The sequence below is a fragment of the Sparus aurata genome, chromosome 23 (genome assembly GCF_900880675.1).
Source record: "Sparus aurata chromosome 23, fSpaAur1.1, whole genome shotgun sequence".
NCBI lineage: Eukaryota > Metazoa > Chordata > Actinopteri > Spariformes > Sparidae > Sparus > Sparus aurata.
The window spans coordinates 11,973,251-12,095,465 of NC_044209.1; the positions used below are offsets into that span (position 1 = coordinate 11,973,251).

The 122,215-nt window shown below is 41.1% G+C and overlaps 12 protein-coding genes across 39 annotated transcripts in view; 8 read left to right on the top strand and 4 right to left on the bottom strand.

Annotated features, from left to right (window-relative positions):
* mapk3 (mitogen-activated protein kinase 3) overlaps positions 1-10,657 on the top strand; it is a 14,210-nt gene extending 3,553 nt beyond the window's left edge. For both annotated transcript variants that reach the window (XM_030407000.1, XM_030407001.1), the window contains exons 3-9: positions 847-1,036; positions 3,071-3,187; positions 3,283-3,397; positions 3,628-3,759; positions 4,217-4,326; positions 5,261-5,389; positions 6,664-10,657. In XM_030407000.1, the coding sequence (XP_030262860.1) occupies positions 847-1,036; positions 3,071-3,187; positions 3,283-3,397; positions 3,628-3,759; positions 4,217-4,326; positions 5,261-5,380 (784 nt within the window). In that variant the 3' untranslated portion in view covers positions 5,381-5,389; positions 6,664-10,657. The remainder of the gene's footprint in view (positions 1-846; positions 1,037-3,070; positions 3,188-3,282; positions 3,398-3,627; positions 3,760-4,216; positions 4,327-5,260; positions 5,390-6,663) is intronic.
* A 1,669-nt stretch (positions 10,658-12,326) lies between these two features.
* gdpd3a (glycerophosphodiester phosphodiesterase domain containing 3a) lies at positions 12,327-20,974 on the top strand. 2 transcript variants are annotated; one of them, XM_030406432.1, is made up of 10 exons: positions 12,327-12,767; positions 13,370-13,436; positions 15,058-15,193; positions 15,526-15,571; positions 15,682-15,800; positions 16,138-16,227; positions 16,382-16,515; positions 17,573-17,632; positions 17,859-17,910; positions 19,280-20,974. In XM_030406432.1, the coding sequence occupies exons 1-10, from the start codon at positions 12,629-12,631 to the stop codon at positions 19,406-19,408; spliced, it is 972 nt and encodes a 323-aa protein (XP_030262292.1). In that variant the 5' UTR covers positions 12,327-12,628; the 3' UTR covers positions 19,409-20,974. The 2 variants fall into 2 exon arrangements, with proteins under 2 accessions (XP_030262292.1, XP_030262293.1); XM_030406433.1 differs by having other exon boundaries at positions 12,328-12,767; positions 13,394-13,436.
* Positions 20,975-22,451: 1,477 nt separating this feature from the next.
* Positions 22,452-27,875, top strand: ypel3 (yippee-like 3). Its single transcript, XM_030408890.1, has 5 exons — positions 22,452-22,859; positions 23,904-24,022; positions 24,239-24,282; positions 25,034-25,142; positions 26,711-27,875. The coding sequence occupies exons 2-5, from the start codon at positions 23,906-23,908 to the stop codon at positions 26,798-26,800; spliced, it is 360 nt and encodes a 119-aa protein (XP_030264750.1). The 5' UTR covers positions 22,452-22,859; positions 23,904-23,905; the 3' UTR covers positions 26,801-27,875.
* Positions 27,876-31,842: 3,967 nt separating this feature from the next.
* On the top strand, positions 31,843-38,387 carry atp6v0ca (ATPase H+ transporting V0 subunit ca). The gene is made up of 3 exons (XM_030408385.1): positions 31,843-32,110; positions 35,530-35,713; positions 37,208-38,387. The coding sequence occupies exons 1-3, from the start codon at positions 32,035-32,037 to the stop codon at positions 37,410-37,412; spliced, it is 465 nt and encodes a 154-aa protein (XP_030264245.1). The 5' UTR covers positions 31,843-32,034; the 3' UTR covers positions 37,413-38,387.
* Positions 38,388-40,209: 1,822 nt separating this feature from the next.
* spsb3a (splA/ryanodine receptor domain and SOCS box containing 3a) lies at positions 40,210-46,250 on the top strand. Of its 3 annotated transcripts, none has more exons than XM_030408552.1 (7): positions 40,210-40,231; positions 41,485-41,677; positions 42,120-42,300; positions 42,507-42,694; positions 42,846-42,948; positions 43,041-43,166; positions 43,528-46,250. In XM_030408552.1, exons 2-7 carry the CDS (start codon positions 41,573-41,575, stop codon positions 43,917-43,919), a joined length of 1,095 nt encoding a protein of 364 aa, XP_030264412.1. In that variant the 5' UTR covers positions 40,210-40,231; positions 41,485-41,572; the 3' UTR covers positions 43,920-46,250. The 3 variants fall into 3 exon arrangements, with proteins under 3 accessions (XP_030264412.1, XP_030264411.1, XP_030264410.1); XM_030408551.1 differs by lacking the exon at positions 40,210-40,231 and adding an exon at positions 40,272-40,689; XM_030408550.1 differs by lacking the exon at positions 40,210-40,231 and adding an exon at positions 40,274-40,693.
* Positions 46,251-46,891: 641 nt separating this feature from the next.
* On the top strand, positions 46,892-48,482 carry mrps34 (mitochondrial ribosomal protein S34). The gene is made up of 4 exons (XM_030406557.1): positions 46,892-46,995; positions 47,310-47,667; positions 47,781-47,823; positions 47,952-48,482. The coding sequence occupies exons 2-4, from the start codon at positions 47,350-47,352 to the stop codon at positions 48,248-48,250; spliced, it is 660 nt and encodes a 219-aa protein (XP_030262417.1). The 5' UTR covers positions 46,892-46,995; positions 47,310-47,349; the 3' UTR covers positions 48,251-48,482.
* Positions 48,483-49,042: 560 nt separating this feature from the next.
* On the top strand, positions 49,043-53,686 carry nme3 (NME/NM23 nucleoside diphosphate kinase 3). Of its 4 annotated transcripts, none has more exons than XM_030406556.1 (6): positions 49,043-49,195; positions 49,892-50,044; positions 51,420-51,550; positions 51,691-51,792; positions 52,203-52,315; positions 52,556-53,686. In XM_030406556.1, the coding sequence occupies exons 2-6, from the start codon at positions 49,999-50,001 to the stop codon at positions 52,671-52,673; spliced, it is 510 nt and encodes a 169-aa protein (XP_030262416.1). In that variant the 5' UTR covers positions 49,043-49,195; positions 49,892-49,998; the 3' UTR covers positions 52,674-53,686. The 4 variants fall into 4 exon arrangements, with proteins under 4 accessions (XP_030262416.1, XP_030262413.1, XP_030262414.1 ...); XM_030406553.1 differs by lacking the exon at positions 49,043-49,195 and adding an exon at positions 50,136-50,182 and having other exon boundaries at positions 49,869-50,044; XM_030406554.1 differs by lacking the exons at positions 49,043-49,195; positions 49,892-50,044 and adding an exon at positions 50,220-50,598.
* A 42-nt stretch (positions 53,687-53,728) lies between these two features.
* On the bottom strand, positions 53,729-83,677 carry mapk8ip3 (mitogen-activated protein kinase 8 interacting protein 3). Of its 20 annotated transcripts, none has more exons than XM_030406550.1 (34): positions 82,641-83,677; positions 76,638-76,758; positions 75,791-75,861; positions 75,031-75,122; positions 74,305-74,328; positions 72,417-72,468; positions 71,086-71,317; positions 70,897-70,999; positions 70,135-70,253; positions 69,314-69,325; positions 68,727-68,744; positions 67,119-67,176; positions 66,846-66,998; positions 65,249-65,306; positions 64,933-65,084; positions 64,339-64,395; positions 64,053-64,223; positions 63,280-63,406; positions 62,575-62,625; positions 61,530-61,619; positions 60,780-60,935; positions 60,438-60,603; positions 59,992-60,189; positions 59,721-59,898; positions 59,517-59,636; positions 59,175-59,255; positions 59,019-59,086; positions 58,709-58,857; positions 58,437-58,608; positions 57,726-57,839; positions 57,100-57,138; positions 56,410-56,574; positions 56,164-56,310; positions 53,729-55,217 (listed from the first exon to the last, which is right to left on the bottom strand). In XM_030406550.1, the coding sequence occupies exons 1-34, from the start codon at positions 82,944-82,946 to the stop codon at positions 55,093-55,095; spliced, it is 3,945 nt and encodes a 1,314-aa protein (XP_030262410.1). In that variant the 5' UTR covers positions 82,947-83,677; the 3' UTR covers positions 53,729-55,092. The 20 variants fall into 20 exon arrangements, with proteins under 20 accessions (XP_030262410.1, XP_030262406.1, XP_030262405.1 ...); XM_030406546.1 differs by having other exon boundaries at positions 63,280-63,439; XM_030406545.1 differs by having other exon boundaries at positions 63,280-63,439; positions 72,417-72,471.
* A 3,714-nt stretch (positions 83,678-87,391) lies between these two features.
* Positions 87,392-92,398, bottom strand: jpt2 (Jupiter microtubule associated homolog 2). The gene is made up of 5 exons (XM_030408488.1): positions 92,197-92,398; positions 91,174-91,325; positions 90,678-90,829; positions 89,628-89,664; positions 87,392-89,043 (listed from the first exon to the last, which is right to left on the bottom strand). The coding sequence occupies exons 1-5, from the start codon at positions 92,250-92,252 to the stop codon at positions 88,793-88,795; spliced, it is 648 nt and encodes a 215-aa protein (XP_030264348.1). The 5' UTR covers positions 92,253-92,398; the 3' UTR covers positions 87,392-88,792.
* Positions 92,399-93,300: 902 nt separating this feature from the next.
* Positions 93,301-110,896, top strand: cramp1 (cramped chromatin regulator 1). Of its 2 annotated transcripts, none has more exons than XM_030407739.1 (20): positions 93,301-93,411; positions 95,215-95,591; positions 97,464-97,666; positions 97,827-97,980; positions 98,490-98,573; positions 98,763-98,811; positions 99,153-99,238; positions 99,718-99,841; positions 100,394-100,475; positions 100,785-101,741; positions 102,214-102,391; positions 102,931-103,103; positions 103,223-103,297; positions 103,439-103,520; positions 103,742-103,852; positions 104,588-104,745; positions 105,828-106,014; positions 106,270-106,437; positions 108,128-108,273; positions 108,867-110,896. In XM_030407739.1, exons 2-20 carry the CDS (start codon positions 95,216-95,218, stop codon positions 108,978-108,980), a joined length of 3,507 nt encoding a protein of 1,168 aa, XP_030263599.1. In that variant the 5' UTR covers positions 93,301-93,411; position 95,215; the 3' UTR covers positions 108,981-110,896. The 2 variants fall into 2 exon arrangements, with proteins under 2 accessions (XP_030263599.1, XP_030263598.1); XM_030407738.1 differs by lacking the exon at positions 93,301-93,411 and adding an exon at positions 94,544-94,833.
* Positions 110,897-111,049: 153 nt separating this feature from the next.
* Positions 111,050-115,768, bottom strand: dhrs7b (dehydrogenase/reductase (SDR family) member 7B). The gene is made up of 7 exons (XM_030407741.1): positions 115,631-115,768; positions 114,268-114,457; positions 113,956-114,074; positions 113,511-113,721; positions 113,237-113,329; positions 112,972-113,124; positions 111,050-112,544 (listed from the first exon to the last, which is right to left on the bottom strand). The coding sequence occupies exons 2-7, from the start codon at positions 114,419-114,421 to the stop codon at positions 112,339-112,341; spliced, it is 936 nt and encodes a 311-aa protein (XP_030263601.1). The 5' UTR covers positions 114,422-114,457; positions 115,631-115,768; the 3' UTR covers positions 111,050-112,338.
* Positions 115,769-118,238: 2,470 nt separating this feature from the next.
* On the bottom strand, positions 118,239-121,604 carry tmem11 (transmembrane protein 11). The gene is made up of 2 exons (XM_030408894.1): positions 121,465-121,604; positions 118,239-119,927 (listed from the first exon to the last, which is right to left on the bottom strand). The coding sequence occupies exons 1-2, from the start codon at positions 121,509-121,511 to the stop codon at positions 119,411-119,413; spliced, it is 564 nt and encodes a 187-aa protein (XP_030264754.1). The 5' UTR covers positions 121,512-121,604; the 3' UTR covers positions 118,239-119,410.
* Between the last annotated feature and the right edge of the window lie 611 nt (positions 121,605-122,215).

Here is a 122,215-nt window from a genome sequence, read left to right on the forward strand (position 1 = left end):
ATCTTAGAAGTGGAAAAACACAAGATCTTATGAAACCTTAGGGGCAAAACACTTGGCTGAAATGTTGAAGCCAGTGAGTGGATGGAACAAAAGTGCGTTGCAGACATGACGTTATTGAGCCACACCTGATGGAACAGAAGGGTTGGCAGTGCAGCTAGGAGGCGCTATAGGATGGAAAAGTAGAGAAAGCTGACCCCGCCCATTTGGTTTCACTTCCACTCAAGCAACAATGGCTGACCAGTTAGTCAGAGTTCTTTATCGCCTCTTTATTTAGACAGGAACACATTAATAAAACATGCATACTGTGGCGATGGAAACACTCTGATTAGCTCTTAAGGACTGATGTTCGTTTATTAGTTTGTTCCATCAGAAAGCACACTGCGTATGCTCACCGGGCTTGCACGTTTATTATTGTCATAGTATTGTCATTCTCATTGGTGTACTTGTGTTGACCGTGTTTGGGGCCTCAAAGTGTACGGTCATTACAGCAGCTCTTTGAGGTCAATGCTAATGCTGACGTTTAGTAAGTATAATGCACATTACTTTGTTCACCATCTTATTTTAAAATGTAAGCATGGTAACAAAGCTGAGGTTGATGGGATTGTTATTAGTTATGCAGGTATTTGGTCATACACAAGTATTGGGCACCGCAGTTGGTAGCATGCACCCCATGTACAGAGGTTGTGTCCCAGCTGCAGAAGCACAGGGTTTGAATCCGCAACCCTGTGTGCTTGTACTGAATGTCCTCCGCTCTCAAAATATAAAGTTTGGTTCAACTACTCCTGGTTTGATTTTACGTGTAAGGGGTTGCTGTTGTTGTCCTCCTTGACCCGTGCATCCATCCAGCTACATTGTGCAGACTCTGATGGAGACAGACCTGTACAAGCTGCTGAAGAGCCAGAAGCTGAGCAACGACCACGTTTGCTACTTCCTCTACCAGATCCTGCGAGGCCTCAAGTACATTCACTCAGCCAACGTGTTGCACCGTGACCTCAAGCCCTCCAACCTGCTCATCAATACCACCTGCGACCTCAAGGTCAGCTCACACACACACACACACACACACACACACACACACCATCAACACTGATGACAACTAGGCTGCTAAATCTAGTTTGTCTGCACTTATTACCCCAAACAGGAAAAAAATCTTATCGCTATTTTACTGATTGGTTTGTTTCACATGCACTGATCAACATTTTTCAGCATTTTCTCACATTTTATACAGCAAACAAGTAATCGATTAATACAGAAAACTGATTGTCAATTAAAATAGCTATTAGTTGAAGGCCTACTGAAAGTATTTCCCTGAGATTCATAGTAATGTGGTAACTGGTTAATTTATGAGGGACAAAAGCTTAAACGGCATATGATCTTATTCTCACATGCTGCATTCAAGTCAAATGATGATTTTTAAGTTGGCTAAAAACATTTTTCCACAAGAATCGTCATGCTTCTTAAAGCATTGGTAATAGTAGCAAGTTGAAGAGGAATCTCAGGAATGTAGGATTCGACTGACTGATTGACCCAAGCCCTTCCTTGCATGCCGTTGACTCTGCCAAAGAGTTGTTTCTCTTTTAAATAACACATACTTTCAGTCTTAATATATGCTTCTCTTAGGCTTTTTAAGAGGTTTATAATGACACAGAAGGGCCTTGGTTACCTACTCTGGTGTCCTGTTGGCCTGTGTGCGTCTCATGTCTCGTCTAAATGAAACTGCCTTTACTATTTTTAATTTAAGTTTAATCCCCTCTAGGCTAACTGTTCTCTGTGCAGTAAACACTGAATCAAATTTGGTATTTGCAGAAACTTCGTATTAAATGACTCACAGTTTGTTTGGGACACTGTAAAATGTTCTCTGAAGGCATTTCCCTTTCCTCATTCCATTTTGCTCTCAAGTGCGTATGTTTCCTATGTGCCCCGAGATTACCTCTGTTATGATTTGTTTCGCCGTATAAAAGTGAAAGTGACTATACATGTTGGCAGAAATACTGCTGGAATGTATATAAACAGGTTTATTCATGTTGATCTAAATTGATAATATTAATTATCCAGTTAGGTCTATGTAGGTTTGAGGGAATGGGGTCTTTCTAAAGGCCTTGTCTGTAGCTGAATACAGCTGCAGGATGCTACATGTGTAAAGGGCGTGGCCCTGGCCTCTCCTTAGCTGGCAACAGCTGCCCTTTTGTGTCGTTGCTTCTTTTTCCACCTCCACAGGGCTACATTTTTATGTTTTCATGCTGAATAACTCGTAACTTGTAGCTGATCAGTGTATTTGGTCTAAGAAGAAGATGGATACCCCAATTGCAATTTAAAATTTTGTCACTGACAGGCAGCCGAGGAGTGAAGAGAATAGCTCTTAAAGTGCGACCGTAAATGTTGTAAAGACCCTAAAACTGAACTGAAATTGAACAAGTGCACATAAATTAGGTAAAAAACATAAAATATGGGAAAGGTGACTTGTACAGAATCAGGTCGCACTGAAAACAAAACGATTCCTTTCATTGGCCGATCAGTCAGCACTTACATCTACTGCTTTTTATGTTTGAGAAAATGTACCCACAGAATATGAAGCTAAAAGGAACTGCTTTACGCCCAACCAAATCATTGAGGGTTGCTGAAATGCAGGAAGCCACACATTAAAGTAAGCTGTATCCAAGTTGAGAGCAATAAGTTTAAGCATCACTGATTCATGATTTGCATTAATACAAAGGCCATTAGAACGGAGAGCATTTTCAAAAGTGAAAAAAAACATATGACATACAAAATTAGATATTCCACAACCCCCCTGTCCAAGGTTTCCTGTAAAATAAGGGTAATTTAGAAGATGTTAAAATGAACTGAAGATTTAAAAAAAAAAAAAAAAAGGCAGGAGTGAAGCGTTGGCGAAGAATAAAAGTGGGAACTGGTGGAGCTGTAGAGTCATCAAAGGTGGCTCCTCTAGCTTCCTCTCCACTCTCAAAGTCTTGTCAGTTGTTCAGTTTAAATAGTCTGAGTCTGGGGGCTTGACTTGTAAATATCAGCTGCAAGATTGATGTTCTTGACCTCTGACCCTCTGCATCATTCACAGATCTGTGACTTTGGCCTGGCGCGGATAGCTGACCCCGAGCACGACCACACAGGTTTCTTGACTGAGTATGTGGCCACGCGTTGGTACAGGGCTCCAGAAATCATGCTCAACTCAAAGGTATGTGTGTGAGGAGGTGATGTGGTTTCTGTATTTGATGAGGGCAACTTCACAGTTCGTTGTCTGAACGTACTTCATGTGTGTTGGTGTCTCAGGGCTACTCCAAGTCTATTGACATCTGGTCAGTGGGCTGCATCTTGGCTGAGATGGTGTCCAACAGGCCCATTTTTCCAGGGAAACACTACTTGGACCAACTCAACCATATACTGGGTACGACATGTAACTCTATACAATGTTATGGCTATGAAGTCAACTTTGCCAAGTTATCCTTTCAGTCACAACCAACAGTATTTTTCCCTCCAGTTATTCAGTGTTTTGAAAGCTCAACTCCCATACTTCCTGAATGCAAAATAACTAGAGTTTGTGCAGTCGTATCTGCCCTCCAGACACTGTCGAGTAGCCACATTAGAGAAAAGTCCCTCACTCTTCTCTCCGTGCAGGCGTCCTTGGCTCTCCATCTCAAGAAGATCTGAACTGCATCATCAACCTGAAGGCCAGGAACTACCTGCAGGCCCTGCCTGAAAAACCCAGGGTGCCCTGGGAGAAGCTCTATGGCAAGGCTGACTCAAAAGGTATTGCAGCATGTACTCTTTTCTAATGCTGGAAAGTAAAGGTGTATGTGAAATAAGAAAACCGTCAGACTCATTTGGAGAAGTAAATGGAGGCTGAAGCAGATTTCTGTCACCCACCTATAAACCAAAAGAATATTTCTGTATTATGTGACTTTAATGTGTGATTATCGTTTGTCAGATGCTCTGTACAAAGCTGTTCTATTTCAATTATTGAAACACAACATGGTTGTTTAGCTGTGTGGGACAGTAATCTCATACTTTATACCTCCTAACTGACATTTGAAATGTCAAATTTAACCCTAACCCTTTTTAATATTGAAAAACAAATTGAAGGAAAAATTCAGAAATAAATAAATCATTGTGGAAATAATTGAATATTTATACAAATAAACATTTTGACAATAAAATGAATGAAATGTATTTCATATCACTGACTGAACTGATTATTCTAACGCAGCTCTGGACCTGCTGGGCCGCATGCTGACCTTTAATCCCATCAAGCGCATCAGCGTGGAGGAGGCCCTGGCTCATCCTTACCTGGAGCAGTACTACGACCCCACAGATGAGGTACGCACAGACGGAGCTGCCATATAAGCTGATAGTGAAGTATTGCTGCAGCACAAGGAAACAACATACAGGATGCCAAAGCTGCAAAGAAATGATATGAAGGACTGTGTTAGTGGCAGTTTTCTCAAGGCTACAGATTTAAGTAGGAAGAACAGTGGCTTTTGAATGCTCCGTCGATCAATATTAACACTGTACTCAGAGAAATCTGTGCAGACTGGAGACTGACAACAACACGCCTCAAGGGGGCTAAGTTTCAAGATTTGCACAAATGTTGGAGGCAGAAGGGCTCATTCATTCAAAACATGTTTGTCATTGTTTTAGGATTTAATTGTGAGCCTTTCTGCTTTGTGCTGGGAATCCTCTTAGCTGTGTGAGGAATGCAATTAGTGTAAAGATTTGCTCCATTGTTCAGCTTGAGAGAAGTTTAAAGAATGTGATCGCTAATCATATCAAATCTTACGCCAGTGTAGACAGAACCCTCAGAGTGCACTGTACTATGGGTATATTTTTAACCGTAGATGTTACGTGGCTGCCAGTTTCCACTTATTTGCACTTCTACTTTCACTTTTGTTGTGTCCTGATCACGTTTAAGACATCATACTGCGCTGTTCAGAACACATAAACTTGGTCTTAAAGCCTAACTTCAGGGGTTTGAATAAAGTCTTGAAAGTTTGGAAAATGCTGTGAGGTCAGGAACTCTTGATATACATTGTTTGCTGTAGGTGTGAAGGACTTCTGTAAACTTTATCTATCGCAATTGCATTTAGAACAATTTAGATGCAATGATGAACGCTCAGTGTCTGGAAAATGTTGGTTTAGTTGCGTTTTTTTAAAGGTGCTTTACGAAGACTTTTCAATTTTGCCACTAAGACCTAGTTGTTGAGGCTATGATTTATGTTGTACTTAAAGATTTGTTCGATGTGTTTGTGTGTAGCCAGTAGCAGAGGAGCCCTTCACTTTCTCCATGGAGCTGGATGACCTTCCCAAGGAGAAGCTGAAGGAACTGATCTACGAGGAAACAGCTCGTTTCCAGGCAACCTACCAGGGCTCCTGAGACACACAGGTACTTGGCCAACACGTACACAGTCACAGAAACATGTCGTTTTCTGCTCGTAACGGTCGCAAAAAATATATTTTAGAAGTTAGTTCTTTGCTTTTCTTGGCACAAACCAGTTACTTTACTCTGTCATTGCCTAAATTTGTGGCTGAACACTTAGGAAAGTTAAAAGAACCACTTTGTTTTCAGCTTTATTATTTAACACGCATGCAGCTATAGACCGAGCTAGTTTTCTTGGTTTCAGTATCAACAGGTTTATCTGGATGACAAATTATGTCTTTGCTTGGCACATTCTTGCTTAATCAAGAATTTGGAGGGTGAGTTTTATGCAAATTGGCAAACCTGTTCAACATCAGTCAAAAATCAACCACTACTATGTATAACAAGCTGCCGTTAAAGCTGTTTAATGCCTGATATGTTTTCTGGTAAAACTGAGAGCTCTGAATAAAGTTGGTCGATTTGAGACCACTAGATGTCAGTGGAGCAAATGCATTTTATCAAACACACCCCAACCTCAACTTCAGGTTGGTGGGTGTTGCAATTAGACAAAAGCCAGATAAAGGCTGAATGTGTTATTGAGGAATGACGACGACTTACGTGAAGGTTGCTCAGGAGTAAATACAGGAGTAAAAAAGAAGTCATAAAATATTAATTCAGTCAACAGACTGGCATCGCGTCATGCTGCTATTTTTTAAATTGAAGCTAGTGATAGAAAACTGATCAAAACTGAGTTTTAGGGGGGCCGCCCAATGAATTCTAGATATCTATTTATGATACACTTGGCACTTATTTTATAATTTTTGTTTTGATTAGTTAAGAATAAAGGTTTCACTGTATTACAGCCTAAGGTGCTGGAGAAGCTTGAATAGTACCTTGAAAATGCTATAAAAGTGCTTAATTCTAAATATTGAAAAGGTGTAGGGACCCTGAATTGATTTAATAGTTGCTTTTTTCATAAAGTGCTTCTGCACGGTTGTTTGTTTAATCTAAAACCACCTATTGCTTTTTAACCGCGATCATCTCCCTCAGAACAAAGGTGAGAAGTTATTACTCTGAGGTTATGACAAACTTACAAAAGACTAACAAATGTGTTTGGCTGAAGTTATCGATATGATATGTGACTGTCATGGACATTTAGTGTCACTCATCTCAGTTCTCACCTCTGCTACATCCTCTTAGCAAACTGTGATAGAGTCACATCATATCTTACAGGAAGTAATGAAAGTTACCAAAGAGGGCCAAAGAACATCTCTTTTTTCTTTTTCTTTTGTTTTTTTTAGCCCTAAAGAGTGATAAAGCCACGTCGAGGCTTGGAACAAGAAGACCCCAAACGACATGCTAAAACAAAAAGAAAAATGCATCTTCAAGCAACCAACAAAAAGAGAAAAACAAGAAATATGAACATTTAACTGCTTATCTTTCCATTTCTACTGCAAGAGAGCTAAGTTTGACTTTGATTTCTGTGGTTGGGTGGTAGGGTCTGGCGTACTCATACTGTTTCAGTTTTGTCCATGTTGGACTCAGCCCCCCTCTCACCTCATGTTTGTTTACCCTGTTTGAACATCATGCCTCATCCTGTCCCATCTGAAGTGACTCTCCTCTCCTTTCCTGTCCCGTCCTCATCCAACAATTTATTTTTCCTTCTCCTCTCCTGCACCTGTTGCCAATCTGTCTGTCTGAGCTCTCCTGTCTCTCTCTCTGTCGCTCCCTCTCATGTAAACACATACTACTGTATTAACCAACACCATAACTTCTCTTGTCTTGCTCCATGTTAATGACATTACTGGGAAAAATTGAGGGCTAAAAGATAGGGGGATGCTAATCGGCTGTGTGTATGTATATAGAAAAAGATAAAAAGCTTTGTTTTTTTCTTTTTAAGTGTGCTTGTCGCAGTTTTTGTTTGTACACTGTCGTTCAAGTGTTTTTTCGGATCAGTTCAGAGTCGTATTTGTATGTTTTGGGGTTTATATCTGCTAGTCTATTTTGTTTTTGTTTTTTCTTGAAAACTTGATTTTGAGACAAACATTCAGTGTTTTTACCGGCATGTTAGCAGGTTTATAGATTTCTTTATCGTTGCTCTTTTTTCTTTTTTCTTTCCAAAAAAAAAAAAAAACTGTGTATGATGTTCATATGAATGCATGCATTCCTGAAATTAACCAAAGTGGCAGAGAGATGTGAGAAACTTGGCTGGGGAGCGACTTCGGAATACCGTCGTGGGTTTTTGATTTCTACCTTAAACACATTTCTCGACCTATATCTCGTACCAAGGGCAGATGAAACATAACTCTCCCGTCATTTGTGGAAAGTTTGTTGTATTTAGGAGGTTGATTTCGACCAAGTGGATAGAATCAAACGTCATAAAATATATTTTTCTCTCATTTGGATTTTACAGTGCTAACTAAGCCCCATTTTCCAGAACATACACGGTGCTCTGTAAAAACATTTTTCTTTTGCCCGTATAAGCCGCATATGTGACTTGAAACATCTGAAATTAAATGATCAGGTTTTATGGTGTTCAGAGGCAAAGTACTGCCAGAATGCTGATGTGTGACGCTGGTATAACATGACTGTATCGTCCCCCAACATCCCCTTTTTCTATGAAATACAACCAACATCAAATAGCTGATCCAGTGTCAGTATAACATTCCTGTATTAAATTACATCTCTGCTACAAACACGTAGCAGCTGACTGTTGAAGGATCTCTGTCGTTCGTCAGGGAACACAAACAGTATTCTGGAAAATTGGGCCTGGTTGACATCGGCTTTTTCCACCTCACTGTGCTGTTTATGTACCGTGTTCCTGTCTTCTACCGTTTGACCCTGTATGGAGTCGAACGCGAACGCAGGCTGGGGCCTAGCTGACAGCAAGGGCCCAAATCATAAAATCAAGTCAAAGTGGCCACACTTGAATGAAAGTCTCCAGAAGAGCAAATGCACTTTCCAACAAAGCATTCTGTTATTTGGCTCATTGATGCGAGTGCTGAATGTAAATGGCCTAAAAATGTGTCTGTCACGGCAGCTTAGAGATCCTTTTACAAGAACAGCTCCTCTTTTAGGACTACTGAGAAGACTGTACCGTGTTGCTGACAAATGCTGCGTTTGAGTCATACGAAGATGGATGGTGGGGCATTTATGAAGGTCTGATGAAAATATAACGCCATGTCCATTAGAGTTTGGTCTTTGGCGGATGTTAGGCGTCTGTATTCAGACCCTTCTGCGCTCAGTTAGATACAGCAAAGATTTCCAACTTATCATGATACCTCCGATTCGACTTGAACGTGGCATAATCAACAACATAATACTGTCCGACTGATGTACAGTTATTCCTGCTCATGCATAGCCAAGCGACCATCTTCCCTTCACGGTTGTACAGTACATATCCCAGTTTTTTGCGCTCTTCTCTGCTCTCCTCTTTGCCTGTGAGCTTTCCCGTTAACATCCTGGGTGTTTATTCTTCGGTGTGATTTTTTTTTTTTTGAGTGTGTGCATGTGTGTGTTTATTATCCATGTTCCTGTCAGTCGTTTGGCGTCTGCTCCCCTCCTCTCTTTGCTCTGGATGTGACTGTACTAATCGCTGCTTGTTGGAGTCCAGCTCAGTCACCAGCTCAGCCTGCACTAACTTTTTGCCTGTTGCACTGGGACCAGTAGAGGAGCCCCCCCTCCCCTCCCCATCCCCCTCCCTCTCCCTCTGAACGGACTAACACATGCACTGGATCCTCTCTGTCTGTCTGTCAGGGCAGGACTGTGATGCTAACGGACTCGCCAGTTATCGATGTTGTTTTTCTTGGGCTCGAGCTGCGTCATAGGATGTTTTTTTTGTTTTGTTTTTTCCTTCAAAGCCATAGCCAGCAGCACTCTGGGGATCGGTGTGAGGCTTTTTGGTGCATGTGGTGATTTTCATCCTTTTTGCTTTTTTTTTTTTTTGGTTCAACCTCCCCTAACTCTCACCACGCTTTACTCAAAAGGGCTGCCTCTCCCCGCCTCCTCCTCCTCTCCCCCGCTCCCCTTTGTCTGCTTCTTCACAGTGGGACTGACTTTGCTGCCACTTCCCCTCCTCAGAAAATCATTGCCTGGATCATTGATCATGGATGGTCATACGCGCAGGAAACTGACTCCAATCATAACTCAATCAGCACGCCTGCACTTTGTCTTTCCAGCCACGCTCTCTCCCCTTTAAGGTTGATGTTTTGGTTCCCTCCCTGTCTTGCATCCTCCTTGTTCAGCTTTAAGTTTAAATGTGTGTTAAGCGTCATGAATCTGCAGTAATTTATGTCTTTGTACAAGTGTTTATGTGCTCCTCAGTAACATAAAGCCAAGACTCTTTTTGTCGTGTGTGTGTGTGCGTGTGTGTGTGTGTGCGCGTGTGAGTTTTTGTAAGTGTGTATCGTTTTCCCCACAGCTTGGGCCCTCTCCCCGCAGTAACCTGTGCTTTTTACATCTGTGAGACCAACACAAAAACAGTCAAAACAAGTCGAACAACAGTCGACATTTTGTATGTATTTCATATGTATATTTGGTCAGCAGTCAACCAGGCCCTGCTTGCTTTGTTTTTGTTTTTTTTTCTCTCCGACCTGCCACCAGGCCAAACATCTTGCAGGCTAACCATGGGAACGAACCAAGAGGACAACATTTTGCAATCCTCCTGTCACACTCACACACACACACACACACACACACACACACACACACACACACACACACACACACGCACGTCCTCTTCTCTTTCAGAGGAGTGTATCCGTGTGTTTGTGAAAAGTTGCACTTAAACACACCATACACATTCACACAGTATCGACAAGTCTAAAGGCCTGTCCGTCACGAGGCCTGTTTCCAGATATTGTTGTTTTTAAATGGCTGTTCTTATTATTGCTATTGTTGTTATATTGGTGAGTTGTTGTATTTTCTTTTTCTTTTTTTTTTTTTTTTTTTTTTTACATAAAAGGGAGTTAAAGTTGTATCATTTTTTTTTTTTTTTAATTATTAGGATGTTTTTATTTGTATTTCTTTTCTTCCTTCTTTCTCTTATGGGCGTGATCATTATTGGCAGTGTTTTCAATCTTTCTGAAACTTTTCTCTTTTTTTTTTCTTTCTTTGATTTCCCCTCCAAGATCTTATAAGGAATTATTTTAAAAGAAGATATAAGTAGATTGTCAAAGAGATATGAGTTATTGAGGGTTATAGTCTGTATATTCATGGGTATTATGAATTAAACGATTAACAAAGAAACAGAATTATATACATATAATTAAATAAAATTTCCTGATACTGTTGCAACTGCTTGTGGAGTGGTTTTTTTTTTTTTTTTTTCTTCCTTCTGGTTCTTTTCGGTCCTTGAACACTAATTGAAATACAGGGCCAGGTTTCACTTTGACTATGGCTTAGATGTAACTAATAGGCTTCAGAGAGATGCACCAAACTGTCTCGTTCTTGGCTAATTAAGTCTGCAAGTAGAGCTATGGATTCTTCTCCATCCCTAAAATAAATGGCTGCCTGTGCAACCCTAATAAATTGTTTAGCCTCACTGACCCCCACAGGCAGAGTGTGGTACATGCCCCTGCTGGTACCACCCTGAGCTATTGTAAGTAGAAGGTAGGTAGTTGGCTTGGTAGTATCTGAGCCTTTGTCTGAAGTGACTGTAAACATTTCTTCATATATAAATGACTACAGGGAGACAAAACAACTGCAAAGAAAAGGAACACAATTACAAACACAAAGACAAAAAATTACTAGAATGTGACAAAAAGAACACAGTAATGCAAATCAACTACAAAATGAGTACAAAGTCACGCAAAAGTATCATTAAATAAGGTCAGATAACTACAAAGAGACATAACGACCATGAAATGATATAAGGCAATTATTACACAATCCCAGAAATATCACAAAAGTACCACAGTGATGCAAAACAACCACTAAATGATACAACACAACCACAGAGAAGCAGAACTACAGAGAAATACAGAGACAAAAAAACTGCCACTAAGAGATGCAAAATGATCACAAAGTCATACAAAGAGACCTCAAAGTGATGCACAACAAAAAAATAACTCAAACGACAAAGGGACCAAAGTAATACAAAAATGGCACGATGTCTCAAAATTAAGTCCGTTTTTATTTTTGTAAAACTGTCTAGCTTGCAAAAGACTAACCTCAGAGCCAAAACTAGTCTGAGTCGTGGGAATATACGTAAGTGTGTGACATCCCACCATAAACTTGCTTTTCCTGCTGTACAGCTTCTCATCTTCCTCATAACATGTCTGAGCACGGCTTCCCCCTCGGTCCCTGACATTCCCATAGTCTGTCCATGATTGCACGCATGACTGCAGCAGTATCTGCTGCTTATCTTAAAACAGAAATGTATCCAAACATTAAACATGATCCTTGTGTCAGAATGACTGGGATTTCCTCATACTTGGTATCTCCAAAGGAGACACCTGCAAAAGTGAGAAAACGCTAGAAAGTCCTGTCACACTGCCCTGAATAGGTTTCTCTGTTCTGGTAAAAACCGGGCTTGTTGTAACATTTCAGAGGCGGCTCTGCATGACACACGATTGTTTGTCACATTCCAGCTCTGCTATTGAAGTGAAACAATGCAGACCTACACTCTGCTGACTGTGTACTGTACGTATAGAGCGCATACATGCCTCTGGACATGTGGTTGTTATGATATTTCTGGCCTTATGGGTCAGAGTTGACTTTACATATTTCCACACACACCACGTCCCCTTTGTCAAACACACACAGGCTAATAATCCGGCTGCACTCCCAGTGATGCATAACTCTCATACTGCAAACAATGAAGCGGAATAAAGGAAATCCTAGGAAAGGTGTTGGCAAACATGCAGTGCCCAGGTAGGAAAACAAAAAGCCACCGCTATCCGAGGTTAACAAAAGTACCCTGAAGAGAGTGAAATATTATCGCCACAGGCTGGGGAGAGGCCAGAGAGAGAGAGACAGAGAGAGAGAGAGAGAGGTGAGCTCTGGGTTATGAGCTGGTGCTTCATTAACTCATTTTTACTGCTCTGAAGAGTGAGTAAGAAGGAGGCTTTTCTGAAGTCCTACCAGTCTTTCCAGTTTCTTATCTACTATGAAAGACAGAGAGCAGGTTGTCCCCAGTCAAATTTTTGAAGCCGTTCACAAAGGGGGACTGTTGTGAGAGCTTTATTATCGGACGCAGGTTGTATTTGGTCACTGCTTTTTGCGTTGGGACCTTGCAGACTCAATCACTCTATTTCTCAGGGCAGGATGAGCAGTTTTCTGTACTTCATCCTGCCAGCTCTGGGTGGGTACACGCTCACCTCGGTGTACCTGCTGAAGAATCCACTCATTCTCCACAGGAGGAAACGCACAGCCTTCTACTGCACACACATCTCACACAGAGGAGGTAAGGGGGCGACTGGCGGTCTGCCTGGAGGGAGGGGAGCAAAGATGTCCTGCAGGTTGTCGAGAGGGCTGACGGACTAGAAAAGGAGCAATGGAGGTTGCGGGGTGTTTGCTATTAAAGTGTTTTTGTGTAACTTACCCACATTTTTTAAAGGATAATTCTATCCCCTAGTTGCACACTGCTAGTTAAAGGAACAACACAAAAGCTCTCCCATGACACATGACTGCACAGATGTTTGACTAGGAGGTGAAGCCGAATTCTTTTCTATCAGAATCAAATTTTATTTGAGTCAGTTTTCCTCAACATTAACCTGCAGAAAATTCCTCAAATGAAGATGTAAAAAGTCAACAAAAACTACAAAGAAGACAATGCAGATTTCTGATCGCTAACCTCATCGTGTGCTGCAGAGTAGTGAGACTTACTGTGTCTCTGGCTGCTGACACATCTGGCAAAATCTTAGATATTGTGACCACAGTGAGGAGATTACATTACTCTGTTGGATCTGTGTGTTTTTCCTTACTGTTTCTGGTCAAACAGATGAAGCCATGTGTGCCTTTGTTTTCTATATTTTTGGATCACTTGTTACTCTCTGCCGCTGTCAGCAACCCTGTCTTTATTACCACCAGGATGTGGAGAGAGGATAGAGAGCACGATGGAGGCGTTCACACAGTGAGTACCAAGCTGCTGTTCTCAGACCAGCTGTGAAAAGGACAGCTGGCATGTGGATGAAACCCTTTCACTTTCTCTTTTGTGTACCGCTCCTGTCTTGAAAAGGGCAGCTCCACTAAGTGTTCCTCACAAGTGTGTCTGAAAGGTCTTGAGGATTACTATGGCTTATGTTAAAAAAAGATGTATTAAGCTGTTTGCGGCTCCAGAGGATGCTGCATGTCATTTGATAAATTGCCTCCAGTGATGTCATTCAGTGACCTAAGTTGCATTATGGGTATTGTAGGAAATATAGGGAACAGGAGGAAGAATGCGTGGAATAAAAAAGGTTCGATCTCTGCTCTTCAGTTCTGATAATGTGTTTTTTAACCGTCTAGTGAATCCAACAGAGTTACAGGAGTGCAATGCTAAACCAGTGGACTGCTTTTTAAACCTAATGCCATATTACCCATAATGCAATTTTGCCACTGAGTGACATCACTGGAAGTTATTTATCATATTACATGCAGCTTCCTCCGGAGCTACAATGGCGTTATACTACTTTCTTATTAACATATGCAGAATTACTACACGAGACCTGAAACATATTTATATATAATGTGTACAATTTGTGGAGTTCCCCTTTAAATGTGGACACATGCACAATTTCTCTTTCAGAATAACCAGAGCTATTTAAAAATGCAGAACATTTTGACATAAATCACTGCATCAAGATGTGCGACGGATTATAAAGGATGGACATGTACAATTCTCAGAGGAAAAAAATGTAACAAGGAAAATATGATATAAACTCATTACAGAACAGCAATCCATCTTGTCTTTCGGCTGAAACTATTTAGGGAGCTCTTTACAGCCTCTTCCATCGTCAGGAAGATTTGATTGATTGGTTTTATTTATGGGTATAGAAGACAATGAGAAGACAAGGGAGTTGTTTCCATTATGTTCCCTGGTGTCAGAAAACAGGACAAACAGTAACACATAACATTCATAGATTTCAAATATCCTAAGGCAACGTAAGGTAAACACATACTTACTTACACATACTTATCATTAAAACATAAGACTGTTTCACATATAAAAACATCATTTGGTAGCTGATTTTGCTCCATACAGACAAGAGATCTTGATATGTTGACTGACAGTGAGATAGAGCAATCAGGATGCTGGTCTTCCACAGGGACTAAGAGGGAATTTCCATTTTCAGAGAGCCTGCGACCAACTAGTCATCATGAAACCTCCTCTGAATCCATCAGTTTTCTTTCTTATAAGGCAGAAATTGAGAGATTATCCAACCTCGTGAAATGTCTCTCAGTATATACAATAATAGCACGGCCACTTGGAATTAGCATCATGACACTTGCAAGCCTTGGATGTTGTCTAATAAACTGTCTCTTTGAGATCATTTGGAAAGCTAAACTAGTTTTGCCGGTAAAAAACTGCACATTTATTGTATATGCTTATAGATCTGATGAAGTAGTCAACAAATCTGCAAAAATATACCTTCACTGCCAAAATGTGAATCCTAGTATGTGAGATGTCAGAGACACTGGATGTCAGGGCTGTCCAAAAATGCAGTCAATGACACAAACTAGGTGCTTCAAATTATTTCTCCATCTGTCGCCAGTGCGGTGGAGCAGGGCACACAGATGCTGGAGCTGGACTGTCACTTGACACACGACGGACATGTGGTGGTGTCACATGATGAGAATCTGCGGAGGCAGACGGGCCACGATGTCACCATGTCCTCACTCAACCTACAGGTGGGAGGACAAAGGTCACAAGGTCATGCTGCGACAGCAGTCGTTGTTTACTTGGTTATTTTTTCAGCCCACCATGTTTGTGTGGATGAGGGTGAGGAAGAGATTCTCATCTCAGGGTCAAACTTGTATGGCTTGCAATTACAATAACATCTTCATCTGCTCAGGTTTAATGGCAATTTGCAATAGATTTGAGTGAAGCTGACAATTTAATTAAGAATATCCCAAGATGGATGCACATTTTTTGTCATTTTTATCATAATCAGTATCATTTTCATTCAATACTTTAGAAATAATAAACCTTTTTCTTTTTCTTCACTTGTCAACTCTTTTAGGACTTGCCCCTGTATAAGGAGAGACTGGAGGTGACATTTTATGCAGGTGAGATCCTCCTCTCATGGTCTAATTCTCAATCATTGACAAAAAGACACCGAATAAAGAAGTAGGAAGAGTGTGTGTATTTTCTTCATTTTCACATCTCCCTCCTACAGGTCGCTACAGCAGCGGTGCCGACAGGAAGTTCGCTCTGCTGGAGGACGTGTTCAGGAAGTTCCCCGAGACGCCCGTCAGCATCGAGATCAAAGAGAACAACAGCCAGCTGATAGAAAAGGTACAATGCAAACAAAAACACATGAAACAAAAGCCCTTGAATCCTAACACAGCAGTTTCGGTTATGTTCTTGTTCACCTGTTTGTCTTTGCAGTTTGTCAGTTTGTTTTTAAGGAAGTGCATCCTGCCTGTGAGCATTTCTTTCATCTTCAACTCAAGATCTTTCCAATATTTAGTCCTCCCGTATAATGATGTTGCATTCCATGTCCTGCGCTCTAAAACAGCAATTCCTGCACAGTGTCCACATGTCTGTCTTGGCTCCCGTACTTTCTGCTTTTGATTTGACACACATTCATGTCTTATTATTTCACCCCTGACCCTCTCTTGTCCACATGAAGGTGTCAAACCTGGTGAAAACCTACAAGAGGGAGGGGATCACGGTCTGGGCCTCTGTGAACTCCAGGATCATGAAGAAATGCCACACAATGGTACATAAACCACCTGGGGGAGACAGAGTCACCTTTGCATCATTTGACTATTGATTCACAGGCTATGTGACATTTTTCATCCCCTCTAATAAAGTGATTGCTTGATCTAAACAGGTGGAATTGAACTGTTAACTTTGTCTTGAAAACCTTGTAGAACGACTCCATGCCGTACAGCTTCACTGTGAACCGAGGTGTGCTGCTGCTGCTTCTCTTCTACAGCGGCCTGCTGCCCTTTGTACCGCTGGGAGAGAGTTTACTGCAGTTCTACCTGCCCAGCATCATTAACAGGTGAGATTGCAGGAGCGTGTGCATGTTGAGTCCATGTGTGTGTTGATGCATGTGTCATTATACACGGATATGTAGACGCTCTTCATCTCTGCCCAGATGACACCACAGCTGTCCTCACATCTTTGCTAAGTATTATGTGTATTTTTTACAGGTCTCACATACCTTCTTACCTTGTTCAGTAACACTTTTTATGAAGCCTATAATAAAATATAACACATTATTAATGTACTTCTATTATGTTATAATGGACCTTTAACTGTATGGTAAAGTATAGTATCAGTGTGTATAGAGAATTGTTATAAGCACTTATAAATAATTAGAACTCATTATTATATCAGTGTCTTTAATGCTTTATAAACATAAGTACAATAGATTAATCAAACCATTCATTGTATGTTTGAACCTGTTTAAAATAAACATATTTTATATATATATATTTTACAGGGTTTTTTGTGCCGTTCTCATTTTTTTTTACTTTCTGTTTAGCAAACAATTTCCACTTATAGTGATTTAAAATCAGCTCATAATGTATGACATCTGCCTTACCTTGGGAATTTCATCACTTTGTTTAAAGCATAGAATAGCCAGTTACAGTAACTTACAAACACACAATGTGTTATAAAATGATTATAATGTATTACAACTATAACAATTTTCATACACTTTGATCCTTGCAAAAATGTAAGTGAGCAGCGCTGATAAAGTATTGATACATGACCTAATCAGTGATTATAATTGGTTTTATAATATGTTATGAATATTGTTATAAAGCATTCTGAATATTTATGATTAAATTTCAACTATAGGCACACATTTTGTTATGAGCATATTTATGATACATTATAATGGACCTATAGCGTAAATAATTATAGTTTAAAGCTCTCATTCATTTTGATGTGGATGTCTATCATGCTTGTACAGACACTTATTATGCGTAATAATAATGCATAATAGACATCACAGAAAGTGTGACCCATTTTTCTTTTCTGATCTTGTGTGTGGTGAGAGATGAGTGTGTCACAGCTTCTGTTGTATCTTTTTTTTTTGTGCAATGAAGGACGTTCATCCCTGAGAAGCGCATCCTGAGGAACAGGCTGGTCATCTGTTTGCTAGAAAAGTGAGTGGAGTCTTTCTTACAACTGATGAGCATCGTTACCTAACGTGTCAACAAAAACACTCAAAACATTACTGAGGACATTGCATCCAGAGCACACAGATTGATGTGACATTTTTGGGGTGTAGTGACGTTTACATATAGCAGAGAGATCTAATTCTGGGTGATTATTACTGATGTCTGTGTAAAAAGTGAACTATTAATGTATTTATTTGTGCTTTCATTCCAGAGTAACAATGAGGAAGAGTCTTTTTAACCACCTTGCAGCTCGTGGAATCCAGGTATGAAACCTTTAGCAGAATGAGAATCTGCTTTCTTGCCAAGTAGGTTTCCGCATACAGTACAAGAAATGTGCCTTTTATTTTGGTGTACAGCAATAAACATGGTAAAAAAACATAAAAATTAAGTACTGAAAAAAGACTCAAGAATCAAATAAAATAGAAATTAAATTGTCATTCGCTCCCTGAATTGTACATCTGATGATTTCGACATGGATCTGTCAGTAAAGGGAGAAAAAAAAACATCCAATCATATGCATAAAGACTGAGTGTGAGAGAAAGAGAGAGCGGGGGAGAGAGAGAGAGAGAGAGAGAGAGAGAGAGAGAAAACAAGAGAACAAGGACTTTCTTTTGTTTCTTGTTACTGCCTATTATGGCTTCATCAACAGTAGGACTTAATATAACCAAAGCACTTCATGGTTAAATGCACACTTCAGTATTCCAGCTGAGACAAACAGTAATGCTCACATGGCCACTAAGAGTCCCTTGAATGCATCACCTCTGTCCTGACGTGAGTAATCTCTACTGGGATGAGGTCACCCCCATCGTCAGACCGTGAGTGGTCACCGAATAGCTAGAGCATGAAAACAATTGAAGTCATATGCCATTGCCGTGTCAGCTGCTGAGGGCATCGCCGCATTTGAATGCTTGTGACTAAGAAAAAACTCTTCCCCTCATTATCCGCATTCAAACAGAGGGTGGAGATTTCCTGTGCCGTATTATATCAATATTAGGAGTGGGGCTCAAACTCAAAACAGCTGTACTTTCACCAAAATTCAGCTCGGTGTAATACATTGTGTGAGACAGTCGTCTGTGCCCTGGTGTATGTGTAATAATAACCTAATATGGATGGAATGTTTTTCTCTAATGACAAGGAATCCTTCATATAATGATTAATAATGAGTACATAAATCCACCAGAGTAAGCTGTACGTTTCAATAATAACACTGAGTAATAGCGCTGTACTCTGAATGAGTGCTCCTCAATGCTTCAAGGTCTCACTTCATGCTGATGTCTGCTCTTGTTTGGCTGTTACATCTGATGCAACTGTCACACTTGACTTACATCGATGGTCAGATCACGTACTGTAGCTCAAAACTGCAGGAAGAATGAAAGGAAAACAGGACTCCATCTGATTTTAACTTCCAGCCTGATTTTGTTGACACTGGCTTTATTCCCTCTACGTCCCACAGACAAAAAACAGAAGTACACTGACCTTTTCTGTAGGGAACACAATCCTGTTTATGTGCAGTTCTGTTAAAATGAGGTCACATCTTGAGGTATGAAGGTGATAAAACTGTTTTAGGTGTGTGTTTTGAGCTGTTAAAGAGGGCCACATGATTACAGTTGACGATTATATCTGTTACTGCAGGTGCATTTGTTTGTGTGCAACGAAGATGAAGACATTAAGAGTGCATTTGACGTGGGGGCCACAGGGGTGATGACCGACTATCCGACTCTTCTGTCAAGCTACCTCCACAGAAACAGACGTCAGGATTGAGGATTAACCTCAAACACATCCGCACATGATATGACATGACAGGCTGCGAAAGAGGAGCAAACACAAGAAGTTTCAGAAGCGTTTCTTCAACTGTGACAAGATTAGTTAGAGTTGGTAGTCAGCATATGAGACACCAGGAGAAAAAAAAAGAAAACCTAATCATTCACCTATTTAATCTCAATCCTTGATCACTGTTGATTGAATTATCTGCACTTGGTTAATTTTATGGTCTCCAGCCTCAGTTTGTCAGACACAGCCCAGAGATTTAAGACATTTTTCTCAGCAATAAATAAAACAGTGCTGGAAGGATTTTATTCTGTCTATATAAAAGCTAAGTTGATACAAAATATAACAGACATTAACACAAGTCATTTTAGCAGTACCTGTTTATTACAGTTAAGGTGGGAGCTCAAATGTTATACAGCCTTCTTCCAAGTTACAAGCTGTATAAACATACTGTGGCAAATTATGATTAGTTGACTGCTTCTTAATTGGTCAGCAACAGAAAAGATGAAGGATTGTGAACATATGGGCTACATTTTAAGGTAAAACTACATATTTCATAACCTATTAGCTACTGTTAGCATAAAATTACTTACTAGCCAACAATACCAGTGTCACACAGTATCCCAGGAATTCTTTAAATTCATTCTATAATGTCAACACACATCATGGACACATTTATTTAAACCTGGAAGTGAAACACATAGGATGTAATGAAATGGTATTGTGGTTGAATGCCACCATTAGCTAATGGGGTATCAAATATGTTGTTATACCTTGAAATATCCCTCAAGGCCCCTTCAGATTTTCCATCAAGGTTTCAGTTGTTAATCATTCAGTTATCTATGCTTATATACAACATTTGAGCTTTCCACGTTGAGTGTGACATCAGATGAAAATGGCTGCCATGTCAATATGGTCTATAGTGTGAAGTTTAGATTGAACCGCTCTGACAGTGTGAGAGAAATGTGAATCCCAAGATATGTAATGTGACCCAGGCAAAGAGGAATAGGAGGTGTACGTGTGGATTTATATTGTAACTGGTTTTGATGATCTTCCAGAGCCAAACTTCTCTAATTTCCATTATTACAAGCATCTCCACATCCACTGAGGTGAGTAATGTGTTACACTGAACTGTTTGAATGTATTATTGCATGAGTGTTTATAAAACTGACTTGATCAGGATGTATTATGGACGGAATCAGCTTTTGTAATCCGTGAACTGGAGCCAGACTTGATTTTTAAGTGTGTTGAGTGAAATGAGATGGTAGCTGGTAGAGTGAGGTGTATTCAAAAGAAGTGAGATTGTGCAGATATTTATGTTTGTTGGTAGTTTTGCTTTATTTCAGATGTGAATGTGGGAAAACATGGTGCTAGGAGGGTCTAGTGTTTGTAGCTGGAGTTAATATTTAACCAGCAGGACCTCGTCACCTGACATCACATTTCTCCCGATAAGACAGTAAGCGTGACTTTGTTTTGACTGTGTCTGCTTTATTTTCTGACGTTATTTGATTGCTTTGATTAACTGCTGGACTTAAGAAATAAATTATCTGTGACAATTCACATGGGTTTATGATTTGAAATCCTTTTTGTGGTAGATACACGGAAAAATACACCTAATGACGACTATAAACATATCTATATCCATATAAGTCCCAAATCTAGGTAAGGTTGTGCATCTATGTATAAATACAGTGACTAATCTACTTCACATGTAAGTATTAACAGAGGGTTAACATGGGCAGTAAGCCTCACCTGTGTCCTCGTTTTCCCAGGCTGTGGTCAAAGTCCGGCCACACTGCTGTGAAAATAATCAACCAGTATGTTGCTGAAACAAAGCCTGTATTTTTCTGACTTGCTTGGCTGTGCCTCGCCGTGTGACAAATAAGTTAATGGACTATAAGTAGATCAGTGCAGACTGAAGTCTGTAATACAGTGGATGCAAAGGGCAAAGGTTTGAATAAGTGACCCAGCAGAGATTAAGCTCTTGTGAACTTAAAACCAGGCCTGCAGCGCCCATTGAAGACACAAAGGGAATGTCATCAGGAATATTTTTTGGAGCTCCAGAGAGTTTTTTGGTATTAGATGGGGATTAAATTCACATTACACATGTTTGGACTAAAAACCTCAAAAGATAAGTCCACCCAAAAGTGAAAATCCAGTTGTTATCTACTCCTCCTCAGGCCAATGGAAATTTAAGTGATGTTTCTAGCCCACAATAAATTTCTGGAGCTTCACAGCAAGACAGCATTGCAGCATTCTGGGAAACAACTCAAGGAGATGGGGGACCTGTTCAAAAACAAAAATAACAGCCAAAAAAAGCTGCTGAAGCGGATGCATGAGCGCGCCCATGTGTCAAGGGCGGATAGCGCCTTTTCAAATCAATTTGGGATCACTGGGCATATGTAAGTGTGGATTATGCCGGCATGGAGCAATTTATATATATTTATCAGTTGCTTTTTACATTTTAAAACAAGTCCCCATATACTTCAGCTGTTCAGGGGAATGCTGCAATGATGTTTTGCTGTAAAGCCTCTAGAAATGTTTAAATCATTCAACGTCACCTGGAGGGAAGGCTTTTCAGTAGCAGTAAATGTTTTGACAAATAATTGGCTAATAAATGGACAGAAAATGTATGTGATCTATTTTGATAATATATTTCTCATTTAACTGGCAGGATGAGTAAAGTGTGTGTGTGTGTGTGGGGGGGGGGGGGGGGGGGATAGTGACAGTCAATCACTGTTAGTAAAATATAGCTTCTTGGCTCCAGGCCCGCATACAACATCAAAACAGCTTCAAATTCACTAACGCATATAAATCAAGAAACCACTACAACCAAACCACCTCCACCTCCTGAGTCATGTCACGTAGCCACAGACTTTGTTCCCTACAGTGTGATCAGTGTGCACCAAATCTGAACGACATTCATCCCAGACCCACACCAGGGTGATAACACACTTAACAGCACCACCAGCCATCAAACTGATAGCCACAAAGGGCTCATGTGAAGTCCGATCTGATTGGTTGACCCACATTCTAAACGTCACCCGCAGCCTCCCATTGGTCGGCGGGGATTTGTTTTGCACTCTCCAGACTTCCTCCTCTGCGTGTTTTCATAAACAAACCACATTTTTCCTCCACCGGGGCCGCAGCACGGTCATCTTGGTTGCCTGCCAACATTGTCGAAATTCAGCTGCCGTTTCAGCGAAGGTAGTGGAGGAACTTTGAAGGCTGTTGGGGATTCAAACGAGGGACGCGGGTAAACAGGCTCCGCTGCAACAACCACAGGCTGTCTGTTTGTCTTTATTGTCCGAGCCGTCAGCGCGTGGTCGACTGTTGGACCGAGCCGACCTGCCGACCACATACCTGCTCTCACCGTTGGATGATTTCCATCTGTCAGTCACATTGGTCTGCTGTGTAGACTGTGAAGAGTTTCAGTTTTTATAAGGTGAGTCGTCGGACCTTGGGAAATTATCCTGCAATGCGCATCTGAGCTGCTGTTAGCTGCTGTTGTGTTGTGACGGGGAAGCTAGCCCGCTAGCTAACACGCAAGCTAGGTCAGGGCTAGTGCTCAATTTCTCTCGCAGCTGACAGATGTATCAGGCCGTGTGGGGCCATGTGTGTGGTGATTTAGCGACTGACAGACGGTCACCAATGTTAGGACAGTGCATAAATAGCGCAGCACATGTCGCAGGGGCTTGTATTTCGGTTAACGCTAACAGATTGCATCTAACGAAGCGAGGATTGTTTGTGCAAACTATTATGAACCAGGAAGCAAGCTGGTTAAGCTGTGCCCTAACCTGTTTAGCAGCATTAGTCTCAACTAGTTTAAGTAATTAATGACAACATGGGCAGGTGTTAGCTTGACTACATGTCAGCCTCTGAATAGTGAGAAGATACTTGATCACAGCACATTGAGCAGCAATTTAGTGATCAGTAAAGATGAATATGTCTGAATCTGTGGAGGTCCAATTCTTAAAAATGAATACATTTGTTTTGCCATGAAAAGTAATACAATTTGTTTGATATACACTTCTTCAAATTGTGAGATATTTAGTCAAAGTTTTGTTTTCCTGCGTCATAATTATGAGATACTGACACCTTAAGATGTGGACTTACTGTATGTTATTCCTCACTATTTATCTCCTTTTCTGGTGGGAAAACACTTTGTAGTTGTAACTCAATCAGCTTGATCAATTAAATGTTAATTTGAATTTACCCTTCCTAAACCCAGACTTTTGTCTTAAGATGTCTTGCCCACCTTAATATTCAGTTCACTTAAATATTAGCATTAAAAAAGCATTTGCCTTTCAGTCTTTTATTGCTGTTGACCTGTCTGTGTCTAAAGTCCTCATTTTCCTTCCGGTGATGTTATCAAAATGATTCTTTAATCAGTGGTTCTTAGGTGTAAGCCTGTATGGCCCGAATCACTGATCCATGCACAACACCATTGTACTACCATTCTGCTTACTTCTGCCCTCATCCCCCTCAGACATGGTGAAGCTAACGAAAGCCAAGACATTCCAGGCTTACCTGGACTCTTGCCACCGCCGCTACAGCTGTGTGCACTGCCGCGCCCACCTGGCCAACCATGACGATCTTATCTCCAAGGTGTGTATGCCACTCTTTGATGTAAATAATAATTTCAGTTGAAACACTTCATGGCTCTCACACATTCATACAATTGGCTGTATCGGGGAAAAACTGGACTGACATACTGGAACTGAAAACTGAACTGGAATACTTTGTAAAGCGTGTGTCATGTTGTATTTGATCCATATGTAGTTTTTTTTTTCTCTAATGTAATTTCTCTTCCATGTCTCCTAGTCTTTCCAAGGCAGCCAGGGCCGAGCCTACCTGTTCAACTCTGTGTGAGTATTTTATTTTTAAATGTTACTACTTGTTAGGTCATTGAATGTTCAAAGTGGCTGCGGCTGTGCTTGTCGTGGGTTTCCAGTCTGACCATAATTACAGTGTAGATGGGTAAGAAGTGGCTTCAGAAAGTGTTACAATTCATTTATGTGTCACAGTTTTAAGCACCTCTTTCCTTAAATGTTCCTTTGTATTGACTTTGTAGCAACATCTTTTCAGATTAGTTTAATGGCCCCTTAAATGGGTCCCAGACACAAAAAAGTTACCGAATCTGCGCTCTAGTAGTCTATAAATAGTTTACTTCTAGTTCTCTCGAAAAGGAAATTCCCAGTATTTTGTGTGTTTGCACGAACCACATTGTCAACAGATAATTTGATTTGCTTGAGAATGGACCTTGAAATGAGGTGAGTTCACTTTAGTCGCACTATTCAGGGGTTAGTAGGTCAGAAATACACAGCCTCTATTTGAGCTAAAGCTTTGAGCCCATTAAATAACTTTAGCACTTGATCTAACTTCATCTGCATCCAGCCTCGATCTCTGCAGTCGAAGCTCTGTTCTAAATGGCTTCAAAGGTGTTATAACTATGACAGTTTCAGGAGCTCTAGGCTTTTGTCCCCCCTCAAATAAGTTATGGCTACACAGGAAAGTGGTTCCTTTTCTGCCAAGGGTCACATTATTTTCATGTTAAGGAGAGTAATTGCTGTGAATCATAGAGGAGTTGCTGTTCAACAACACTGCATTTGTCTTCAGGGTGAACGTCGGCTGTGGTCCTGCAGAGGAGAGGCTGCTGCTCACGGGCCTTCACGCAGTAGCCGACATCTACTGTGAAAACTGTCACACCACACTGGGCTGGAAATATGTAAGTGTGTCCACCTGCAGATAAACGATTGGTTCATTCATCGTTAAACCAGTTTTATGCCCGATGAAATAGGTCAATGCGGTTCCCAGCTTACATAACTATGGTGTATGTTTTGGCTTCACAGTTCAGCATCAGATTTCAGCAGTTGATGGCATTTTGATAACGGTAGCGGGAAGTGCCTATGTTATCCAACCACATCCTGCTTTACTTGTATTCCCTAATTGTGTTTACATTCTTTCATATCAAGCGTTGGTAAGCTACACCCATAAAACTGGAGTTACAACATGGTTTCATAAGTGAGTGACGGGGTCACTGCTGTGCAGTCGCTTTGTTTACTTTCGTTCACAGCAGCAATCTGAAGCCACACAATGTCCTTTCAATGCACAAGTATAAATATAGCTTCCAATATTTAGTGACATTGCTGTACATTTCTTTCCTGTGGAAAGCGAGATTTTTTAGTGAGATTAAGAAAACTATACTAAATACTAAGTAATTTTGCATTACATTTTAAGAAATAAACTCCTGAAAAGGTGTAAACATAAAGCAAATCCACAAACTTGGTATTATTAGGGGAAAAAAAACATTTGATTAAAAATAAAAAATAAAAAAAAGATTTAAAATAAGTTGACAACTGACTCATATGGGTCCAATGCAGGTTGTGTATCAGTAGGTCCATATTATATACTTGTGTAGGAAATGGCTTACCCTCACTAGCCTGCATCTTTATAAACTGATTATCTGTTCGTAGGTCACATCTCTCACTGTAGCACAGCACAAACAACTGTGTGTGTATTTATTTTTTTAAAAAGCTGTGGTTGCCAAGATTTGGCAGCCTGCCGTGATATTATGATATATGGCAAGCAGCCATGGCAAATTGTTACAAGCGGAAACACTGAATTTTAGTTTGAAATGTTAGATACATGCAGCACAAATAGATTTTTTTTTAAAAAGCACAATGCGCAGGTTTAATTTGTTTGTTTCTTATGATGTTAATATAAACTGTTTTGTTGTGTCCACAACCACAATCAGACCAACAGTTAAATCCTAATCAAGCACAGGGTCTCATGCATTAAAAATTACGACAGCACAAAAGAGTTAATATTTACATCATAAGAAAAAGGCAAATTAAATCTCCTCATTCATCCCATTTCGCCAGAATACAGGGCTGAAATGTCTGTGGCTGTTTAAATTAGTTAATGGGAGTGCTGTCCTTGGTTTCCTGTTTTTTTTTGTCTCTTCTGGTTAAGCACACATGGAACCACAGACTCATAAACTTTTATTCTCAAACTGTAATATGCTACTATGTTTTGTAGGAGAAAGATGTATTCATTGGGCAAATGCTACACATCACAATCAGAAGTGATCATGTAGCCAAAAAGTCAATATAGTATAAAGTTTAAACACTACATTGAAATTTCACATTTTTGTTTTAGGTGAAGAAAATGACACATTGAGAGTGTCTGCATATATCTTTTAGAAAACTGTGGTAAATGACCATGGTAGGAGTCTGATTTGAACAAAACTTGAATCTATTCTCTAATAACTCTTATGCATCTTCCCCTCTGCAGGAACAAGCCTTTGAGCTGAGTCAGAAATACAAGGAGGGGAAGTTTATCATCGAGCTGTCCCACATGATAAAGGACAACGGCTGGGACTGAGAGGGAAATCTTCATCTTTTCTTCATGACTCTTTCAAAAGTTGCATCCCCTCGACTTAAAAGGGTTCCAGTGTAGCCTCCTCATCCCGCGTACGAGCCATCGCTGTGCCACACTTTCACTTTGTACGGCTTTGCCAAGAATAGCATGTGATGCCTTATCTTTTTCTGTTCTTCATGTTTTTCCGGCGACCACAACAACACATTTGCTGATATCGCTATCCCAATTGCTAGTTGTGCTGGGACATGGACTGAATGGGTGCAGGGTTTGTGTGTGTGAACGACTGGGAGATGTAGTCACACAGGCACGTGTGCATGTTGGATTTTGAAGCGTGTGTTTGAGTGATGAAACCCGTATCAGCGACCACGAAGCACGCTCTGTGGGGGCGAGGCCAGAGCAAGTCAAATATTGACCTTATTATACATGAGACTAAGGTATTTGGTTTTCCTTTTGATTTTAAGGTGCACATTTAGACATATCTGGCCCAAAATGAGAAATGTATTTAGGCCTGTTTGACCCATAGATCATTTATGAGTGATGCAAGGGTATGGGAATACGTCTAGCAGTGGGGGGGGGGGGGGGGCTTGTTTTTTATCAGTGAAATTCATGTTTTTTATTGTAAGATCAGTAATACTTGTTCATATTTTGCCAAAGGCAATCAGGATGTTGAATTAGTAATGTGGAATGCCGCACAAGTCTTCTACGAGAATTCTTAAATCTGGAGTATGAGTGATGTACGCTTGCAGGTATAGATTTTACTGTGTGTGTGCGCGCGCGTGCGTGTGTGTGTGTGTGTGTGTGTGTGTGTGTGTTGAGCTGGATACATGTGGGGTTCACATCTAGAGTTTTCACTGCACAGCCAGGATATCTTGACTTTCACTTCAAGCTGATGAGATCTATCCTACATGTGTTTGTGTTTAACCTAACACTGAGCTGCCCTTACAGATACATTTACTCGATCGTGTTAAAGTGTGATTAGGACTATGTAGCATATTTATGGTGATTTTAATGTCTGCTTCTTCCATTAAAAGTGTATTATTTTAACCTAATCTTTCATTAAAATACAGTGTGTATGTAACCTGTGCAGTTCAGTTTTCTTTTGCTTAAGATACTTTATTGTAGAAACACTATCTTGTCTCTGATTCCCACAATACACTCTTTTCTTCAATTATTAAAACAACTTAAAAAGAAAATTAATTTACCCTCAAAGTACAAATGCAACATTCATGTCTTACCTCCACCCCTTGAGAAGTGATCTACCCCTCACTTAGCCTTTTTTCTTTAATCGACATTTAAACCTCCCGTCGATGACCACTTGCTGATGCATGGTGTAATGAGCTGTTCTCAAGGTCAAAGTTTCAGTTTGTAATTTACAGTCAGACTGTTGTTTAAGCATGTTGGCATGGCTCTTGTTCACAGAGAGGAAGAATTCCAACAACTCTGACATGTCAGTAAATCAGCCAGCAGATGGAGGTGTGGGCACTGTTAGATTGAAGGTATATTTGTACTTTGTTATTACTGTAAACTTGCAGTAGACTCAACCAAATTCATAGTTGTTTCCTTGGCATAGAAGATAAATGTTTGCATTGCCATAGCAACTTTGAAATACAATTAAAATGACAACAAAATATACATAAATGGAATAAATGTAACGTTTGCTTTAAGAAAAAACTATACAGGTGAGTAGACAAAATATACATTCAAAAAACATGCATATAAAATTCACTTAAAATATAAAGTATGGATCAATGTGTTCATACCCATGTTTACATCCAGCTACAACAATGACCATACATACATTAACTGGCTGTGACTTCAGCTTAAAAAATCTGCATAACAATAAATAAAATCTAACATTAACTGTATTCTCAGTGGCCAGTTTATCAGGCACGCATAGCTAAAACTAATACAGTCTACTATAACAGATGAGACTAGTCATGAAGGTTGCAAAGTTCAGTATTTGGTGAAAGCTTTATTGAAACTGTTGATTCAATTATCAGTTATTATAACTCATTACAGTTCAACAGCGCCACAAAAATGTAAACCATTCTAAAAAGTTTCAATATAAAGTGAATTTTACAACCTTCATGATGGTAGGATTTATTCCATACCTTCTGTTGCACACTTGTTTTATCACGGTGCGCGTATATAATTTATATCTAGTGCTAGATGGTTACATTAGGCCACTGCAAACGGTTTATAAATCTCTTAAAATGTATTATTCTGTTTATAAAACTGAAATATAGCATGACAATACCATTTCCATAAGGGTTCCTTCTCCTGGAAACTAATAATAATAAACTAAATAACACACATAAAGAATATACAGTCATGGAAAAGTAAATCACTATTGTCGATGAAAGCTAGAAAGTTAAGCACTGTAATAGTGATACTATAGTTATACTGTCTGACGGGTTTGATTGATTAACACATTCATAGTTTATGTCATTTTGATATTGTTAGAGGGCTGCCATGATAACAGACTTTATCTACACGATTATCATGGTCAACCAAATTCAAGATAACAATATTGTTGCAATATTTATCTATAAAGAATTTGAAAGTGAAAAAAAATTTTGTCAGTCAAATTAACCTTTTATAATGTTATCTTATCTCTTTCTTAGCAAATAAATTACACTCAAAGTACAAATGTAGGGAGATGGAGAGAGAGTTTGTAATAATAACTGTAAAATAGAATACAAAAGAACAATTATACTAAGATAACAGTGAAAAGGAAACCAAATGAACGGATTTACAAAAGATCGACAAGGCCTTAGATCTAGGCTGGATTGTCTTTTGTGTATTATTAACAAAATGTCAATATCAGTATACTGCAACAGCAACATGTTTCTGTTACTGTTTTTGTTTAAAGTGCAGTCTGACAAAGCAAAATAAATTAATGATATGTATCTTCTCTCAAAATTAAAGTTAATGCATATCCTCCTTTAACTGTAAAGAAACGAATATTACACTTGCAGAGCAGGAGAAGGTCACATGAATGAGAGGCTCCTGACAGTCATGTGTGTTTGCAGTGGCTGTTCGCTCAGCTCTCACTCTTCATCCCTGAAAAATCTGTAGTGTAAAAGAGCATATTTTTAAGTACATTCTCATGACACAATTGTACTAGTTGAAAGCATTGCTGAGTGACAAGCAGTGGGAAACTTTACACTAGTAGCCCTCAGGAATATTAGGTTTAATTTTTCCTTAGATTTCCCTGTCACTCAAATATTCGCAGAACAACTCACCAAGGCAAACCCTTCTCATTTAAAATTGCGCTGAGTTAATTAATAATTCGTATTGTAGTCAAGAGACTAAATCTTCTGTAGCTGAGAAATAATTTAAACCCTAAAGGAGAGAGGAGAACTCAAACCTACGGGGCAAACTAATGTAAACAAAGCTTGTAAGCTTGGTAGAATATTAATATACTGCAATAATGTGAATATATTTTTATTCAGACTAAGTACACAGCACAGTTTGTTTCTAATGTATTGTAAGTCTTGTGAGATTATGATTTATTTTACAATGTATGTATCCGTATTTGAGTTACATTCATTAATAATGTTTGAGACTGTGGTGCCTTGCTCAACGACATTTAGACAAGACATGTGGATGCAGTGGGGCAAGACAGGACTCCAATTAAATTGTTTATTTATGCATGGATACTTCGGGCAGACGCCCTTCCTCAGCATGCAAAATGTCATAAGTGTTGTGCTGCACAATAAACAGATCTCTGGTCAAATATTCTGGAAGATAACTGATGCAACAATGTCATAGCCTCAAATATTTCAGTGCAAGTATGTGCTTCTGTGAAGAAAATGTTGGATCAACAAATCTATATGAGCGTGAAAATGCAAACTGGACATGATCACTTTAAAGGAGATAGATTATTAAAGGCTAAGAAATAGATAATGTCAAACTTTGATGACCATCAAGAATATGGAAGCGTCACTGTTGAAAATATTTCAGCATAAATATTAATAACACACACATACACACACACACAAACATTTTGTTATATCAGTGTGCACAAAACCTTCAATCTATTCATACATGCACAAAACTTGATTACACATTCACAACATTTGGAATGTGTAATATTTGTGTTTACATATACAGATGTGTGCCTGCATTTTGCCACATGCACACAAAAGAAAATAAATAACCAAGGGCGGTGAAATTATTTGTCGGTCATCATAATTTCACAAGATCAAAATATGAATGACCCGTTTTGGCTTCCATACATGAGGACTCACTGATGCTGTGGTAGAAATATACATTTTACTGAACTGAACCTGTATTAAAAATTGAGTGGTCAAACATTATCTTGTAAAATGTCATTTTATAAATATAATCTGCCAAAAAAGAGGCATAAAATGTTCTGAGGTTGAAATGAAGGTGAAATGTCCTTTAAGTTGACATTTAAACACCCATTTTACAGTGTCACCTTGACAAAGGAAGCTCTAGGATTGGCCTCCAGGTTACTTAATCGGGATAATCTTAGTTTGTTTGACTCCTGACGGAAATCTAACGTAGTCTTAATTTAACCTCTCCCCGCTGGGTTATTTCATGCTGAAAACAACATACACCAGGCAGACATACATGCTGTGTGGCTTGGAGGGTGGATGTATGGTGGATGCAGACATTATGTTACCGAGCTCTCAGGTCGTCTCTACTCTGCTCTGTTTGCTTATTGGGGTATTTTTTAAGTCACGGAGCAAAACAGTGTTTATGTTTGATTGTACTATTTGATATCTTATAATTAATACGCCAGCGTGCAGTGACAACTAGCGTTCCAACTGCAGTCGTTGCACTTGCAGCAGAACATACCACAATACACACATTACAAACCGCTTAAATCTTACACACGTAATTACACACTTATGTTACACTTAATTGCTGGGAAAATCTCAATCAAATTGGGATAATTTCTACGAATTATTTCACGGTGCAATAAACGATAAGGGTTCGATGTTTTTAAGCCTATTTGTGTCGAGCACCCCCATGTCCACAGAAATGCATCCTTCCGACATGGTTGATCATGTGACTTTTTCCGTTTCGCCATTTTCCTCTTCTACACCGGTGCTCTCGCTGGCTGCTACGTTATCGCCCCCTCCCAGTGTTTTAACCTGTCCAGAGCTAAAGGTAGGAAAGGGGAAAACCTAAAAAAAAAAAAAAAAAGAAGAAGAAGAAGAAGATAGTCTGTCTTGTAGCTGTATCGGCCCGAGAAAAGAGCGAGGATGTCTTCTGAGGAGAGCCCCGAGTACTCGCCTTTCTTCGCTGTGATGGGAGCCTCTGCGGCCATGGTCTTCAGCGGTAACTACACCAGCTCCTTCGTCTGACATTTCAGCCTTCGGCGTAATTATAGCGCGCACGACGAGCTAGCTAAGCCAGATGATTAAATTCCCGCGACGATGTTATGAACGATAACACAGGACTGTGTTGAGAAAATCCGTGTGTTGGTGTTAGCCGTGTCGGTCACGGCTCACACACACCTGCCAAGGATGCGAGGCAGAGGCGGGGGGAGGTTTGCATCGACATCAAGCTGCTGACCACCAGCTCTTTACATCGCTAACACTGTAGCTAGCTGCCTCCCGATTGAATCCGTGTTGTGTCATGTCATATTATAGCTGTAATGCTGTTTGCTAGTAGCTTCTGGTTGGTGACGCAGACCCTCACTGAGGTGGCAGCTGCCCCGCTCAGGCCGACTCTAATCTGTCATAATGAAGTCATTTTACAGGACAAGAAGGTCCAGATCTGTATGAATTGTAACATTAGCACGATTCTTCCCGAGATTGGATCCAGCGCATGTGTGCTATTAGTGGTATTGAAATGTATTACCGGAGGGCCAGCATCGAGGCCTGAAGATCAGTGTAGGGATTTAAAGGGAAAATCCATCCATCCATTCATTCATGTACCACCGCCTGTCGCTTATAGCACGCAAGGCAGGAGGGAGGCAGGATCCACCCAGTCTGTCAGTGAGGAAAGAGCATAATGCCTCCAAACAGTAGTGAAGCTAAGTCAATCAAGGTGATGGCATGTTCCTGCAGATACAGATTATTTTTCTCCATGATGTGCAAATCTCCTTTCTTTTTGTGGAGTTAAGTCCATTGAGTCAGTGCCAGAGTCGGCTCTTATATTTTAAATAATAAGATATTCAGAGATGCACTGGAAAAGTTAACGTTTCAACTATTTATGCCCTGATTCAATCCTGATTCTTAAACCCAGGCTGCTGTAAGGAGTACCGATCCATACCAGCACCCAATTATTATTTTTTTCGAAATCTAAAGTCTGTATATACTTCACTGCTTGAACCGGTATTTAATGTGAAAAGGTCGCCTCCTGTGGACACTTAACTAGATCAGTGCATCTGTAATTAAACCTTAATTAGTTTTATTTTAAAGTAGGGCAAAAGATGTACTTTTTTTTTCTCAAAGTGTCTTCAGTTGTGGCCTGTGTCAGAGGTGTCTGTATTTTCGTACTTCATGTGTACTAGGGATGCACAATATATAGAGAGCAAAAAAGATATTGACCAGATAATGGGGATTTATGTAAGCAGCTGTTGACAGATTGTGTGACAATACTGGTCATCAGTTTTATTAGCTTTCTGTACTAAAACATCTAACACTTAAAATCTTATCACAAGGAGGGCTGGGCTCAGTTTAGGGGTACTAGATATAAAATAGTCTAAGAACCACTGATTTAGTTAGTGTAAAGGCAACATAAAGGCAGGCTGAAAAAGACATTCTAGTTGAATAATTAAAATAATAATCAGTAAACTGTCACTGCTATTTTATTTTGCAGTATAGAGTATATAAAATCAGAGAGACAAAACGGTTAGTGTTGGCAGGAAGCACAGCACTGACTGAATGTTTGACATTGACATCTAGATTTCTCACAGCGTTGAACTGGTACGATCCACTCTAGTCCAGGTTTTATGGCCTAGAGAACAAAAAAATTGTCTGAACCTGTGACTGATAGCAGTATTGATCTTGGAGATTTTAAAATGATCCAGTACTTGTATATTGGCCAATAATTGTTTTTAAATTAAAATGGCAAACATTTGCTCAACGAGGAATTGTTGAAATATAAACTTTCTGGTTCTAACTAGTATTCTTATACTGTAGTTTCTTGTTATTCTATAAATGTATTGGTCAGGGTCAGGGCTAGATATTAACAATAGATTTGCAAGATTCTGCACCTTTTGATTCTGAACCTTGATATTTCGCATATTGTACAAAATTATTATGTTTTTGTAATGTGACAGTGCTGTGGTAAAGATCCATTTAGGCTTAAGAAAAAAAAGCCTGGTTACAGTTGGTGAAATATCACAGTATGTGTTAAAACGATCACTCACAAGATCTTTAACGGGTCTGGGGTCACCATCTCGATTGGAAGATCAGGTTCTGTTAGGAATAATTTCCTACACCATTGGCCTGCAGAGACTCTTTGATACAGCAGTATGAATTAGTCTTTACAACACAAGTGAGAAAAATATTATGGATTCAGTAGAATCATCACAGGTGCTGTAATTACATCAATACAGGTGTTTGTTTGTTTACAGTGGAGTCGGTCCAGCAGGAAGCAGAAACAGTGATGTAATGTTTAGGAAAAAAAATATGAAAGCTGATCCTTAATAAACACTCAAGGCAACTTAATCATTCATCTGATATCTGACATCTGGGTGAGGCTGAATACCCTTTGGACAGATATGTAATGTCCACCTTCTTCATCATCTATTTGATGCAGACGCTGTGCAGAATGAGTCTGTGGCACATTGAACATTTGAGGATTCAAAAGTTACACTTTCATGCCACATAAAATATCAGCAGATAAAAAATGGTTATTGCGTTTTCAGTCATGCCTCTTTCGTGTGGTCTTTCCCTCCCAGAATATAAGGAAAAGTGCTGTGTGGTGCAGAGCTGTTGAAATTGTTGGAGAAAATACTGTGCTGCTTATTTACACAAAACACTCCAACAATTGCTTATACACTAAAAACATGACTCTCAGCGGCATCAACACACCCACAGCAGCAAGTGTGAAGTGTTGTGTAATTTATTTATTCTTTCGCTTTGAGCAGATCTTTGTTTTACCCTCTTCAGAGCTGCTCACTGCTTGTGTTTCTATAAAATCAGTAATTGGCCTGCACATATTGATACACTCCAGGTGACAAATAATTGACATGAGACAGGTGCTTTACTGGCAGACATACACCTGGTTATGTGACAACCAAGCAGACCAGACATCATTGAAACATGAGGTGACAGTGGAACAGAAAGGGAAACCTATGGGAAGCTACCATTTGTGACATTAGTCATGAAAATAGACGGATGATAAAGTATTGAATTGGTCAGGGTTTAGTGGGCTCCACAGTGCATCAATTTTAAAAATGTTTTTCTGACATGGCTTGTGAGGAGTCCTTAAAAATAGACGCACTAGTGTGATTCACAAGTACAGCTCTGTTTTTAGTGATATATTGCTTTAATTTCTCAGTTAATTATTGCTCTAAGTTGAACGTGTTTTGCCGTTAACAAACTGTCCATTACATGTCTCTGATACATGTCAGAAGTGAGAGCTTAAATTGATCAGCTGGATTAACTGGCCTCACATAGCTCCATCTGAATCCACATCTGGTCTGGTCTGACTGGTTTGCCATGAATCGTTTGTATGTAAAGAGTTGACACTGAGTGAAGTGGACAGATGAACTAACAGGAACTCTCTCTTCTCTTACTCAGCATTAGGAGCAGCGTATGGGACAGCGAAGAGTGGCACAGGCATCGCTGCCATGTCTGTGATGAGGCCAGAGCTCATCATGAAGTCCATCATCCCCGTGGTCATGGCTGGTATCATAGCCATCTACGGGCTGGTGGTGGCTGTGCTGATAGCAAACAACATCTCTGAGAGAGTCACCCTTTACAAGTAAGATGAACTTCACATACAGTAGTTTAAAAGAAAGGATTGTAGACATCATCTCTGCTCGTGTTTTTTTGTGTATATTGAGAAGAAAAAAGTATGCTATGCTACTGAGTTGAAGCACGTGCTTACGCTTAACTGCCAGAATAAAAAAAAAATAAAGCTAAATTCAGGCTGATCAATGACTTGTAGACCAATAGTCACTGGCCATTTTATCTCTGTTTTGATTATTTACAAGGAAAAACTCTGTTTTAATCCCACTTAATGTTTGATTACCCTGTTCATGGTACATTTGCTTTCTCAGGCTACTGGCTGAGTTTTGTGGGGCATTTATTAAAGTTAACTTGTTACAACTTCTTTCTGGAACAGTTTTATATGGAGGTCAGGTGAGGGAAGTCAGGGACCCCACAGGTCCTTAAAAATGTATAAAAGCTTATGAATTTGAGGGAAACATTTTAAGATCTTGAAAGCTTTTTTGTAAAAAAAAAAAAAAAAAAGGTATGGAAATGGGTAATTGAAATCACATATCTTAATAAATATTTTACTTAGCGCAAGTAAATAGGCTGCATTCCTCTGTCTGTAATTGTGTCTCTGGCAGTTTTCTGCTTCAGTGTAACACAGCAGTAAAACTGAGAAGTGTTCACACGTTCACTCCTCTCTTTGTAATCATTGTCTGTGAGCTTCTGTAAAAAATCTACTAGTTCTCACTGTAAAATTTCTCAGTGTTGTAGTAATCAGCCTTGATCCATGTCTCAAACTGTTCTGTTCTTCTTTTACATTTTACCTTCACTTTACAGGGACAATGGAGATAAAGACAGGAAATGTGGGAATTGAAATAGAAACGATTATAGACATGAGCCCAGAATCAAACCGTTCTAGTCATGACATCGTGTTGGTAACTAGGCTACCAGATTGCTTGCAGACTAGGGCTGAACAATTCATTTAAATGTATTAAAAATATTATATATCTTTGTTATATAAATATATATTTTTCCCCCATTAGAAAATGAAAGGAAAAAAATTAACATTCACACTAAAAGTGTTACTCATATCTTTAAAAATGCTAAAAAAAATGCTCTTTTTTTGGCACATCATTCAGCCCTAATACAGACTTAAAAGTGGTCCTGTTTGCTTCCAAACAAAGTACACCACATTATTGGAAAATGGTAACAAAGTTGTTACCAGCTGACTTGATTGATCGGGAGTGTAGTGCAGATGAATCACCAAAGATACTCAAACTTTACAGGAAGAGACAGGAGAAGGTTTTTGATGATTGTTTTGACATGAAGTTGGCATGTATAAAGATATAATAACATAACTTGCACAAATTATGGATCTTGTGGAAACAAGTTACAGACATAAGTTATTTATGAAGGCAGGTGGCCTCAACCCACTCATGCATTATAATCTACTTCTCTGCTGTCCATCTGTATACTCATGTTCATAATGCATTCTTGCCAAGATATGACTAAATAGATTTTCTTTGTTCCCCTCTAACAGGAGCTTCCTGCATCTCGGAGCCGGTCTGAGCGTGGGCCTGAGTGGTCTGGCAGCCGGGTTCGCCATTGGCATCGTGGGCGACGCAGGTGTGAGGGGCACTGCCCAGCAGCCTCGGCTTTTCGTGGGCATGATCCTGATCCTGATCTTTGCCGAGGTCCTGGGGCTTTACGGGCTTATCGTGGCCCTCATCCTATCTACAAAATAAGTGTCTGCATCAAACACCATCTCATTCATTCCACAGCAAAGCAGCAAGAACAAATAGGAGATTTTCACCTACTTCCATTACACCCCGTGGGTCTGACAGGATGGGATGGCAACAGAAACACGTTGGCGGTCGACTTGACAGCTGTGCCCTCAATAGATGTGATCTATCCATATTGTTTAAAGCCATCCAGTTGTGTCAGGTCTCGTGCATACAGAACAGGCATGAAGATGTATTGGTTGTTGTGGGATGATGTGTGGACAGTCTGCTTGATTTGTTGTCTGATCTTAACCTGTACAGTGATCCAGAGTCCCTCCACCCCCTCTGTAAATGTAGTAACCAGTCTGTGCTGTGAGTGTGAGTATCAACGTTTATCCCTCTGCCCACTCCCCCTCCTTGAGTTTTGTTTTTGTTGGTGGTTTTGATCATTCTCTGTTTCGAGATTGCTGAAGAATCGTGCACATTAGTGTTTTATTTTTTCATGTTCTTTTCTGGGACCATATTTTGATCACAGTGGTGAGGAACTGACAAAACATATTTTTTTTCACTATTTATGGAAAGTTACGAAGATTTTGCTGAAGCTGTCTAAATGGAATAATGTTTATTGAATACCCTATATACATCAAAATATATAAATTATCTGTGTATAGTTAGATTAATTGCACTGTGGGTAATTGTTCAAAGTGCTTGGAATTCCTCTGGATGTAGTGTGATTATTAATGGAGGATGTCCACATGATGACATGGAGTTGACAGTGTGTGTGTGTGCGTGCGTGCGTGCGTGCGTGTGAATGGCCTGAGTGCATAATGTGTGCAAGTCAGTTTATGTTTAATATGACATTCTCAAACACTAGTATCGTTTACCTGTAGTGCTGCTGTCTTGGTTATTTTTGTTCGTTTGTTTGTTCTGTTTAAGGTGAGAGCTCACTGTTCAGCCATGCCTGTCAGATTTCCAAATAAAACTCAACTTCCTCCAGAACATCACTGTCGAGAATTTTTTTATATGACATTAATACGGTGACTGAAATTGCTCCAGCAACAATATTTATTCTCTTCAGTTTCAATCATTTCTTTTGAATGGAAAAACGGGTTTTTAATGGTTGATTACATTCCGAACCTAAACACAGAGCAACTAGGATTTCTATGGATCAGTTTATAAGTCTGCTTTGTCAGTATTAAACTGAAGAGTTTAGATGAAAAGTCAAGATCATAAAAGTTATCATTGTTCATCCTGAGGTGGACATTAACACAACATTTTCTTGCTTTATGTTGAGTTAATCAACTCATGCTACAGTATAGCAATATATGAACTAAAGACACAATTGTTAAGTGTGTGGGTTGTGGATTTCTAGCTGTGTGCAACTCCAAGAAACAGGACTTAGAAGCACCTGGACCAGCTTCCACAACAGACTTATTGATGACTTTTCATTCATAAATAGCTCTAAATATTAGACTTTAACTTCGATAAGTTAGAGTGTTGAGTGTTATTCAAGTACTCAAAATCACTTCACTGATTTGGTGTCAATACAAAAAGGTGTCACAAGAACACATTTTGCCACGGTGACCCACATCACTAACTGAAAAATGACTGGCCGACCCGACACAAAATGAGGATGAGGATGAATTTTACTGACACTGTGCAACTTTGTGATGATGTATAAAATGTAAAACAAGCCAGTGGTATTTTATACATTTAAACAGCATATCCTCTGAGCTACAAATATGCTGCTGCTGAGGCAAGCGAGGAGAATGTTTTATGATAAAATGCATTTAAAGCAAAGATATCCACATGTATAAGCTGACTTTGAGTCCAATGTGTACAATATATCAGTACTAACAATTGAATATAATACATTCAGTAGTGGAAAGTAACCAAGTACATTTACTCAAGTTTCGAGATATTAAGTCTTTGTATTTTGTTTTACACTTCTACATTAGCAACATTTCAGAGACAAATATCATACTTTTTACTTCGCAACATTAATTTAACCATAGCTACAGTTCCTCCTTACTGTTCAGTTTAGGATCTTACCCACAAAATCTATAAAAAGTTTAAATAAAATATGTCAAACACATGTAATGTATATACAGTGTTAATATGAGGCAGTTAAGCTTACAGAGGCTCTTATGTTGAGTCATCAATTACAATAGGCCACAAATATAACCAGAGAAAACTGAGAAGAAGCGTGCAGCATAATGAATATTTCTACTTTTAGGAATACTTTAAAGGATAGGTTTGTAATTTTTCAAGTCTGTGGTAAAACATTAGTCAGGTGCCCGCATGTACATTGAAAAAACAGAAAACTTTTATATTACATTTCACTGAGATACCTGCACAGAGCCCAAGAGACGCTAAAAGACAACACACACAGCCAAAGTCTGCTCACCCTGCTGACACCTGACAAAAGGTACAGAAGTGTCCACTGCCACCAGACTACAGAGCAGCTTAATCCCCAAAACTGTGAGACTCCTGAACTCACCCTTAACACTCCATTCCGTTTTTTTAAAATGTACCTTGCACCAGATTGGTTGAAACTGGCTTTTTGCTTCCAGACTCCTCCTCCTGTGCAAAAAGATACTCCAGACTCTATCTGAGGTTAATAATCGTATTCAGCAGTCTGCATTATATAGATCAAATGAAAACAGTGGCCAAAGACACAAAAAGTGGCATTTTCAAAACCAAACAGACAGTTATTTTGGAAGATATCAACTTAATTTGTCTAACCCTGCTGCTGAAGCCTCATGTTAGACTCAGACATAGATATTTGAACACTTTTCTTTCTTTTTTGTGTGCACAAAATAAAGAGTGTGGAACTTATGGAGGTAATGTTTAATAGACAAAATATGAACAGGAGGAAGATAAACCAGTTTTAATATTCATAAAGCTACTTGATCATTGTTTTAGACAGACTTCGTGAACCCATCCTTGAATCCTCTTTTTGCTACTGGTAATAGCAACATTGTAATAGTGACATTGTACTGGTACTTTTACTTAAGTAAAACATCTAAGTATCCCGTAGCTGTGTTGACAGGAGTGTCTGAAGCGTAGTGAAAACTTCCTGGCTGTGAAGGAGGCAGTGCTTTGAGCTCCTGCAGAGAGACCGCCTGCCTGTTATTGTTTACGGTCTGACTAGTGTAAAGTAGGTCATGGAAAAGGGGAAGCTCAGCTAGCTTCTCGTTCAGTTGTCGTGTGTGAACGATCCAGCAGCAGGTGTCTTCAGGTAACAACGTCTCCGTGCTGTGGTGGAAGCTTCCCCGTGAATGCTGGTTGTGAACAACAGGCAGGTAATGTTAACGCTATCCTTTAATCCAGCGCTCGTAGCTGCACGCAGCTAACGAAGCTAACTAGCTACTTTATGCTACGTCTGAGTCTTGCATCGCTAGCCATGTTATTTCGCCTCTGGCCACCGTTTTTTACTACATGGGTAATACAACCGTGAACGTAAGATGGCCAGTGACACCTGCCCGTGTACTGAGTTGTATACACATGTGTAAGCATTAGTCTGACCTTGTTATAGCCTGCTAACATGTTAGTGCAGCGCCGTTCAACCATGTTGCAAGCGCTGGCTGCCTCTGTTAGCTAGTATAGGCTAAGTGGCTAACTGAAAGCGAGGTAGGAGAACAGCATCGCACATCACAGGATAATAATAATTGTACTGATGTCGGAAATGATCTGCAGACCAGGACTAGACTTCTAACAGCCAGTCAGTGTTAAGTTAAGTAGTAAAATGTGGTGTCAGTGACTGTCATCCTACAGAGAGTCTGTGTCTGTGGGATGTTAGGGTTAGTGTTGCCCCACAAAGTGTCTCAGTGGGCTAAAGTGCATTTGGCAATATTTCTCATATAATAAGGTGAAACTGATGAGTGTGGAAAGGGGGTGTGTTAATGGCGATATTAACAATATGAAGAAATCTCAAAATTATTTCATACACCGTATTAGATTGAGAGGACATGGATTGCATGAAGCAACAACCAAAAAAACAAAAAATCCAGGTTATGTGCCACATCAGTCTTCAATGTCCATGCCTCTCAACATATATTTATATATAGTTATATGTAGTCTCTTTGTATTTCAGCAAATTGACAAATGCGGTTCTTCCAACATCTGGATTGAAACCTGGTCTGACTGTCAGGCTCTTCTACTGGTGAGACTCTGTTGCTGCCATGTCCAGGCGAAGCAGGAACAGTCGTGCATGGCGATACGTTTGGGGTGGGTTACGACGGGATGCTGATGCTCGGGCGCTTGTGTGGAGCTGCGACCACCTAGAGGTAAGCATACAGGGGCAGCTGTTTTCCCCCAGACATAAAGCTCTGTGCAGATAAGACTTGTTGGTGTCACATGATGCCACTTGTTTACACTCCAGGGAGGAGACCGGATGTGTCACCATGAGGAAGCAAAATTCACCTCAGAAAGCCAAGACAAACCAACAGCCTCTAATTTGCCTATGGCCATAATAAACAGTGTGTGTTTGTTGATACTAATGTCTGCTGTTTGCATGCATTGTAGCAACACAAAACATTTTTCTACAGAAAGGAATTCAACATAATGCCTGCTTTTTAGTATCAAATCTCAGAGATGCATATATTTTCCAATCCAGTGCCCAATTCTGGAGATGTAGTAGCCTGACATGAGAGGCGGCGCCGTCTTGTTACATAAGAAGTGCTGCTGACATTTGCATTTGGTCTTTCTATCTATATTGTTGCTCTCCAGTACAGTGATTCAGACTCCGAGGCAGACTTTTCAGCAGTAATGGTCCCTCCAGTCCCCAGTGCAGTGCCCGTCACCGGAGAGTCTTACTGTGGCTGCGATTCACAGGCAGACACCAGCTACAACCCTCGCCTGCGAGGTTTTCACCAAGTGAAAGACTGCCACTGTGGAGAAGATGACCAAGGTACAAGACAACTGCTGCATGATATATTAAATGATCTTATTTGAGTTACAACACTCTAGTCAGTTGTGTTATCTTTAATTGGGCTCTGATTTGTTCACACACAGATTATATGAATAACATTTTACTTTGCTAAATGACTTAAGGTAAAATGGCAGTTTATTTTATCCTTGAATAAAGGGATGACGGAATGACTTCCGATGTTTCAGAGTTTGATTGGGTGTGGGATGCCAACAGCCGATCAACAGCAACATTACTGAGCTGTGACAATCGCAAAGTGAACTTCCACTCTGAATACAGCTGTGGCACGGCAGCAATCCGTGGCTCCAAGGAGCTGGCAGAAGGACAGCACTTCTGGGAAATCAAGATGACGTCTCCAGTGTATGGAACAGACATGGTAAACCTCAACTCTGTTGACCTGCTCTTATTATGTAAATTAACTTTCCCATAGACATACTAAGTAGAGCAAATGTTTTGTGTAAGACAAAAGATGGACTCATGCTGAGAAAAGGTTTCACTTCTCTAAAGTGCTGTTAATTTCTTCACAGATGGTTGGTATAGGCACTTCTGACGTCAATCTAGACAAATACAGACATACATTCTGCAGCCTGTTGGGAAAAGATACAGACAGCTGGGGTCTTTCTTACACTGGTGAGCTTAGCACAACATGCAACAAGGTAGCAGTAACCTCTCACAATAATTATTGTAAAAGTTAGACATCAGTGTTTGACTTCTTTTCTCAGGCTTGTTGCATCATAAAGGAGACAAGATGAACTTCTCCTCCCGGTTTGGACAGGGATCCATCATTGGAGTCCATCTGGACACGTGGCACGGCACACTCACTTTCTTCAAGAATCGCAAGTGTATAGGTAAGTATTGAAGGGCAAAGTCTTTTGACCACAGTTCTGGTAGTTTGATTCCTATTCCTCTTGTTGCATTGGTGTAATATGGCCTTAGTAAAACATGTCAAATGTAGTATTCCTTTTTTAACTTTGCACAAATTCTACAGTAGACCTTTGATCGTTTTTTGAAGGAAACCTACATTTTACACTTCTTACTGAGATGTATTCCACCCATGCAATGAGCCTTTAACCAGATCTTTACCAATATGGCCATATGTATGTACACATATGTTTGTAGGGACTGTGTGAAAACTGCCCCACAGAAAGTCACTGTAGTAAGATATTACACATGAACATAAAACACTTTGTTTGTGTTTTCTTGATCTAGGTGTTGCTGCCACAGAGCTACAGAATAAGAGGTTTTACCCGATGGCGTGCTCCACGGCAGCAAAGAGCAGCATGAAGGTGATCAGATCTTGCTCTGCACCCACCTCCCTGCTCTACCTCTGCTGTGCTCGCCTCCGCCAGCTGCTGCCGGACTGTATAGACACCCTGGACGTGTTGCCACTGCCACCAGGCCTTCGTCAGTTGCTCCACAACAAACTGGGTTGGGTGCTCAGTCTCAATGGTGGCGCCATAGAGGAAACCCCAGAAGAGCCTGAGCGCCCCTCAGGTTTGCCTGTCCCCCCACTGGCCGGACCGTCGTCTTCTGAGAGTGACTCAGAGGGTTGTACATCTGACCCCGAAGCCTGTCAGAGGAAGAGATGCCGCTGGACATGACTGGACGGCTCCAAACCTACCTCCTCTTAAACACTGGTAGACGTTACTGTCCTTTGGCATCTAATCTAGTGTTTCCTACCTGCCGCAAACTTTCCTCAACATCCATGTTGTCCAGTAGTGAAGAAAGTAAGGGAGTGATACATAGGAGGAAAACTGTGATGGCGATATTACTGCCTGCACGTCTTTACTGTGATCTTCTCTCATGCCATTCAGATGTCTTGACGCTCATCATACATTCAGTATCCAAACCAGCTTCAGTAATAAGTGAAAAGATGTGGTGTATTTTGTTAGCAAGCATAACTTGTTGCCATGCATCCATGGGGATTAGTGTGCAGATGCAGGGACAGCCTGTACAGTCTAACACTGAAGTCGTGTATGGCCAAATTCTGATGGTCAACGTGGTTTATTTGCAAAAAGGGGGGTTTTAAAAAAAAAAATGAGAGACTGGATATCTGTGTTTTCATCTTGTATGCAGATAATGTATATTGTTCTCAATCGTTATATTGGTGCATTATCAAAGTAATCTTTTACCTGTTTTACTTGCATCTGCTATAATCTGTTAGGTTGCCAAAGAGAGAATCGGTTGAAGAGTGTCGAGTAGGGGGAACATACAGGAAGTGACACATCATAGGTCATGTTCTTTATTTCTTACCCATAGGTTACATCTATAAAGCAAAAACTGTCAGAATGTTTAGACAGATCAAAAACTTAAGAAAGGTTAGAAGGAGTTGGAATGAACCTGGATGTACTTTTAGTCCTCCAAAAATGAAAAGACTCCGAACAACTAATGCACCGATGATTTCTCGTCAGATTATCCCTGTTTCTTGAGAAGAAAAAAATGTTTAATATGTTATATTTACGGCAACATCCATCTGTCACCAGCTTTTGAAAATCTCTTTTTGAATCCTTATGAACTAAAGTATTGATTTCCTATTTTCTAAAAGATGTAGGTAAGGCAGTATACATTGTTATTTAGTGTAGCTCTTTTTAAATCTGACCACGAGACAGTATTTCACTCAGAAGAGACTGCCACATGTTGTCACACAGTAAATTGTCATCACTGTTACACCTTATCGTTATGTAAAACATTTTAAATTCCTAGTTTCTTGGAAAAAATATGAGATTATGAACAGTTTTAATGTTAAACTTGTGTACTTTATGCAAGGGTATTCTGTTGGTGTTTCCAAGGCCTTGTTCCATATCTTCCTTTAAGAAAACATTTTAGCATCAAACGCTCAGCCCCTGTTGGCCTAATAGATTGCTGTAAAAAGTTCCTTCAATATAGTAAAAGTATTGTAACTTCTCACACTGCTCCTGCAGCCTGATTCACCTCTCAGCTCTCTGTGCATATGTTTGCCATGTTTGTAACAATGTTTTTTTAAACATGGCTAAAATCACAGTTTACATGTTGCACCACAGCCCTGAAGCTGGAGATTCAGCCATATGTTGTCATGACTACATCTATTAGAATATATATCAAGTACATGAAAGGACAGTGAAGATGTGGATTATGCTGCAGGAGTGGTCTGACACAGTTGCGTGGATGTATTGTTCCTCGTTTTAAAAAAAAAAAAAAAAAAAGGTCCAGCCATCTTTCAAGCTGACATGGGCTGAGCTGTGTTAAGATCAGTTTAAGTATTAACTAATCTTGAATGACTGAGGAGGGGATCATTACCCCTGGGTCAGATATGTAAATAATTTTAGTTTTTAATTTCTTTGGAGTAACCAACCATAATTATACAGATATTAAAGTAATGTTTGACCCAGGTGCTTAAGTTAAACGGTATGCCAACGGCTGCCTCAGTCACCGGTGTTTGATCACTTTCTCTCCTCACGGTCTTGGTTTAAGTAGATGCACACAAAGACTTAAGGTACTATGCAACACAAGCATCTTATGTGATGATGGTTTTCAGAAGTAACGGGTGTTTTAGGATATTATGATGGAGGCGCAAACACAACAGCAGTGGTAAAGGTACCAGAGGACCATGCTCATTAGTCCTGAGTAGTGTCACTGTGACACGACACACTTAATTCTGTCCAGTTGTGTAATGATCTCTCAGATTGATCCCTATAGATCTTGTAATGTAACCACCAAGAGGTTAGTCCTAGTACAGCAAATTAATTATCTGTCTTATTCCACAATATTTGTCTTCACATCAATGCATCCAAGCACTTTTTCTTACTGTTAAACTGTAAATAGAAAAAAATTCTAAGTGTCTCTTCTATAACATGTCATATTAATAATACTGTATGTGAAGCCCTTTACTCGCCTTTTCTGTATAACTTATCAGCATGATTTCCAGCTGAAAATAAATGAATGCTAAATATGCACAAAGGACTGGATGTGTTATTAACTACTAAGGAAATTGGTAACGAGGACATTTCCAAATGCCATATTCTTAAGGGGTCAGCTTTAATGCTTTAGGTTTGAATTGCTTTTTAAAACTTTACATTTGACATAAACTATTGCAGCATCACTTTAATTTAGTAGAACATTTTTTTAAATGCTTCTTTTTTTGTGTGTCAAAAATCACACATAACCCATATTAAATTGATTTTTTATTGTATTCATGGCAGAGTGGAGAATGTTTTGAAACATCTCTACTTCATAAAATGTACAGAAATAAAACTGCTATAGAGAACAAGTAGCTGAAATAAATGTAACAAAAATCAAATTGATTGTAAAATATTTTAGAGGGTTTTGGCGATGGTGCTGCTTTGGAGTGACTTGAACTCAGGATTTTGTGTGTATTAACATTTTACTACCTTGTTTTTTGTTTTGTTTTTTGCCTGTATTTATGTGTTCCTATTCAATTGCATTTTTTGCCTCTTTACTTGTATTTCTATTTATCCAGATGTTTTTAGTTTACCTCTAAAATCCTCACTAATATTATAAATCAGTACAAAGGCCAACATTAATTTATTAGTATGACAATTTTTTAGTTTTCTACAAAGTTCACCTCATGCGGAACCAAAAAGTCACTGTCGTGTATACCCGGAACTCTCGTCGGTCGGACCAAGTGAACGGAAGTTGTGTTCCTTGCTTGCGGAGGTCAAGTGAAATTTGGACATCGAGGTAATTTTAATTTCAGCTGTTCGCAGAGTTTCAGCAGTGTCGATATTTCATCCAAAGTAAATTGAAAGTTATTAATTGGCGTAAATGTCCGAAGCTGTTTTATAACGTGTTGTTAGCATCTAACGGCAGCTAACAGGCTCGCCAGCCTCAGGGCCAGTGATAAATCCACGGCCAGGACATGTTTTATGCTCTCCACTGACAATACATAATGTCAGCTTTACGTGAATTATCGATCAGTTCTTCTGTAACCAATAGGCCAAAGTGCAGTTTAAATTGCATATAAAACTTCCATACATTATTGTATTCTCTTGCAGAAGAAAGTGTGGACTGAGGAGCAGCTCCTAAACATCCAACATGGTGAAGAAAAAGCGACTTCGCCTCATAGCAGAAATGGCTCGGAAAATCCGGGCGTACCGGGAGCTCAAGTCCCGGCCGCGGGAGTCCCAGAGATTCGACCTGGACTATGAGACGATGAAGCGGCCTTTAACCGGGAAGATGCTGCCGGTTCTGGCCTGGCAGGATGTCCGCAGGGAGAGTCGCCTCTTCTCTTTGTTGTCAAGCATAAGGATGTTCGGGGTTGGCCGCCTCTTTACCCGCAAGTCCTGGCTGGAGGACCACCCAGAGCCCAGCTATTGGGAGATCACCAAGGTCAAGGTGGACTACACGGCACAGGTGAGAGAGATGTCAGTCCAGGTGCAGACCTGAGTGATAAACTTTACTGGTTTGGCAGATGTTCTGATAGGATGACTGCAACCCAAATGACACCTGATTCTTGTGATTTCTAGAACATGGATCATGGCCAGGCATGGGGGGTCCTCACCTACAAAGGTAAGTCTGGACTGAAATTGGGGGTTCACAAGTTTTGGGGGGTTCAAAAAAAGTGCAACATAAAATGGAATTTAGAGTGGACACTTTGAAACAGCATCCTGACATATTGCATTTTTTTTCTTTCACAGGAAAAAAGGAGAGCGAGGTCAAAGAGGTGGATAAGGTGATGTACCATGACTGGCGTCTGGTTCCCAAATACATGGAGCAACAGTTGAAGGACTTTGAACCACTCCCTGAGCCACCCGTGCAGTACGTGCCCCTCCCTCCCCTGCTCCGCGCCATGATCCTGGCCGAACACAAGAAGGCATTCGGCCGTGTATTGGCTGAGGAGCCGACTTTGCCTTTAAAGAGGGACACCCTGCTCAACAAAGACTATTTCAACAATTTGGAACAAGAGAGGCAGAGGACAGAGGGGACAGCGGTGTGATACTCCTGGTTCAGAGGCAGAAAATCTTGGACACTTTGGACGAAAATCAGTGTGAAGAAGTCATAACTTCTTCGGTCCAAATACACTGAAAGCCCTCGCCCTCAATGTCTGGCTAAAAACTGGACAACCAGTTCCCTGCTTCTTTCATCTGAAGCAGGCTTCTCTATGTAAATGTATCAGTGTGATGTGGTTAATATAAAATTTGAGATCAAATATAGCTGTGATCACTGTATTTTCATTCTTTGTGCCTGCCTTATTGAGTACTTTATAGACTACTTCTTTGAGGTAATTATAGCCTTATAGCACTGTGAATGCACAGTAAACACTTAACAGACATTACTGCAGACTGATATTTTAACACTTTGAAATCAACTTTTTTGTTTCGCCAGAAAAAAGAAAAATGTATCCGATTTGACCATTGACCACTCAGGCAAAAACAAAGTTTAATTTGATGATGAAGGCCACAGGTGACACAGGTGTTTTCTGTTACTTTTTGAGGAGACTTGCTTGTAAGTGTGCCTTATGGCTGTGCCATGGATAACCAGTATTACATTATCGGCTGGTATGCCCAGAGAAAAATGACATATTGAGGACAATATGCAAAAAATACATTTTGTATTTAAAAAAAAGCATGATCAAACTTGTAGTAATCTGCAGTAGCCTGCATTTGTTGCTTAATGTTGTAGTACCATTTGAAATACTGTAGGAGTCGCTAAAGATTCTACATTTAAATTTCTACAGTGTTCTTGATGTCTACGCTCTAGGTTTAGGTTTCAGATTAAACACTCAAAACAATTACAAAGCTGCATCCCTGATACAGAGTAACCCATGTATTTGGTCTATACTGTATGTTATTTCACTGTGGTTCATTTTCTCATCCTACAGTAGCTGGCTAACCATTTTAATGAATGCAGGGTTGTCAAATGTCCCAACAAATTAAGCAAGGTAAGTCTCCTGCACTTAATCATTTTCTGACAAGTCTTAACATCTCGTTAATTACCCAAATTACATGTGAATTAAAGCATAAATGGCACCTATCGTGATTTAACAAAAGACAGCTTACTTAACTACTGTGCTAAATGTAAGCCTGACAAATCTGATCTAAATCTAATTTGGGAGCACCGCACATCTGTAGCCTAAATTGTATTATGGCATGTGAAGGCTTGGCTAGTAGGACAGAGCAGCATTATTCCATGAAATAGTTGTTGGGTTCTATGGAAGCTCTTATCCCTCAAAGATAAAATAAGAAAAGATGAGCCTTTATTAGTGTCCAGAGAGGAAATTCAAGTGATTCAACAGCACAAACAGTGTAAATATAAAACATATAAATAAATAACTGCAGATACAGATATGAAAAAAACCCAAACATTTTCAGTATATGAAATAAAAATAAGAATAGCCATAAAAAAGGAACTATACAAGATCAATTAAACGTAGGAACTAGGACACAGTGAAAATAAAAATGAAATGTGAGGCGTATAACATGAGAAAAAAATATATAAATATGGATAACTTATCCACAAAGCAGCAATATGCCAAAAGTAAATTTGGCAGTCACCAACGACCTGCAAAATAATAAATCATAGTTTCATTTAATCGTTTCTAACTTTTTGTCTTTTCTCGGCTTCCACACATGATTAGCGCCACGTGCCCGCGCTTTGAAGTGTTCCTAAGCAACGTGCGTGCTGACGTGCGTGCGTACGTCCTCCTTCCCTCCTTCCGCCAGTGTGCTCCGTCCACCGGCCACGATGATCTGCCTGTTTCTGTCCATATTTGCTTACTTCTTCCAGTCAGGTTGGTGTTTTATCTGTTTGTACCTCACGTATCCTTCAGTTTGAGTGTCACTCTTGATTTTGTGCTCACAGTTTCCACCGTGTGTGAGCAGGAGACTCAGCGGACCTCGGCTAGCTAGAAGTGGAGCAGAGTCAACCGGTGAAACAATGTTGTCTGTCAGCCTCCAGTAACTTTGTGCGAGCTCATAACTAATTTTTAGGCTAAAAACAGGCAAAGTACAGTCGTCCGGCTTTGAAGTGTGACTGTTAATACTCAACTACTGTCTGCCTAGACTCCCCCGGCGTTACATTTGAAGTGGTTAACGTTACTTTGTGAAGCTACCAGCATGTGCACGCCTCACTGTGAAATAAGTTGATTCATCATCCTATTAATAGTTCCCGTGTTAGTGCGCTGCCATTGGTGCCTCCAATGTGGAGCCTGTGAGCGCTGATAGGCTGCTGCCTGCAGGAGGAAAGCTGCAATGGGGCCGCGAAAAAGGTCACACAGAGATCTGCACGAACTTGGAGATTTGGTGGTTAAACATGCGAGGATTGAAGAATCTGGTGAGATCAAATGTAGGCGAAAATAACGAGTGAGATGGAGCCTGCTGAGAGTGAGAGGCTGTGAAAGTGCAGGGTTCAGACATATTCCCTTCCTGGGTGAGGGGATTATATTTTTTCCAACTCAAGTCTTCCAGCAGAGGCCTGAAATTGATATCTGTGGATCGATCAGTGGCTTGTAGAACTAACAAATAACAGGCAAAATTTGTGGAGACGTGTGTAAAGTTCAAATCTGTGTTTGCTCTGCTGCATGGGATTGTTCGATGTGTGTGTCCACAGGGTCAAGAGGTGTTATGCAGGCACATGAACCATGTATGACACAGGCATGCAGAGCTCAGCTGTGTCAGCCTCACACAGCACACTGCATTTTACTTCACCATGATTGCTTGAATGAATGCTGCTGCCTCTCCATTCTGTACTAGAGCTGCAACTATTATTAATTTAGTTGTCAACTATTAGGTGAATCACCAGCTATTATGATAACTTATAGGAAACGGGAATTTTCACTAATTCCATCTTATATGTGATTTTTCTTCTGGTTTCTTCCTCTGTGACAGTAAACTGAATATATTTGGGTTGTGGTCATAACAAGGCATTTGAAGACGTAATCTTGGGCTTTAGGAAACACTGACTTTATTCCCCATTTTCTGATCCCCATGTCACAGACCAAACAACTAATTTATTAACCGAGAATATAATTAACAGATTAATCGACAGTGAAATTACTCACGAGTTGCAGCCCTAGTCTCTACCAAGGTGCATGCAAGCTGTTTCGGGTTGTGTGTTTGGTGGCCATTGTTGTTGGCTTTATCTTCATTTTCACCATATGTTTCTAGGCTGGACTGGTGTGAATGAGCGCACCTTCATCGCTGTCAAACCAGATGGCGTGCAGCGGAGACTGGTGGGCGAAATCGTGCGCCGCTTTGAGAGGAGAGGGTTCAAGCTGGTGGGCCTCAAACTCGTGCAGGTATTTGGGTTGTCTGTCTTCTTATTCTTCCTTCATACTCCTTTTTTTCCCAAAATGGTCCAAATAAATAATCATGGCTAATATAATACAATAATTATATTTTTGACATTTTAATTAAATACGTCTCTCTTGTGTATCAGGCATCTGAGAGTCTACTCAAGGATCACTACTGGGACCTGAGGACTAAGCCTTTCTTCAGGGATCTGATGAGCTACATGAGCTCTGGACCAGTCGTGGCAATGGTGAGATTCTCCCACTTGCTGCACAGCATGACCACAGGACAGTACAGGCTTTCAGGAATTCAGAGGTCTTTTTTACGGGCATTCTACTGAAGGAGATGCGCTGCTTTTGAGTGTAGACGGTGTGTTCTAGATCTAGATCTATAAATGAAAAGACTGAAGCAAAGAAGCTCATGTTGAGACGTAGTGATTTTTACAGTTTTTATCTTGTCATTCTTTTGGCGTGATTGAATATTTGTTGGTGCACTTCGGCACAGAACATACCACACCCCAGTTAGAAAATATATAACTCAAATATTCGAAATTATATATTTGACAATTCAGATGTGATCAGATATGACAGAAAGGATTAACACTAATATTGTTATATTGTGCTGCATGCCCTTGTCATTTCCATTTCTGTGTTGGTTCAGGTGTGGGAGGGTTTGGACGTGGTCAAGACAGCACGTAAGATGTTGGGAGAGACGAACCCCGCCGACTCTCTGCCTGGAACCATCCGAGGAGACTACTGTGTGGAAGTGGGCAGGTAGGATTCAGTCCAGTCTCATGAATTCTCTGACGCGAAATCTTGCCGATAAAAGTATCAAAGTAATGTCATTGTTGCCATCATCATCATAAATGGATTATAAAACATAATTAAATTGTCAATCGGAAGTCAAATGATGTGCTGAAGTAAATTTGAAAGATTTTTGTATTCCTTTCTGTTATGAGTCGATCAGCTTCTGTTGATCCTGTCCTGAACATGTCTGTCGACTCTGCGTTGCAGGAATGTGATTCATGGCAGCGACTCGGTAGAGAGCGCCCAGAAGGAAATCTCTCTGTGGTTTCGTCAGAACGAGCTTCACTGCTGGGAAGACAACAGCAGCCACTGGATCTACAACTGAAAGCCTGCGTGCGCTGCACCACACAATCCTGTGTTTTTTTATTTGTGTCATTACAAGACAAATGACGTCATACCTGATGAATATTTTTGTTTTGGCTTTAGTAGCTTGTAGCCACACAGGAGAGGAAGTGTCATTGCTGTCTTGCCGCTGCTGCTGTTTTCATAAAATGCTTATTTTTTTTTTAACTGAGGTGAAATGTCTTTAAAAAGCAGTCATGCACTAAGTGAGCAATAACTTGATCATTAAACTGACAGTTCTTTCATTATAGTTTTCGTTTAGTGCAGAACACTAGTTCATGTTTACAGTTTTAAAGCAATAAGCTTGGAATGTGGAGCAATAAAAGGTCACGACTCATATTTTTAATCAGGTTGAATTGCTGCATTTAAGCGTACACTAAAGATTATTTTTTATTTAAGAGTACAGGAGATGTGTGTGTAAAGTATGTTAGGTTACACAAAACACCAAATGTCAGATACATTGTTTACCAGCTCAACTTGTTTTGGATGCAGTTCTCATGGAATTTTGCACATCACACTAATATACTATCTTTTTTGTCACTTGCAAAACTAGCAGTTTTCCTCATGAAAAATCAGCCAGGTGTGCATGTTTCTCCTGTACTTGTCCTTGCAATGAAAACCCAACCATTAACCAAAAGCACTAACACAATTATTGTCTTGTTTACACAGTAATGATATTCAGTTTCCTGTACTGCAAATTTTGTATTGGTTTAAAACAAATCACTTGGGACTACTTGAATGTAAAGGGTAGACATTTTGAAATATGATGCTTAACTAAAGCTTAAGGTGCACATTGCTCTGATTATGATGTTGTAACGTCGTCATTTCAGGCTCAGATCAAAGAGAAACTGCGCTAAAGTGTCGTCTTTTGTTCGACAAAAGTGTCGCTTTTCCAGTTGCTGCTTTTGTCACATCCAGGCTTTTCTAAAATACCATGATGCTGTATGAAATTCTGTCAAAATTGTCAAGAACAATAAATTATAAACTGTTTAATCAGTTGTGTTTCTGCTTTGTGAAATAAGTCATCCACACACCAAGTACGTTTTTTTCAGCACACAAATATGTTTAATATTTAATCCACACAGATAGAGATCGATGCATGAATTTCCATACTGAACAAAGAGGATGGGCTTCAGTGTGTCTGGAGATTTACAATAATCCCTGTACACATGATGACGACACTTCACTGATCACCTGCTTTACACCGAACCGTCTGATCAACAGCCAGTCAGACGAGAGAGAGGAGTCTCGGACTGAACCCTCAACACATTACACTTGACCCCCTTCGACTGCTTTAATAACCTTGCTCACACGACTCCAGCATGTCTCTTTTACATCAGGCAGCTGCGCCAGATATTTCCTGTCTTTAGGGGTCTGTTACCACACACTAATTCAAGAGAGTTTTTTCTTAAATCAGGGTAGAAAATGAGCAAACATCAATAATCGAACTGCTTTAAATGACGCGACTGCAGGACTGGATGCAAAATATTTCAAGTAACGGCTCAAAAAGCTCAGATTTCTATGCAGAATTCGATGCAACTTTACATTTATTCCACGTCGTCGTACCTTCACTTACCCTAAAGTGTTTCACAAACCCAATTACCATCCACTACAATCTGAAAGCCAAAACACGACGTCTGTACTGTATGCTCTCATTGGATTTGAATTCTCTCACAAACAGTCAAAGATTGATCCATAAACACCTGACATCTGCATCCATTAACTCCATTCAAAAAGGCTCCACAACATGGCCGAATGGATATGCATTGCTGATTGGCTGTTAGAAAAATCAGACAGATTTCCGGTGAAAAAGCAAGTCAGTGTTGTCATTCATAATTTCTGTACCTGCTGTTCTTTTGTTTTTGTTTTTTTTTTACTTTTGGTACAATTGATGCACGTTGGGGGCTTTGCTTTAAGACGAGGTGGAGGTTTCACAGATGACAAACTAAGTGGAGGAGGAAGAAGAAGAGGAGGAGGAGTAACTCTGGGGCAGATGCAGGACAATTGAGGTAAATATAGGAGCAGATACAGTGTGCTTACAGGGTGAATATAAGATCGATACAGAGGAGGGAGGTAGTTATGAGGCTGGGTTACAAGGCTCATGAAGATAGTTACAATGCCCTGGGTGGGACAGAAACAGGATGGCAGGCAGATTACTAGATCAGAGGAGGTACTTACAAGGCATTAAAGTTACAAGGTGACGGGGCAGGAGGGGATATAATAGTTACAAGGGGACGATATACGGCTTCGAGGGTCGTTTTTAGAGCCAAGAGGGGGAACTTTTACATGACCAGGGGATAATTACAAGGTTTTTGGGTGGCTGGAAGCTTTTCCGGGGGGGGAGAAGGAGGGAGATTTCTTTAAGGAGATGAGTGGGTGAGGTGTTAAAGCAGATCCAGGTGTCACTCGGGTATGTAAGACACCTGCCAGACGATGATGTGGCTCCGCTCGGCTTTGCACACAGCAGGTTTCATTTGCGTAGCTACGGCGCTCTCTCCTTCCTCCGTCTCATCGTCCTCTCCATCTCCTGGGGAGGAGATGCAAACGCTTCAACATCATGCATTGTATTTGTTTTATTTTACATAGAATTTTGCTTTTATTGTGTCAACTGAGCCAAAGTACAGCAACATCAGCACTGGTATCGACAAACATCAACATTTCATTATTTTGTTTTGAAATTTTATAGGAAGTCTTTATATGGTAGTTTGACATAGTCACAATGGATACCACTGCTTTTCTTGGTAAGTCGCCCATATCTGCCTTTTTGCCTTGTATTGCCATAGTACCTTTACCCAACACTGCTCTGATTGGCTAATCCCACTATTCTTACCTTAACTCTAACCAGTCACACTCCTCATACCTAAACATACCAATGAAGACGACCAAACAAAGGCGGAGTACAGTGAGGAACCGCAGCACCAAACTGAATTCAGATTAATCAAATTGTTGCAGTTCCACACTGTGACCACTGGAGGGCACTGATGACTCTAAATTCACTCAGGTCAGCTGTCAGTTAGCGCCATCGAAGACACGTTAGCATGCTGAGCACACTTCAAGTGAGTCATTTTGAAAATAAAGCAATCAAACTGCTGCAAAACACCTGCTGATGTTGCTGCTGATTATTAACAATAATCACATTAATAATTAATTGTTCATATTAATTAAAATGATACAAGGATTGATACTGTGCGTTAGCTTGTCATTCAATTCAGTGTTGAAGTTCTTCATTGTGACCACTGGAGGGCAGTGAACACATGTGAAATCAATCAAACTAATAATGAGTCAGAAATAAGAACATTTATACAAAATGAACTGTGCTTGATAATAAATAAATTCATAGATTTTTTTGCTAAATGTACAGATATCTATCTTTTTTACACCCCGTGTCCCTAATGAAATGGCTTGGGTGTTTTCAGCCATACCCAGCTACACCTAATCTGTGTGTGTGGTGTCAAGTTTGTGTAATTGCTCACCTATGCGGAAGTCAATGTAGCCCTCTCCTCCACTCAGCACCAACACGTTATGAACACTCTGGGCCTCCGTCTCTTGTGGAGCTGTTGAGCCCTGACCCTCTGACGGACTGTCCAGCACGCTGCCATTCAGGGTGGCCAGAACATTGCCTGTCACACACACACATCAAAAAACAAAAGAGGTTAAAGACTAGAAAATTGTAAACAGTCTGTAATATCAGAAGACAGGCAGACGGGCTTTGTGCCTACCGGGGACAGAGACGAAGAACTTGACAGCATCACGGTGTCCATGGAAGCAGAGCTGGGCCTGTGCCATGGAGCAGTAGGGGATGAAGCTGCCGGTGCTCTTCTCAGAGCCGTCGTCACCGTACACGTGAATCACTCCACTGGACGATGTAGGAGACACCTTGTTGGCTAAGGGGAGAGAAACCCAGAGGTAAGAAACTAACCCACCATGTTTTTTTTTTCCTTTGCAAATCATATGTGGAAGCATGGTGCAGGAAAAAAAAAAAAAAATCCAGAACGAACACCCACAAAATCCACATACAGTATTTCCACAGATGAACTGAAAATAACAAGTTTTTTCAGAACATTTCAAAGACGGCTGAAGCACACCTCTTGCATGCAATGGATCTGATACATACAAAATTATCTTTTAGTCATTGATGCAACAAATGACAATTATAAATAGCATGCAAAGCAACCAGTAAGTTCACAGTAAAACATGAAATCACTGATCAGAGAACACTTTTAGTGAGCTTCAGCTTACAGATAAAAGATGACTAACTGAGGGCCTGATTTGTGTCTCCATTCACATCTTAACTACTCAAAGAAACAGAAAACTTTAGTCTGCAGACTTTGTGTCAGGGGACATAAAGGTCTGACTGGGTGAGAAAAGGTAGATCACAACAGCAGGAGGGAGGGAGCGCTCCCACTTACCCCTCACACCAAGGAGCTGTCCCCGGTGAAGGACCACCGCTATCAGAGGAGGAGGAGGAGGAGGAGGAGGAGGGTTGGAGGTGAGCAGAGGAGAAAGAGGAAAGTAACAGTAACAGTTATGACTGAGATTGTCATTCAAGTGGTGAAACCGCTGAGGGGAGGCAGGAAGGTGGAAAGAAAGACGGGGAGTTCAAGGGAAGAAGAGGGTGTTCGCTAAAGAAGGATACAGATAAACAGCACCGCGGTATGTGAGGCTGTGTTTGAAGATGCTGAATTCAGGTTCACACCTAAAACGTGTTACTTCAGACTAATGAGGAACAATCCGATGGCTCACCTGGTAGCACAAGAGCCCTATGTAAAGAGGCTTAGCCCTCCGCAGCAGCCCGGGTCTCATTGCTGTCCTACCTTTATAAAGGTTATAAGCCCCAGAATAATCGTTAACAAAGCGGACCAGAAAATAATTAACTTCGCCTTTCATTATAAAGCAGGTCGAGTTGCCACATAAATACTATGAAAGTATCAAAACTCCACGGAGAAATGCGTTACCATCAGGTGGACACTGTTTGGATTTTTATTGAAAAGACGGAAGCTCACAATTGTTGTGAGCTGAATAAAAGAAAACTCACTCTCTGTCAGTGGGATGGAGATGATGACACCGTTTCCGGTTCCGACCCAGAGACGATTTCCGCCAATCAGAAGTGCTGTGATACGCACAAAAGAGAAGCCCAGCTTGCCGGTGCCTATGAATTACAAGTGAGAGTCAGAGTCAGAGTTACTGAGGGAAATGATCCAATGAAATTAAAGTCACCGATCAAAATGTTGGTGATTACAAATGGTCATACATCAACATAGTTCTTTAGAGTAAAATGATTATATGTAGAAAAAAACAATAATTCTGTTGTTTTGCCAGTTTTTTCTCGCCATTGTTGCCAAGTTCTTGCTAATGGGGGACTGTTGGGTCTTTGTAAATTAAGGAGTTTAGTCTAAACCTACTTTAATTAATAAAAGTGTCTTTTGCTTGAATTTGCACTGACTCTCAGCTGCCAATCAAACTTTTCAGCTTTGTTGCCTTGTTATTGTCTTAAAAATGCAATATGTTTCATTATTATGATGAAAAACACTACTCAAAATGAGTTATGGATATTGGGATATGGGTGCATATATGCATGTGCATGGATACATGAAATAAAAGTCAAATGAAATGTGTCACATTATTTTGGTGACCAAAAATATAATAATATATAAATATTCACAAAACACAAAATACAAATTCAGATATGTCACATAAACAATTAAGTTAAGTTAAATGCTAAAATATCCGGATATCACACTCTCACCCAGCATCTTGCTGACGTATGGTTCAATGTCCACATCCTGGAGGTGCTGGTGTGTGTGTGCGTGGTAGAGCCGCAGGGTCGAGTCTAGCCGGATTGACACCCACACACCGTCGCCGATCCACGCCAGCTGCCGCACCTGACTCTCCCTGCGGGGATGGGCATCGAAGGACTTCTACGGAGCAGGAAATCAGCTCATTATTACACTTCAAAAATTGTCCGTGGAAATTGCTGCTACATGAAGGACCAAAGACAATTGTTGGATTCAAACTCACCTCGATCTGCATGCTCTTAGGCTGGATGACGTGGATCTTGTTCTTGTAGCCGCACCAGACTTTATCGTGGACCACAGCCATGCAGCGGATGGAGTGATGAGGTCGGCCAAGGTCCATTAGGTGATAGTTAGACAAATCCCACTGGCCGTCTGTAGACAAAACCACACACACACACACACACAAACACAGAATACACAAAATAGTAATTAAAATCGTCTAAAGAAAAGACAAAGAGTTCCACAAAAGACACAGAGTTTCATCCATCTGGAGCCAGTTCTGGGGATTTCGTTTTGAATAATGGCAATAATACCTTCTGATCTGTGGAATATGGCGAGGGTCCCGTCAGCGAGGGCGACCAGCACACGACCTTTCACATGCCTGCAATTAAAAACGTAGACGGAGACTGTTGGAGTGACTGAAATTCACAAAGAAAATGTGAGCTTTTTGACTGTCAGCCGGCACTTACACCAGGCTGAGCACAGAGTCTTTGAGTTTGATGGAGTGGAGACACTTCTTCCAGTTTCCAACCGCTGAGTGGACGTAGAGCCTTGAGGGAGAACAGAGGCAAGATACTCCAGAGCAAAAACCAGACTGCATACAGATTTCAGGAGAAGCATTGTCACGATATTTATATAAAGTCACACATGCATCTTAGATGGAAGGGACAGGTACTCTTTTGGGAAATCTTCCCATCCAGAGTGGGAATATAAGCTCATACTGTGAGCAAAGTATGGAAATGATTGTACTGTGGGGTTTTCTGTATTTGTGTGTCTCCAGAAGTTGTGAGGAGTTCTGCTGAAAGACTTACCAGCCGTTCTGAGCCCCGAGCCACATAGTGGGGGCCACGCTGGTGTAGTTCTTGGTATCTTCGCCGCCGTCCTCTGAGTCTGTAGGGTGAGAAGATTCCTCTTTGGACTGACCTGTGCTCCTGTGTGGACGGACGACAAACGCGGCTATTTAGTCACGTGTTCCTGATGATTGACCTCATAAGGACCGGGCTTGTAGCTCCTACCTGTCAGAGGCGTCTGCTGGACGAGGCTGGGGATCGGTGAAGACGTGCTCTGTAAACGGTCCCGGAGGTCCCAGCTCCGTTTGGCCTGCCGTCGATTCGGGAACCTCTGTGGCCTCTGTGGCCTCCTCAGCCGACTGGGCAGGGTGAATCTTCCCGTTCATTGGGGGAGCAGTGGGGGCTGAAGCACAACCAGCATTTAAATAAATAAACTAACTCGTGGGTTCGACGCATTTCTATGATAGTTGTTCTATGATGTTCAGGATGTGCCCACCTTGTCCTTTGTCCATTATGGGCGTGTCGGTACGTGAGGAGCAGTTGCTACGGGCAACGCTGCAGTTGGTGGCACAGCCGACGAGAGTGATACCAGCCAACATGCCCTCCACGCTGCCCGTGTCGTCGCCTCCACCTGCCCCACCGTCACCTGGATCCAACACGATCTCTCCTGCTGGATAGTCGCTCTCACTGGCCGCTGGATACAAACACACACACATATCAACACACATGATGAACCTGATGAAGATTTAACACAGACACAGCTGTTGATTTACAATCTGATAACTGGAAATGAAACACTGGCAAGTAAGAAATGACAATTTGCCTTTTTACGTTGTATAATTCGGAGATAATATTGAAGGAAGAGACTTAAAAAGTAATTTCCTTCAACATACAAGATGCGTATGTACAAAAGAACTCCAGGGGTTTGATAGGAACTTTCACCTGGCACGCTGGAGATGCAGAGCACGTGGGCGTTGCAGACGTTGAACTGGTCAACCAGTGAGCCTGGCTGGTTGGCGTCGATGATGACCACCTTGCTGGCAGAGTGGGTGCTGGTGAGGATCCACACTCGGCTGCTCATCGTGTCTGTTTCCTGGAGCTCCTTCGACTGGGTGAGCAGGGGAGGAAGGGAGAGAGGAGGCAAGAGGGTTTAAACACAATCACGACTAACTGAGACAGGACAGAAATCGTAATTCTGAGGAGCTATGAATAGGAGTTTTTAAAATGTATCCCTGACATGTCATTCTTCCACGTCTATGATTGACGTTAGAAGAGTCTACCTACCTTCCTCTTCTCTGGGGAGCTGTGGCTGCTCTTCCTGCCCGCCCCGTCCTCCTCGGCGTGCAGGGGGTCACTGCTGCCTGACGGTGCTTTGGCCGGTACCGACTCCTGGCTGCTGGCTCTCCATCCTGTCAGGTCCACCCCAGCCGCACACCACAACTACAAGCATGTGCACACGCACAAACACACACGCACGAATAATTAAAAAACATGTAAGTGATCAGGGATTGAAGTGCCACCCGGACACTTATGAGTGTCTGAAAATACTTTCTCACACACAGAGATGATGTTCAGAACCAATAAAGCCACCACAAAGCAGCCCGACTGACTCTCTGGTTGCACTAGCCGTCCCTGTAAGTGCCCTTTGATGGACCTAAGTGCGCCTACGATTTGCTTAATTCCTGCTATGACATGTCCTTAGGTCAAGAATGCTCTTTGAGGTACTAAAGTATTCCTTGATAATATGAACGGGAAAGTTTGGGTTTTCTAAAGGAAGAGCTGTATGAGGTCCAAATGAGTCTACAACTGCCTGAATCAGTTAGTTTGTGAAATCGTGTGTTTTCAATGAATCTGAACTAGTCCTTTAAAACGCAGAGGTCAAACACTCACACTATCAAACTTAAAGGGCAGCAGCAGGTCAGGTAAAATTGTGTGTAAATTGTGGGTCAAGTGGCTTCAGAGAGAGCAATAGAACAGCTTTGGTTCTCCAACTGCACAGTTACGGCGGTTCATATGACAGAAAACAGTCCTCACCTTCCTGTTGGGGTCCTTCTCCACCAGAGGACGGCAGTACACCGGGACGGGCACATTCTTCATGCGGTTGTCCTCCTTCTCGTTAGTGGGCTAAAAGCAGAGGCGATAAGAGGTCAGTAGATGAGCAAAGAGGTGAATTATTGTCTGGTTCCATCAAAATCCCCAATATTACTGTCCACTAATGAAAAGCAGGAGCATTCAGAGAACGTGTATGTACTGTATACATGTACAGCACATACACAGCAGGCATTAACGGAGAAAATCCACTGGAAACAACAATCTGTGATGCTATCACTTCGGTTTTTTTCCCAGGATGCCACTGAACCAAAGACCATCTCTGCCTCTTCTATACGAGATTTATGTTTTCTGATTGCTGCTTCAAGAAAGAATTCACTATTTGATTGTGGCACCAATATTGTATCTTTATTTCAGATTGTTCACCTATTAGACTCCATTTTAGCTCTACTGGAAATATCCTGGTGCTCTCACCAGAAAAAGAAAAGACTAATTTATGCTATTACTCAGCAACTTGTTCAGTGTTTGAGAGTGGATTTTTCCTTTAAGGAAACTCTGAGATCAGAGCAGGATTCAGTAAACGATGAGGGCGTCAGTGCTGAGGTTTAGGGCAGGTTGAGACAGACAGAGGTCAAAGGGTTAAAAACGTTGTAACAACATTGGCAGAGGGAGAGAGGATTAGATAAAATCAACTCCACAGAGACAGGAGTCTATCAGACGGATGCAGTCAGAGGGTCTCTGTGTGTGTTTGTGTACTGTGTATGTGTGTCTGTAAGAAACCTTTTTGTCACGTCATGCCTCAAAATGAAAAATGTCATGCACTTGTAGAGTTTTGTTTCATGGCAAAGTTGTTCTCAAGTTGTTCTTTTATTTACAGAAAATGCTGTCTTGATTATGTGAATGTGTATTCTGTGTTTTGTCTGGTATGAGCCACCCACTTCTATCTCAGGGTCGAGGATTTTAGTGGGGGAGGTTAAAAGGGAGGGGAAGCCATGAAGGCGCATGCTGGCGCTCTGTCGGTCTCACTTGCCTGTTGTCTCTTCAGCGGGCTGTCCTGAGCGCTGTCCGGCTGACCTCCAGTCTGTGGGAGACCAAAGTTAGAACCACCTGCCTACCAACACACTCTGCCCCTCTGGACTGATCCAGCTGCACAGGGTCTGCCAGCCATGCTGTAAAATTATGTTTATGCTTGAAACCAAAGTTGGAGAGACTGCTATTCTTACAGGTGTTTGTTTTATTTAATTCAAAGGTTAAGGCATATTTTTCTTATCTTACAGTCTGAGAGGTGGATAAGTGTGCTGTCCCCACCGATCAGCTCTGGCTGTCGTATCAATAAGTAATTGGTGGACAATGAGCAGAAATCCTACAAGTCTTCTCACAACAGAAAAAAAGGTCACAAATATCATGAAAGAGTATGATAGCTTCTTACTTGTTAGGATAATGTTTAATCTATGTTTAATATAATTTCACATCTGAAAATTGATGTTTAGAGACAAGTCGGTCATATGTCACACTCTGTTAACCTGTGAAAACGTCAGCGAGTGTACGAAGACGTCACTTAAGGCTTTGGAAAAAGATCACAGGCATTCTTCACATTTGTTTTGGACATTAAAAAAACGAAACGATTAATCGATTGATTGTGAAAATAATGGGCCGATTAATCGATACTTAAAATAAGTCGTAGGTGCAGCCCTCGGTAGGTTGGGGGTCGTGTGTGTGTCTGATGTGTGTGTACCTGTTTTAAGCGAGACGGCACGCTCCAGCCACAGGCCTGCATGATGCCGTCATCACGGCGCATGTGCTCGCGGACCTGCCGGTACTGTTCACGCCGCTGCTCTCGGCGGGCCAACAGTGCCGAGTCACTGAGGAGAGACGCAACACCGTTACTGGCCAGTCTGAAAGCAACGGGGAGGGGCGGAAGGGGGAAGAGAGAAAGAGCGAAGCATTAGCAGCCTGGCCAGCCAGCAGCAAGAGACGAAGAGATGAGAAGATGAGAGGAGAGGAAGGAAAATAAAGCAACAGCCGTTGTTACCAGCATGAGTTCAACTAAGATTTTTTTCTTGCCCAAGCCAAGCGATGTGTTTGATTGCACTGAGCTAAAAGTTATGAAAAGTTTTAAAATATCTATAGTGTTTGTGCCTGCAAATGTAAAAGAGAAGAAATACAGAAGAAAAAGTTTGTGCCATTAGAATTAAAAAGAACCTTATCTTTCTCTTAATCATCTCTTTAATTCTGCAATAGCCATAAAAAGGCTTTCCAGTTACGTCCCAATGACTTAGATAAGATAATGTTCAGAATATTTGCTTTAATATATGCATGAAGAGATTTGTCTGAAAGGGACATGAAAGTTTTAACAACCAATCCCAAATGCTGCATACTGGAAAACTACTTCTATACTCTGCAAGCTGCCACAAGCGAGCAAGCGACCAGGCCACCAGAGTGAGGGCAGGTAAGGGTGGAGGTTTAGTGTTTAGTGCAGGGATGTAGCTGGCTGCTGCTGCTGCTCACTCTTCAGGGAAGAACTCCAGTGTGCGATTAGAGGTGGAGATCTGACACATGGTGTGGCTGCGTCGCTGGGAGAAACCGGCCGGCGAGGGAGACTTGTAGTGGATGTTGACGCTGTAGTACGGCCGCTTGACAGGCGGTGGGCTGGACGATGTGCTGAAGAGGCGTGCAAAGCTGGTGGACAGAGGGAGAAAGAGAGGGAGAGGTTTCATTTGACCGAATTACCTCTTTTTTTGGTAGGGGTTTTTTTGTACAGTAGAAGAAAAGTTTAATAAAAGCAGAATCTCACAACTGCCAGATGGTGGACTTCTTCTTCTCTTGGATTGGAGGACTCTCTCGGGATGCCCTGAGAGGAAGGAGAGGTGAGAGAATGAGAATAAAGTTCTTTTCTTTTAGTAACATAGTTTAGTTGTTTAGTAACATAGTTACATTTTCTGTGCTGCTGTAGAATCACAACCCAATATTAGGATACTGTAATAGTTTTTTGAATAAATGTGCAACTAAACACAAAATAACATGGCTACAAAAGGATATTAATTCTGTAAGGGAAGAAGTATACGAACGTAATATTCAGCTTAATAAAGATCTTTTTTAGTTCAACTTTGAGATTGATTTAGACCTTAATCACACCAAAGATTTTAGTATGTTGGGTTTAAACCTGGTGTTTCTTTAAAACCCTTATAAAAAAAGACAGAAAGATAGACCAGATTAGGTAAAAGTTACGATGAAGTTAAAACGAGAAGACGAAAGATGCAAAATTCAAGAATGTCAACGAAAGAATAAAACCAAGAAAAAGGACAACATCACATAAAAGCAAATAAATAAGAACATACAAAAGCAATAAAGAAGAAAAAGACAATGAAGACTTTAAAGTGGCGTCCACCTGATCATTTCTGTCCACCGGACGGCCTCCTGCAGCTCCATCAGTCTCTCTTTGTACTGATTCCTCTCCATCAGCACTCGGGCCATCTCCACCCGGGTGAACCGCCGCCGCTGCGTCATTGTCATGTCGCCGTCCTGCATGGGTGATGAAAACTGGGAGAGAGCATAGAGACATACTTACTTTGGATTACACGAGGTCTGAAAGCACACATTTAGAGACAGAGATGTGCAGCACATTGATAGAAGTGAGTCTTTTAGCAGTGTGTGATTCTCACAACGTGAGTAACACAGAAAGTGTCAGAAACGGTTATACTCACATCATCTCCTCCTTCGTCCTTAGAGTCCCGAGATGCACCGAGAGCCTCTGCTCGTAACCTTCAGCACAAAAAACAAAATGCAGCGTTACACAACCTTTATGTCTACTTGTGGTTTGTGAACATCTGGACGGACAGGGCAACCAGGACTGTGAGTCACTGAGGGATCTTTACAGTTGAATCCACGAGGCTTCTGGATCTGCAGTGGGCCTTTGAGCTGCAAACATTATCATCTATCATAGTAGGCAAATCACAGGTGTTACTGATAATATCAAGAATGGATCATTTCTAATCAGGTCACAGTGAGCCAGCATTCACAAACCAGGACCCTGAAACTGAAGCAGCTAGATGTAATTCAACAATAAGCTTTTCATTATCGTCACCTCTGATTTTGATCTCAAGAGTCAGATTAATGACGTTCTGAATGTGTGAAGTCTTGTTTTGTGCTTTTAAACTGAAGGAGATGAATCCTGCAGACTGTCTATCAATGAAACTCACTCACTTGGTGCTTACGATCGATCATGCCAGGAATTTTTTATCCCAAACAACTGTCTGACTAAAACTGTGAAGCTGACAGAAATCAAACTGATGTCACTATATTGAGTTAACTATGTAATCACTTGATAGTTGCATGGTCTCTCACAGATCGTTTCCGATAATCTTTGCAGTCTTGGCAAAACAAACAACGGAAACTATACAAAGAAACCCGAATAACATCTTGTTTTTTGGTCGTTGAACTCTGTGGAAAGTCTCAAGTGGAAGTAGATAGACTACCGTTGATTTTCTTCTAAGTACCTTAAGATTTATTGGCTGTTGTGAACATGCTGTTGGGCCTCAGGAGCGGTGTCCTGTTGAGTTTTACAATCTCAATTTAGCAATTTATTGCAGCAGAAGGTAGTCTCACACCAGCTTCAACTGCAGGTGAAATGCATCCTCTTCCAACGTGAGCAACTTCCTCCATGCGGCTGCAACAGTGGTGTTTGATTATACTATGGAATTATTTGCTCAGCTGTAACACACAGACTGTTCATGGCTGCACTGAAGAAGAAGTTGGGTGAACTGGTGAAATGATTGTATCCACAGAAAATAGTGAGGAAGTATTAAAAAAAGGAACATTATGACAAAGCAGAATACATTCAAAATGTATTCTTCTTTAAAGAAAAAAAAAGAAAAAGGAGCACACTCTGCAGGACACAGAGTTCCCCTCGCCACTGACTCAGCTAAAATCACTGAAGGATCAATACAGGAAATTAGAGAAGTTGAAAGTGGCCAAGATGCTGTCTGTGACACAGAAAAAAACAAGTCTGAAAAAAAAGCCTGATCTGTTTTCAGACTTTTTGTCCTCTGGTTTTAAAACTCAGACAAGTCAACAGTGCCTGTTTTTCAAGAGGATCACGTTACTGTTCCTCTTTGTTGTCAGGATGTTTTCATTTGTTTGGGTCACTAAGGTCTGGATTACAGCTCGACAGTTAAAGCTAGTGAAGCACAAGAGTTACTGCTGTTTTTGTGTTTGACCAGTTTTGTCATCTGTTAATGTATTTCTCTTTATGTCATCAATTTGTAGGAGCATATTGTTTCATTCTCATCATATTATTTTCACCTCTTGAGCTCTTCCTCCAGCTCCTTGACTCTGGCGTCCACCTTGTTCTTGGACTGCCTCACAGCCTCCAGCTCCTCCCGCAGCACCTCCTGCTCCCCCGACAGCTCGTCCACTTTGGCAATGAGGTCGTTTTTCACAATGTTGAGAGCATTTCTGTCGAGCAAAGAGCAGAGAGAGCAGGAGGGTAAGACATCAGAACTTTCTTCATGAAAACTACCAGTGTAGCTTTAAACACCACACAGACGCACACACACATTTATCTCTGTTTCTTACTTGGTCTCTAGGAGCTGTTTGTTCTCTGTCAGCAGGTTCTCCACCTCTTTGCCCATCCCTGAAACAGTCACATTTGCATCTGTTACTCTACAGACACTATACACAGCATCCATTAATCAATAAACCCATTGATTGATAGAATTCTGAGGCCTCTCTGCCTTTCAGACCAGCCAGGTTACAGTAAGTGGCTGTTTTGAACAAATGATAGAAAGCCTCCACAACAGCAGTTCTGATAAATAAAATGAAAACCAATAAACAAGATTTTTGATTTAAGCACGCATGTTAACAAGGAAGCCTAATCAGGTTGAAAAGGAAGGTTTGCTGTTAAATATCAAAAGAAAAATGGGTAAAAATGGTTGACTCATTTGAACATTTATGTCTTGTGAGAGACATACAGCTAAGAGGAGTTCTGGAGAATCTAACAGCTAACTGATGAGAACATGTAGACACAGTACAACCATAACATAAAATATCATGTCAATATCAATATCAATCAATATCCAGCTTAATTAGTGCACATTATAGTCAGAATTAAAGTCAGAGTTGATCCCTTGACCACGACAGTGTCAATAGCATGCTCAACCTGTTAATTTTGTTATCAAATCTTAATCCATTAATTCTTAATTAATTACCTTAATTACTGCCAGACATGAATTGAAATATATTTACGTGCAAGCAGCAAGCAGTGTGCAACAATAAGCCAAGCACACACATAGAAACAAACATAAAAGAGAGCAAAAAGCAACTGTTAATAACAAAAGACTGCTAATCGTTTGTGTGTGTTTTTTGTTTGTTGTTAAAATTTATATCTCTTTTGATAAATCACTCATAGCTTGGTCTTTAAAGGTGTCATTTGTAGAATATGGTCGGAATTAGATTCAAAAATATAGAGAGCAGCAAATCACAGGGTACCAAAAGCTGCTGCTCTTTGCTAGCTATCCTAGCTCATGGCTCTATAAACCATGGAGGCATTGATCACAGGGGGGAGTCACAACGGGTGGCAGGGCTCAGTTCAACTGGATTTGGCAGTCTGACATCAGAGTGAACACAGCTGGACACCGAACTGGAACTGAACACAGCCTCCGAGACAGGGGATACAGTAAGGAGGCGATTTACAGTGGCTCTGGTCAAAGCTATGACTTTAGGGATGATAAGACACAGCTTTACACTTTGTTCAATATAAGTTAATTTATTGAATGTTTTAAACTAAATATCTGGCCATATTCTACAAATTATACCCTTAATTGTGGTGAGCAAAGCAGCCCAAAGATTTAGCTTTTCTTTTTCTTCAGGGACTTTTAAAGCCAGCTGACATTGTCTCCTGTTGAATTATGTTCACCTCAAAGGCTGTTGATCTTGATTCAGATTTCTTCACGCTGTCTATACCATTACATTATTCTCTAGTAATGTTTTCCTTCTGAAGAAAGAGATATTTTCATTTTAATGCTCTATTAATAGGGAGATCTTAGGTAGGTGAGATGCAAAGGTAAATATAAAGCCACAAGAAAAACAGACACAAAGGAGGAACCAGGGGGACATGAAAGCTGGAGGCCAGGGAATGACATAACAAGCAAATGTGACCATAAGCGAAGGCAGGGCGTGCCTTACCGAAGAAATCATCGCGGACTGGAGGCAAAAGAAGAAGAATGGAGAGGCCACAGATCAGAGAAGAAGAAAGACAGTGGCAGGAAGGAAAGAGAGGAGAGAGAGGATGCTGATAAGCATTTATTAACGTGGGTTTGAAGAAGAGCAGCAGGGATAGAACTAAACAGAAAAGCTGCTATCTGGCCTGATATATTCAAACATCATCAGCTTGATCTTAAAGTCCCAGTGAAATAGCTCAATTATGTTTTTCCTGTTTGAATATGAGGCTGGCAGGGTCATTTTGAACCATCAGGACATACTGTGTAGACTGATAAAGCTATTTAGATACATTTCACTGTGACTTTAAATGAATAAGAACGCAATAGGTTTACTCTGTGTGTATGGATATCAAGTATCTACTGTGTCAGATTTCCAAGCAATAAATGAACCATTATACATATATCAATAACCTAACTTTTAGATGTGTCACTTTTGTCTGATCTGTTCACACTGGTTGAGATTTCCGCCTTAGATTTTAGCTGTGGACTTTGGGGAGTAGAGAGGAGTTGAGAGAGTAAAAGAAAAAAAACAATGCATGCTCAGATACACACCTGAAAACTCGCCTATGGATGTCACCAGCAGAAGCACATAAAAGGGGAAAAAAGAAAATGGGTGAGAGATTAACAGATGGACAAGAAGAGGGCTCATTTGTCCCTTTTTATTCTGTTGTAAAAAAAATGGGGAAAATGTATGAAAACCCCAAATCAACCCAGTTGTTTTGTCCCATAACAGACATGTAATATGGACATATTACATATTATAAAAAAATTATAAGAAGTCTAATGAAATCTCTTAAAAATAACAAATTCAACTTTGAAAAATTACATAGCAACCTTTGAAATGGGTTGCATCAAACATGCCTCTGCCCCATAAAAAGAGATTTAAAAAATGGTAGAAAAACAAAGAAATAATAAAAGTAACACTGCATGAATGGGCGGCTGAGGTTGGGCGTGCAGCCACTGAGGGATTGTATGGAGCTGCTGGCATGAAGTGTACTGCAGCCTCAGCCATGCAAGGTAAAAGAAAACAAAACAGTCAAACAGCTTCACATGGAGCTCCTGCCCTGCAGTAACGCAAAGTGAATACAAAAGCTGGCGCTGTGCAACACGCACATGCATCCACTTTGGATCTACAATTAATCTGATATTACTGATTAATATCACAGATTGGCAGTAGAAGTAGAAGCTTCACTTCCACCAGGTCAAGATGACAAGCTGTTTCCCAGCATGTCATTTGAAATACTTGACCATGACCCAAAGAGAAGGATACCGCTAAAGTGAGTTGATGGCAAAATTTTGCTTCAACTTCACTGCCAGGCTTCAGGGCTCCAAGAAAAAGTATTTGGATTGATGAATCCATGTTCTGGTCATACCTAGCAGCTCGGCACCTGCATCCACATCTCCAATGATGTCTGACTTGGCGTCTTTGATCTCGTGGTAGAGAGAGTCGGTGTTGATGCCAAAGGCCTCGTTCACTATGCCCTGCGAGGGGCTGAAACACACATTAGATTTCATCAGACAAAAGTGGTGGAAGAGGAAGTTCAATTGTGACTTTCACCAGGTAAACAGCAGCAAACTATATGTATCTAAAAACAGCTTTGAAAAGGTTAAAGAACTCCTTTAAATGAATGAACTATTCTATTCATTCATTTAAATATGACACATGTTGTCTATGGTCATTTTCAAATTTTAACTTCAGCTGAAGATTTGAGGACCGTCTGATGGTGGAGAGACTGAAAAACTACATGTTTGAGGTAACTGACTACAAATCTGTACTGAACAAAAACCCAGACATCCCATCAACAAAGAAAAACAACATGATGTTGAATTACCTTAATCAAGCTCGCAAGTCACTGCAGATTGTTTATTACACCAGAGCAGAGCTGCATTAGTATTTCCTCCTTTTCTTTGTCATTCCTACTAGTAAATTAAGAGTCTTTTGAGTTCTGGGAAATTGTGATGAGCATTTTTCAGTACTTTTTTCTTTTTGCATGTTGGCCTTAAATGTACAAAAAACTGGTGTGGTCCTGAGAACCTCTTTGGACTTGTTCAAAAAGGCAGCAAAACTTTGGCGATACCGGATCTTTTGTTTTTGTTTTTGCTGTACATGTAATGCAGCCACATTGTCTTTGTACCTGTTTCCTCCTCCATACACTCGGGGGTCCACACACATGTCCAGCTCAGGAGTAGAATCGATGATCTCCTGAAACTCTGACCACTCATCACTGCTTCCCATTCCTATAAAAACATGACGGAGACACCACAGAATTACGTTTCAGCTGCACCTTGAGAAGACTGGATACAATTCAGTAACATCTTCTTACCAATGCTGACATTCCTGGTCTCCTGGCAAACCTGCACCTCCATATTCCGGCTGAGCCGCTTGGCACTTTTCCTGCGGTTCCCGGGCCGCATGGCATCAAACTCGGCGTTCGGGTTGAAGCCCTCGTTGATGGGGGTGACTGTGGCGGAGGGGACGGAGGAAGTGGGTGTGTTGGACTTGCTCCCTGTGCTGCTGGGTGTGGCCGCCACTGAGTCGGACTCCGATCCATCCTCCTTAATGTTCAGTGGTGACATGAGATGAGAACATGGGAACAAGAGACAATCAGCATTATATGAGGGTCATATAGGGGAGGCAGACTCTTTACCTATAACACCTGGTTGTATTTCTGCTGGCCAGATAGAGTAGATTATGACTTTAATTTCTTATAAGCAGCTCCATGTTTTGTGCTTCAACTTTAGTTTTTCTTGGATTCATGTTCTAATATCACATAACATTTAGGTTGTTTTGAAGTTTTTGAATCATGGATGATTTTAAAGATGTGAAGTCATATTTTTGAGCAATTTTGGCATAATAAATAAATAAATAAATAAATAAATAAATAAATGTATATAAACATTTAACGTTCAGTGAATTGTTGTTCTTGCTGCATGAAACTCATCCATGCAGATATCTTAGCTGTTTAATTTTGAAATATTTCTTTTTTTAGTAGTTTAAGGAAGTCAGTAGGTCAAGTTGATTACATGCCTACCATAGCTTACTATAACTCCTAAAATGTGCTCGTTAATCTGCGTTTATGTTCTCAGGAGCTGAATAACTGCAGCTGCCACAACAAGAAACCAACACTGTCCGCTGTTCCCTCTTACCTTCTCTGTTTCTTTCACTGATGCTATGAAATTATGAGTAGCATATTTTTCTTTAAAGGGACATTTGGAAACACTTAATGCACATTTAACTAAAAAGATGAGGACGTATGGCAGAAGCTACATGATCTCACAGTAAAATAATCACAGTTATAAAGAAAACTACATGGAACAAAACAATATGGACCCCTGCTTGCTTGAGTCAACATTTACGCCTAACAAATCCGACTTTTTAAGATTTACAGTGTAATAAAACAAGTTTCCTTCTAAAGCGACACAAGCAGGCATGAGGGGGGAGGTGGTCCATGTGGGCGTGGCTAGCGGGACGGGCAGCAGTAAGGCTGCCCCTCCCTCCTTCCACTCCCCAGGCTGCGGTTGTGGTCGTGGAGGAGGACAGAGCCACTGTCCGTCCCACCTGATAGGCGGAGCAGAAGGTAGACTGGCCGAGCTCGCTGACCTGCCAGATGTCCTTCCCCGGCATCATCCTAGCCCCCCCGAGACCCCCACGTACCATGCCCTCGACGTTGGGGTAGAGGCTCAATGACGGCGGGCGCTCCGCTTTGCTGCTGGCAGGAAGGACACAGAGAAAAGTGGATTCTTAGGTGAGACTGATTATTGATTACTCATTCATTATATACAATACATTTTTCTTGTCCAGGCAGCCTGGCATGCATTAGATGCAAGGTGCAAAACAACCTGGTCAATATTTCAACACAATGTTGAAACCAGCGGTGGAACGAGTTTTTTAAATCCTTCACTCCATTTAAAAGGAGAAATACCATGGTCTTAAAATACTCCATTACAGGTATGATCTGAAATATCAAAAGTAAAAGTACTCATTATGCAGAGTGGCTCCTTTAAAATGATATCAAAATATGGTATCATTATTCAGTTTTGTTATCACTAACAAATACAATTTAATGTTGAATTTCATCAATGTGGAGCTCATTTTACATACATTATATACTACGGGGTAGAACAGTGCTACACTAAGAATATTGTGTTTTTCATGTAAAAGTAACTAGTAACTATGAGTGTAAAATATAGTGGATTACAAAATACATTTCCCCCTGAAATGTAATGGAGTAGAAGTATAAAGTAGCATGGAATGGAAACAAATTGCACTTAAGTACAGTAGCAGAGTAAATGTACTTTCTCGCTGAGGGTTAGATGAGAAGATTGACACCACCCTCATGTCTGCACAGTAAATATGAAGCTACAACCATCAGCTGGCTAGCTCATCCTAGCCCGGGAGAAAGCCCTTGTTGAACAGAAATAGGTATTAGAGGTGCTTGTAGGTGGATTTCGTCTCCTTTCGGACAAAGCCAGGCTAGCTGTTCTCGTCTTTATGCTAAGCTAAGCTAACTGGCTGCTGGCTTTAGCTTCATATTTAGTGTACAGACATGAGAGTGGTGTCAATCTTCTCATTTAACTCTCAGCAGAAGTTACATTTTACATGAGCACCAAGAAGAAACAAACACATACATGACTACACAAAGAAACAGCAAATGCTTGCGGTAAAAACCACATCCCGATATATTAAAATTGAGTAGTAAGGTAAAAAACACGGCAGGGGGTAGGGATATTAAGGTAAAGGCAAAACTGCTCATTAACAAGCCTGACAACTAGAAGCAACGGGGGCTTTGAATGCATGCAGTCCAGTCCACACACATCTTCCTCAAAAGCTTTTCTTAATTTAAATACTGATGCAAGTCATTCAAAGCATTAACAAAGGCAACAACAGGAAGAATCTCAACACAGGGTCACATTATAAGGAATGCCACGACTATCTGATTAAGGGCCCTGCCCAATGATTCAAAGCTCCAAAGCTTTATTCATAGATGTAATGTACAGGAATTAGTTCCTTTGTACGCCTGATTTGCCGCGTTAAGACTTTGGCCTTATGAACAACTGAAACTGAAACTGTCTCTGCAGGTTTCCACATCTGCTACTCTACAAAACATCAGAAATGTACAGATTTCATTCCTACAAAAGAAATAACTGCGGAATTTGTCATATATCTTCTTTGCTTACTCTTAATTAATAATATCCATATAACTGAATCCACCTTGCGAATTATAATGATTTCACATTTGGGAAGAGAGACAGGCAAGACAAGCAGAGCAGGCAGACAGACAGCGGCAACTCATGAGGGAGAAAGAGGAGAAGGTAGATGGGGCAAACTCTTCATCATGAGCTCTGAGCCATTCCTCATTTCATTCGTCATCATTAAACGCAACATTATTGATGCATTCAAGATAATATATTGTCACAGGCATCAATAATAAATAAAGTACACGCGTAAGGGAATAGTATGAAGTCAAAGCAGGCCGGTTTAGACGGCGGAGCTGAGGGAGGGAGGAGGTGTGGGGGCAGCTGTGGGACCACGTTGGATTTACCTTTTCCTCCATGTGTGGCGATGACTGTGCAAACAGCAGCACAGAGAGCAAGCCAGCAAGACAGACAGACACCGATTAGAGAAAGACAGTAGACAGAAACATGCCATGACACATGAAAACACACAAAACTCACATTTTGCACTTTTGTGGTAGATTGCCTTAATTTAAACCCGCGTCAACAGTTTGCTAATCTATCCTGACAACTATCCTGAAAAAAATCACAACACAAACCATCGAGAGCTAATACTGGACTGGATTCAAGAATATTTGTAGGTTTAGGATGTCTTTGTATCAACAGTGTAGCTGACTATATTTAAGATACTGTGGTTATATTGTACATGTTGCAGGAGGCGACTAATCTGCGGTTCAGCTACAGAAGCGGCACCAGATGTCCCACTCCTCGTCTTGCTTCATGCTCGACTGGCAAATAAACTTCAAACTCGCTTTATTTCTAATTGTTTCCCACAAGGCTGATAATGGCTGCCAGGTTTCATTGTACACTTCCTCTCCTCTCCTGTCAGAAGGGAAGTACCAGCTGTTCAACATGGCTGCTGGCAAACAAGTACCAGCATCAACACAATGAGCGCGTCGACACGTGAAAAGCCTAACACGCTCAGGACAAAACACAAAACATCGGCAACAAGACGATGGATTGGATGAATGTTAGGATTAAAGATGAACGCTCGCCCCCGACACACCAACACACACACACACACGACCACTCACGTTCGTCCACAGCCGGGGCCTTCTGGTTGGCTGTTGCTCCCTGCCTGCTGCATTTTGGATCGCTCTATGTGCTCGACGTACGTCTGAATCATCTGTGAACCACGAGGACAAGAAAAAATTAGACAAAAGAGGGACACAAAAAAAAAAAAATGTTTAACGTCAATAAAACATGAGAGTAAATGAGGTGCATGCAAGGATTAGAGTGATTTAATTACAAAATCTATAGTCTACTAAATGTTGGAACACTGTCGGAAATATTCTGTGAACCAAAATCAGATTGTGAGATTATAATGCTCAAAGGACCACGCTGGGGCTTTTTGCATATTGTTGTTTTTTTTTACTACAAATCATTTAAGACTTATTTGAATGCTGCCCACTTTTTAATGCACACGCCTTGTTGTCAATTGTGTTTCTCTGCATTCGAGGCAGCCATTGTTTATGCAGAAAACCACAGCTGACAGAGAAGTGGGATGAAACATTAACATGTAAAACAACATGGCATGGATTTGGTGACATAATGTAAAATCTATGTAAAATCAGAAAAGAAACGGGCCAAAATAAAGAGCATTATGCTCCTTTACCACATGTCTGCTCCTCCCTAAAGTCTCTTTTGCACTTTGGCTGCCACATTACAATGATACTGCAATGAACAACTAGTCAGTGTGGCAGATTTTGGAGGAATAGATTTAAACTGTAAGACATGATTTTGGAAATGAAAGTTCTTGGGACTCCAGATGAACAACAGTTGGGCTCATCTTACCTCAGTGTGACGCTGGTGGAGAGCGTTGTATTCTTTCTTCATGTCGGATTCTCGCTCCTCCAACCGAGTGACTGAGAGACAGAGAGAGAAAAGCTAAAATTGTTGTAGCAAGGAGAAGAAAAAGTAATGGATTCAAATGCTGTAATCCTTTACAAATGACTTATTCCCTTTATAACTTGTCACAAAATTAAACACGAGGGCTTTGACAATGAAATATCATTTCACGACAGCTGAATGAGCTATAGCAACGGCAAGAGGTTTTGTTGCTCGCTAAAATACTGGATTAAACATGAGTTATTTAGCTATTTGGGTCTAAACTCCACTGTAAATCCAAACAAAAATAAACATCAAGAAAAAAGCCAAGTGTGGATGGCAAGAATACAAAACCAAACAGCTAATCAAATTTGCACACCAAGATTTAATAGGCACTGACAAGTAACAAAGGCAAACCAGGGTTTCAGTTTAAAAGCATCAAATCTAAAAATACAACATCCTCCAACAGTGTGTCTACTTCCCTTCCTATCTCCTCATTACAACGACGACAGAAATGTATTCCTGAGCTTTAGTGTTACATTTTCTTGTATCTAAAGGAAAACAACTGGAAAGCTGCAGAGCTATTACTTGACATTCATCAAATAACTTTCATATCAATATCCAGGTAATCGCACTAAGCCTAAAGCACGGGGCTCAACACTCATCTTTCATGTTTTGGACTTTATCTACATGTAATGGATGTTGTTTGTTTATCATCTCCTGGTTTTGATTTAAAATCTAGACCTGCAGTTGGAATTAACTCTGCTTCAGCACGTCCCATATATTAAAGCTCTTAATAAGGTTGTCCACTCACTCTGGTCAGAATAGTTCTTTGTCTTGAGCTCCAGCTGTTTCCCCTGCAGCTCCAGGAACTCTACCTGCACCTGCAGGTCCTTCTTCTCCGCTTCCAACGCATCCTCGAATTCAATGAATTTCTGATGGAAGACACAGAGACAAAAAACGGGTTTTTACACAGCTGGATAAAACATTCAAATGATACCAAAACATGACAATTAAATGAAATATAGTTACTACTGTATATGGATTTCACACAGAAAGAAACACTGCACATTCAGATAACTCTGCATGTGGTCCATACAGAATGTTGTCCTGTGATTAAGATATTGTTCACAGTATTAATCACCTTCCAGTGACTGTTTTGAATTTGCAGTCTCCTGCATACATCAAAAACAGTGTCAAACATTATGTATTTAAAGACTGTCTCTTACAAAAAGGTTGCAATTTGTCAGCAGCTCTTTAAAATACCTCAGTTGGTACGACTATGTCCACATAAACTTGTTACTGAGGTACTAGAATAAGCAAACACAGAGTTGCCTGCTTCTCCAACACACTGCCTGTTTGGGTTTTTTTTTCTTTTTCTAAAGCTGTTCACAATGACGTCCTTTTTTCAGTGCAGCAAGTTCACAAAGTCTTAATACTGTAATCCTCCAACTGCTGCGAGACCACTGAGCCAGGAGCATGCAGCAGATACACACCAAACAGTAAAAGCAGCTGCTACAGTATGTGACCAACAACATGATATGACAGCTACTACTGACATCTTACATTGTGAAGAACAACAATTCTGACTTGTTGTCAGGTGCAGAGTGGATTTTAGCAGGAAAATGAACCAATTAGTCATTTCAGCTACTGACCAGAGGAGAGAACTGAAATATTGCAGAGATGCTTCCCTTCTTGCAAGCTCATTTTAAAAAGACGAGCTTCAAAATAATAACAAAACATGTGCCTCAGTGACTCTTGTGAATATATCAACTACCAAGCTGAATGAACAGCCTTTTTTATAACCTTTGCTGCAAATATATGAATATAAATCATATTTTGCATCTAATATGCAACTCATGCACTCTAGCAGTAGTTCTACTTTCAGAGCAGCAGACTACAGCGTCATGAAATAACATCCTTCCTCCTCTCTCCTTGGATTGGGAACACGTCCGACAGTAACGCCCTTCAAACACACCCCTCTATCCACTACTGACACCTAACCTCTCCAATCTCCAGAGTACTTGCTATTAAAATGCAGTATGTTGTGGTTTGGTGACTGGAGACTTAAAAAAAACATAGTGCTGCTTTATAAAAGGACACTGGATATAGGCAAACTATGTTTACACAGGTGGAATGATGCAGTGAACAGATTTAAGGGCAGGACTGTTGTGTTTCCTGTCCAGAAGGAAAAATACATTAGTTCGCTTTCCCGACAAACGGTAGCTAAGTGCATTTGACTGCAATGTGGTCACACTTCACGCCGTTTACACATTCTAAGCAAACACTGACAGTAGCGTGAAAACAATACCACGCAGCATAACATTAGTAGATTAGTATAAAACCTCGAGGAAAGGTGGATTTGAGCTGTTGAATCTGCAATCATTGCTTTTGTGTTTAACCGACTAAAGCAAACTAAAATCCAGACAGAAGGTGACGTGAGAATGGATCCGGCACAGGAATGATGATCAATCTTTTACTGCGATCACACGCTGAGAAGTGTGAAACCAGCACAGTCAGTGATACACAGTGACGGATCATTCCAGCCAGAGGCCTTAGAGCAAAACAACACGGATGCTACAAAATGGCTGAATTTGTTAACTTCTCCTTGAGAGCTGTAAACCTGGATATCTTGGTGAGGGCTATACGAGTAGACAGGGAGTTGTGGCTTTGTTTACCATTAGCTTGAGCCTAATAACCTTGTAATCTGAGCCCCTCTCTGCTGTATCTTGCAGAGAGAGGCTGTATTATTGTTTTCCTCAGCCCCTGAGGTTCCCACTTTCGCTGCTTTTTCATCTTATTAGCCTTCGCCTCTGTCCGATCGGGTATGAGCGTTTACTCTCTCATCCTGCAGCTTTCTAAACCCCGGTCTGTGTCTGTCTCTCTCTATTGTTGTTCTGTCTCTGCTCCTCATAAGCACAAATCAGGTTACAGTGCCAGGCTCCCTCAGTGTGCTCTGTGCACTATTGATTTTCCGTGATCTCCCACCCATCGCACGTTGTCCCATCCCCCATTACACCCCTCTGACGGCCAGGAAAGACTGTCTGTTTATTTGTTCGAATCAAATTTGTCACCTAACTTAAACACAAATGTAAATTGGCTTCTTCGGCTTGCTGCAAATGATCTTTTGGTCCTGAACGCCAAAGAAAATCAAGAAATAGTCTGTATCAGTCTGAATTGGTTGATAACTACTTTGAGAAATACAATAAATCAGGCTGATGGTTTACAACTAATAGGTGTAGGATTGTTATGAAAGATTATTACAACCCTTTAAGAAAAAAGGTCAAACAGAAACTACGAGATAACATCTTCAAATAAGGTCATGGTAACTTTGATACACTGAAATTGTTTTTCGTTGTTGTTTTTTTTAAATATACATGTCTCATCATTTAATTTTTACTGTCATGTGTTTTCTGTAAGTAGATTGTTATGTTGTGACGTAACACATCGTGGTCATGTGTTTCCCGCCTCGGAGGCTGTGCTCTCCTTTTTCTTATATTGATGAAGAAAACCACTACATATGCGCTTGTTAGAATACCGAGCAAAGTCCTGCTTCAGTGAACTGTTCGACAGTCGGCAAAAGAAAAACCAGCCACTCCTCTGCGTCAGTGCGCTGGCACATCTGCCAAAAAAACCTTCCCTGGATACAGAAAATTAAAGCTGCTGTGAGTGTTGTCATCATTTTTAGCTAACTTCCTGTGTATTGTTTTGAAGTTAGCAATCCCCTCCCTTCTCTCTGCGTCACCACAAATGCACAACTCTTCGATTTTTTTATGGCAGCTCTCTTTGTTTTTTTTTCTTTTCTTCAAACACTTTTCATCGCTTCACCTCTTTGGTAGTCTAAACCGGAAACGGGAGCGCTGGAATGGGTAGCTTTCCTTGTTCTGCCATTTTGGATGCACGTACCAGAACATGAGGATCCTGACCTCTGAGTGTAACCCGAGCAGACAGGACCGCCTCTTAATGGACTTCTCTGTCCTGATTGGTTAAAGTGGGCGGAGATACCAAAAAGTAGGGCTGCAACTAACAATTGTTTTCAATATTGATTATTCTGCTGATTATCTAAAGGATTCATTGTTTAGTCTATGAAACTTCACATTTCCTAGAGCTCAAAGTGACGTCTTCATATTGTTTCTTTTGTCCAACCAACAGTCCAAAACCCAAAGACTAAAAAAGTAAAGAGAAAAAAGAAGAAGCAAATCCTTCTATTTATCAAACTGGATGGAATGTTTGACATTTTTACTTGAAAAAAATGACAATGAATCTTTGCAGCCCTATTTTACAGATTTAGAAAAAGATCTGCTGGATGCGACAAGTACATGTGTTGTAGCTTCTAACTGGAATGAAAAATGTTGGTGGTTTTGTTTTCTATTGTCTCTCTATTGTTAACTTACCATACAAATACTTTAAGTTTCAGTTTTGGTATCAATGTGAACAAAAAACAAAAAAATGTGACGGGACCTGTTGCCATCTTTCAGCTCAAACAATGGCCTCAGCGGGCTCATTGCCCTCTGTTACCTGCAGTTCCTGTTCGAGCATCAATGCTCACAATGCCACCACATTTTTTTGTTACGGGCTTAAATATGACAACAGTGACATTTTAATATAAACTAGCGAGTCTTCTCTCAATTAACAGCTTACAGCGAAAACAAACCAGAAAAGCGTCATGGGGAGAAAACACAGCGGAGAGAACAGATGATGAAACAGACTAAAAGCTGAGCTAAGCTGATACTAGCAGGGCTGCCAGTGATATGCTGAGGCCTCTTTGGATGGGAGGAGGATTAAAGTTGCTTTATGATCGCCTGCTGGGTCCCACGGCTGCTGTGACACAGGTCAGAGGAAGACGGAGGGGTGAAAAAAAAAAAAAAAAGATTTGATGGAGGTGGAGTCTGGCCCGTAACGAGATAGCTCCATATTGATGACCACTTTTATTGTTTGTGTCCTCGTTCTCGCTGTGCTTTCGAGTGAAAACGCCCACTGAGACTCATGCTTCCCCCCTTCATCTGTCAAAGCCTTACTGACTGTCATTTAATCACCACACACTGCAAAGTAAGCTATCATGTCCCTTTGCATATTGCGTGGTTATGCATTTGCATGAGACTTCAGCTGTGCTGTGTGGAAGCTCAGGTATTATAACAGAAACACAAACACTAACATCTTTTTACTGTGAAAACAGACGTCTGTGTTGCATGTTTGTCACTGCAGCATCAGTATTGAGAGTGTAGGAAGCACCGTTGTGGTCATAATGGTGATAGAAGTAGTAGTTGTGACAGCAACACCTGTCATTGTGAAAACTGAGATAGGTCCAGTAATTTAATGGAACTGTCAGCAGACTTTGTAGCAGTATGAGCAGTTGTTGCAGTGGGAAAGCTTCATGCTGTCTTCCAGGCACTTAAATGTGTTGCTGTGACAGTCTGGACTAACCTTGGTTTAACCTGTCAGTACTGTTCACCTACATGTACTTGTATTTGCCAGCCCACATGCTGTAGATACTTACTCTATTTCCTAAAGAAACATTTCCTTGTCTGTGAAACCGTGACTGTATATTGACCTCGAGGTCTCGGCTTAAACGGTATGTTATTAGGTCAATGTCCATGAAACCACATTAGATTAACCCTACCGCTCCTTCAGCTGTGAGGTATTTTATCCAGCAGGACTTCATACTTTTTCCTCGTGCTTATGTGTGAACCAGACCTACATTTGTCCAGTGATGAAAAGAAACTGAGAAGATTTACTCAAGGTACTGGGATACTTGTCTGTGGTATCTGTAGTTGTTTTCAGTGGTGGCAGGCTGTTATAATGGTAACCGTTCCATGTCCGTAGTTCTATGATTGATTGCAGCACTTCTGTTTGTTTGTTTGTTTGTTATCTGATTATGAATAAAGGACACAGGGTCTTAGGCTTGTTTCTGTTTCTTATTTTTTTTTATTATCTAGATCACAAAATTCAGTATGGTATTCTGCCGAGCTGTGGCGGTCCACCTCTCCTGAGTGATTGTGGAGGAAACGCTGCTTGTCATTCACTTGGCTATTTCCATTTTCTACAACTTCAAACTTCTACTCCGCTACACCACTACATTCATTTAGCAACTAGTTAATAGATACTCTACAGACTGCTTGCTGCATCTGACCCTGATGATCAGAAAAATGCTGAATATTGGATCAAATAATTGGCCGAGGCCTGTCATCAGTAGAGCCACAGTAACCTATTCAGTATAGGTATGTATAATTTACTATAACATGTACTCTTGATACGTTTCATATAAGATACTTTAAGACTTTTACTGAAGTACTAATCATATTTGTGGATTTCATTTTTACCAAGGTGTTAGCTTTTATTCAAGTATGACTTTTAGGTACTCTTTACAACGCTGCATTTCTCTGACACCTGCTGAGTAAAGACACACTTATAAAATATTGTCAAGTAGACATAATGCCTGATGTTTTTGTTTTGTTTTTGTTTTTTTGCTTTTACCAAAGTCCATTTTCATTTGGAGATTACCACTTAAGACGCAAGACTCTGAGGACATCCTTATTTTAGTTCTTCATAGGCAGCCCTATTATTGCATGATTCACTTCCGAGTTTGCTGTTTATAGATTTAGGTTACACTATTTTTAACAGCTTGTTAGAAATCAGTGTGGACAATGTGTCAGCAGCACAGTGAGACCAGAAATAAGTCCAGCAGTCTCATGTCACAGGCCTAAACATGAGTCACATGTCTGATGAAAGCTCTCGTTCAGACCGTGGCTGTGAAGGAAGCACCATGAAGCTGGCTGTGATGGTTGGAGGCCCGGGCAGAGCCGGGTGGATCACTCACCTCCTCCGCCTGCTTGCGCAGCGCTTTCTCCCTTTCGTACTGGGTGATGAGCTGCTCGTTGTCCTCCTTCAGCAGCTCCAGCTCCACTTCGTGCTCCTGGTTCTCCGTCAGCACCGCGTCCAGGTTCTCCAGGACGTTCACCACCAGCGGCATCAGCTCCTTCACCACCTCCTCGTCATAGCTGCGGATGAGCCGCTCGAACTCCCGGTAGATGCTGTTGGCCAGGCCCGACACCCGCTCCGACATCACGGAGCCGGAGCCGTAGTCGTCCTGGTAGACCACCTCGTCTATCTGCAGCTCCATCATCTTGGCAGCTGGAGCCGGCTTCTGGTTTTCCAGATGAGGAGGCTGCGCTCACACAGTTTTCAGGCCTGTAAGGCGAGACTGTCACAAGGTTTGGATCCTCAGCAGCAGAAAAAGGGGGACATTCAAACAGCCTTTCCTCCAATAAAGAAAACTTATGCCATTTTGCAGCAGCACCGATTCACTGAAGTAAAGCAGACTGTTGCCGTGTGTATAACCTTGAGCTCGAATATAGACTCTAATGTTTTGATGTAAAGAGGGCCCCCTCCTCTTCCACCACCAGCCCGATGTATCGCCTCCAGACGCGGCCCAGCTAGTGCTCTTCTTCCTCGGGGAGCATCTGATCCGGGGAGCAGTGGATGAGCAGCGGGCCGGCCTGTGGATCGGCCCTCGTTGAGTCCATGCCGAGGAACGAAATGCCTTCGTCGATGATATTGCACCTGCCTCAGCAGCAGCCGCAGCCATGGACCCCAGCCATTACTGGCAGGGGAAATAAATAAATTAATAAATAGGTAAATAAATAATCTAACGCTCCCGATCCCCGCCGACGCCCGATCCGCCACTATAACATCGTTTCTCCCATGTTCTGTTCCCCTCTCCGGCGGGCCGCCGATGCTGCTGGCCAGGCTCGGGCGTTGATGGTGATGTCTCCCTATGGGAGAGGCTCTCCCTGCTGTTCAGATGGAGGAGCCAGCTGACCGACTCTGGCTGACGTCACACCGTCTGCATTGAGCAAGCGGCCTCACTGCGTCAAGTCAGACAGACCATACCGGAAAGCAGCGTCACGATTTCAAAATAAAGCCACAAGCTTGATTAATTAATTTTTTGATGGGATAAATACTGATAAACACTGATGACGCATTCCTTTCATTTCAAATATGATACATTAAAAAGGATTTTTTACACATTAGAACAGTTGAGTTTTCACTGGGAGTACAACTGATCCTATATGAAAAAAGTAGTAAAATGTCCGCTGTGGCTCTGGTGGAAGCTTTCACCAAGTTGTTTTCATCCTGTTTATCTCAGTTTTGGTTAGGAGAATACACATTTATAACAAAGCCTGTGTGAATTGAGAGTGTTGAGTTTGAAACACGTGGGCAATTTCCGGACAGGGAGGGTCAAACAAAACAATGCCACTGGTGGCATTATGGGAAATGTAGGATTCAGTGTTGCTGAAGCTTGACTCATCATAGGAACGTGTATAAGGATAGGCCCATCTCACCCTCTGTTACTTATATTTTGACCATTCTTTTCGTAATCTCTCTCTTTTGTGTCTCCCAATTTAAGTGACATGCAACTCTTATTTGGTAGAGCAGCTCCTTTAATACAAACAGGTCACACAAATGTTTAAAACAATAGTTTGTTGTTGAATCTTATGAACACTATAATTATTTTTGAATAATAAAGATATTTGAATATGATTGCTATCAACACACATCATAAGTACTTTACTTATCAACAAATCTACTTGAGTATGTGAAAAGCACACACACACACACACACACACACACACACACACATTAAGCCTCACTGTGTCTCTTATCTGGTCTCTTGGAGCTGTTTGATCTCTATCAGCATGTTCTCCACCTCCACGCCCATTCTCGAAAAAGTCACATTCACATCTCTTTTACTCACTACACAAAATACGCAAATACGCAACATCTATAAATCAATAAACCTTTTGGTCAATGCATTTCTGTGGAAACTCTGCCCTTCAGACCAGCCAAAGTGTACTAAGTGCCTGATGGGAACAAATGATGGGAAATCAAGTAAAACATAGATATTAGGCTATATACAGCTATTTCCTCCTAAACTTATTCCATTTGTTTAGAGCTCAAAGACTTTGGCATCATCGGTATCATCTTTTCCTACATCCCAGGTTCAAATTCATAGTTAACTAGTTTTGCATTTTATTTACAGACATCATATAGCACTTATACACACATGACTTCTTCTGGCTTAGTCAGTTCTTCTCTTATTCTGCTGTATGCAAAAAATAGGGTGATATTCTGAAGCCACATAAACCTGAAGACACCAGAACATCTCCGTTGTCAGAGCAGTAATCAGACACTGAATTCCCATGAAAAATAGTAAGGACATGACACGTGTTCTCAGCATTAGCTGGAGCCCTGTCTTTTGTACTTTGGCTCATGAAGCCGCATGCTTGCCAAGAGTTTTATTTTGGAACTCAAAAACGGAAGTTGTAGCTTTTCCTATACTTTGTTGGTATCCCACTTGACCTGAGTCCGCAGCAGGACCTGATGCTAGAATTTAATAATAATGACAAAGCACTCTCTAAAAATGAAATAAAATGCTGCACATTCCTAAAGTAACTATACATGACTACACAAAAACTTATATAATGATTATTTTATTTTTCATATGTTGAAAAGTGTCGGTCCATTTTAATAAACCACCTGACAGAATGGAAGTGACCAAATCTCTTGTGTTTAACCAGCAGCTCCTGAGGGAGTAGCTTTTTTTTTTTTTTTTTATATATGCACTATGCACACCTTGTTTGAGGGGGATGGGCACATGGCAAGGTATTACTAATGCACGTTGGTTTATACCACAAAGGAAACTGAGTCAACACTTCTGTCCCTTAAAAAGGTCACCTGTCAGTTTGGTTCTTGCATTAAATAATAACGAAACTGCAGCTGAGGAGGGAGAATCAGCCATCATGAAGAGGCTGCAACGTCAACAAGTACCTTAAAATAATTATTAATCCAACTGATATAATCTTTTACTAACCATGGTGATATTAACAGGAATAGTAAGAGTGCTGGTGAGGAAACGTGCAGAGCCTTGCTGGGCAAACATCTCTTAAATTAGTTTTTAGAATCATTTAATTTGAAAGCTTTTAAAAGTACGGTCAGAAAATGTATTGATTACCTCCATGCAGGACCTTAGATTCATTTGGTCACAACGGGGAGGAATTTAGCTTCCCAAAGCAAATGCAGACTGTGTTTTTTCTGTGTAAAGTAAACATATAAGAATGTATGTTTGACAAGACTGATGGTTTAAACACAAAAGGTTACGGCCTCAGGACCCCACAGATAGGACATTATACGGCGTATGAGTATCAGTCCCAGACAATAAAGGCCGAGAGCAAACATCTTTCACTTGAACTCTCTTTCAGTCAGACAAGTGTAGCTTGGGCTATTGTTTCCTGAGGAGAGGATTAACAATGGAGACAAAAACTGGCCAATGAAGCATAAAAACTGGGCAGATAAAGGAACCACAGCGCCAAAGCCAAACTCATCGTAACACCCCTGAATTTAACAACTATATCCAATGGCAGCAAGAAATTCAGATAACTAAAGTGAGACCAACATACAATGAATGAATTGCAAGCGAAATGTTTAAATCTACCACTATGAATATCAAGTGCATATATCTACATGTCAGTGGGGTTTCTTTTATCAGCATAAAGCTTCAGCTGCCCTTCTTATTTCCTTCAGTAGGTGGCAGTAAAATACTGACAATGTTTACATTTCACATCATTCCTAGATTTTCTTCAGGCTCACAGCAGAGAGTGGGTGGTTCTTTCAAAGTCCTCTCCTGGTTTTCAGTTTAGGCCTGCTGCTTGGTACTGTACCAAAGATGGACAAAGGAGACATGCATGAATGTGGATAAACCTGGTCTGAGTTGTGGAACATAAATAAGATCTAGTTCTCTTGGCTCTTGAAAGACTGACTGAAAACGTCTGTGTGAGTGTAGTATTGTTCACATGCCACCATATGCCATTCTACGCCATAATTTGCAGACAACTGTGATGTGAAAAATGTGCTTTAATATCACATGTACATTCACATTATACATGGTTGAGGAAAACATCTAAACTGGTCCTCGAACCTTAGACAGCGTTCCTCATGACAAACATGAGTTGTAGAGACAAGCTGCATGTGAAAGAGGCTTTTGGTTACTCGAACATGCTGCACATAATGGTCAGTCAGAACTCATTGTACACCAACGGCAAGTCTTCGTCACCCACAATTGGAAGCACAGCAGGATGCTCAGCATGAAATTTGAATTATATGGCTGCCATCATGTACATGTCATACCTCTTAGATAAGGGAAGCTATTTAGCTCAGCTTATTAATTGCACAGAACTAGTCCTACCTGATGTCTGGGTTCTAGAGTATGTGAAACACATGCTTAAATGTCATGCTTTTTCCTTGAGCTGTAAAAGGTTCATCAAAACTTAAATGTAAGATAAAGACATAGTTTTGTGGGCTTCCTAGTATTGAGAATATATCTCCTACCCATCTGTGTTTCTGTCTATAGTCTACTGCTGCTTAAAGGAGAAAATGAAAAACAGCACCACAGATTCCAATGGTTAGTTGCAAAGTTAAACTACATTTTCGGCAAAGAGTGGCCATTTTGTCTCTATAACAAGCAGCTTGCACAGAGTGCTGCCAAAGGGCAAATGGGGACAAAAGAATCAGTGTCAGTGGTTCAAGAATTTAGTACCAATCAGGAGCAGACAAGGCTGTGTTTGTAAATTTACATTTACACTGATCCAAACAAATATTTAACAAAGTATGAGCTGTATTTCCATTTATGAAAAGCAAATTCATTTACACACTCCTTCTAATATGTGATTGTTGAATCTCAAAGATAATAAGAAAAAGTGTTATTTCTGTGTGCTTGGAAAGTAAACAAAAGAAAAAAACTCTAAATGCAAAACAACAGTTTTATTGCAATACACAGGATTTCTTTCTTCTGCTGTGCTCATTGCCTGCCAGGCACATCAACACACGGGGGACAGGCTGGCACCAGAATAACATTAATGTGCGTCATTAAGTGGGTGAAAGAGTGATTATCAATGAGCCCACCTGGACTCAGGCAGGCCACACGCTTGTCCAGAGTTCACTTGTCTTCAGCCGTTTTAATTTAAAACATAAACAAAGGCCTGACCCACGCAAAAAAGGCATGTTCATAAAGCAAGCAATGAGAACAAAGCAGAAAAGAACCTGCACAATACAATCGCATGAAATCAAAATGGAATTTCTTTAAGGAAGCAGATACATTTAGAAGTAAACAACTGTATTCATCTTTGTTTTTAAAGTCAATTTTTGGCATCTAGAGAAAGAAACCATGAAGGAATAATTCATGAGAAGGCAAGAAAGATGAATAAGGCTTCTAATCATACAGTCATTTCTTACTGTCTAACACATGCATTATTTTGAAAAATGGCCAAACAAAAGGTCTCATGTAGACATCCATGAAGGATCGGGCACTAGTGGAACTCCCTGAAACGTTTTACATATTACATGGTGAGAAGATTTATTCACCCCTCCAGACTGAGCGCCTACACATTAAGGTTTAAAACAATCACCCTGAAATTTGAGCAAATGTCTGCCATGAATTCTTACACCAGGACTGTAACGTCACCAATAATTTGAATCTAGGACTGTTTGAAGCTGAACAATGTACAATCACTCAAATGTCTTAACCATTCTTGAGATGCAAAAACATTTTCCAAAATAATTGTGCCTTAAACCAAACTACAGCAACACATGCTTAAAAACAGAGACAGTTAAAACAGTAACCGCATTATTTGGATTGAACAACGTCACATTCAAAATGATTGGTTTGTGATTGTATGTTTGCAGGTTTCATTGAAGAAATAGACACAAAGCAAGAAAAGAGGCTGAAAGTGCAAGAAGTTGAGGACAACATATGTGACCAGAAGTTTGATGTGAACAACAAAAAATCCTGGTCTGCTTTTAGATGTACGGGTGAAGTAACAGTGGGGAGAGGGGTGTTGGAATGAGAGAAGACTGACAGAGGAGCAGACAAGGAGTGAGTGGACAAGGACAGGGAGGAGTGGTGTGTTCAGCTCATCAGTAGAATATCACACTGGACTTTCCTCCAGGGGGGTTGAGGACCCTATTGTGAGAGCGAGGTCGGGGTCCCAGATGAGGCTCATGTTTCTTCAGGTCAGCAGTCTCATCTCTCTGATCCGGAGGCGAGGAGGGAGAGGGCTCCGGCACTGGAGGGGCTGCGACTGCAGCGGGCTCTTCCTTGACTGGAATGGGAGCTGGGGGGGCAGCTTCCTCCTTCACCTCAGGTTGGCTGATCTTGGGTTCAGGTGCTTAGAGAGGGGAAAAAAAGAAAAAAGATCAGAACATAAAATATCCTAAAAGTATAACAACCTATGGAATTACCACTTGTAATATAGTATATAAACCAATTCTTTCCAGAGTGACAGTTATGATACCAGTGGCGTAAGCCTGCAACAGACATTTTATTTCTTCTACGCATCATTGTGAAAATAATGTTTATTGCACAGTGTAATGGCTTGGAACATTGATAACTTCTGTGTTTAGGTTGGTTCCCTATGAACCTTGCTTTCACTATTGTTTCTGCCCCCTGACACAAACTGTAACAGGAACATGAATGCTAACTTGTAATCCTATTTCAATCTGCTTTCATGTCTTCATTATAGACTGAATTAATGAATTAACTATAAATCCTTTTGTCCTGTGGTGTTGGTAGTTGCTACACTGATGAAAACAGAAACAATCTGGTTCCATTTGTTAATGCTGAAGGAGAAAACTGTATCCAACAGGTGCAAAACTCAAAATGCAGCACTGAGTACAATGACTCAACATAAAGGAAATCTCTTTAAAAAAAAAAGAAAAAAAGCTGGACTTTTCCTTAATACCACAAACTCACCTGGTGGTTCAGGTTCAGGTCCCACACTTAGATTGTCCTGTAAGAAATTAAAGATAAGAGATTTTCTCACTGTGCAATCCATACAAATGACAAAACAGGCTTTCTTCTTAGTTCTACTTGAAGAAACCCACAACAGATGCTCAGAATAGTGCATCCTCATGTTCATATCAAAAGGCTTCTTGAAGTGAAACTATTTCTGTCTTATCTGCATTGTTAAGCTACTCGCCTTGTCCTCGTCTGACTTTACCTAGGCACCTGGGCAAATAAAGGGAAATTTATATTTAAAATCAATACACCCAGTAATATGGCTGAACACAACATTTTCCTCCAATGTCATAGACTGTTTTTTCACATGTGCTCTGTGTAAAGGATCAAACAAGTCATGGATAGCAAGTGACCATTACACATGCTGTGAGTTTGCAGCTCCAAAATAAAATCAAAAATATTTAGATCAGATTTTTCTTGCAAATTAACAATCACAGTAACATAACTGTGAAAGCATTTCTAAAATTTCTTACAACATTCCTCTTTCCCAGACATGATAACCCTCGTAATTTGTTACATGCGTTTTAAGTAAACAGCTGTGTGGAATATTTACACTATCCCAAACCCCAGCACGTTTAGAGAAAACTGTTAAATCAACTGATCGCTCCCTGGAATTTATTTGTGTCACTACTGAGCTTGATGCAATAGAATCAGCAGTCCACAGCGCCCAATGCTTTGGTTGCACAAACACTATTGACCTGTGGAGAAGACCAACTGATACGCTATGGCATGTGATAGTGGCTGGGCCTCTTTGAGTCTTACAGGATAAAATGGGGATCAAGTAGTAACTGGTGATGAGGCAACTAGCAGACTTTTGGACCCTTACTACCAAGTGGAAAGTACACAATATGTTTTTTTTTATTTGGGGGGTTGACCATTGCTTTAAATGCTTACTAGCTGGTGTGTTTATAGTCAAGAGTCAGTGGTGATGAGAAATAAACAAAAAAAGTAAAACAAGTCCAAGTAAAGTGAAGGCAGAGTATAACATTCAGATGCATGCCATACCTTTGGCTTATTTGGGTGGCCTCGACTTGGGCTTTGGCCAGGTGCACTTTCTGCAGACCCGAAAATGTTGCTGGTCATTCCACCTGGAGGCATGGTTCTCTGTGCTTGGGCTGGAGGTTCAGGGTCCCCAAATATTCCGCTAGTCCTTCCACCTACATGATGAATTACAAAGGTGCATGTTAACCTTTTACTGCATAGCCACAGTGCCATAATGACAGTCATCTCTGTCAAATCTATTTTTTTAAGGCAGTCAGGGTGACCCAGCAGTTTCCTTCTAGATATTCAGACCATCTGTCAACACCAGAAAACATACTCGCCTCTACCACCCACTCCACAAAATTTGGAGGTGGATTACATTCAGGTGCAGAGAACAGTCAGTGTTTATACTGGAATTATCACATGAAAGTAACAGTTTTCACACCCTGGACATTGACAGATGCTTCAAATGGCCTGCCTGTGCACATACAGAACATTAGCGCTAGGAAGTTGGTCTGACCTGGTGGATTGGAGCGTTTGGGTACAGTTTCGGGCTGCTCTGGTGGAGCAAAAACTTTAGAGGCCATCTTATGAGGTCTTCTCGATGCTGCAGAATCCTCTTCATAGCCACCAAACAGATTGCTGGAGCCACCTCCAGGAGGCTGCAACACCCTGCAGAATATGAAAGAATATAGTACCACTTAAATAGGATCCTATCCAACTAATTTTTCCAAGTCTTGTTTGGATCAATTATTTCGTGCAAGTGTGACTTTTTATTCCATGCCATATTCAAGGGTGACACTAATGTTGCCACGATGTATTTTGGTCAAGGAGGCTAGTGTTTACTGATAACAGAAAGATGTCATATTTTTGCACTCTGACACACAAAGAGGACAAGTCGAGTACAAAAGATAACATGGCTATAAATATGTTACAGTACAGGCGAGAGCTTAACCCATCGCAGCTAAAGAACAGGTTATTTGATTACACACTGACAATGGCGCCATACGTCTGAGACGTCTTTAGCTTGTTAAGACGACGTTATACTTTCTCACGTTATTAAGAACCACAGCGCACGTAAACTCGACTATTTTGAACCAAGAACTGACGCTTTCGAGTAAGGAAACTGAACCTCCTTCAACAGGAACAATGTGGTCACAACGCCGTTATTGGCGAGTACAAAGAACAGCAGCCTGAAGTGGCTTTCACACTTCCGCAGGCGCAGCAAGACAGACAACGCCTGGTCTGTTAGCTTAAAAGCTAACTCTGGACTTAAATTGGCTAACGCAAGATAACTCAAACAAAGCTAGCTCAAGGCGAACGACCACACATATACTTGGCTCAACTTAGTCATAACATTGCGGCTGTTGATGTTAGCGTTAAGTTTAACGACAATATAAAAAAAGAGAAGCTTCGAACAGCTATCATATAACCTACATATAACTGACTAGCTGACCGGCCGAACACTAACGTTACAATCAAAATAAGATACTGTAGGCCATTTCTTTCTCAGACAACAAAGCTACACGGCTATATCTTTCACCTTGAGCTTGGTTTTGAACCAGTCTCCAACCCCTGAAACATGTTCGTCGAAGTCATAGTGGTTTTATTTTGAGCCTTCAAGTTTCCGAAGACAACTTCGTCAAATTGCCAACTGGACGACCAGCAAGTTCCCCTATCTGCGTGTGCCCAACCAAACTCCGGAGTGAAGAATTTCAGTCCACCCAACTGTGACACAGAGGAATATAACTGGTCCACTGGCAAGCTGCCGAGGAGTGCGGTGTGCTCGTTTCATGGCACACGGCAGCCCTCCAGCAAATATGAACCAAGTTATCCACTGTTTTGGTGTCTTTTGAGACAGAACTGCTCTTTAGTCATAACAAAACGGAGGCTACGTCCTTTCATCTTTCATCTGATTTGTACAGTTGTAAAACACATATATCCTTTATACACGTTTTATAGATTTAAGGCAGAAACTCCGCCCTGCGGATCTGTCAAATGGAGAACAAACAACCGAACGCGTGAACTAATCCTGATATATGGCGCTTGTTCTTTTCACCGGGGCGCCTCGCCTGGGCAAATGCAGGCGTTTGCTGAGTCCAAGATGGAAACTAAAATAAAGTACAGATGCTGTTAAATCAAAATTCCGTTGTCCATCATTTTGTTGTAGCTGGTGCGTTGCAATCATCGTTTTAGTAAGTGTTTTGTTGCCTGCTGTATATGCAAATGTTTGGTTCCATGTAGTCGGGTCACTATCGGCGTACGCCAGAATAAATTCAAGCGCAGCCTCTGAATTCTGCCTCTTGATTTGATCTTCAAAATGCCAATCACTTCTTGGGGTGTAACTTTTTTTCCAGAGCGCCAAAAAACTCCGTTGCTCTGATCCAATCTCATTAAAATAACGCTTGATTGCAGAGCAAAACGGGTGGATTATTGTAGAGTCAAACTGGATTTGGAGATTAAAAATATATATCGGCAAATGTATAAGGCATGACAGGAAGAGAAAGGCAATTGGTCCTTTGCACTGCTTTTCCCTCTAACAATTGGTGGAGCGCACTGTCAATCAAATTTTAACCGTCGTCCTCATGTATTTCTGACCAATCAGAGGATTTGTTTTTGAGTTCTAGTGGGCGTGCCTACGCGCGTGGACAATCGAGCCGCAGGAACTGTCATCGGTAACAAGCTGGATGACTGCCGTCTGCTAGCAATGCTAGCCCGTGTCTCGATTGGGAATACCACCAGCAGGCTTCCACATCAGGTAATTCTTAAACTTTGATAGCGTTAACCATCCGACAGCACGTTTGAATGTCTGCATAAGACATTTGTTATGTTACAAGTAGGTTTTATAGTAACGTTATTGCTTGTTTCACTGCCGTGGAGTTAACGTTAGCTAGCCAAAAACAGCAGCCATGCTAGGTACCACGTTATGTATGGATGCGACTCTTGTATATATGTAATACAGCTTTCCACAACAACGTTAACAAGCACAGTTAATATAAATAACTTAAGGTATTACGTTATTGCACTTATAAAGTAACGTCAGCCTTCGAGTAAAATATGAAACCTGTTGTTAGACTACAGTTGTCACTTGGTTGCTAGGGCTGTAAGATTTCAGGGGAAATGTCAAGTAATTCTGTGACCTGGATTTCAGTGTGTTGCTGTTGAATTAGAGATTTACCTGAAAAAAATCTGGAACGACTTTTTTTTCGATCAATTTAAGTTAAATTATAGTTGCATCCATCTATGGACTCTACAATTAATTGAAGTTGTAAGATTCCAAGGTGCGAAAGTCAATATTTATTGACTTTTTCTAGTAGTTTCGGACTCTCAATTCTTTTAGATCATTTATACTTTGTGGCTCATGGGTTGTCTCTGAGATTTAGCGTTTAGGTGACAGAAAACAGGAGTGTGTCGGAATGTAGAAAAGGGGGTATTCCTTGTCATCTCCGGCCTCAAGCTACTCATATCTGATCAGTCTTTCTTTGTTTAGCTTTCTATCGCTGTCACTTTGCATCACCATTCTTCTGATTACTCAGAAATAAATGCTGAAAAATAATCGAGGAAACATAATATTATAAATAAACAGTTGTTTATACATTATCACACCATCTCATAAATATAGTGTAATACACAAGGTCTTGATCCGCACATAGCCTGGTGCACATTTTGACGTATGATCAAGTATTTGTATGAGGCGAAAGTAATGTAGGCTCGTAGAGTCTTGTCAAAAAAACTCACCATAGCAGGATCTAAACTATAATTGGAATAGTTTTATAGACATCATTTTTGCAGGCGATGGTGACGTAGTGACAAGCAAAGTCCACTCGCACATACGTTAATAAAACTATCTACGCTTATCAATTCAGATGAGCCCACCTGGTACGGGCTACAGACAATTCTTCGTCAGTGCATGTAGTAAATGTCTCTTATTTGCAAGTGGCTCGTATAGTTTAATTTCTTGTTGCAAAGAAACGTTGAGTAATGTTGTTGCTGATAGAAAACAGTTGAACTGCGCAGAGAGTTCAGCTCAGTCGAAGCAAGAGCAAGGAGAGGGCAGAAAGCGTAGAGATCGGTCTAGGTTTTATTATGCTCAATTTGATCAGTATTTGCCAATCTAACCGGTCGGACTCATGGTGAAGAGAAAGAAGACGTCGCCTACTACCGAAGAGCACGAAAATGGGTAAAATTATGTTTGAAATAAACACTTTATTTAGAGGTCGAATGCACCGAGGGGTTTCGTTGTCGTTTCTGCAGGGCGCTAAACTGAAAAGCGCTCGCATTTGAATTTAGTTTAAATTAAACCCAGAATATCGCCCATTTGAGCCGAAAGATACTTGTAAAAACGCTGCCGGCAGTTACTTAACTATTTAGGTTGTTGATTATATTTCATCTCAATACGTTAAATGCATATATTTGGTGTTGTTTTGTCGGGACTGGAGAGGGGATTTGAAACAAACAGCGGCGGCCATGTTGAGAGACAGTGAACGTCGTCTTTAGAAGTTAATTTTGCACATCGCTTTGCTCCAAATGTGAAATATTTTCCCTGAATGTGTTCTGGCAGCATGACACCGGGCTCCAGGGAGGGGATCGGTGTCGATGGGAGGAGGAATCCGTCCAGAAAGCCCGAAGGTTGCGACGAGGAGGAGAGCGGAGAGCAGGCGAGCGAGGAGCGCAGTACAAAGGGAGACGACGGAGTGGAAATTCTTAATCCATCAGCCACGGGTCTCAGCCCCGGTTCAGCTCCCGTCCTCTCAGCCTCTCCCCCGAACCGAACCGGGCTAGGCTCAACCCAGCATCCCCAGACCTCCGCGGAGCCCGCCCCTCCGTGTCACGACCAGCATCATTTTCTCCGATCAAGCGTTCGACCTCCGAGCAAACGGATCCGGAAGGATTCAATCGGCTCCACCATCAATGGCCATGGCGGGGCAAAATCGAAAGGTACTGTAGGTGACCAGCTCAGAGAAAAGTGTGCATAGGTGTGATTAGCAGGGGGTCTGCTCTTAGTTGTGTACAATTTGCTCATCAGTGATTGCTACATTGGTTGTGTTTTTGTTGCTGTGTACTCCCCCCGGGACAGTGGTTGTACTCTGTGTAGATCTGCGGCTGCTCCAGCATAAGTTGCAACACCATCCTGTGTGAAACCATTAATGTAAAAAAGAAGGAGAGTCACTGGCCAGAACTTGGGTATCAATTAGGATGTCATCTGACTATTTTCAGTTACAGTTTCGTGTGAACTTGCCGTTATGGCTTTAAAAACACAGGTGTGTTATCGTGGTCCTTATCAAGTGAGTGTAGGAAAAATAATCACAGGGTAGAGACTGAAGTTTTTCTGCACCGGACTCTCAATAGGACAACAATTATATATTATTATGGAGAGTTGCTTCTTAATAAATTAGTTTTTTTTTTATTCATTAAATATTGAATTGATAAGAAAAAAGAGCATCATCACCTTGTTGTCCTCAGCTAATTTTATTGATCCACTGATCAATCGAAATGATCAAAAACGTGTTGTGTTTTTGTCTTTTCGGAATGAAAATAATGTGCAAAATGTATCTGTCCATGTCATCACAAACATTAAGGATGCAACATCATCTTAAATGATGCTAGCAAATCTCAGACACTTTCAGGGGTGAATTGAAATACTAGCTGATGCAAGTATAAAACTAAAGCTACAGAAAACTTAGTTTTTACTGAGTTGTAAACACACAGACAGATTCCCTCGTTGAATAATTATAAACACTAATGGATGGCTGGCCTGATTCATTGTAAATGAGGCATCTACTTTTGGGTCTCCATACGACCAATATGGCAAGAGTCAAAAAAGCGTGAGCCAGGAGCATTAATATCTAGTGTGTTTGGAACCGAGAGCTGGGCTACTTTGGGAGCATGTTATTGTAGTGCTTCACCAGCAAGCAGACACCTGTATCTTCTTTGTCAAATTGAGATAGTCTTTATGTTTTTATTAAAGATTTAGTGAGGGGTTATTACTGATTTGTTTCAGTGTGGATAATTATGGTGCTCTGCAATGAGAATAAGATAGTTTCTTCCCAAATAACAAATACAATTGTAAATGAACTGGACTGGATCTGACAATTAAACATTTGCAATATATTGATGAATACGCTGGCTCTCCGAGATATGCCTGGTGGATTTCTTTTGTTGTTTATACAGATTGTTTCATCAAATTTATATTTAGATCGCTCAAGTGTCGACCAAAGAAGCCCTGTTTATTTTAATATGATGCTATATTGGTCCACATCTTTTTTGAAAGAGACACTTCTAGGTTGGTGCCTATCAGCCCCACAGATTTACATTTGTAAATGAATACCCTCACTGGCTGGAAATCTACAGTTGTCTTAACATTGAGCAGCGCTGCAGCAGTAACTGCCTCTGCGCTTGTCTTAATGCCTCCTGGCATTGTGCTCAGTGCCGGGGTAAACTTGGCCATTTGGAGCCCACCACGAGTTGGTTTTGGATCTGTGTGCTGTGGACCTGGCTGTAGGGACTGATTGCTTTTCCTGCCTGCTTGCCAGAGCAGAGCCACAGAGGGGGAAGCTCTGCAGGTTTTGCAGTGTAATAGCAGTGGGTGTGTGGCTTTTTGTGTTTGTATTTTAACATTTCCCAAACCATGCACCTCACAACTACAGTTGTATTTTTATTTCATGCTGGCTGTGGAAAACAACCAGAATGGTCCACCAAAACATTCAGCTCAGTCCTAACATTTTTTACCTTTTATATTTCAGTTTTGTCTTTTCTCTTAATGTTTCATGGATGATGCATTTGTGGGCTCCCTTTCTCAATGCAACACAGGGGCAGAGAATGGTTCTTCCTCCCAGGGGACAGTGGGACAGTCGGGGCCTGTGGCTGGCTCCACAGGGGGAATATCGAAGACCTCCAAGAGCCAAGGGTCTGCTGAGAAGGAGGAGCAAGCTGGTAACCAGAAGAGGGCCCGGCGGCAGTGGGAGTCTTGGAGCGCAGAGGACAAGAACAGCTTTTTTGAGGGGCTCTACGAGGTAAAACCAGAAGGAGTGCCCTAGCTTAAAAATGAGCAGCAACTTCAAGTCTTGGCCTGCATGTTTGCATTATGTATCATAGGACACTTAAAACCTAGTTAAAATGTCTCTTACATGTCTTTGTGTCTTTTGGCATCATCTCAACTATTTGGATGTCCAGCATGGGAAGGATTTTGAGGCTATCCAGAACAACATTGCAATGAAGTACAAGAAGAGAGGCAAGCCAGCCAACATGGTGAAGAACAAGGAGCAGGTCCGCCACTTTTACTACCGGACCTGGCACAAGATCTCCAAACACATTGACTTTGCCAACGGTAAGCTGCCCGTTATCCTTGTCAACCAAAAAAAAGGTGGGACCTCACTGAGTCTCAGTGAAGATGGAGGGCAGAACAGTATTTATTTATTAGTTATTTATTTGTATTTTTTTTTACAATGATAACGTGCAACACATCATATCCTGTCTCAATTACCCTATTATGTCCATTACAGCCCTCAGAATAACTAACATGGCAGTTGTCTGGGGGTTAAAAGAGGCTTTTTATTAATTTGGTATGTCATGACAGGACGGCAGGTTTGGTTTAATTTCTTTTCATCTAGTCTAATATCTTCCAGGTCCACCTTTTTAACAGTTCCCACAGTAATGTTTAGAAAGCACTTTGTTGGGCAGGGACTCTTTGTCCCAAAAACTCTCCAGATAAGCCAAAGGCCCTTTCCACTCCAAAAGGCCCTGAGTGTCACTCTTGTGTTATCTTTATGTAGCACACATGTCTCCTGCGTTGCTGGTTACAGCAGTGTTGTGACTTGTGCCACCTGTCCTTCTCAGTTTACTCCAGGGTGCTGAAGAAATCCTCTCAAGAACTGTACGGTCTCATCTGCTATGCCGAGCTGCGCAAAAAAGTTGGAGGATGTAAGTCAAAGCTCTACATGTTAATGGGGGCCTGTTCTTAAGTTGTTTTGTGTGCATTTGTTTTTCTGCTGTTAGTTTGGGACACAAGGGATGTGATTAAAAACTGCATGCTCTCAGTCTTAAGGGACAGCTGCTCCTGAGGGACGGTGTTGTAAACGTCTCTCTGGCTTTGTTTTGTGTCTTTGGCAGTAATGGATGACAAGAATGTGGCAAAGCTCAATGAACTCATCCAGCAAGGGTAAGTCAGGAGTTGACTTCAAAAACTGAATAGCAACTGTGTTTACATTCACACATCTGGCAATTTGAAGGATGTTTTTTTGATCTAAAGTTCTGTATCGCATCCACAAAAACACAGATAAGCTTTTGGCCCATGACTAAATCATTCGTCAAATGTTTTTGTTATTGTCTACAACCCATGCAATTGATCAGTTAAATCTGTACAAGTCTGTGTTTCTGTGACTTATTAGAATACTTCTACAGAGTGACGATAAGCCTTCATAGAAAGGTGTAATATGATCCAGAAAGATTCCCCTTAAAAATACACTGAAAACTTTCTTGCTCTAATTTTTCTTTGACCAGGGCCACCACCGTACGCTCCAAAGGGAGGAACCTGAGAATCAAAGCGCCCATGTGCCGTGCACTGAAGAAACTTTGTGACCCAGATGGTGAGCATGTGCCTGCACAGATGCCCAACATGTACAGTACATACCAAATAAACAAACATCAGCGCTGAAAATGTAAACCATGATGATGATGAGGCACAGGGTCTGTGGGGGCGGGGTTTTTTGGCAATAACAATGGCGTGTGCACTAGTTTCCATGGTAACTCTGTGGGAGCAAAGTGAGGAGGAGGAGCAGGAGGGAGATGATGGAGATGACTGATCAGACCGGCTGTAATCTAGCTCCCTTGTTCAATAACAGTCACTCACCAAACTTAGAGAAAACATTTGCTTTAATCGAGATGGAAAATTAGAATCTGCCTATTTGCCTAGTTTCTAGGAGAACATGGTCTTAAGCAATTGCAGCTGTTTTGTACACGTTATTGTAGTACTGTTGTTACTCTTAAGGTTCGATTAACTTTTCAATTTAAGAGCACTTAGTTGTTGTTACTTATAAATTCTCATTTTGTTTTTGTGATGTGGCAGGAGTGAGTGATGAGGAGGACCAAAAGCCAGTGCGTCTACCCTTGAAGGTGGCAGTAGAGCTCCAACCACGCAGTAACCACTCCTGGGCCCGCGTTCAGAGTCTAGCCCACAACCCTCGTCTCAGGTAAGGCAAAAGAAAAAACTTTTCAAAAGCATATCATATAAGAATTTCTTCAGAGTATCCATATGCAGAAATATCATAACTGCTTAGAATAAAAAAATATATCAAATTTTGCCAGTGATTTACAGGATCAACTTTCCGACAGTACAGCTCAATAATGCATTACACTTTGGCAAATTAATTACAGTTGTACGAGTTTGCTTACTGTGTGCATCATCGAGAAGTTTGAAAATGTTGTCTGTTTGAAACTGAAGCAAAACTACACTATACCACAAGACTGACTCAATTGATTTTTATCCATATTTTGAAACAAAGACATCCGTGCTTTGGAAAATCTTGAGGATACATGTAAAGTTCATTAATGTAGTTAAGGGGTTCCAACATGAAACAACCCCCTACAGATCACTGGCTAAAGTTAATTTATATGTACGCATGTTTCCTCATTATGGTTTGTTAAGAACCCACAAACTAAATTAACCAGCCCACTGCTGTTCTCCTCTGTCTTACCACAGCAGTTTGGTAATCAATCTTCTTCCTGTGTCTTTTCTAACCCAGGATGGTGGTGGAGCTCCACAGGAAAGTGTCCAGCCTCATCGAGTACCTGAAACAAAAGTGGACGTATCATGACCAGCGGATTGTATCCTTTAAAACATCAAATGATTTGCATCTTAATAGAGCAGCAAACTGTATGATGTAGAGACATCACATGTTACATACATAACTATTCTGTAAACAATATTTTTTATCAGTTTATCATGGGATATAACAAAATTCTAAGTTTCTTGGAACTCACTCTGTCCTGTGACACCTATTTTATACAGCCACTGCACTACTGTATGTTGCATAGTACATCATCTTTTAAAATCATCTTTGGTATAGGACTTAGAGCAATGTGTTTGCACTTCAGCTGTAAACATTTGTGGAGTCCTTAACGCTGACGCTTCAGCTTAAGAGTCTAATGGAGAGGGAAGCTCTGGAAGGCGGCCAGTCCAGTTCATTCTCTCCCAGCAAATCCCAGCAGGAGGAGCTCTTTCTTTTCCCTGCTGAGAGTAGCACCTTGACCACACTGCCTGGTGTGGCACGTGTGGTCCACTCCAAGGCCTCCTGCACTGTACACTGGCTAGAGAGCGGCAAGAACCGGCCAAACGCCAAGGAACTGCCGGCTGCCCAGATTCTGGGTATTCACATGGCTCCATCATCTCGTACTGGCACCAAATCTGGGCGCGGGGGCACCGCTGCTGCTGGGGCCGTTGGTGCTTCACTGACTGTATTGGGTGATAGTCGACGAACTGAGCCCCTTAACCCTGAATCTGCACAAGACAGTGCTACAAAAGTGGAGGAAAAGCGACCTCAGTCTGTTTCTGTTCCTGCGTTGTCTCAGCAGACTGTGGCCCCAAGGGAAGAGGGAACTTGTATGGGACCCTCTGAGGGGGCCAAGGCCTGTTCTGGAGTAGAGGCCAGTGTTGGTTTAGCAGTGACCAAAAGCGTGGAGAAGTTGTGTAGTGGTATAGAAAGCTCATCGGAGCAGTGCAAAGAGGAGCAGAGCACCAGCACCTCCTCTCCAGAGGCCAACCAGACTCCTCCAGCCAAACCCCCAGTGACTGCTTCAGAGGAGGGGATGTCGCAGGGTTCTGCACCTGCAGCTAAAGAACGTGCTGTGGAACAGATCAGAGAGGAAGGCTGGAGTGCACGGGATGCAGAGAATGTCACCCTGGCTGAGCTCTACTTGATGTTTGGGAAGCCTGGCAAACTGCAGCTGGAGTATGAGTGGCAGCCCGTGCCAGTTCCTTCCAACAACCAAGAAAATGGACAAGCCTCAGCCCAGCCAAAGCCCAACAGGACACACCGTGTTTTGCGATGCCTGCTCAAACTGGTTGCCACAGAGGTCAATCCTAAACCTCTGGTAGGGATTAACTGCTACTTCTCACAATGTTGTTGCTGGTTCCCAGATAGCTACTTTAATTTGTACTTTTGGACAAAAGGTTCAAGGTGATTTATTTGTCATTATACAACACACAGTTGTGTAACGAAATGTAAGTTAGTTTTTCCTTCATGATTCACAAACAAAATCATCATTTCTGTACAGTCAAATTTAATGGACAAACATGAACATAACGTTGAAGAATTTTCATTTTTGAATCCTAGTGGCATGAATGAAGAATGCAACTTAAAATGAACATTATAGTCCTCAATCAGATGCCACAGTGAGACACCAGTATGCACGGTGCTAATTCCTGTGGATTCACAAAATTGCATTGCCTAGTCAATTCATCCACAACGAATCCTCCACAGATCAATAAAGGACAAACTCTATTGAATCATGTAGCAATGTACATGTAAAGCTGATGGTGTCAATAATGCAACTTCTGCTTCAGGCTCCAGAGCTGTGTTCCACGGCCACATCGCCACTCAAGACCCATCAGGAGGAGCAGAACCAGGCCCTCACACCTCCAGGGAAGGGGCCCATCACAGGTGTTCGCAGCCCCAGCTGTGGCCGGCAGCAGGCCTCTGTAAGAGGAGCCAGGTTACACCTGCCAAGTGCTGGAGCATCGGGTATGTATCGCTCTGTGTCATATACTCTGATTTTGCTAAAACAGGCATTGAATGTGTATTTAACGTAAGTTTAGCGGATGATCTGTAAAGATTGTAGATGCTGCCTATTGCACTGCTTTTGCATAACAAAATCTTGTTTGGATTTAAGATGGCAGAGACTGGTTAGGACCATTAATCATATCCCACACATCTGCTTTGTTTTTCTTGACCCATTACAGTTAGCTGGGACTGATTTTCCTGATAATGTGTGTTTCTTCTGATGGTACTGTAGTTGTTTTTGTTTGAGAATGGAAAATAATGATGGAGTTCAACTCCTTTCTGCATCATGAGTGATTGTATACTAATTTTGTGTTCCATATTTTTCAAATATTGCTAGAAAAGCCCATGACAAATAAACTGTAGTCAATTCCGTGCATGTTCAGAAATGAACACAAAGACTTACTGGTTGTTTTTTAAAATATATTTTTATAGCTTTATTTATTTTACGCTTTATACCTTCCTCACATGACATATATTAATTTTTCCTCCACATTCTCCAGGTGGACGCAACCTCCCCCGCTCTTTGCTTGGGACAACTGCAGCCGCCGACTCAGAGGGCGGCGTGTTTGCAGTGCCCACCACGCTTCCCCCCAACAGCTCACGACACAACCGAATGTTTTCCCCCAACAAGGAGGCTGAGCTGGCCCTCAGACAGCAGCTCGACTCTATCAGTGTAAGACAGAGCAGTTTTTTTTTATTTAAACACACATTTTAGGAGAACTAAATTGATTTATCATCCACAAGAATACGCACAAATATAAATTAATTGTATTTATTTCATTTTTTTTGCAGATGCAGTCAGATCTTTTCCTTTCTAGACAGAGAAAACCTCGAAACAGGCAACTTCGGAAACCGCTTGTAGTTCAGGTAAGAGAAGAACAGAAGGATGATTACTTTGACTTTGGAAATTGGTTGAATTCTATCACTGTAATAGTCTTGAAGTACATCTGGTGCGTCATAACGGGCTAAAAGATGCATTTAGTTAAGTTGCTTCCATAATCTCCACAGAGAACACTCCTACCCCGAACTACAGGAGATACTCCTCAGCATGTGTGCTCCTTCTCCATCCTCTCCAACTCCTCTGCCACAGGTACTCTGCAGACATCATGATCCTAAAGTATAATTTGTGGATAGGATGCAGATGTTTAAACTGTCACATTCTTGAAAGCAGGCCCTTGAATAGGCTTCTTCATTGTCAACTTTGGTAAATTACTCTGCTAGTTTGTTTTGTACACAACTTAATGTCGTTTCTCTTTTTCAACAACAACTCTACAAATATCTCGCTCTCTAACTTCCTGTTTCTTCCCTCAGGAACTGGATCCTTCCGGCCAATCCACACACGCCTGGCTCCTTCCTCCCGCCCCACCCTGTCCAAAGCTTCCCCTGCAGCGTCCAGCTCTGCAGCAGCTAGCCAGCTCTCCAGTATGTGCTGCTTTTTTAATGTATCTATTTTTCAGGTTTTATGTTTTATTGATATTTTGTTAAATGCTAAATTTTATGATCCACTGATGAAATTTTTAGTTTATCCTTTTAGTCATTCTTTATCCTCTAGTAGCACATATATATGCTTTTTCAAATTACAAACCACACATGTGTGAATCTCCTGTTGTGTGCTGCATGTGTGATCAGGCAAATCAGGATGATATCCTGATCCGATTCTCTGGATATTGTCTGGAGTTCATATGTACAAGGGTTGTCATACATTTTGAGTTACGCTCTTTATGCGGGTGTCAGTTGAGGGCACCAGTGATATTCCTAAGAATTAAGGTTTTGTCAAATTAAGTTATTTCTGTGTAAGACACTACTAGCTGGATTATCTGGAATTTTATCCAAAATTGAATTCCAGTCTCAACATGTATAATAAAATGACTTCTTCCCACATGATCTCTGTCAGTAGATACGATTTTGAACAAGTGCCTTTTTGTTTAGGGCTAAAAAGAACATTCTTCCAGCTACACTCCTTTTTCTACACACTTTTGTCCTATCGCCCCTGCTTTCAACTTTTTTTAATTGCAATTGTTGCTGAGGTGAATTGCTGAAGTTAATATTTTTCTTTATATGATCTATCTTCACATGCTTGTCTCAGGGTTAAAGCTTATCAGGTGTGTGCTGATGTAACAAATCCCCCGTGTTTCTAAACTGTTAATACTCTTTCAGGTGCCATTGACCTGGCAGCTAAGTCTGCAGGTATCATCCCTGGAAGTCCCTGTCGGGAGCTGAACTCTCCCTCAGTTGACAACAGCACCCTGCTCACCACCACGCCCATTGTTGATGCTGAACCAGACGCTCAGCTCCTCCAGCACAATGTCCCTGAGGTGAGGAGCACACACTGACACACACAACACACATATATACACAAATTAAGATAAACTTGGAGCTTTAAGTTCTCCTAATAACCAGAGCAGTTCTTAAATTATTGATACTTCCATGAAGACCCTTGAATTGTCTGATCTTAGTTGTTAAATTGAAATTGAATGAACTTTATTGTCTGTTTGAAGCAGAAAAATGTCTCTGATCTCACCCAGGAAAATATGTAAAATCTTTATCAAACAGAGCTGTGTTTCTCCTCACTCTTGTGAATGACTCTGGTCATTGTCAGAGTGTTGTCCAGGTTTTTAATTGATTTTGAAAATACAGAGCATGGCCCTAAATGATCATCTCTACCGATATGTCAGGCCGATGAGATGAGGTTTTCTAATTGTGCTCAGTAAAGTAGTATAGTAGTAAACATTTTTATAAGCATTGTATGCCTGAATATGTTAGTGGCCACCATGATAAAATGGGCATAACAATATGTTAATTTCGTAACAGGAGGGACTTTATCTTCTCTGCAATAAGCTGGAAAAAACTTTGCGCATATATTTTTATCAGCAATCTGCCAGAATGAGGTCACTGAAAGGCAGATCGATGCTGGTTGAACTTGGGTCTGAAAATCTGCAGTTTAGCCTGAATACAGGTCAGGTCTTGGTAGGATATACAGTGTAGCCGACACAGTAAATTACGGATTGTGATCAGGGAATGTGCTGTTTATTATTGTAGAAACCACAACATACAGATGTTGAGTTTGGACCCACAACAGAGGAATAATCAACTCTTTGGTGGTTTTGGCAAATTTCTTGTGATACTGTCCAAGCTTGAGATTTGCATTGTGATTAGTGTCCCTCAGTGCCATTGGAGTTCATTCCATGCCTTACATATTGTTGTAATGAGCCCAAATTGTTGCTTTACAGCAAGGGTCAGGTGTAGTGAGCTGTTTTGGTTAGCTAGATAGAAACGCATGCATGTTGCAAAACATTTTGACCAACAAGCATATTGGAAAACTAATTTGTTAATAAACCTTAACAACAACAATCTAACAAAGCAGCCTTGATTAAGTGTCTGTTAATTCTTTCCAAAGAACGGTGTGCCTCCACCATCTCCTGGGGTGACCAGTGGTGGGGACTCTCTCCTCTCTCCACCCAGCGTAGCATCGCTCCTGGATATCTCTCTCCCTGGAGCCCCCGAAGAGGCTCTCACACCCGGAGAACCTCAGACACACATCAGCGACTCCATCATCGAGCTCGCCATCAACTCTGGCCACTACGGTGCGTGCCTGTGATTCTATCCTACATGCTAACATGCAAGTGGAAACCTAAAGTGGGCCTTATTTATTTGAGTTAAAACGACATGCTTGTGTGTTTTCATGAGGAACACCTGTGTTGCATGTGGGCCAGTTTGAAATCATGTGAAATATTCCATGGAAGAAATATGTTGACATACAACCAACTAAACTTCTGAGACATCCTGCCTGTTGAACAGTGCTCCTGTAAACTAATTCCTGTTTGTGTGCTCTGCTGCAGGTGAAGAGGCCACTCTCTCTCCAGCCAAACTGAGTAACAATGACAGCTCCAAACTGTTGGCCTCGTCTCCCTCAGTCAGCCCGTCCAGAGGCTGGATCCCATCGCCCAGCCACGACCCCCAGTGGTACCCCAGCGACTCATCTGACTCCACGTTGGGATGCCTCCTCTGTAAGGCTTTGTCTATCCTAAAGAACATACACAAGCAGATAAGATTATAAATCTTTTTTTCCAATCCACTGAACTCTTCTATGTGCTGCAATTAGTCCAGAGTTGATAGATCAGCAGCTTTGTCAAACTGACTGTAAATCAATGCTAGCTAAGTTAATAAATGCACAACACATTTTATTTTGAGTAAACCTTAATGAAAAACTCTTTGTTGCTTTCCAATATATTTTCTCTTATTAACCCACAATGACACAGCTGAAGCCTTTCTCTTTCAAGACAGAAGACAACTTTGTTTCCACTGTTTATTAGAGATGCACAGATCGATCGGCAACCGATCGCAATCGGCCGGTAATGGTAATAATAATCGGTTTTGATCGGAGTTCTCAAAATAGATCAAAGCAGCAGCATGCAGGGTGGGAATTTCACGGCAGCAACGGCGGCCACCCGCACTTTGGCCTTGATGCCGCGTGAAAAAAATCTCATCGTACGGCCTCAGTGGCCTCTGTGCCCCTGGCCCGGTCAGCGTAGTGAGCTTGCCTTGAATTACAGCCACCTGAGTGCACAGTAGTCACTCACAGTAACTTCAGTGAGTTCGCGGTTCGCGCAGGTGGAGTCTCATCATCACGATGATCTCACATGAAAGCCTCTCAAACAGCAGCAGCGTCTCAAAACAGAAGAACGAAACTTACAGCACAGCGAGCGAGCGCAGTCGGTTTTGACATGATGCGTAACTGACTTATGTGGTAGGATTTAGTTTGGTAAAGTTGGAAATATCGAACTTACCGGATCAATAACTCATAAGTGAAACCTTGTTAAAACACAAACGACGGGTCTTTCCTACCGTAGTAAGGTAGACAACGAGCTACAACCGTATATTTATCAAAACCAGCGGTCCCCTGGGTCTGTAGGGTCAGCCGTCTGTGAGACGAGGACGCAGGGACCGTCTACAAAGTACAACACCGAAAAGAGAAACTACAAACAATATTCATTAACTTCACTATTATTCAGAGTGTAGTGCCACCAGAATCACTCCACACATCAGTGGTCTCCTGCTGGTTATTCTACAATTTTTTGTCTGGAAAAAATGTGCTTTGCCATAATTTGGGGGAATTTCTATTGGGAGAAATATTCAATAACACTAATATTCAGTGTGGTGTCACAAAAATCACCTCACCCTAACCCTACTTAACAAAAACCTGTTTTCTAATGTAACATTAACTTGATATTGGTATTAAAAAAATGTTTTAATACATAATCCATGTGAAGTGAAGGCCAAATGGACTTGCCCCTAAAATGACAAAATTCCCACCCTGACTGCATGCATTCCCACTAGTAATCTACAGTTACTCTATGTAAGCTGAGTCCAAGTTGTCTCTAGAGTGTGAAATATTGCACATTGCCTCAGCCTGCAATAAAACGGTGGTCAATTCATGATACTTTCTCATCTCCTAATTTTTATACTTAATAATACAATGTCAATGTTGTTTAAGAAGAATCATTAGTTAAATATATGAAAGTTACACAAGACAACAATATGGAAGAATTTATGGATTTGACGCTGTGATCGGTGATCGGCAATATCGGGATCGGCAGATACTGCTTTCGGTGATCGGCCTCAAAAATCCTGATCGGTGCATCTCTACTGTATGTGCCTTCTATTCACTGTCTCACTGTTTGCTTCTTGTCCTTCCAGCCAGCATGGTCTCTCCTGATAAGGGCAGGCGGACCACCCTAACCCCCTCCGGCCCCTCCAGTGGCACAGCTTTGCTCGGTCCCAGCCTCCTGGACTGCAACTCCCATGATTCCTTTCAGTCCCGTGGCCTTCCTGATGTGGCAGAAGTAAGATGAGCCCTTTACTCCAAAATTGCATTTTGTGTTTTATTCCTTAGGTTGTACACTCCGCCAGTCTAAAAGAATGGCAGAGTTAGATGAGTCCTGTCTGGCCGCTGGTGCTAAAGCCAGCAGCCGATTAGCTTGGCTTAGCAAAAAGACTGGAAACGGGGGTAAAACACCTAAACTGGCTCCCTCCAAAGGTAACAAAATCCACCTGCCAGCACCTGTAAAGCTCAGTAATCAACATGCTATGTCTCGTTTGTTTAATCTGTACTTGGTGTTCTAAGACTCAAGTGTAAATAACAAAATGTTAAGACTTTGTTTTGGCTGGGAGGTAGATGGATTTTATTATCTGTGGACAGAGCCATGTTCGTAATTTTCATGTTAAGCTAAGCTATCTGGCAGCTGGCTGGAGTCTTATTTTTGAAAAGACAGATAAAATAATGTTATCAATCTTTTCATCTTACTCCAAAGCGAATTAGTCTATTTCCCAATATACAAAACTGTTCCTTTAACTTCCAGAGGCCCTTTGGGAAATAGGGAAATATTTATCATTTTGCAGTTGTCGTAAATTGAAAGCTCTTTGTTTGTGCTTGCAGATGGACTCCCAGCTTGCCTGCATGATGAGTGAGAGCAGCGTGGACTACATTGCTCGCTTCAACGACCTGGCTCAGGAGCTGGCTGTGACTGAACCCTCCATTCCACCGCCCTGAGAAGTAGAGCCTCAGCCACCTCGCTGCCACCTGGAGGAGGGGTTTCTCCTCTCTGTCTAGACTGTTGCCACACCGTCTCGTCTACTTTGGAGAACAGATGTCTGTGGAGAAAGACCAACCCCCTTAAAGCCATCCCTGCCCTGTTTGTAAAAGTGCAATAATAATGGTGAACCTTGACCATTGTTCAAAGCAAGTTTGAAACGAGTTGCTTCGCTGAACCGTTGTTAAAGGTGAAATGCCCTTTAAAAAACACTTTAGAAAATCAAATGCGTTTACAAAACACAACCTCATGTACAGGAAAATACTATGCCATATCTGAACAAAATATTTTCACTGATCTTTTATGTCTCTTCCTGCTCTTTGTGTGTGTGAGCGTGTGTGTGTGTGTATGTATGTGTGTGTATGATGTCTAGTCTTGTCAGATGGAGCCCCAAAATGTGTAAATCCGCCAAAATGTGCAGTTCAGATCCCAGCTGGGGGCAAAAAGCCGCTGGAGGGTGCTTTTGTTTAAGTTATGTCAGTAAGAACTAGGATGGTGAGACACTTGTCAGTTACTGTCGCAGCAATGGAGCTCAACACAGCGGGGCGGGTTGAAGTAAAATAATTTCATACTGCCCTCCTTTTCACGTGCTCTTGAACTGTTAAGGTTTTATTGGTTGCATTTTAGGAACATAGCCTGCCTCGTGTGTTTGTAATCAGGTTCGTCATGTTTTAAGGTCACTTGCTAAACGGCAGCTTTTTGTCGGTCGACTACGTTTGGTAGTAGCTCTACAGATGTGCAGCTGCTAGCCTTGAATTCTATGCTGAAATCATATTGGAGTTCAGTGTCCATCGCCAGTTGCTTCTTGCTGTTCTCGTCACTTTTAATGCATGCTGAGGATAAAAAAGGCAACGTTCTTCCTCACTTGCTGTTTCTCTATTTTTATGTCAGTTACATCCCCAAATGTTTCATTTTGGTTTTTCCTTCAGCTACTAGGACAAATAACATTGTTCATTTACGTTCCTCATCTTACACTTCGAAGAAGCTAGTCAAGCTGTTTTTTTAAGTCAAGGACTGAACGGAGGCACCCGTAGCCCATAATGTGACCAACTACATATTGATTTTTCGTTGACAGACAAAATGTTCAAAATTTTCTAAATTTCCCAGTAGTGTTTCACTCCGTTTAAACTCCACAGAAGCGAGCAGTCAGAAGTTATGAAATCAAACACTAAAGCCATAGTTGACACTCCTTATTTAATTTTTTCTTTTTGTCGTGCAGTCACTCTTTAATCATTCATAAAGCTTCTGATTGGTTGTGCTCAAAACATTAATACCCCGCTGACTAGTACTGAAACTGGATGCTAACAAAACACTATGGCTAATGTCAACATGTTTTGGCTTGTTAGCATTACAATGTACTGTTGCATTTGTTCTCTTAATTTCAATTAACCAGCACCATCAAAATGCAGTATTGTGAACATTTAGTCTCACCTACATGTTTATCTTCATCTCTGAGTGTAAATTGTAAGAGAGCTCTTGTTGTTATTGCAGAAATGGGAACGTCAGTCTCCTTTAAAGCACCTTGAGGGCTTTGAATCTACAGTGTTAAAGCTCTTGCTATGTTTCCTCATTTGTGACAGACACCTGAAAAGAAAAGAAAAAACCATGAGGATGATTCTTACATAATAAACAGCAGGTTTAGTCTTTGAATCTGGCATGTTTTTATTCTTTTGGTGTACAAATTTAAATTCCAGTATTCACTGCGCTTTTGTAACATAATGTAAATTGTTATTTGGACTATTTATTGTTAACATTTCGGAAAAAGGTGTTTGTTTAACTTAATATTAAGATGACATCTAAAAAGGAAAAACCTGTTTAAAGTTTTCAGTTTGTAAAAGGTGTTTTTATTCTGTGTATAAAGATAGTTTAAAAAAAACTGCCTGTTTTCTGTGTATGTACTTGGTGGAGAACCTGTTCCTATGAACATTTTTACAATGTTATTTGAGGCCTTTGGGTTCTTACAAACAACTCCGCTAACCTCATACTGAATTCCTGATTGTCCCCATTAAAGAAAATAAATGCTCACCAATTAAAATAACACATTAACACATTTAATTGACTGGACAGTAATATACAGGATGGAAACATTGTGATGACAGTTGTAGGCTGCTGGGCTCAAACAGGAAATCAAACTTATGATTAATAATGTTTTTTTTCTAGTCAGAGATTAGCAGTGTTTCCTTCCTCCACATGTATAAAAAGCATTTTATTTTAAATCATTTTCAGCAGTGTCATCTCTATGCCACATTGTACAGATGATGCAGACACATAACAGGTGCTCTACCAAATCTCTAAGAAAGACAATGGTTGGTGTAAAGTGTTTTTTTGTAATCATCAGTGTTGTGGGTAGACCCTTTGCTGAAACAACATTTACGATACCTTCATAAAATCCTGCATCCTGTAAGTTGTACTCGTACACTTATGTCTGCTGTTCACATCGTCCACATGGACAGCAGTACATTTTAATATTAACAAATAAATCTCATCTCTTGTTCTCTCCTTAAAATGTGAGGCTACAGGCTTTTAAGAAGATATTCATGAATGGGACAGTGAGAGGAAAATAATAGATAAAATGACCCAAACCTGATTATTTAAAGGACCATTGTGGAGGATTTGGTGGCATCTTATCATTGAGGTTATAGATCACAATCAACTGAACAACCCTGATCTCCCCATTCCCTGCAGGGGCTGCTGCAAAATGTTTGGTTTGTCTGTTCTAGGCTACTGTAGAAACATTGTGCACTCCATGGGAGAGGACTAACAGAAAAGCTTAGTTTCATGTGACTTTACCCAAATTAAAACATTTGCAATGTTATATTCCATTTCTGCCACAGAGCATCTTTTTTTTTAAAAAAAGGTTTGTTTTTATTTGACACAAATATCTGCATCTCCGCCATACCTACATCCTCCACACTGGACCTCTAACAGCTAAGTAACAGGTTAAACATTAACACTCTTATAGATAACAGCTTGAGCATTTTATTTGTAATCCAAATTCATGTAAAGGTGTCACGTCAATTCAACGGCATTACATGCTCACAACCGAACAGTTTTTAATCTTGTTAGTAAAACACATTTGCAGGTCCCACATTTTAAAGTTAATCACTGCGACAGCCTTACAATGCAAAGGTCTCTGCTGTGTTTCGGAGGCTATACAAGTAACACTGCAAGCATGTGTTATTAGAGAAGTGGTACTAGCTTAAGAGATCAACATCTCCTGTCCATTTGGCCTCCATGTAAAGCAGTCAGTTTCCTGTTTCGGTCCGTGTGCATCTAACATGCCTCCTTTTCAGAGCCTCTTATTCTTCTGCTGCTGCGTCACTCTTCTTTAGGTTTCTGCTCTTTGCGAGCGCGAGAGGACATGAGTTTGAAGAAGAGCGCAGGCCACAGTGTGCGGAGGTAGATGGCTAGACTGGGCAGAGGTCCTGCCAAAACAACATCTTTGCTCCTCTGGCGGACAGCCTTCAGAACGGCCAGAGCCACTTCCTGCGGATCACGACCTGTCGCTGTGGTTTTATCCAAAACTGAAACAGGAAACACGTAGCATCAATAACACAGGGAAGTCAGTAGGTCGACTATAATACAGAAAAGTGTTTAAAGTGTATGCTGTATTGTTTAACTTTATTATTTTTTATCTTCTTCATACTTGTCCTTCTGCATCCCCTTAAAGTCTTTAAGTAACAGGGTGGCACCAAAGCGGTAAATGCAGGTATGTTTTTGGACCTCACTCTATGAGGATCCAAACAGTGTCATCTATGACATCCATGGATTCACACTTGTTTCTGTAGTCAGCAATCCTTTCTTTGCTTGTTCAGCCATAGTAACTGTTTACTTGCAATGCTAGCAGAGACCAGAAAAACCAGTACCCCGATTCACACACCAGTGAGTTGAAAAACCCCTGCCTCTGAATGCAGCCACACTTGTTTCACCACCAATTCGAATTAACCTCACCTCCATACTTGGAGCCGTCTCCAGTTACAGCGTTGACCGACAGGTTGGTTCGGATGTACCCCGGGCTGATCACAGTCACTGGAATCCGATGGCGCTCGATTTCAGCCCGTAAGCAGTCGAAATAGGCCTGGGTGGCGTGCTTAGAAGCTGCGTCTGAACACAGTGTGTATAAAACAGAGTCCTGCTTCATCTCCAATCGACCCCACAGATTGAAAGAGCTCTTCAGTATTTGTTTGCTTTAATTAAATGGGGAAAAACAACTTACAAGCTGATCTGTAGGGAATGGCTATCTTGCCCTGGACACTGCTGATGACCACAATGTGACCACTGCGCCGGCGAACCATTGAGGGCAGGAGAGCTGTGAAGGGAAGAAAGAAGAATTAGTAGGTGGAGGAACTGCGGCAGATGTAAAACAGTGTTCATCTCCTAAGAGATCTAAAAAAATGGCCATGACAATCTAGCTCTCATTTCTGACTTTTTTTATGTCATATGCTACTCAGATATGGCATCAAAAAGTGCAGGCCGCACTCCTCACTCACCTTGAGTGAGAGCAATGGGTCCAAAGTAATTTGTTTCCATAACATCTCGCTGAACTGAAACGTGGGTATCCAGTATATTGCCACGGTAGCTGATTCCAGCATTGTTGATGAGGACATCCACTTGTCCATAACACTTCAGGATCTCCTCTGCAGCTCTGTCCACTGTGTCTGTGTCAGCCAGGTCAAAGACAACCGTGCTGGGAGTGTAAGTCTGGTGGTTGAACAGAACAGAAGAGTTATTTCACACCTCACAGTCATTATCAGATACAACCATCTCTGTATGCCTGTATTCAAACTGTTCTGTGATAATTGGAGCTTAAAAATAAAAGAAAGAGCTGCGAAAAAGCTTTTTTTAACTTCAAATACTGAATTTCAGACAAAATAATATACGACAGAGGGACACAGAGCAGGGAATCTAGTGGGTAAATCTCAGCAGCATACACACCTGCCGCTGTGAAGCCGTTGAACTCGCTGTCAGCTCCTCGACCACCTGCTGCAGGCGGGCTGCATCTCGTCCACACAGCACCAGGCGAGCCCCCGCGGCGTGGAAGACCCGTGCACACTCTACAACACAGAAAACGCACCTCTTGTTCATGGTGACTATCAAGCACTTGCACGACGACAAGACACATGTTAATTAAAGTTATCCAACTACTGCCCAACTCAAAGGGGATGTCTGCATATCAGTGTGATGTGATTTGTAGAGAGCATCTTCATCTAAGCTGAGGAGAAGAGAAGAAATCAGCAGAACGCCAACCTTTCCCCAGTCCAGAGCTGGCCCCTGTGATGACCACCACGGCATCCTGCAGAGCCGCTCCTGGTCTGAGGCGGGCAAGTATTCGATAAAGCAGCAGGACCCCCGCACACGCTAAAACCAGCTGAAGCACTCCTCCGCCCATGACGCGCTCCATGGCTGACAATCACCCTCTTTGCTCCGCGCGAGCTTCCTGCAGACACAAGTTGAAACAATTGATTTACGGAGAGAAGAGCGATATTACAAAATTCACATCCATTCATTGCAGAGAAGTCACACTTTGGGATTTTATTATCTGAACATAATCTAAGTAGGTAATCTCAACACAACACACTTTTTCATTATCTTTTACAGTTTTATAGGCTTAATGATTTATCATTTAGAAAATAATGGATATTTTATTTTGACCAACAAACAACTGCTTGTTGCAGCATTATTCTTTGGTTCATAAACTAGTTTCGTGAGCAAGAACCATATTTGGATGCAAAAACCAAAAAGGGGCTTTGGACAAGCCCGGTGGAGCGACCTTGACTTGTGTGTTCCATAAGCCTTCAAGCCCCCCATGCTAAAGGGATTTTTAATGTCCAGTGCATTTAGTTAAGCCTCTTCCACTTGTCCTGTCTCCAAAGCACAGCACAAACAACCAGCATGGCAACAGTGACAAGTATAACCATATCATGAGCACACACACAGACAGACAGACAGACAGACACACAACTGAGATGAACTGTTTAGGATAGAAGTATCAAGAAAATCGTATAAAGGAGGAAACTCAAAGTGAAAATAATATGGAATTTAGTCAATTTATAGCATAATAATAGTGGCTAATAGTGCATATTATCTAATTGATAGTGATTACAATGCAACTGGATATTGACCAAAGTGAAATGGGACACTGGAAAAATACTGTGCATACTCTCCATATTCACACCACAGATTAAGCAGATTATAGATTGGATCTGATTTGACGATATTTTGGAGCACTATGCTGAATTAATCTACCTATTTATTAGGAAAATGTGCTTTTCTCTGAATCACTTTAACTACTGAGGCTGAATTCACTTTGTGTGTTTCATGAGGGCATGTTAACATTGAGAATCTTAAGTGACGCCAACCTGGTGTAGTAACGATGATGATAATGACGGCTACTTGCACATTTCACAAGAGCACATAATATATACAGACTGGGTCAGAACAACGTTAAAACATTCACTTAGAAATGAGAAACACAAAGAGCTTGGTGTGCACTGACTAGGAAAGCTAGCTAAAGTAGATGGCTGGGGACGCTAATGCTATCGCTAGCTAGCTTCCACGCTGTAATACACTAATAATACATATTCTAGTGTTCGTCTACAGTCAAACTCACCTGAGTTGCTGTCTTGCTTTACAACACAGCAGCGTGAATCGGTGATATGAACAGTTCCGGGGTCTTCTCTCGGGGAACCGTCCGACCGGAGTGTGTTTCTAGGGGGACTACCGGTTGTGCTGCCCGCTAGGAATTATGGGAGTTGAAGGCTCCCATAATTTAACCAGTTGGTACAACTGAGGTCATGATATACACTAGCCTATATTGCCAAAGTTATTCACTCACCCATCCAAATAATTGAAATCAGGTGTCCAATCACTGCCATGGCCACAGGTATATAAAAGCAAGCACCTAGGCATGCAACTGTTTCTACAAACACTTGTGAAAGAATGGGTCGCTCTGAGGAGCTCAGTGAATTCCAGCGTGGTACTGTGATAGGATGCCACCTGTGCAGCAAGTCCAGTCGTGAAATTTCCTCGCTCCTAAATATTCCACAGTCAACTGTCAGTGGTATTATAACAAAGTGAAAGCGATTGGGAACGACATCAACTCAGCCACGAAGTTGTAGGCCACGTAAAATGAAGGAGCGGGGTCAGTGGATGCTGAGGTGCATAGTGCGAAGAGGTCGCCAACTTTCTGAAGAGTCAATCGCTACAGACCTCCAGACTTCATGTGGCCTTCAGATTAGTTTAAGAACAGTGCGTAAAGAGCTTCATGGAATGGGTTTCCATGGCCGAGCAGCTGCATCCCAGCCATACATCAGTAAGTGCAATGCAAAGTGTCGGATGCAGTGGTGTAAAGCACGCCACCACTGGACTCTAGAGCAGTGGAGACACGTTCACTGGAGTGATGAATCGCACTTCTCCATCTGGCAATCTGACGGACGAGTCTGGGTTTGGCGGTTGCCAGAGAACAGTACTTGTCTGACTGCATTGTACCTAGTGTAAAGGGGGGATTATGGTGTGGGGTTGTTTTTCAGGAGCTGGGCTGGGCCCCTTAGTTCCAGTGAAAGGAACTCTGAAAGCTTCAGCATACCAAGAGTTGTTGGACAGTTCCATGCTCCCAACTTTGTGGGAACAGTTTGGGGATGGCCCCTTCCTGTTCCAACATGACTGTGTACCAGTGCACAAAGCAAGGTCCATAAAGACATGGATGAGAGAGTTTGGTGTGGATGAACTTGACTGGCCTGCACAGAGTCCTGACCTCAACCCAAGAGAACACCTTTGGGATGAATTAGAGCGGAGACTGAGAGCCAGGCCTTCCCATCCAACATCAGTGTGTGACCTCACAAATGCGCCTCTGGAAGAATGGTCAAAAATTCCCATTAAACACTCCTAAACCTTGTGGAAAGCATTCCCAGAAGAGTTGAAGCTATTATAGCTGCAAAGAGTGGACCGACGTCATACTAAACCCTATGGATTAAGAATGGGATGTCACTTAAATTCATATGCGAGTCAAGGCAGGTGAGCCAATACTTTTGGCAATATAGTGTATATAGAGTATATACACATATATACACACACACGCACATATATATGTGTGTATATATATTAATATATAGACTAATTTGTACTACTACTAATTTGTAGGATCCCTAACTATTAATTAACGGAACTTGGGATTCTAGTACCATTTAGAAATTTTGCACACAATAGATGTTTACTTTTGGCCTGTGACCTACCATTAAGTTTCAGTTTTGACTATCCCAGGGGAAAACTGGCCACCCCGTGTCTAATGTGTGCATAATAAGGGGACCTCAGACCTTTTTTCCTTCAGCCATCTGAAAACGTAAAGGGATAGCAAAGGCATGGTAATAACTGGAGAAGGGGCTAGCTTTCACCATAACTGTCAACATCCCAGTGCTACCTGAACTAAGTCAGCAGCCCTTAAAATAGTTAATAAACATACAGTCATCAATCAGCCAAACTTGTTTGGACCAGCACTAGTGTCAGATGACAGATAATTACTCTGCTCAGGTCACAAATCAGCAATCTAAAGAGGCTTTTTCAGGCCATTCGTCAACGTACTCATCCCTCTGCTTCAGTATTGATGTCTCTGCTCATCCTGTAAAGGTATCTTGTATGGTTTTGCATACTCTGTATGCATAAATGTATTCTACACAATTTCAAAATGACACGGGAAATGTACAGGCTGCAGAACACTGTGTCATTTACCAGGTCCAACACAAAGCTAATCTGAATGAAGGCTGAGGTTGCAGCTCAATGTGTCTAACTGAATTTCATCAGCCAACAACCAGCAGCCAGGGCCTCAGTTGTACGAGCTGCTGGCAGGTGCTTTCATACACTGAGCACAATTATTAAAAAAACTATACAATTGACCAATGGAAGCACCATTTACTGATTTTAAAAAAATTTAAATAAAAAGCAGCCTGTTCCACATTTCAGGATAATAGTTTGATATTTATCAATGTCAAAAGTTTCATCAACAACTCAATCAACACTCTTCAGTTTAAACCAATGTGAAACATATTATAGCTTCCCTGTTCATGTCAGAAATTGACAAAATATTGTGATGAGGGAAAGGCAAAACTTATACATTTTTGTGATTGACTGCTAAAAGTCACAGCTGTCTGTTCACTTGTGTGATCACACTACTTACTTAAACACCTCCAACATTTAGAAACCTTGAAGCAATTTCACAGATGTAATTCATTTCTGATACATTGTTTAATAGAGCTCTTCAGGGATTTACATGAAATTCTCTTCAGGAAACTCTTAATGAACAGATGTACCATAAAAGGTTTTAATTTGCTAATGTCCTGCTGTCAAAGAAATAAAAGTGTTTGTGGAGTCATTTAAATAAGGACATTTAAACAAGACTTACTTTTAAATCAGTGTCTGTAAAGCAATTAGTGTGACTCGTAACATTCACCCAATTCACATCTGAATTCCACTTTATTCCACTTATCCTCCACTTCATCCATACTTATTTTTGCTTATTTTAATCTCCCGGGTCCCCAAATTTTTAAAGACAGCAGCTCATAACAAGCACCATTGGAAAAATAAATGCAAGAAATTATGTATTTAGAATTTGCTGTGTAATTTTTATCTGTAGTGTCAAATAGTGTCTATATTTAAATTTCAATTGTGATAGTTTGGCTTCATTGTAATACAATATACATTATTAGAAACATGTGTGAAGTGTGACTTTCCAAATGTTAGTATTTTGTCCAATAAGGACATTGACCCACAGCATTGTCACATAAGATCTGACTTGCACTCTTTTAACAAGAAATTCTACATGAACAAGACACAATTTCAAATAAGTTGCGGGTATTTACGCTTTTTAGGACATCACATAGAATCCATTTAATGAAAAAAGTCAAATAAAATACAGAAAAGTGAGTTTGAAATATCCTAATGTTTAATGAAAGGATGATGTACTGATCAGCAAGAAAGGGGTACAGTAAAACTACGAGAGAAAGGGGAAAGAGCTTGGTACTCAAATCATGATGGTCCGTTTCAAGTCAATACAATTCACTCCAGAGGAGCTGCTGTCATACCCTCGTGCACTAGCATGTTGTGTGTCAAGGATGCAGGTGGAGGGCGAAGGGCAGAAGACGCAAGGGTACTACAGAGATAAGTGTGCTGTTGTTGTCACATGGAAGTAAAGGAAACGTAAGGGAAAAAACAATTCCGTCTAGTTTTAACTATATCCCTCTGATCAAAGTTCAAAATGGAAGCACCCACTACATGTGTGGAGCTTAATGCTGGGCCTGATCGTGACTTCCACTTTTCTTACATCTGGGGGTGAATAGGTTCTTTTTTTGTTTGTTTTTTCCTTTTTTCTGTTGGTTCTTAAACCCTCTTCAGAGTGCACTCATACCGCATAGAGTTCGTAGATCTTCTTGGCGCAATACGCCAGGGCAGCCAGTGCTATCGTATTATGGAGTCTCTTTCTGTGGACGTCATCCCTGCGTACCAATACCACGGGCGTCGAGGAGGTGAGCGTATGCAGGGGCAGCCGCGAGAGTTTTTGGCTGTCGTATTCCACCTGATACTTGCAGCAGGGGTCAAATTGCCATGAAATCCCATAAAGGGCGGAGCAGGCCACACTGAGGGCACCAGCGGGCAGCGCCACATAGCGCGAGTATTCAGGAGGCAGTGAAAGTGGCGTCAGGAGGCAAGCGGCGCCCGACAACACGGCCGTCTTGTGCAGGCAGTTGCCCACGGTAATCCATCGGGCCGTCTCATCTCCGATGCGTGTGGGCTCGATAACAATGTATTTATACTGGGCCTCCAGTGCCTGCTCCAGCTCATACTCAAACTGGTCCTGCGCATTCTCCCCGTTGTAGATCTCGTGCACAATGTAGCAGTCTGTCGCTGCCATCACTCCCCTGTGGGGAGACAGAAACACCAGCAAAGAATGTTTGAGAAAGGATGGAGAGCAGTGTAAAAAGACTCAATATAAGAATGGTTTGCCTAATGTTTAACACCAACCTGCCCATTTTTCATGAATCTGTGAATAACATTTGTCTAGAAAAGCTAAGACAAAAAGGGTTTGTCAATAAAATGTCCAAACTGTTTACCAAACCAAAACACATGTCTCACTACCATAACAAATAATCTGCAACAGTTGCACATAAATCCTGTATTTTATTTATGTAAATAAAAACATTAAAATAAAAAAGAGGCACATATGATATCTTCGGCTGAAAATGTTCAATATAGGATGTATTGTCAATCTGCTGCTATTAACCAGTAATCCATGGTACTGAACTAACTACATGACATAACTACATTATATACAATTCCCAGGACATGATGGCATTGAAATTATGCATTCATGAAGAAAAGTTTGGAATATAGAATGTAAAATGTGATGAGTGAGCATGAGCAGATTTACAACATTTTGAAGCCCATTTGAACTTGTTGTCTTTTATGTGTCTTCACTATATGTGACTCCACGTTTTAATACCAATTATTTCACATGTGTAGGCCTTGGTTTGATGAGTCATTGGACGCCACATGTTTTACACCGATTATAAAATTTTTAAATGACCAAACTCTCACAAGTTTTTAGAGGTCAACTGCTGTCAAAAAATGCCTGAATAAGAAGGCATGATATGGAGTAACTCAAAAGTACCCTACAATGCTTTAATATTGTAAATTGTTAAATCTATTATAGATCGTCTCATATATACGGTCCTAACACCCCTGTAAACTAATGTGTCCGTTTATTTGTAAGTCACCTTTAGACATGACAAGTAAACATGTGTGCATCAGTGCCAATTATCTGAGGCCTCCTATTGCATGTTGACAACCAAACCTTAACAAATAAATAGATAAACCATAAGTTTATCCTGCCTCAAGACAGCAGGGCATTTGCTTAAGGGGTTAAAAACCTGACGGAGCATCGACTAATAATGCAAATAATTTTAAGATCAACATGTACGGGACACAATGTACCTGAGCGTCGGTTATATAGCATTAGCTAACTCTCATGGTACAAAGTTGGAGTACTGGGCAGCTAAGTTGAAGACCGTTTTACTTTGAGAACAGGTCGACAAACACCGCGGACAAAATTGTTAGCTCTGCCAGGATTGTGTAGCATGAGAGCAGTGGCATATAACATCAGCATTGGTACCCATGCACGGCTAAACGAAACTTTTCCCACCGGTAATCGCTTGGTGTGAAATAACCAAAACATCACATGAGCTGCTAGTTTGTTTCCTTGCTAACGTTAGCTAACTGTGCACGTTAGCCAGCTAACGTTAGCTAACCATGGGATAAAATTCCGACTTGTCGTTTTGGCTTTTAACTTTGAATCCAAAACGACACGCATGTTCGGGTTCCCGCGAATGGTGTCCGCTACGAAACAATGCATCTTATTAAAACATTTTCGTTTAATGACCAAGATGTGGAGTAACTGACCTCTCCCTGCTTACTGGGACACCGCGCCTCCTTCCCAGCGACGCCATGTTGGAGATACAACCGTGATTGCAGTTGACGTATGACAGAACCCTGCTTTCTGGGTAATGTAGTGTGTCAACGCAGTCGAGGCATCATTTGGACTCGAAAGCCGACTACAATTCCCTCGATGCTTTTAAAAGCATCGTACCTGCCGTCACGTATTTTATAATAGCACCGAAGTTTGAGAGGTCAGCGCATATTGTAAATAAACTTAGCACAAAGGAAGAGAGGTATGTTTGTTTAAAATATAACATAATAGCAAAAATGTATATAAAACAAACAAAAGCGCCATTTAGATATTAAAAATATTTAATTGGGCAGCAAGTAGATCATCGTTACATCTGTATATAGTATGTAATATAGCGTCTTATCCACCTCGGTTTGTCTTATGATTTGTGTTTCTAGATGTCTAGTACTTATTATAGACCCATATTGTGCCCTCGCGTGCTCTGTCTCTGTGTTCTCGTGTAACTGGTATGGACTCCCTGTCCGCGTGCTGTAACCTGAGTCTCTTTGGCTGTCACAACTATAATGGTTACGTTCAGGAATGTGGGATCAGCTGAAACCAAATGCTGTGCCTTTGACAACAATTGTAAGGGCTCAGTGACGCATGCGTGAATAATCAATACAAATACAAACAATCAATAATGTATGTCGAAGATGCTGCTGTGATTTTGAATGTTATTTAAACCATGGCCCCTTCAGGACAAAT

Bases quoted from the DNA above. Each gene is read 5' to 3' on its own strand.
- atp6v0ca (XM_030408385.1), top strand. From the start codon at position 32,035: ATGTCTTCTGAGGAGAGCCCCGAGTACTCGCCTTTCTTCGCTGTGATG. The intron at 32,111-35,529 runs GTAACTACACCA...TCTCTTACTCAG, and splicing joins TGCGGCCATGGTCTTCAGCG to CATTAGGAGCAGCGTATGGG. The intron at 35,714-37,207 runs GTAAGATGAACT...CCCCTCTAACAG, and splicing joins GAGAGAGTCACCCTTTACAA to GAGCTTCCTGCATCTCGGAG.
- dhrs7b (XM_030407741.1), bottom strand. From the start codon at position 114,421: ATGGAGCGCGTCATGGGCGGAGGAGTGCTTCAGCTGGTTTTAGCGTGT. The intron at 113,722-113,955 runs GTGTGTATGCTG...TTCAACCACCAG, and splicing joins CAACGGCTTCACAGCGGCAG to ACTTACACTCCCAGCACGGT. The intron at 113,125-113,236 runs GTAAGTTGTTTT...CACTGTGTTCAG, and splicing joins CATTCCCTACAGATCAGCTT to ACGCAGCTTCTAAGCACGCC.
- mapk8ip3 (XM_030406531.1), bottom strand. From the start codon at position 82,946: ATGATGGAGCTGCAGATAGACGAGGTGGTCTACCAGGACGACTACGGC. The intron at 65,085-65,248 runs GTGAGTATAACC...GCTCTCTCCCAG, and splicing joins AGGACGAAGGAGGAGATGAT to TTTTCATCACCCATGCAGGA. The intron at 56,311-56,409 runs GTAGGCACAAAG...TGTGTGTGACAG, and splicing joins GTTCTTCGTCTCTGTCCCCG to GCAATGTTCTGGCCACCCTG.
- tmem11 (XM_030408894.1), bottom strand. From the start codon at position 121,511: ATGGCGTCGCTGGGAAGGAGGCGCGGTGTCCCAGTAAGCAGGGAGAG. The intron at 119,928-121,464 runs GTCAGTTACTCC...GTCTCCCCACAG, and splicing joins GTCCCAGTAAGCAGGGAGAG to GGGAGTGATGGCAGCGACAG.
- mrps34 (XM_030406557.1), top strand. From the start codon at position 47,350: ATGGTGAAGAAAAAGCGACTTCGCCTCATAGCAGAAATGGCTCGGAAA. The intron at 47,668-47,780 runs GTGAGAGAGATG...TGTGATTTCTAG, and splicing joins AGGTGGACTACACGGCACAG to AACATGGATCATGGCCAGGC. The intron at 47,824-47,951 runs GTAAGTCTGGAC...TTTCTTTCACAG, and splicing joins GGGGGTCCTCACCTACAAAG to GAAAAAAGGAGAGCGAGGTC.
- spsb3a (XM_030408552.1), top strand. From the start codon at position 41,573: ATGTCCAGGCGAAGCAGGAACAGTCGTGCATGGCGATACGTTTGGGGT. The intron at 41,678-42,119 runs GTAAGCATACAG...GTTGCTCTCCAG, and splicing joins GGAGCTGCGACCACCTAGAG to TACAGTGATTCAGACTCCGA. The intron at 42,949-43,040 runs GTGAGCTTAGCA...TTCTTTTCTCAG, and splicing joins CTGGGGTCTTTCTTACACTG to GCTTGTTGCATCATAAAGGA.
- jpt2 (XM_030408488.1), bottom strand. From the start codon at position 92,252: ATGACTTCGACGAACATGTTTCAGGGGTTGGAGACTGGTTCAAAACCA. The intron at 90,830-91,173 runs GTCAGACCAACT...TTCATCATGTAG, and splicing joins CAAACGCTCCAATCCACCAG to GTGGAAGGACTAGCGGAATA. The intron at 89,665-90,677 runs GTATGGCATGCA...AATTTCTTACAG, and splicing joins GCCACCCAAATAAGCCAAAG to GACAATCTAAGTGTGGGACC.
- cramp1 (XM_030407738.1), top strand. From the start codon at position 94,784: ATGGTGAAGAGAAAGAAGACGTCGCCTACTACCGAAGAGCACGAAAAT. The intron at 98,812-99,152 runs GTAAGTCAGGAG...TTCTTTGACCAG, and splicing joins AATGAACTCATCCAGCAAGG to GGCCACCACCGTACGCTCCA. The intron at 102,392-102,930 runs GTATGTATCGCT...CACATTCTCCAG, and splicing joins GCCAAGTGCTGGAGCATCGG to GTGGACGCAACCTCCCCCGC.
- ypel3 (XM_030408890.1), top strand. From the start codon at position 23,906: ATGGTGAAGCTAACGAAAGCCAAGACATTCCAGGCTTACCTGGACTCT. The intron at 24,023-24,238 runs GTGTGTATGCCA...CATGTCTCCTAG, and splicing joins ATGACGATCTTATCTCCAAG to TCTTTCCAAGGCAGCCAGGG. The intron at 25,143-26,710 runs GTAAGTGTGTCC...TCCCCTCTGCAG, and splicing joins CCACACTGGGCTGGAAATAT to GAACAAGCCTTTGAGCTGAG.
- gdpd3a (XM_030406432.1), top strand. From the start codon at position 12,629: ATGAGCAGTTTTCTGTACTTCATCCTGCCAGCTCTGGGTGGGTACACG. The intron at 15,801-16,137 runs GTACAATGCAAA...GTCCACATGAAG, and splicing joins ACAGCCAGCTGATAGAAAAG to GTGTCAAACCTGGTGAAAAC. The intron at 16,228-16,381 runs GTACATAAACCA...AAAACCTTGTAG, and splicing joins TGAAGAAATGCCACACAATG to AACGACTCCATGCCGTACAG.
- nme3 (XM_030406553.1), top strand. From the start codon at position 49,884: ATGATTAGCGCCACGTGCCCGCGCTTTGAAGTGTTCCTAAGCAACGTG. The intron at 50,183-51,419 runs GTGAAACAATGT...ATATGTTTCTAG, and splicing joins AAGTGGAGCAGAGTCAACCG to GCTGGACTGGTGTGAATGAG. The intron at 51,551-51,690 runs GTATTTGGGTTG...CTTGTGTATCAG, and splicing joins TGGGCCTCAAACTCGTGCAG to GCATCTGAGAGTCTACTCAA.